General features: G+C 39.8%; 6 protein-coding genes across 12 annotated transcripts; all 6 read right to left on the bottom strand.

The window, feature by feature from the left end:
- Positions 1-4,974: 4,974 nt before the first annotated feature.
- Positions 4,975-9,948, bottom strand: LOC133449365 (protein disulfide isomerase Creld1). Its single transcript, XM_061728509.1, has 6 exons — positions 8,835-9,948; positions 6,649-6,820; positions 6,464-6,547; positions 6,049-6,144; positions 5,829-5,969; positions 4,975-5,711 (listed from the first exon to the last, which is right to left on the bottom strand). Exons 1-6 carry the CDS (start codon positions 9,033-9,035, stop codon positions 5,491-5,493), a joined length of 915 nt encoding a protein of 304 aa, XP_061584493.1. The 5' UTR covers positions 9,036-9,948; the 3' UTR covers positions 4,975-5,490.
- Positions 9,949-10,568: 620 nt separating this feature from the next.
- On the bottom strand, positions 10,569-19,186 carry il17rc (interleukin 17 receptor C). 2 transcript variants are annotated; one of them, XM_061727191.1, is made up of 15 exons: positions 18,273-19,186; positions 17,811-18,077; positions 17,220-17,454; positions 14,953-15,056; positions 14,759-14,873; positions 14,617-14,661; positions 14,423-14,541; positions 13,039-13,095; positions 12,888-12,948; positions 12,544-12,770; positions 12,189-12,242; positions 12,023-12,074; positions 11,801-11,896; positions 11,411-11,449; positions 10,569-11,321 (listed from the first exon to the last, which is right to left on the bottom strand). In XM_061727191.1, exons 2-15 carry the CDS (start codon positions 17,916-17,918, stop codon positions 10,750-10,752), a joined length of 1,884 nt encoding a protein of 627 aa, XP_061583175.1. In that variant the 5' UTR covers positions 17,919-18,077; positions 18,273-19,186; the 3' UTR covers positions 10,569-10,749. The 2 variants fall into 2 exon arrangements, with proteins under 2 accessions (XP_061583175.1, XP_061583177.1); XM_061727193.1 differs by having other exon boundaries at positions 17,811-18,022.
- A 735-nt stretch (positions 19,187-19,921) lies between these two features.
- On the bottom strand, positions 19,922-44,487 carry LOC133448549 (inter-alpha-trypsin inhibitor heavy chain H3-like). 6 transcript variants are annotated; one of them, XM_061727185.1, is made up of 25 exons: positions 44,393-44,487; positions 42,288-42,448; positions 42,054-42,158; positions 41,641-41,803; positions 41,436-41,546; positions 37,686-37,814; positions 37,453-37,569; positions 37,138-37,306; positions 36,942-37,052; positions 35,829-36,010; positions 35,526-35,705; positions 35,313-35,437; positions 33,645-33,844; positions 33,547-33,564; positions 30,457-30,492; positions 29,344-29,373; positions 27,811-27,846; positions 26,168-26,197; positions 25,928-25,957; positions 23,096-23,149; positions 21,664-21,771; positions 21,365-21,533; positions 20,648-20,796; positions 20,297-20,381; positions 19,922-20,190 (listed from the first exon to the last, which is right to left on the bottom strand). In XM_061727185.1, exons 1-25 carry the CDS (start codon positions 44,462-44,464, stop codon positions 20,076-20,078), a joined length of 2,685 nt encoding a protein of 894 aa, XP_061583169.1. In that variant the 5' UTR covers positions 44,465-44,487; the 3' UTR covers positions 19,922-20,075. The 6 variants fall into 6 exon arrangements, 5 of the variants coding, with proteins under 5 accessions (XP_061583169.1, XP_061583170.1, XP_061583171.1 ...); XM_061727186.1 differs by having other exon boundaries at positions 33,696-33,844; XM_061727187.1 differs by lacking the exons at positions 29,344-29,373; positions 30,457-30,492.
- A 2,155-nt stretch (positions 44,488-46,642) lies between these two features.
- On the bottom strand, positions 46,643-65,025 carry LOC133448551 (inter-alpha-trypsin inhibitor heavy chain H3-like). Its single transcript, XM_061727190.1, has 21 exons — positions 64,941-65,025; positions 63,749-63,909; positions 63,474-63,578; positions 59,776-59,938; positions 59,573-59,683; positions 59,015-59,143; positions 58,746-58,862; positions 58,440-58,608; positions 58,245-58,355; positions 57,593-57,774; positions 57,286-57,465; positions 57,073-57,197; positions 54,914-55,095; positions 53,343-53,372; positions 52,220-52,252; positions 50,441-50,500; positions 49,322-49,429; positions 48,933-49,101; positions 47,305-47,453; positions 47,034-47,118; positions 46,643-46,957 (listed from the first exon to the last, which is right to left on the bottom strand). The coding sequence occupies exons 1-21, from the start codon at positions 65,010-65,012 to the stop codon at positions 46,843-46,845; spliced, it is 2,556 nt and encodes an 851-aa protein (XP_061583174.1). The 5' UTR covers positions 65,013-65,025; the 3' UTR covers positions 46,643-46,842.
- A 4,598-nt stretch (positions 65,026-69,623) lies between these two features.
- Positions 69,624-73,665, bottom strand: LOC133449145 (uncharacterized; the record flags this gene model as incomplete). The annotated part of the gene is made up of 5 exons (XM_061728276.1): positions 69,624-70,067; positions 70,151-70,235; positions 70,570-70,718; positions 72,557-72,725; positions 73,485-73,665. Coding segments are annotated over 5 exons (714 nt in total), but the record flags the coding sequence as incomplete, so codon positions are not given.
- Positions 73,666-73,685: 20 nt separating this feature from the next.
- On the bottom strand, positions 73,686-94,604 carry LOC133448553 (inter-alpha-trypsin inhibitor heavy chain H3-like). Its single transcript, XM_061727194.1, is given in 19 exon segments — positions 73,686-73,875; positions 74,310-74,378; positions 74,461-74,490; positions 75,311-75,334; positions 75,582-75,608; positions 79,551-79,741; positions 82,822-82,946; positions 83,647-83,826; positions 83,936-84,117; positions 84,486-84,596; positions 84,683-84,851; positions 84,992-85,048; positions 85,051-85,116; positions 85,272-85,400; positions 89,873-89,983; positions 90,074-90,236; positions 90,549-90,653; positions 93,179-93,339; positions 94,515-94,604. Coding segments are annotated over 19 exon segments (2,025 nt in total). The 5' UTR covers positions 94,587-94,604; the 3' UTR covers positions 73,686-73,822.
- Between the last annotated feature and the right edge of the window lie 9,941 nt (positions 94,605-104,545).

The following is a 104,545-nucleotide window of genomic DNA, read 5'->3' as shown; positions in this document are numbered from 1 at the left end:
TTTCCAAATCTTAAAGTAAAGGTCTTGAATTTATTTATTGATTTTTTTGGGGGGTGGGGAGTGGTGGTGGCGGGGTTATGGAGAAAAAACGGGGGGTGAGACAATGCAAACAGACAGAGGAGCAAAAATCCTCTCACTTCACCATCAGGGGGTGGAGCATGAATCCTCCATTTTCAGGTCCTTATCTACTGAATACTTGAAGTAGGGAGTTTTCCTACCGTGATATAGCATATATGATTTGCATGGTAGACAACATGGAACATTTCAATTGTGCCCATGCATCCTCGTTATACATTATGTGCCAACTGAAGGTGATGACATATGGATAACCTCCTGTTCTCTATGCAGTGTGATTTCTCTATTGTTGTGTCAAAAAAGAAAATAAAAGAAAAAGAAATAAGGCTGCGGCAACAACAAGGCTTAGAGAGCAGGCGCTGGTATCGTTGGCTTAGACTCCAGACGAATGAGTGACAGTGAATAAGTGTGTAGAGGCATCATAGACGTCGAGGCTTCAACGCTGCCAAGAAGCAGCAGCGCAGAGAAGCCTGTGGATTCACCAGTCATTTTTAAAAGGCCTTCAAAAGAAGCATGACAAAGCATCTTTATTGCTGTTAACGTGTTGCTTTACTTTTATTGTTTGTTGACGAAAACCTTGGATCAAACGAATCACTGTGACCAATGCCTGAGATATTTTTGTTTGCAGAGCAAATATTGTTTTTACTTTTTTTATTCCTCATTTTTGTATTTAAGTTAAGGTTTACTTTTTTTGGTTGGTTTTCTATTGTTTAAGCTTATTAAATATGCCAGTGTGACACTGTACTATTTGTATAAGTAAATGTTTCGAGCTGTACAGAAAAGACCTAGGAACAAATTTGATGTGTGTCCAGCATGCTGAATGACCATTTGTGTGAACGTGAGCTGATTTTCCATGAAGCGCCATTCCTCATGCATTACTTGCATCTGCATCGTGCATCGTGACGGTGTGATGTTGTGTTTGAGAGTGACGTGTGTCTCACTTACTGTGTCCCCTTAGTAGACAGCCTGTGCAGTTTTGTGAGAGTGAAGCATGTTTTTGGGGGTTGCTGGTGTAAATGCATACAGAAAAGAACGTTGTATGTGTGTCTGCGACTGTGTGTGTATGCGTGTGCATAGCAACTATTTCTTGTTTTATGAGTGCGCGCGCGTGTGTGTGTGTGTGTGTGTGTGTGTGTGTGTGTGTGTGTGTGTGTGTGTGTGTGTGTGTGTGTGTGTGTGTGTGTGTGTGTGTGTGTGTGTGTGTGAGAGAGAGAATTATTAATGCAAAAGAGAAAGATCTATTTAAAAAAACAAGAAACTTTATTGGAGAGAGTCCCTAAAGAAAATGAGAAGAAAAAGACGCATGGATACTACGTAATTTTTTTTTTGAACTATAGGAGGCTGTCCTCAGTGCCCCGGTTTGCTATTGTATGTGCTGTATCAGAATAATATTATTGAGTGTTGACCAGCTTGTTTATATCCATCAAATAAAGGAGACTTTCTTTCTGTCTTTGTTTGTGATTTTCTAGTCTAATTTCAAACGTGTTCAATCCACTGTACACATGATGTATTTGTTGCACTGCGAAAAAAGGCCCATTGTGAAATGAGCTTAATAATAAGCTTAATAATCCATAAACCAAAACGAACAGCTAAAATCAATAAAAACAAGCCTTGAACTATTGTGAAATGTCCTTATATGAACCCTGGTGTAAATCCTATTGAGCATCTGAGGAAAGAGATGAAACCTGCAGTGATTGCCTCAACAGGTTGTGTAAGCCGAGGATCCCATCATTTTTTTTCCAGGCTACCTGCTTTAGCTGGATTTTTAAATGATTTGTTGGACAGTTCATAAAGAAATGTCTAATTTGCATAAGTCACTTTTTTGTTACCATCTATTATTATTTTTTCCAGGTTGTTCTCCTTCTTTAAAAGGAAAGCTTTCAACAAATGTGTTTACCTGTGGTAGATGCACTGAGACATCTGTTTATTTAAGTGTTTATATCCAAAAGAAATTACACTAGAAGACCAACAATGAAAGGGTTTTGAACAATACGACTTAAGTACGCTAATAATGTGACTGACATCTTGTAAGAGGCATAATACTGTGTAATGATTTAAAGGGGACCTATTATGGCAACTAATACCTATTTTAATCAGGCCTTGAATGTCTTAAAAACAAGCTTTTGATGGTGTTTGCTAAATAAATTAGAAATTCAGCCTCTGAGCTTCCCATTCTCTAACCTCATTATCTATGCGTGATTCTGAGTGGGCGGGGCTATGATAATGAGGCACTGTGCTGATTGGCTGCCTGAATGACCCGATACACCGCTACGGAAAAATGGCGGAAGCTCCGGCCGGGGGAGTTAGTTGTGGGCGTGGTTTCACGCATCGGAGGCCAACCTATGTAAATCGCTCCCGTCGTTACGTAACGACGGGAGCAGAATCTGAATGGCTCATAGAAGCCACATCACACTGGATGGATCATCCGGGCGGCTGTACAGACACTGCAGAATTTGGTTGCTTTCCTCCTTCTCTGAGTTGGCAGGCTGAGGGGAGACCACTTTATATATGTTAAAGCAAGAGAAAACGTGTTTTTCATAATAGGTCCCCTTTAAGACAAGTAGTTTTATCATAGATACTGGGAAACATTGCATTGGTATGCTATTTGCCAATCTCAGAACTTCGTACACAAAAAAATTGAAAAAAAAATCAGAGGGCAGTGCACAAGTGCTGCAGGTAGCAGCTTGTCAGGACTTGGTTTATAGGCCAATAACGTCCAGAAGCGTGAGGAGCACTAGGACTAGCATGGATGAAAACCCAGGAACAGACTTTCCCAGAAATGTTTCCTGTTCAGAATCTCCTTCGATGCATTCATGTTCTTATGTAAAACTCCACATTATGACTTGTTGCTTTTCTACATTTAAAGGGGACCTATTATGAAAAACAAGTTTTTTCTTGTTTTAACATATATAAAGTGCTCTCCCCTCACCCTGCCAACACAGGAAAGATGAAATCCCATGAATTTCTGCAAGGTCTGAACCCCCGCCCTGCAGAATCTTCCAGTGTCATGTGACTTTCTACGGGCCGTTCTGAATCAGCGCCTATGGTGACGTCACCATAGGCGCTCATTTCCATAGGTCGGCCTCCGCTGCTGAAAACCACGCCCACAACCAACTCTCTCAGCCGGCTGGAGCTCCGCCATTGTTCAGAAGCGGTGACCGTTTCCACAGCGAGGGACAGTAAAAATGAGGTTTTGCTAGGGGTGTAACGGTACATGTATTTGTATTGAACCGTTCGGTATAGCGTGTTCGGTTCGGAACGGAGGCGTACCGAACGAGTTTCCACACGGACATATTAAGTAGAGGACCGCACGTTGTGGAGCAGAGCGCTGCTGCAGCTGCACATAGGCAGTTGCGCTCACACCGAGAAACAACAAGCAACAGTTGTAGCCGACCAAATCCGCTCCGACCCGGTGTGTCAGTATCAGCGCAGACTGCAGCTTCGCCTGAATTATGGTTCCGCGTTGAATCGACGGTGTAGCCGACGGCGTAGGGTCGCGGTGCGGTGTGCGTCGCCGCGTACCCTACGCCGTCGGTTCTGCACTGGTGTGACGCGGAACCATAAATCAGCCACCGGGAGCAAGGGCTCGTTGGGTTGATGTTGATCCGCGGACCAAACTTGTTAAGGAGCATCAAACTCACTCTTATCTACGCGGAAATAATGCTAAAATATAAAGAAGGCGTCCCAAAGTGAAAATTAAGATGTGTACGCTATATGTGTAGGCTGTTCCCACTGTTCCCTTCAGTTCTGCAGCGCAGCTTGAAACCCTGGCCACCCCCGCCCCGCTGCAGGCACTGACACTTTCAGTGTGAATGCACCAAGCGGCGAGATGCTGGCGTCGGGACACCCGTGACGCTTTCAGTGTGAACGCAGGGTAATGCCGCTAGTATTGGCAATAAAAGTAAATTATTTATAAATGTTATTTAATCTGAGCAACAACTTTAAACTGTTCAGTGTTGCAACTGTTCAATTTTGCACATCAGGGAGATATTTTTTTTAAAGTCTGAGCCAATGTTATTTTGTGTGTGTGTAATAAACAACTAGCACGTTTATATTTTGCATTTTGTTTTCTTACTGTACCGAAAATGAACCGAACCGTGACATCCAAACCGAGGTACGTACCGAACCAAGATTTTTGTGTACCGTTACACCCCTAGGTTTTGCATCGACATTTACCCTCATAAAAGGATCAGTTCCCACAGTACGGACCCGGCAACTGCACACGAGTCAGCAGTAAGTGACGGTATTTTTTTATGTTATTTATATTTGTATGACCTTTGCATGGGCAAGTATTTAGCTTATCTCCGGAGCCCCGGAGCTGCTCACGGACCGCACCGTCGAGGAGCTCCGACCCCGGAGTTCCTGGCTCGGGGCTCTATTAGTACCGTAATACATTTTTCTTGTGTTTATGATTTCAGATCTTCCAAGCAATGCACCTGAAGCTGTTCAACGACACATTCAGAAGACGCACAACAGTGTTGTGATTTCTTTACAGTTAACATGATTCATTTGTCTTGTAACATAAATGACATGAGGAATCGGAGTAAATAACTGTGGTGTACCTGTTTAGAATTAAATTAAATCTTCCTGTGTGAAGACGAGGTGACTAAAGGCTGATTTATGGTTCCGCGTTACACCAACGCAGAGCCTACGGCGTAGGGTACGCGTCGATTTAACGCAGAACCGTGGACACGCTTTGCTACGCAGCCGCTGCTCTTCTCCCCGGAGCGACGCTTTGTTCCCTCCCCTGCTACGCGTCATTCAAGCCAATCAGCACAGAGCCTCATTAACATAGCCTCGCCCCCCCTCACCTCAGAATGAAGCACAGAAAAAGGCTTTAGAAGCGGTAAAACTAGAGACATGGCTCCCAGGCTGAATTTCTGATTTATGTAGAAAAAACAAGCTTTAGATTGTTTTTAAGACATTCAAGGCCTTTTTAAAATATACATTAAATGCCATAATATGTGCCCTTTAAGGCACTGACACATCAGTGTAACATGGATCATTATGTAAGTGGCAGCTTCCTGTAACCTGGCAAAGTGAAAAGGATCCTTTTACGGCCATTTCTTATTGCCATTGACCATAAACAGTAGAATAATGAACATTAGCGACTACAGCAAGCAAAAATAATATAAAATAATGTGTATTGTGCACACTAAACACAAATACACAAGATTCACCTGGTGGTTTAGCTGTCACCCAGCTCATGGTAACTGAAAGGCTTGAATCACTGCTCATCAGTATTACTTAACTTCATTCCATATGTTGTACATCTGGAATCCTTATTCAGCTTTATATCTTAACTTACAAAATAAAATGCTTACATTTAGCATGTTAAAGATCCTTGCCAAGCAGTGGTGGTATATGTGTTCATGCATCCACCTGTTTTTGTTTGTTTTAAAGCAGTTTGGCATTTTAACGCCCCTTCAGGAAGCGGCTCATTACACGGTCCCCTCGGTCAGAGAGCCAGTAACCTGCCATGGCTGCCGCTGCTCCCATGAATACAGATGTGTACACCAAATCTCCTCTGGCTGCAAGTGTGGCCAGAGCACAAAGCACCACCCCAAAAAACATCTGCTGCAGCACCTCCACTTCTTCGTCTTTGATGTCCTCAAACAAACCCTTCTCGTGAAGACCTGAAGGGAGAGATGCAGTAAGTGATGTAAAAGAGCCAGAAACTTGTTTGTGGTTTGTAGTTCAGTTTTTGCGCTCAAGTCTTTCAGTATACGTGATCCACATTAGACAACACTCACTGGGCAGCGGTTTCTTCACACACACAGCGTCCTTGCGGAGGAAGCCTTCCCCACAGTCACAGTGGAAAGAACCCTCCGTGTTGATACAAATCTCATCCAGGCCATGACACGCAAGAACCCGGTCACTACATTCATCTACGTCTAAGCAAATTAAGAACAAATATTACTGATGCACATAATAAGTAAATGTCAGACAATATATTTTCTTTTTTGTAATTACCTGAACATTTGGACCCAGTCAGTCTGTACCCAGGAGCACATTTCCTACAGCGAGCTGGTCCACTACCCATGCAGCCCACACAGGCCACATCACAGCCTGAGAAGAATGACGATCATTTATTTATTTATTTACATACTACAATGCATACTTGATCAGCTGCAAATGAGGCAAACAAGTCAAAACACATGAATCATTAATATCAGGTAGGAGCTAATAGTTAATTTTTAAAGCCACTCCTAAGTTTGTCATCACTTCTCTGGGATCTTTAACTGCCAACACTGATGTTCAGACCAAAAAACCTTTCAATTTACAAAGTATAATGTGCCTATTTTCACTGGAAGATATAATAGTTTCATTAAACATGTGCCAAATTAGCCTAACAATAAATATGTTATTACATTTCCACAGCACCCACCTCTGCATTCAAATGATCCTGCTGTATTAAAGCAGTAACTGCCTGGAAGGCAGCTTTCCAGCTCAGTGCCACACTCATCAACATCTGCAACAAATCACAAAAAAAAACATTTATGCACACATTGTACTAACTGTGCATAAAACAAGATTTATCTCTTAGTGCCCTGTATATGGTAACCTACATACCTACACACGTGTTATAATGAAGTTTCCATCCAGTTCTGCATTCTTCACACACATCATTTTCTGACCCTGAACACTTGCTACAGGCATCCGGACAGCAGTGAACCCAAGCGGCCAACAGACTCCACAGCCACACAGCCTGCAGCAGCTTCCTCACAACCCTCTTCACCCCCATCTGGCCAGATAATAAAGCTGTCAGTCTCCTCCAAAATACCATCCATCCATCCATCCATCCATCCCAGCTCATATTGAGTGAGAAAAAATCTGTCCAGGACAGATCTTTTGTCCATGACAGTATTAATACATGGGAACCAGACAACCATACACGCTCTCACTAACCTACACAGCCAATTTAGAATTTCAAAATAAAATACATGTGTAAATATATAATGGGATGAAATAAAATACAATTTAAGAGATTTCAGATATAGTTTGCAAATATTTCAGCCTGCTTTAATGAGAACAGCTCATCATTTTGGTTATTAAATTGGTAATACTTGACCATTTTCACTCAAGAGTCACATATGCTTTTATTTAAACATCATGTTCTTATTGCTTACTGTATTTACATTATGTACTGTATATGACACTCACAGTTATATTTATTTATAAGTGTTTGGCATGTAAACATGCTAAAATATATAATCTATTGTTAAAAATGTACAATTCAGCAAAAACAGAAGACCACAAGCCTGATATTGGGTAGGTCCTTTTTTCCCCATTAAGATAGCATTGAGCACTGAAAGAGAATAACATTAGAGGCTCTGCTTGAGGATCTGCCACTGCAACATCAGGGGTTAGATCGTTTAGGTTTAGACAGGGCCTGCAAACTGTGTTGTGGTGTTTGTGGATAGAGCTGGTGGTTTGAATATCTAGTGGACACCTCAGAGTCTTTGTCATCCTCATTAAGCCTTTCCTAAGCTTTCTGCTGGGCTCCAAGAAGTGCTGCTGGGGGCAGCTGCTACTGTGAGAGACTGCTGTTCCCTTTTCAGGGATGTGACTGGTCTGCAAAAGATTAGGTCGGTGGAAAATGTCATAGTAGCACCCTTATCAATGCCAGCATGCAGGCTTTTCCAGCAGGACACTGCAGTCTAACAAGATGATCAGTGTTTCAGTTGCAGCCAACATGGACAGAGGACCTTGTTCCCTTTCCGTTTCTATTACTGTTTAATATAACACTTTAAAAAATGCTATAAAGTTTAAACTTTATACAGTTTGGGAATTGACTTAGGTTAACTATAGGGTTGCCACCTTTCAGAAATAGAAATAAGGGACGCCCTGATTTCAGCAGCGCAGGAGCCAAAAAACCCCCCCCAAAACTTCTGAACTGAATAAAAATGTGTTTATTTTATATGAAAAAACTAAATGCTTTGATTTAAAGTTTAAAGTGCTTTAATAGCATTGAACTTGCATGACTGTACAGACCATACTAGCAACTGAAATATCCTCCTATGCTATATATGTCCACATCAGCCCAGATGTATAATATAGCCTACAGGTGAAGAATATGGTGTAAAAGTTAATTTATTTCAATAATTCAACTAGAATATGGTGTAAAAGTTAGTTTATTTCAATAATTCAACTAGAATATGGTGTAAAAGTTAACTTATTTCAATAATTCAACTAGAATATGGTGTAAAGGTTCATTTATTTCAATAATTCAACTAGAATATGGTGTAAAAGTTAACTTATTTCAATAATTCAACTAGAATATGGTGTAAAAGTTAATTTATTTCAATAATTCAACTAGAATATGGTGTAAAAGTTAACTTATTTCAATAATTCAACTAGAATATGGTGTAAAGGTTCATTTATTTCAATAATTCAACTAGAATATGGTGTAAAAGTTAATGAAAATCGTGTCCCGTATTAGTTCAATACGGGACGCAACATTTTTTTCTCAAATAAAGGACAATTCCGTATTTTACGGGACGGGTGGCAACCCTAAACTATACAACTGATACTTATACTGAAATTAGTATCAAGACTTTTACACCACAGTGAGCCACATAATCATCATCATAATAATAATAAAAAGAAACGTGTTATATATCGGACAGTTTGTGGAAGCGTTCAAGTTTCAAAATAATAAGGAAAAAAAAAAAACTCTGACAGTGAAACAGAGTCGAAACGACAGTTGAAAAGTGGCGTTCCTGTTAAATTAAAGATTAATTGAGGAAACTCTTTACCTCCGTGTTGAGCGTGACTTGAGTCGCTTCTAAACTAGTGAATCCCGCAGGGACGCACCCGACATGTGCACATGTCCGATTATAAAGTATGGCTAAAACATCTCGAGTGGGAGGGTCACATCCAAACTTTCTAACCCCGTCCCTTTGGAATGTAGTGACACTCTCAACAAGCGCTCCTGTGTCCTCAAACTGACACAACATTGCACCAATGAGATCCACCGACACAGGGCGACACAGAGCCAATCACATCTTCCGCCCATGAGCAAATGTATTTATAGACAGGTGTGAGGGCGCATGGATACAAGACGTCTGTAGGAAAAAAAAGTTATCCCTTTTACAGTTTTGGTAATAATAAGACTTTTTGTGAACAAAGAAAACCAACAACAATCTGATCATAATAATGTGTATGGTCAAAGTTTAATGGGGTCTTTGTTTACCACGCATTGAGTTGAGTGTTTTTCTTCTTTATTCCTTTTTTATAATTAGTGTTGTCAATCTCATATACAATGACCCCATCGTGCATTACTAATAGACCCCTATCATTAACACAGCATCATTATCATGAACATGACATGGTGGCTTAATGGGATCATTTAACATTTTTAAGCCAAAAATGATGGGCTCCAAATACATTAAGATCTTGACAAAGGAACTATTGCTTTTAGTTTTTTGTTGACATTCAATTACCCTTAAAATGTTTTCATTATATTGTGATACCTGGAGGCTTATACCTATAAGGTCATTCCTTTCAATCATTTACAACCCACATGGGTATGTCATTTGTACGACGGAGTATTAGGGCCAAACAAAAAAACAAAAAAGGAAATTACGAGAATAAAGTCATAATGTAATGAGAATAAAGTCGTAAAATTACGAGAATAAAGTCATAATATTACGAGAATAAAGTCATAATATATTATAAATATATAAATATAACTTCACAAGATGCTCAATATTCCTCATTTTAACACAGGGAGAAGAAGCTCTTCCTGTTAGAGTTCTCATAAATTATATTCTCATAATATTACGACTTTATTCTCGCAACATACGACTTTATTCTCGTAATGTTACGACTTTATTCTCGTAATTTTACGACTTTATTCTCGTAATTTTACGACTTACAGGCTTCCAAGTACTTTCAAAGATTTTTTTAAGACCAATTCGCAAATTCATAACTATAATACCAGACAATTCGAGGATCTCCATTCTTCATTCAGTCGTACCAATAGCACTCAGTTCTCCATCAAAGACAGAGGTTCCTCACTCTGGAATTCTCATATACTTATCGCAAAATCTTCACTGTCTATTAATAGTTTTAAACAGAGATTGAAGACCAGCCTTATTGACCAAGCGTCTAGAAGTGCTTCCACTTAATGTGGACTCACTTCTGCACGTGCACACCGAGAAATTGTCTGTTTATATCCATCTTTTTTGAATGCTGTTTTTTTTTTTTTGTTTGTTTTTTTGTTTTTGCTATTACTTCAATACAATCTATTTTTCCTGGTGAGAACTTTGAATAAGCCCATTTAGGGCTTCCTTTCTCACCTGCACATATTTTCATGTTTTTTTATGTTTATTTAAACTTTTGTACCGTTTTTTATGTTGTGCAAATAAACAAATCAAATCAAACTTTATTCTCGTAATATTACGACTTTATTCTCATAATATTACGACTTTATTCTATTACGACTTTATTCTCGCAACATTACGACTTTATTCTCGTAATTTTACGACTTTATTCTCATTATATTATGACTTTATTCTCGTAATTTCCAATTTTTTTTTGTCTTAGTTTGGCCCTAATACTCCGTCGTACATTTGCACATTTCAACAATACTTTTAATTATAGTATTTATGGATGATTCCGCATCCAACGCAATATATTTATATTAAGTCTTTTTAATCTCCATTTGTCTCAGGTACCCCACCTCCACCCTGTCCATGTCTTTCCACTTGATCCTGTCTCTTGTACGACAGTCAGCTCCGACAGGAGCGATTGAGTCTGAGAGGGGAGCTGGAACAGCGGCAGTCCTTGAAGCAGCCCTGGTAGGCTTTTGTCACCGTTGTGACGCTGCGTTGGGTGGGAGTCAAATTTCACCAAAACAAAACGTTCATCGGCCCTGCCCAGCTGCCTGTTTGCCTGAATGAGGACCAGCGAGCCAGAAAACAGATCAGAGTAAGGAGACTTCAGCTCTTGTGAATTCTTCACTTCTTCATTTTTGCTCCAATGAGTCCACTCTTCTGTTCTCTCTGAGGCTTTGTGGGTCAAAACAAGCAACACCCGGCCACCCATGCTGTCTAGCTTCAGCAGCTGCGAGTGCAGCCATGTCAGGGGTCCCAGAGTGCACTGCTCCTTCCTGCTCCACTGATCCACAGAGACGCTGAAGCCCTGGCTGCAGAGGAAGGAGCCAAGCTGACACACTGCTTCAGAAACACCGTCATCCACGTCTGGAGGACTCAGCAGGACTATGTGACCCTTTCTGCCAACTTAAAATAGAAAAAAAAGAGGTCAAAGATGTCTTTACTATGATTATATGTTTTCTCTCTTTGTTAAGACAAGTAGAAAAAAAACTCACTCTTCACACACCCACCATGATGCCAGCTCCACACACATTCTACAAAAATCAAGAAATTATAGATCAATACACCTGACAGCTTGTCAAATTTAAACAAAATCATCCACCATCATCAAACAAATGTTTGACAACTTGAGCTCCATGATTTAACATCTAGCACACAAGATGTGCTGTTTAATGGGGAGTGAATGGAGCATTTGTGTGAAGCGACGGGGGAAATTCCATCGAGCAAACAATACATATACTTCATCATGAATTGGTTACTAATTTTACCCAAAGTAAATGAGATGCTGTTCTGTCTTTTTAGTGCAGTGTACACTTCTTCTACAGTACATGGTGTTTATCATTTGAACACATTTAACATGAAGGAAGACAAAACCGAAAACTTACTCTTGACAACATCATGGAGGAAATAAATTGCGAGCGCAGTCAAGCAAACAAGCAGCATAACACAGACGACCAGGAGACTCCAGTGCGATCTAGCAGCTGCGAGCAACAAAACATAAAATACCCTTAAAGATCACTAAAGTAGTAGATGCTCGTGTGCACTTTAAGTAACATGTAGTGCCATGACAGCAAAGCTTTTGTAATAATAAACTTTGTGAGACTTACTGCCATGAAAACAGACAGGACCAAACTCATGTTCCATTCCTTTTATTTTCACCTGCAAGAATTTATAACGACAGCTAAGTATATCAATCAATAAACACTATCTATCTTTGTTAATCAGCAGGAATGTAATACGTAGATGACACAAGAACTTTTGTAAATGCTTTACCATAACACACGTTGAAAAATGTTCAGTGAAGTTTGGAAATGCACCTTCATTTTCCTACAGAAGAGAGAGCTGAAAATTATCTTCAGAGGCTGTGAAGCCTAACAGATACTTAATCTTAAAATATTAACTATGGATTGGGAGTAATAGCATGAAATATAATTCATAAATCATCTGTAATAATTTACTGCCATTTTATAGCCATGTAAGCGCAAACATTCAACAGCTTCAACATTTAGTAGTTACTGAGGATTTGTTTTTGCAATGTGAGTGCAGTGAATAAAATGATGATATTCGGTTGTGGATGGGTTCAAAAACACGTTAGACATACATTGAGGGGTATATTAGGTTTTCTTACCCAGAGTCCCTTGCTGTTTTGTCTCCATTTGTCATTTGCCAGTTGTTGTCTGAGGATTCTGGCCTCCCTGCAGCTGCCGGTTTTGTGGCAGAGCCGCACTTCCCCTTCCAGCCTGCAGGGGGCAGTCAGGTTCCACAACAGCATCGTGCTTTGGTCGTTCATTTTGCTCAGACGCACATTCACTGACACGTTTTTCCACATGGCCTGACGTAAGTCATGTGGGAAATCTACAACAGATAGAAGTCACTGATTATGTTAACACATAAAACTAAACTTATAGTTCATCATTTCAAAGAAAAAATACAAGGACACTGAAAAAAAGAGATTGTAAGAGTCCTGCTGACCTGTTTTTCTGAAGGGGCAGTACAGAGTGCGTCTAGACTTCTGATCATCCTCATCCCAGGCCTTTAGCACATACAAATACAAACATGTTAGCCACATTTCACAGAAAAAGTAATTTATCTTTTTAGCCAGAAGATGTTAACGGTAGGATACCTGGAGACACATGCAGGGGGCCAAAGAATATAGTGGGATGGTCATCTTGTTCCAGTTCTGTAAAGTAACGTTGAACACATAATGGCTTTAATGAGGACAACTTCAGTACTAAACATCATTTTCTCAATGGAGTATTTCCACTTGATAGCTAATTCCTCATCAGGGCGGTGGTGTGGTTCAGGGATATGGGTTATATGCATCTGTTTTTTTCGAGTGGGTACTACTTCTGAACTTCCTCTGATGTGCACCACGGTCCATGTTCAGTCAAAATCACCATCAAAACATTCTTTTTCAGTGTTCTGAATCACCAACTAATCAAATGAATCCGTTCAGCAGAGCTCCGACATTGTAATCGCACTCAGTGAACGGAAACGTTCTTAACTCATCTCGACTTCAAGTCTTTTTATCCATGGGTCTAATTCTTAAAATGATGCAGCACTAGTGTTGAGATGATGTAGACATCTTTAACAACTGTTCCAATGAATATCCATGGCAATAGGAAAGCTGGAGACATGTGATTGACCCGTCATAAACTTAAGTAAATGAATTGAAGAGGAGGGCTTGATGCTGTAAGGCTGGACCAAAACAGAGAGCATTTATTTCCTTCCCCTACTGAATACAGTAAACAACCTTTGAGACCTGACGTGAACATGACAGGGATGTCAGGAATGCACATGGCTGCAGAAGCTTGACTCCAACACCTCTCTATCCAGATTTCAGCCACAAATCGAAAACAAAAGCAGAAGAGTGCAGGTGTACTTGCAGTGTTTGTTCTCTAAGATTGCATAATCTTGGACATATTAGTGTGAAACAGCGTGTCTTAATCCTGGATAACGAACACTGTACTTTGATTTTCCATCCAGGTTGTCTGCCAAATTTACTATTTTATCATCAGACCTTGCATTTGACATTTTTACCAAATAACAAAATAACCCACAGCATTTACTGTATTTTTTATCGCTGTTTCTAATTTACAACAGTTTAACTGATTGTAATTTCCTTTTATCTTAATTTAATTCTTCATGTATTGATGTTTTTCTCCTGAATATTTTCCTTTGGATGTCTTTATTGCTAAGGTCAGATTAAACATCAGGAAACTCAAATGAGTGGATATGTGGATTTGTGTCTATACTCATACACACATGACATTTAAAAACAGCATATGGTTATCTCTGCACCTCATTTTTACACTAATATAGCGTAGTGAGCTTTTGCTGTGCTGGTAAGCAGGATATGTTCCTAAGTAGGAATCAGAGAATGGTGCAGCTATTTGATACAAACACATTTACAAAAATCATGAATTACTCATGTATGCATCTACCAACATGTTGCCAAAGACAAGTAAAATGCTGTTACTGAATTCAGTGACATTGATCGCACTGACCTTACAACATCCATCCTCCTCATACTGGACACACAAAGATGGAAGAGTGTCATTCCTGCCCTCGAACAGCAGCTCCATCTGATTCGTTGTGCGGTTTATAACATTGTCCACTCTAGGTACTGAAATGAAAACATCTCCCCTAAGACAAATATTGCACCAGGAAGACTAAGTTTGTGTTTTTGTTCTTTCTTTACCTGAACACAATGCGATGTGCTTCTGCAGCCGGTGTTGAGCACAAACTAAGGAGGTATAGAAAAATGTGTTGTAATGCCCTTCTATGTTTTTGTTGGGATTTTATTACTCAATTAACCAAGTTACTTTTGGTCCAAACTTTACCTTCATCCAGCGAGGGAGCAGAGACTTCTTTCCTTGTAAACATTTCTTTTGGTGAATACGTGTGTATACGACTGCCGTAGGGAAACCCATCAGGCCTTGTGATCACCATGGAAACCTGCAGAGGTCAAACACAACAATGATTAGAAGATGACTGGAACTGAGCAAACACTTCATGGAAGTACAAACTACAGTACCTTGGCCTGGTTTTGGTGAGCAAGAGCTGTATAATTAACTGTAAACTCCACCTTCTTGCATGTGTCCAAAGTGGCTGCTGCACGGTAACACACCGTTACCGATGCTGTTGCAACAGAGAAAAGTACGTGGTTTATGGAATATCAGTGATCATGACTGTAAAAGTATAATGAAATAATAATATACAAAAAAAGCACACAATTAATGAATAAATGTGGTAGTATAAAGACAGACGACAAAATAATAAGAACAACAGAAAGCATTCTTATTATTATAGCTACACATGTGGACACATTTGTTGACACCCTTCAATTAAGGAGAGAAAAAAGCTTGAAACTGACAAAAGTGATAATAATAGTAATTGATGTTAATCGATAAGCCCTAGTTACATGGGTTTGGAGTTGTGGATTGGTAGTTAGCCCTAAAAAAGATTAAAAACAATGTGCCCATAATAACACGTTAAACTAAATCTTGCAGTCAGACTGTCTGGCTATTTTGAAATGTGAATATTAGTCACTGCTGTTTGTTGTCACGGTGTGTCCCGCCCTGAGCAATGACCAGAGAAAACAAAGAAGACCCATGTCTCAGGAGTTCAGAAAGAAAATAACAGACAAAGTAAAGGCTAAAGACTCCAGGGAGGTCACTGGAGAGATCAAACAAGACTGGAGCTTTTAGGCAAGCGACCCCTACTCTATCTTCAGAGACACAAAAATTAAACATTCATAGGAAAAAAAAACCACTGTGCAACTGTGAAGCATGAAGGAGGCTTGGTTATGCTCTAGGGCCGCTGTGCTGCATGTGGCACAGGGTTCAGGGTACAATAAAATCTCCTGACTTTCAATGCCTTCTGGAGAGAAATATGCGCCATGAGTCTGAAAGCTTGATCCCAGTTGCAGGTCATGGATATTCCAACAGGATATAGACCCAAAACACACAATTAAAAACAGCCAAGAATGAATTAGAACAAAACACTGAACTGAAACCTGAAGTGTCCTTTTATGAGCCCTGATTGAAATCCTATTGAACATCTGTGGAATAAGCTGAATCATGCAGGCTGGAGAGGAAACCCTTCAAACATGAGACATCTGGAGCACTTTATTGATGAGTGGACCAAAGTACCTGCCTACAGGTGCAGTGTCACCGAGAGTTACAGAAATTGTTTGATTGCAGTGATTGCATCAAAAGGTTCTGCAACAAAATGTTAAGTTGGGGGTCCCATCATCATCAGATTTATGAGGGTTTTTTTTTAATGGTTTTATTGAACCACAATTCAAAAGCAATTTCTGATGTAATTAGTCAGTGTTTAGTAATTATTATTTATTTCCACTTTTTCACTTTTCAAGTTATTAGACCATTGTAAGTTTCCCTTTCATTGAGAAGGTAGCAACAAATGTGTTCATGTGTGTATCTTTAAAAAATGATTACAGTTGTTGTTTTATTTTAAGTGCTCTACTTTTGGTGGAAAACCAAATCCTGTGAGCCCTTGAAGTCTGAGATCCACGCAGGCCAGTTTGTGTGAACCAGTGAATGAGAAATACATTCCAGCCCACTTGTTTTGAACAAGCCAGGGCATGTTTTGAATTTAGACCATGTAGACGTTAAATGCACGGTCACAGTCACAGTAACAGTCTTCTTATACACACAAAAGTAAATCCAGAGAAAGCAGCCTCCCATGCCTAAATCTGATTTTCTAAAAGCACAGCAGGGTGGAAGCCATGTTTGGTCCAAAACTCGACTACTTCAAAGTTAAATCCAGACTAAAAAGCAATTCAAAAAACATAGATGGGGAAGAAAGTAAATGAGGGAAATAGAACAGGATGGAATAGATTTTATCCTTTGTGTGGAACTTTTGAGTCTTGGTTAAAATAATGATGTCTGTCATTTTGGGATTTTCATTCATGCAAACTGGGACATGACTAATAAAAATAAGCATTGTATTTTGAAACTAGTTCATAAGTGATAACTATTGACAAATATTGACAAGTTAGCACCAATTTAGGCAAACACAGTCAGTTTAAAGATTGCTCTCACTGTCACAGTTTGCTCATTGATTCTGTAGAACCTCCCAAAATCCTCCCTGATGACTCACTGCCAAAAATAAAGCAGTTTCTGCTTGTGTAACTTTCACTTAAGAGCGGGTACAGCGAGGAGATACTCTTAACATTAAAAAGATTTTAAAGCAAGTTTACTTGTTGTGCAAGATGACAGTCCAGACTCTATAACAATGTAAAATTAAATGAACGACTTGATGACACTATTGAATGCCTACCCTTATGATTCCTCATCTCCTCGCCGTAATCCTCCTCATCAGCCCCAGAATGACCTCCATCCTCCAGGACTTTATCCAGAGGTATGTCCAACTCGGTGTCTATCACCAGACATAATGAACACGTTGTCCCGTCCTTACAACAGAGCTTGAAATCAGGCTTTATCTTCCTAATATTCACATTGTCCTCTGTAGTCGTGTGAGGAAGAGCGTCTTCCATAACACATCCAGATAGCTCCTAAAAAAAGAAAAACAAAACAATGTAAAAAACAGATATTGTGAATGGGCACATTTTGCACTTTTGAACTGCAAATATTTACTGCATACAACACAACTGTATGGTGATAATCTGGCAGATGTGTGTGTGTGTGTGTGTGTGTGTGTGTGTGTGTGTGTGTGTGTGTGTGTGTGTGTGTCAATGCCAGTCTTTAATTAAATGTTTGAGAATTAAACACTTAATCAGTGACAGAGGAAATGAATGTCAGAGCACAGTGCATCAGTGCTAAAAAGGAAATTAAAAGTCCTGAATAGAATCAAGAAATAAAAAAAAAATGCAGAAGTTAACACACAGTAACACAGGAGTGTGTTCTGTACCTGTGAGCAAATGACGTCCGTGCTGTGAAATCCTGAAATCTCCAAACCCCTCGCTGACAAGCACAGTGTCAGTAAAACGCACCAGAAGGACCATCCACGAAGAAACATCCTATTGTGTTTTCATGCACACGTATTCCCCCATGTTTGACATGTTGAGCAGGTGCAATGTCTTCCTCCTCATCTCCTGGTTTGGACATTAACTTCACGTCCTCCTGGCAGGGAAACCAGTGAACTGAGATAAACCGCTGAGGGCATTACAAAGGCGATCTAAAAGACAACTTATTATTTGTCAGCTTTTGGAATCCCCTTAATAGGAAAGTAGTGCTATAGTACCTTCTCAAAAGACATTTAAGGCAAAGTCGAATGGCTTCATGACACTGATAAGTAAGGAATATGTTACATTAGAAAGGAAATCAAATAAAAGTGGAGATCTCATGGAATTATCCAGAACAGGCTACTTACTGTGTTCAGAGGTCCATTAAAGGTTATCCATTCCAGACGGTTTATTTCCACCAAACGTACGCTCACTTGTCAGATTAGCCCTCGACTGCCTGAGTCATGTGAAAAGTGCACCACACCTGAGTTAGGATACGCCCACCCTTTTTCTACCTGAGCACTTTCTTTTTTTTCACATTCCTGTGTACCACTTCCCACTCTGAGTGCGCATTAAAGAGTAACCAACACAAATAACATGGGTTAAAGTCCATAAGTATTTAAATTTGTATTATTAAAAAAAAAGAAAAAGAAAACAAAGCTCCACCTCCAACTCTTGTCTTCACAAAGTGACGTGTTCTCAACTCTCCAGGCCTGGTTTGCGGGCAGCAGCGCGTCATGTGGTTTCCTTGTAAACGTCTTGTTACAAACAAGTTTATCTCCTCTCTTCCTAGGAATACACACACCTTTGACCTGCACTATCAACGAAGTTCAGTTATTGATGGCTATGCTGGAGATTACACAAGGCTCACATGCAAGTAAAACTGGTTCGACCACATACTGTATTGTTGAAACCAATACAGCAGCAAGTCTGCTTCTTGTGTGTTTGTGTATTGGGGGGGGGCATGTTCAAACTGCAACCAAAGAGTCGGAGGCCTGCAGCTTTTTTTTTTTCAGCCTTGAAGACATGATTTCACCAAAGTGAAGCAAGAGCTTTAAATATTGCAGTTTTATGATTTGATCTCTATGCAACATTTAATTGACTACTGCACCTGCCAGTTAAGCAACTCTCACCTCTGTTTATACAGCTTGCAACAAAAGATGAAGTGATATTTAATCCAGTTCTGCTGCTTACTGCCAATTTTATTTTAGGACATTTAGTTTTCCAGACATGGTGATAGTACAGGTAAAGTTTCTCATTTTATTTCATGAGTTTTCACCTCTATGCACTATAGAGAACATTTACATTTAGTTCAAATGCTAATAAGCTTACTACTAAAATGTAAAAAAAAATGTAAAAAAAAAACTATCCACTTAGAAATTATTGCCTGTTTTTGAAGGACCTCTTCGTATTTCCAAGTCTCTCCGCGGAAAGCTGAATGGAGGGCAGATTGAGTGTGTCTGCTTACTCAGTACAAACCTGATATTATTAAGATAAAGACTTTAATCGTTTTTTCCTTTCAGCCTTCATCCCAGAAAAACAGCATGCACAGTCTGCAGGGTTGTGGCTTATCTTTGGTGCATTTTTTTTTTTACATAGAAAGATACATCACAGGAACTCGATAAAAGACAAAACTGAGGCCGGGGACCATCTTGCCCACACTACATGGCTGCGAGCTTCAGGTGAGGTTTTTTTATGAATCTGACAAAGGTAGTTGCAGCAGATCTTTACTGTGAACTGCTTATTTTTGATTTAGTGGGTTCTCAGTTAACATTATTCAGTATACCCTTCTGTTGCCCAAAAGTGGAAGCACAACAGTGTGGTTGGTTTTTGATTACCCAGGTTTAATCTTTTTGTTGAAGAAACAGTACAGGCAGACAAAGGCAGATATCAATTCGCCTACTTGTCTTCTGCTTTCCATTTGTAAGGTATGTGGATACCAATCAGTGTTGCTTTCTCCATGATGCAGTACCTCTGAAAGTTAAGAATTCATTATTTTTCAAATGAAAGCATTACATTCTACAAATTATTATTTTGTTTATTTATTTTTCAATTAATGTAGTTTATGTAAGCAGTCAAGGAAATTCTGTTGGTAACATGTTGTGGTATTTGTCTTTTTTCTTTCTTCTTCTTAAATGACATACTTTCGAAACTATTCAACATTTTCCCAGTTAGAGTTGTGAAACAAGGAAATCATTCAGGGATCTCTGCAGGATGACATCAGCTGAAACAAGCCAACAGCGCATTTCCAAAGGAGAGGCAATACTGTAGTCAACAGCAGTGGAACTGCAGAAAAAAGACAAACATCGGTAAAATACTTTAGTACTGTACTTAAGACCACAAATGCAAAAAAAAAACAACAAAACAACAAAAACAAATGAACAAAATTTACTTTGCAGCAGAAATCTCTTGGCCATTGATCCTCAGTTTAGTAGAATGCTGATCTTGGACTTCGTCATAAACTGCTGGCTTCAAAGCTGCAAATCCAACAAAAACACAACATGGATGAGTTTACTTTACTATGATCAGGCAGTATTCTGATTTTAGTGTTTTACTCTGGTTTGTGCGTCTTTTTTTTCAAGCCCTGCCACCCTGAATTCTTTTGACATAGCTCTGATCGGAGATTTTATTTATTTGAAACATTGAACAAAAAAAAATACTTGACCCAGTACGACATCATACGAGCAAATGTGGAAAATTTTAACTAATACTGCAACGTAAACACAAACACACTCACACTCACCTAAAATTCCTTCAGTGTTGTCGGCAGATGTCTTCTGTCTTAAAACCGGCCAAAGGAATTTTTTACCCTTTTCCTCACGAATATAGATGACCAATCGCACGTCTTCTGCGGCAACATCTATTTCGCTATCCCGCATGATTACTGTCACACTGGAAAAATACACACCATTTTTTGTTAAACTTTTTTAGAACCCTTTAATAGATCTTTACATTGTCAAAACCATATAGAGCGAATATTGTACCATGTGCTATGCAGTTGTTGATATTACATCACTACAAATTTGATCCTGATGAAGCATAAACAGTTGGACAACGCCGGTCGCATTGAATTATCAGATTCAGTTGGATAGGTAGACGATTTAAAATGGAAAATTATTCTAGAAGTAGCACACTATAGCACAATATGTCATTTCAAGAATGACTCTCGACAAACACACCAGAATTCTCTCCTTAAATGTCTCAGAATTTTGACCTCCCCATGGTGTAGGTTTGTCAGAATGTAAGCTTGTGTATATTAGTTTTATGCAAACCTTGAACATATACATTGTATATACATGAACTTTATTTTATTTATTTTTATCTTTTATTATGTATGTATATTTTCTTCTACGTAAAATCTTGCATTTTCTTACTGAAGCAAACCATAACTGGTGATTTCAAGTCAGTATCTGGGATACTTTTAGCTCATCTAATTCTTTACACCTCTATAAAATGTTACCTTCCAGCTGTGATGACATCCTCCCCAGTGTGGCGTGTCTCTGACTGTCCCTGTCGGACATCTACTCCCACTGGTTTCACCTCAATGTGCACGTCACTTTTGGCGTGGATGACAATCTTTCTGAAGCCAGCGTTTGTTACCGAGTCCAGCTTACCATTCACAGACAGCTCTGGTGCAAATGAGACCAATATGAAGTCAAGACTCATGATAAATATGTAACATTACTGATGTTATTTAACATGGAGAGCAAAAGGCAGGTTGATGAATGTTTGGTCAGCTGAAGGAGAGGAGTTACTGACCCCTGGTGGGATGATGAAGAAGTTTAAGGCTGACAGTTCCACTGACGTCAAAACACACTGGCGGAGACGGACTCTCAGTTTTTAGCAAAAACCTGTGAGAAATAGGAGCTACAATAACAGAAACACATTTTAATGATCACTGGTCAATGCACTTTGAGAGCAGTGCAAATACACAAAACACAACATCATTGGACAAAACAAATAAAATAAAATACAATTACAAAAATAAAAAACAAAACAAACATAGTAATACATTCTAAAATAATCATCATAATTAGTATGATTTAAAACAAATTTTAGGAAAGGAGAGTTTTAGGGATTAAGTATATTTAACTTTTATAACAACTCAACACAAACATGAATAAAATGTTAACTTTTTCATACTTTATCCTTTATTGGCAGTGGATGCCTAAAGATTGGGCATCACCAAAATAATATTTTCATGCGTGTTTTATGTCTTTCCAGCATTGCCACGTCACAGAGCTCTAATTTTGCTCTGTTACACTTCCATTCATACATTTCAAGGTAGAACAAATGCAAGATGCCTCCATGTGTTTCACAAAGCTCAACAGGGAAGGGGGAAGTTGCTAGAGAGGCGGCAAACAAGTCAAACAGAAAGTTCTGAATTTAGTCCGTTTTCTGAGGATGATAGAACCCAATTATAATATGTATGAAAACTTCAAAGGAGAGACAAAAGTTGACTCACAATCTTGTGTTTTTAACCAAAAGCCCACCTCAGTTAACAGTGTGTTGCTGGTACAGATGGGAAACCAAATTATTCTCAAAAGTCTGCCCATTATTGAGTGTAGCACTAAAGCATTTATCAGAACGAGGTTAAATTCAGGGCCTGTATGGTGGTGTGTTGTTTGTATCACAGTCAGAAGGTTACTGATTCAAATCTTGAGGGGGGGGGGGGGGGGGGGGGGGGGGTGTCTGTACTTAGGTGAGTTCTCTCTAGGTGCCTTGGCTTCCTCCAACCATCCAGAGACATGGATGTTAGATTTACTATTGATTCTAAATTGTAAGTAGTAGATGTGAGCATCCATGGTTGTCCGTGAGCATGGATGGATAAATGGCCATGTGATGGACCCGAAGATCTGTCCAGGGTGTACCCTGATTGTTACTCAATAACCGCTGGTATAGCTTCATCAAGAAAGACACTCCCTGGAGCAATTTAGAATCTCCCATTAACCTAACAAACATGTTTTAGAAATTGTGTGAGGAAGCTGGAGTACCTGGAGAAAACCCCACGCAAGAACGGAGAGAGCATGCAAATTCCACACAGAAAGCCCCCTGTGAATTAAACTGGGGATCTTCTTGTTGGGAAGCAGCAGTCCTAGCCAACAAGCTGTGTTGTTTTTAAGTTTAACACGGATAATTGTTGGTGACAAAAATAGCATAATTAGAAGAATGAAAGAGCTCGGATTTTTACCTGGTTGGGCTAATGGACGAAAAGTAGGTCTTGGTCTGGAAAGGGCATATTTGACTGTGAATCCAAAATTAAACATCAGTTAATTGTCTAATTAAACATTTAAGACCTTTGTATTCAAACAGTGGAATTCCATACATTGTCTTTCATAACTAACTGAATAAATAAATGTATGCTCTTCTGGATGGCAAGATGCAAAAGACACAGAGCTTGGTGCTATGACCATTGGCTACTTATGACTTATCCATCATACCAAATCATACACGCTGAGAGGGAGTGTGCTCCTAACTGTTAGAACTTCTGCACTGAACTGCCACTCAGACCACCCAGCCTTCTTTGAGGCATGGCTTCTGGGAAGTTCTCCATTGTTCTGCTGGGAGACCTTATTGCTCTCATGGGTAGCGACAGTGTTGCTTGAAAAGGCGTGACTGGGAGGAATATCCTGTCAGATCTGAGCCAGATGGCAATTTTTTTGTTAGACTTCTGTGCTAGTTACAGTTTTGCCATAATAAACACCATGTTTGAACATCAGGGTGTCCATACGTGTATATGGGATCAGGACACTGTTTTACTGTATGTACTGTACTTTATGTTTTGGACACTAAGGGCCTGATTTACTAAAGGTTTGCGTGTGTTAAAACGTGTGCAAACTTGACATCACCCGCAAACCAAAGTGCCAGCTGATCTACTAACAGCGTGCAAAGAGGACTGTGCCTCTCAAATGCGCAAAATAGCACACGCTATTCATTTAGTACTTTTGCCCTGATGAATAATCAATATGGGGCGTACCCGCCAGAAATCGCTAAATACTGGGAGGGGAAGATGCAAATTGGTCCATTTACCACACGCAATAAGATTTACCAAGCCTGAAAGTTTTTGCGGGGATTGTGATTGCGTCTGTATTTAATACGTTCGAAAGGAAGGTGCTAATCTCCACATGCAAAAGGAGAAATATTTTATTTGAATGTTAAATCGAGTATTATTCAGCAAAAGGTTGCCACAGGAGGCACATTCATTTTTTTATTTGTGATAATAAATAAATCACGTGTTTTCATGGAGAAAAAAGTGTTTCTTATTGTGCGCCTATACTTGTTCTGCAGTTGTCATACCCCGGTGTTGTGCCGTATTCAGCACCCCTGCCGTGAAAAGCACCCCCTCGTCTGACAAAAAAATGATATTCTCATTCCGTGTCATGTTCTGTTTAGCGTCCAGTTTTGTGTTAATGATTCATGTTTAAATGCGCTCATTGATTCCACAAAAGTCATACTTTCCTACAATCACAGTCACAGATAACAAAAATCGGGTAAATGGTTATTGATGTCATTAATTAATAGCCTGCTTACTGTGTTGTCTTCCATAATATTTGTCAATATATATAATATAAATCGAAGTGTCAGTGTGTTGTTTTTTTTCTTGGTCTACTTATCATTGAATATACGAGGGGGTGCTTTTCACGGCAGGGGTGCTGAATACGGCACAACAATTTGCCTCTTCCACTAATATCTCTATAACTCCAACTCGTCAAATTTCATTTCGCTTGCGACTATATCCTGCTTTCCATCCAGACTCTCCATGGCGCAAAGTTTGCGCCGCAAACCGTAAGACCCGCAACACCTCATTTAAATACTGAGGTTTGCACCTGTTATCAATTGCGCACGCAATCTTAGTTGATCACCCGCAAAACACACAACAACAGCACGCGCAAACTTTTTCAGTGCACACGCAATTTAGTACTCTTTATTTAGGATCTTAGTAAATCGGGCCCTAAGAGAGGAGCTGAGCTGTCAGCCGATTACTACCTGGTAGTGAGCTCCATGAGATTGTGGACAAGGATGCTGTACGAAAATATAGTGAAGGAAGCTGGGAGGAATCTGTCAAAACATTCTTCAACTGAATTGAATTCCCTGCTTTCTTAAGAACCAAGAACAACGTCACTGATAAATTTAAGGAGGTTTTTGAAACATTTGTAAAATCGGAAATGCTCTTAATCTGACCGCAAAGCTTAATAATCTCAAACCAGAATTTATAACCAAAATTCATCAACCAAAGCTTAAAAATCAATTTCATAGACACCAATTGCCTAAGAATTCCTTTTTTTCTTTTATGTTATAAAGTTCAACAAGACCATTTAATAATAATAAAAAAAAAAATAATAATAATTTTCCTGTATTATTTCCACAATGGGGAAATTCTTGGTGAGTGCTGCGCATTGAACAACCTGGCACTGAATATCACCAAAACCAAGGAACTCATCTTGGATTTCAGGCGGAACAGAGCCGCCCCCGCCCCCCTGTACATCAACGGTGAATGTGTAGACAGGAAGCAGACAGGAAGAGGCTGCAGAGGGTGGCAAACAGCACAGAAGATCATCGGCTGCCCTCTGCCCTCCGTGTCTGATATCTCCAGCTCCCGCTGCCTCAGCAGGGCAAGAAACATTTAAAGGACAACACCCACCCTGGTTTCCACTTCTTTGACCCGTTGCCCTCTGGCAGGCGCTTCAAGTCCATACGGACCCGAACAAACAGACTCAGGGACAGCTCCTTCCCCAAAGCTGTGAACTTTCTAAACCAATAAGCTACCTCATACTGTGCAATATTCTTCATCCATTAATGCACAATATTCTTCACTCATTTATGTGCAATATTCTTTCATCCATTCATGTGCATTATTCTCTCATTCATTCATTTTCATAGTGTATATATATGTTTCCTGTTTCTTATTTTGTTGTTTGCATAGTCTTTACATGTGTTCAGTTTTATGGAGCTGCTGCCTAATCAGATTGTATCATTATAATGATAATACATTATTTCTATTCTATTCTACTATGAGGCGTACCTGAGGCATCATGATGACGGTAATCGGGACCTATTTCACAAGATAAAAATTAAGAGAAAGCATGAATCAAATTAGCTTACGCACGCACGCACGCACGCACGCACGCACGCACGCACGCACGCACGCACGCACGCACGCACGCACGCACGCACGCACGCACGCACGCACGCACGCACGCACGCACGCACACACACACACACACACACACACACACACACACACACACACACACACACACACCTGCAAGGCCAGGAAGACCTCCTCTAACTCCTGTTGAAATAGAAAAAACAAAGATGTACTTTTAAAAGGGTCATGCACTTGTCAATTACAGATTTGATAACACATGATTGGCAGTGTATATTGCGTCTATTACAACATAGGTTATCCCTAAGCGCTTTCCACAGACCCAGAACATGATCCCAGAGCAATAATTACATAAACATACAATTTAACAATGGCAGGTAAAAACCTTAAGCCAAACAGTGGCAAGGAAAAAAGCAGAGCGATTACAGTACATGTATGAACAGCATAAAACATAAAAATGTCTTGCTTTTTGAAAAAATACTAAAAAAAAAAAAACTAACAAAAAAATGCATATGCTGTTAGTTTAAATAAGAATGAACAACGATCTAGCTTGAATGGCCAAGGTGCTTTTAAAAGGGACATTCAAGTGATCCTGGTGATTAACACACTGCACCAGCGTCTACAGTGTGTAACATTAGTTAATTGTCTAATTAAATACTTAAGATGTTTATATTTGTAACAGATCCAGGATCTGTGCCTGTTGACCAGAGTAAATGTTCCTGTAAAATACAGGGAAATGATGAGACCGAGACTGGTGAAGTTTCTCAAAGCCTCACTTCTGGAGAGGGAAGGTAGTGTAATCTATTCATGGCTTACTGTTGAGAATAGATTACACTCCCGTATTCTCTCTTTTTTCAGAAATATTTTAATTGACAAAAAACCCCAGTATTTCTTTGACCAGGTAGGATATGTAAGAGATGTGCATAGCCATAGGACTAGACAAGCCAGTGGAGGTATTCTTGTTACCTTCAAACCAAGAACAAATATTTTTAAAAATTCTATTAGTTATAGAGCGATAATGGGATGGAACGCATTGCCTAACAGCATAACTAGTATACAAACAAAAATCACCTTTAAAAGAAAGCTAAAGGAACATCTGATGTAGTGTACTATTTTGCAAGGTTTTGAGTCTAATGCAACTGAACTACTGTACTAAAACATGCTGAACAAAACTGTTCAGAGGCAAAGTGTTGTGATGTGATGTTGTGATTTTGGTTTAGTTTTACAAAGTAATTGTATTGAGTTCTACTGCTGTTTATTTTATATTATTTTATTTTTATTTTAGCTAATTTCTAATTATTGTTTTTTGGTTAAAGGACGATTGTAGAGTAATATGTTTTGGAATGTTTGTCCTTGCTGGACCCCAGGAAGACTAGCTCTTGCCAAGGCAAGAGCTAATGGGGATCCGAATAAACAATAAAACAATAAACCTCGCTAGACCCTCCCACCGAGCAATGTGTAACTACAACTTAAACAAAGTCAATCAGAAAAAATCTTTTTTGTCTCTCACATAAACCAAAACAAATTTTTAATGTGATTACACATTAGTGTGTCACATATTCAAAGAGTGGAGTCCATTACATTCTCTTTCATAACTACTCGTGGAGCCAAATAATAAAATAAAAAGTAAAGATATCCTGCTCAAGACGCAAGACCTTGCATTTTAAACCTTTTAAAAAGGGACATGCAGGTCACCCCTGAGTGATCAATTAGAGGTTTTGTTCCACATTATTGGCAGCATTGCAATCACTACTAAAGCAGATTAACAACAGTGTGTGTGTGTGTCTCATGAATTATACCTGAAGAACCAAATCTAGGTGGACTATAAGCAATTCCTGTCGAGAAAAAAAAAGTCAAATAACATAAATTAAAGTCTAAGTTTTCAAATAAAATAAGTATAAGCAGCAAATTAGCTTGAAAGCTCAAGCTTTGCTTATAGAAAAGACACCCAGAGCTGTCAAAAGATGATCAAAGGAAGCTTTGATAACCCATATTTGTAGTGTTTAAATACTTCGGCTTGATTGTGTGGAAAAGAGGAGATAAAGCAAATGCAGGCAGTGTGGAGTGTGTGGAGAAGATCTGTGACAGAAGAGCAACAGCGAGAATAAAGGGAACGTTTGACCACTTAAGACTGAATTAGGGTTCTGCGTTAAATCAACGCAGAGCCTACGCCGTAGGGTACGCGGCTACGCGGGAGGCTCTCTGTAGCCTACGCCATAGCCTGACGTGCTCCTCCCAAAAAATGTAACTACACGTCGAGGCGACGCAGACCCAATGCAGACCAAGAGGGCTGTGTTTGGTTAGTTGGGTAGCAACGCATTTCCGGTTCCGGTTCGTGAAGCAGTAGTGAACTTTCAGCGCTCTTTTCTTCGTGTGTGTGTGATTTTTATTTATTTTTTTGGGTTGTTTTGGTTTTTTGCACAATACTTGTCCTTATCTCTTTGATTCACTGGGACCGGAAAAGCCAGAAGCTAAACAAAGTATCAACTAGCGCTCTGGGGGGGTATTGCACCGTGGCGAAATGGAGTGACGGAGAAGTCCGAATGGTTCACGACGGCGTCACGGCAACGGCGTAGGCTCTGCGTTGGTTTAACGCACAACCTTAAATCAGGCTTAAAGCTTTAAGACATCACACAAACACTACAGCAATCATCACACTACACACACTACACTCCATCTCTGTTTTCTCGTCTATCAGCAATTTTGGTCCTCTTTGTCAGAAGATGGGATCCAAATGTTAATAAAATATATTAGAGCAGACTGTCTGGTGAAAGACGCACACACTGTCGCAAACATTCACGCACTTTTCTGCAAGACTGAAATGCATTTAAATGTCATGGATAGGCGAAAGGTTTTTACCAAATCTTGGTTCTAACCACTAATATATATGCAGACAGTTGAGAAAAGAGCAGAAGACGAAAGAAAGGATTTCTGGATGTGATGAAAGAGGACAGGAAATTGACTGGTGAGGATTAAGATTAATATTTGTAATGCATGTCAGTTGCATGTCAGATGAAGCTGAAGTAGAATATGCCAACTTCCCCAAAGCTGTGAACTTTCTAAACCAATAAGCTACCTCATACTGCGAAATATTCTTCATCCATTAATGCACAATATTCTTCACTCATTTATGTGCAATATTCTTTCATCCATTCATGTGCATTATTCTCTCATTCATTCATTTTCATAGTGTATATTTATGTTTCCTGTTTCTTATTTTGTTGTTTACATAGTCTTTACATGTGTGCACTTTTATGGAGCTGCTGCCTAATCAGATTGCACCATTATAATGATAATAAATTATTTCTATTCTATTCTACTATGAGGCGTACCTGAGGCATCATGATGACGGTGAAGGGGACCTATTTCACAAGATAAAAATTAAGAGAAAGCATTAATCAAATTAGCTTACGCACGCACGCGCACGCACACGCACGCGCACGCGCACACGCACACGCACACACACACACACACACACACACACACACACACACACACACACACACCTGCAAGGCCAGGAAGACTTTTTGATTTGATAACACATGATTGGCAGTGTATATTGCGTCTATTACAACATAGGTTATCCCTAAGCGCTTTCCACAGACCCAGAACATGATCCCAGAGCAATAATTACATAAACATACATTTTAACAATGGTAGGTAAAAACCTTAAGCCAAACAGTGGCAAGGAAAAAAGCAGAGCGATTACAGTACATGTAGGAACAGCATATAACCCAATTTCTCGCTTTTTGAAAAAATAATAAAAAAAGAATAACTAACAAAAAATGCATATGCTGTTAGTTTAAATAAGAATGAACAACGATCTAGCTTGAATGGCCAAGGTGCTTTTAAAAGGGACATTCAAGTGATCCTGGTGATTAACACACTGCACCAGCGTCTACAGTGTGTAACATTAGTTAATTGTCTAATTAAATACTTAAGATGTTTATATTTGTAACAGATCCAGGATCTGTGCCTGTTGACCAGAGTAAATGTTCCTGTAAAATACAGGGAAATGATGAGACAGAGACTGGTGAAGTTTCTCAAAGCCTCACTTCTGGAGAGGGAAGGTAGACCTCGCTAGACCCTCCCACCGAGCAATGTGTAACTACAACTTAAACAAAGTCATCCAGAAAAAATCTTTTTTGTCTCTCACATAAACCAAAACAAATTTTGAATGTGATTACACATTAGTGTGTCACATATTCAAAGAGTGAAGTCCATTACATTCTCTTTCATAACTACTCGTGGAGCCAAATAATAAAATAAAAAGTAAAGATATCCTGCTCAAGACGCAAGACTTTGAATTTTAAACCTTTTAAAAAGGGACATGCAGGTCACCCCTGAGTGATCAATTAGAGGTTTTGTTCCACATTATTGGCAGCATTGCAGTCACTACTAAAGCAGATTAACAACAGTGTGTGTGTGTGTGTCATGAATTATACCTGAAGAACGAAATCTAGGTGGACTATAAGCAATTCCTGTCGAGAAAAAAAAAGTCAAATAACATAAATTAAAGTCTAAGTTTTCAAATAAAATAAGTATAAGCAGCAAATTAGCTTGAAAGCTCAAGCTTTGCTTATAGAAAAGACACCCAGAGCTGTCAAAAGATGATCAAAGGAAGCTTTGATAACCCATTATTTGTAGTGTTTAAATACTTCGGCTTGATTGTGTGGAAAAGAGGAGATAAAGCAAATGCAGGCAGTGTGGAGTGTGTGGAGAAGATCTGTGACAGAAGAGCAACAGCGAGAATAAAGGGAACGTTTGACCACTTAAGACTGAATTAGGGTTCTGCGTTAAATCAACGCAGAGCCTACGCCGTAGGGTACGGGGCTACGTGGGAGGCTCTCCGTAGCCTACGCCGTAGCCTGACGTGCTCCTCCCAAAAAATGTAACTACACGTCGAGGCGACGCAGACCCAATGCAGACCAAGAGGGCTGTGTTTGGTTAGTTGGGTAGCAACGCATTTCCGGTTCCGGTTTGTGAAGCAGTAGTGAACTTCCAGCGCTCTTTTCTTCGTGTGTGTGTGATTTTTATTTATTTTTTTGGGTTGTTTTGGTTTTTTGCACAATACTTGTCCTTATCTCTTTGATTCACTGGGACCGGAAAAGCCAGAAGCTAAACAAAGTATCAACTAGCGCTCTGGGGGGGTATTGCACCGTGGCGAAATGGAGTGACGGAGAAGTCCGAATGGTTCACGACGGCGTCACGGCAACGGCGTAGGCTCTGCGTTGGTTTAACGCACAACCTTAAATCAGGCTTAAAGCTTTAAGACATCACACAAACACTACAGCAATCATCACACTACACACACTACACTCCATCTCTGTTTTCTCGTCTATCAGCAATTTTGGTCCTCTTTGTCAGAAGATGGGATCCAAATGTTAATAAAATATATTAGAGCAGACTGTCTGGTGAAAGACGCACACACTGTCGCAAACATTCACGCACTTTTCTGCAAGACTGAAATGCATTTAAATGTCATGGATAGGCGAAAGGTTTTTACCAAATCTTGGTTCTAACCACTAATATATATGCAGACAGTTGAGAAAAGAGCAGAAGACGAAAGAAAGGATTTCTGGATGTGATGAAAGAGGACAGGAAATTGACTGGTGAGGATTAAGATTAATATTTGTAATGCATGTCAGTTGCATGTCAGATGAAGCTGAAGTAGAATATGCCAACTTTTATGGCAGTCTTCCATGTCATTTTTAGTTATTTTATTTGACAATAGAATTATTATTTATTATTATTATTATTAGGGCCCGAGCACTTACAGTGCGAATATGGAGCTAGAACAGTCTCATAATTGACAAATGCACAGGACAAGTTTTACAAATGCACAGACCGATTTGCAAATACACACACCATTTCACACGTGCACAGAACAATTCACACGTGCGTAGGACAAGATATACAAATGTATTTTTGATGCACACACAAATATAACCTGATTCACAAATGTTTTTTTGTATGTGAGTTGCGCTGGATTTGTGTGTGAGTTTTGAGACTCTCCTGACGTGACTAGATCCACAAATTTTTTTTTAACACGGAATGATCTGCAACCAATCAGATGTCTTCCTTTTGGTCCAGCCAATCATAAGAGCGCACCCCACGTGGGGGACGCAGAGCAGTGGATAAAACACGACTTACTCTAAACCAATCAGATTAAAGGGGCGGATACACCTGCTGTTTGAACTGCGTTAGCGCCGTTCACTTAGAAAAGTGATTAATATTTCGAGTTGGTGGAGTAAAGATAAATAAACAGTAACAGGAGATAAAAGATAAATAAACAGGATGGAGAGGAGATCATTGTTCTGATTTTCTTGTGATCCCGGTAAATCATCAGTTGCTGCATCGGCAGGACTTGGAGTGCAGTCTCCTGACGGCTCTGGTTGAACGGCCCGACAAACCATCTCAGATCGCGCTGTTTTATTTACCGGGACTGTTCTAGCTCCATATTTATAGCTCCATATGCGAAAGCCGTATTGTATCTGTAGGAGATGTTATCCTCGTTGTTTTTCTTCTGACGAAAGGAGGGCCTTTTTGCCCCCCTAAACGTGCCCCAAAAGTCACCAAATTTTGCACGCAAGCCAGGCCTGGTGATAAATTTGATATTTAATGGTTTGCATTAATGGGCGTGGCAAAATGGCTCAACAGCGCCCCCTAGAAAACTTTGTGCCTCAAGCCCCACAATATGGTTTGACATACATGCACGAAAATCGGTACACACCTGTATCATGTCGCAACTTAACGAGAAGTCTCTTGGTGCCATGGCCGAAACCGAACAGGAACTCGGCCATTTTTAATTAATTGTGTAATTTTGGCGCAATTTTTGCCATTCCTTCGGCAGTTAATACGGCCCGAACCATAATGTGCACGCAGGTGTGTTATACATCAAAATGTGCGACTCGATCCTGCGACAACGCACATTACTTTTCTCAGTCAAAAGCGTTACCGTGGCGACGATAGATTCCAAAAAGCGCGCCCTCACTTCATCTGGTTGGTGCGTATTTGATAGTTCCTACTTTCTGCCATAACTTTTGAATGGTATGACATACAGAGTCGTGGGTGGTGTCATCTGACTCGGTTTTGACTCCTTCACCTAATTGGTGCAAATCAGCCCCGCCCCTTCTTCTGATTGCTCGATATGTGGTAGTTACAATTTTCTGCAATAACTTTGGAATGGTTTGACATAAAGACTCGTGGGTGGTGTCATCGGACTCAGTTTTGAGTTCTTGAACATAATTGCTGCAAATTAGCCCCGCCCCTTCATCTGATTGTTCAATATCTGATAGTTCCTACTTTCTGCCATAACTTTTGAATGGTCTGATATAGAGAGTCGTGGCTGGTGTCATCCGCTAAATGTCCAGGCCTAAAGAATCTACATGCAAGTCATACAAGCGCTTCCACTATTCCATTATTATTTTTTTTTTTTGCATTTGGTAATTGGATAATTATTTGTAATATGTTAAATGAACTGGAAAAGAAATAAAGGAAAAAATGCATTCATTTTTAATGCAGCTGAATCTCACCTGGATCCCCCATTGGTCCTAAAAGAAAATAAAAGAATGGTTTTGATTTTGCACTTATTTGTTGAATTTGGGTTACTATATAGGATGTTTTACCGTACCCATGACTCCAAAACCCGGACTGTAGGACTGCAGTTGGAATGACTTTTCACCTTCTTTGGGCTTGTGAAGCACAGCCGTGTTCTCCCCCTGAGGCTTAGTGACCACCATGGATGTGAGAGGGGTCACAAAGCTGTACTTCAGCGACAGCTCCAACGCTTCTTTCTTCACTTCCTCTTTCTCTGCTCCGGATGACATCAGCCTGTACCATGCATGTTTATGTAAATAAGACAGCTGAGGCCAGCAGTAAAGAATCACTGCAATATTTGTATTTTTTATACCAGCTTAATGTGGTTTAAACTACTCTCAAACACAAACAACGATGTGCATTTTTAAAGGATAGTTATAATGCATCTTATTTTGTTGTACTGTACTGCCTTGGTCTTTTAAAGCAGCACAACATAACTTTCAGCTTTTGTTGAGTTTGGCGGCATCTTTTGGACAAAAGCGGTAGTGCTTTACCAGAAAGAACGGAAGCCAGGGAGCAGTATATGGAGAAAATAATGATTATTAACGGTTTGGATCCATATGAAATCCCTACTAAAGAATGGAGCTCCTCGTCGGAGCTATAGAAGGGATTTACTGCCGCAGTTCTGTTAATATTTTTTCCTCAACAAACTAGTTTTATCTGAAGATTGGGGTTAATTGCACCGCAGAGAGCTGGCCAGCAACTGCGTTTAGCTGGAGAAGTAGGGAATAAAACCCGTGTTTTGATCCGACCCGGTCTCTGAATCAGAATCAGAATCAGAATCAGAAAAGCTTTATTGCCAGGTCAGACATAATCAGACGAGAGAACTTGACTCCGGTTTACACCGATGGCACCATTAATACGGACGCCATTTATGGCGTCCATAAATGGTTTACTGTGTGGAACGTTATGTTTGGTCGTTACAGCCGCGATCCAAGCGAGCCGACCACTCTTTCACTCTTTTACTCTGTTATCTCAGATACTTGGCCTCCGTGGTTCTGCCTCCGAGCAGGAAAGCTGTGAAAAGTTAAACCATTAGCGATCTTTTCCCCACGTCTGTTATGTGGAGCTGCTGCAGCTACAACACAGCAACGGGTTACCAGCTTCTGTGGAGCTCTGCGCTCCAAGCCCCGCCCATTTTCGTCTCGACTACGAATCGGGAAGGAGGGGGAAGTGACGTATGCCGTAAAGCAGTCAAAGCCTTAAAAATTTGTAGTTTTTTAGTGTGGCAGGGTTCCTACCATGCTCCTCAAAGTTACATAGTGCCAGTGAAGGCGATACAGACCCCTCAGACCATGACAGAGGTGTCATTAAACCTGTTGGAAGTTGATGTACCATCACAATGGTACATGATATTAAAGTGGAAAAGTTACATAGTGCCACTTTAATATTTCAAATGTAGAAATTACATTTGTAACTAGCATTAAGGAAAGGAGAAACAAAGTGTACCCTAACTATACAATGGTTCAATAAAGTATTGTACAATGTTTAAATTAGTTTTCCTGGACGGACTGTAGTAATTACCAGTCACAATCTGAGACATTTTTTAACTCCAAAAGCCAGAATATAAAATAATATCTTGATTTTATTTTTTTTGTCCACCATTGAAAGAACGAGAAACAAATTAAACCTGAAGCTATGTGAAAGAGAGCTTATTACAAACAAGAAAAAATGTTAAAAAAATGAAACAGATCACACTCACTCTTTGTCCAGAAGCTGTTTAACCGTTAGGTAGGCCCAAATCCTCTGGAGGAGGCCTTCAGGTACTGTTCCAGGAGGGGGTGCGATGGAGGAACTTGTGTTACAAAATGTCATCTTTCTGTTCTTCTGTTGTAATACAAATGAATTCTCATGTTAGTATTCAATTACTTTTACCGGGGTCTCAGGAGATTTGGTTTTGTGGACTGATCCTTACTGAGATAGCCAGGACTTGAGGTACGAAGGTTTCAATGTTGTTGTCGGTGATCTGACCGGCCACCACGATCTCAGAGCCGTTATAATACTGGCTGAAATTGGTCTGAGTTAGATTGGCTCCACCCTCATAGATCATTGTCACATCTGTCAAGAGTGGGGTGGCCACTTCTTCATAGAAACCCTGTTAACATAAGTTATGGACGCATTTAGATGTTTTTAATCCCTACAGTAAAACATGTTTGAGTTTTAACAACAATTTAGGTAATTACTTTCTTAGAAAAAATTAAAATGTGGACAAAAATACCTTTAACTGTAAATCTGCATCAGAATCTTCATAAATCCGTCTTGCCACACCGTTGTTCTGCAGCGACATTTTCTCAAGGAACTCAAAATTCACATCAAACCCAAATCCGAGACAGTACAGTGGGAATTTGCCTGCAATGGCCTCTTTTGCATTTGACTGTATTCTCTCAAGATTTGTCTCCCCTATAAGGAGATAAAACACATTAAGTACTATGAAACAACTACCTGAAGTATCAGTGTAAAATGCTGGGGACTGTTGTTTTGTGGAGGAGTATTTATTCATTTCATCTACAGGTTGTTGTTGTCGAGCTGTTTAAACACTTTTTTCTCTTTCCCCTGATCCAACCCATGCTGAAGACCAGGGCCGCCGCAAGGGGTGTGCGAACCGTGCGACCGCACGGGGCCTCGCGCCCCAAGGGCCTCGCGCTATGGGCCTTTTTTTTTTTTCAAAAATTTTTTTTTTCGTTTTTTTTTTTTGTTTTTAAATATCAACAGTCACGTTCCATTACAGACCTAAGTGTGTACTAGTCTGTGCATATCAATAAATATATGTGCAAAAATTTTGCGAGGGCCCCCCCAGACGGCTCTGCTGAAGACCCATACTACTTTGGACACTACTCAGCTGATACTTAATCTAGTTTCTTTTTAATCTGACCAACATTATGGTCTTAAATTATTGAGTTATTTATTAATTTATCTTATACAAATAATGGCTTTTAATTTTTACCCATATCAATCTAGGCCATAATATGTTAAAGACAAAACAAAAATAATAGCCTATAGCCTGTAATATTGCTAATATCAGAGGGTTCTCTGAACAGTCAGGAGTATATTCTTCTAATAATATATTATATAAATAATAACATTTAGCTAACACTTAAGCTTAAACCAAATATAAGTTGTACTACTTTACATAAACCACCTACATTAATTTGATAATTTGATACTGATACTTGTCTGTTTTGTTGGTCATTTCAGGAGTACCAAGAAATATCTCAAAAAAATGAAATGAATGAAATACTGTCACCGTGAAATACAGCGTTATACTGTACCAACACTGTCGCTGTACCGTACTGTAAAATCCCAAACTGTTACATTCCTATTTTATAATGACCTGCAGTGGGATCTCCATCAGTTAGAAGTATAAGGATAGATGCAGAACCTTCTCTGGGATGTGCATTCAGCATACTTGCTCCATCCAACACTGCTGCATTAATGTTTGTAGCTGGAATTGAAAACACATTTGTCACTGCCGTCATATAGCCAGATGTTTATTTTCCAAGTCAAAGTAATTTGTTAAAATATCTCACCTCCTCTGTCCCTGATATTCTTTGCAAATTCTTTGGCTGACAACAGATTCTCACTGGTGGCCTGAACAAGTTCTCGTTTCCAGTGAAAAATGCTGCCATCAAAAGTGATAATCCCAAAGAAGTCCTCATCGGCCAGGTCATTTAAGATATGGATTAATGCTGTTCGGGTCTGAGCAAGAACATGGTAAAAATAAACTATTTTGTTTTTCTTTAGTTCAATCATATTTTTTTTCAAAACTACTGATATAACTTTTGAAATAATGTAGTTGATAAATACAATAAATCATAGAAACAACAGACTTATTAAATACTTACCTGTGTCATTTTTCTGCCACTCATTGAGCCACTACGATCAATAAGAAAGACAACATTTTTTGGTATTTGGGGAAGACCTGATGGAGAAAAGTGATGGACAAAGTACCCATCTAATGCCTGAGAGGGAGTTAAAAGAAAGTCTGGTTAAAGTATGTAGTACTGGAGAGATATAGGAAAACTGAATATGTTTGAATATGTGTGTTTAGGTCAATATTCCCACGAGACTGCTTAACCTTGAGGTCTCCCAGCTCGGTGTCTCTGTTGACATCATAAGTAATAATCAGATCACCATTCATGCCTTGCTCTCCACAGCTGTCACAGGTTTTTTGTTGGTCCACCGTTGGATAAAAATGGACCCAAGCCTGGAAACCACATGGAGAATGTCTTATAGTTTGACAGTCAAAGAAGTCACAGATTGACTGAATGACCGAATTAATTATTTTTGTTTATGTTATTATTTTAACTTAAATGTTTACTTTTATCAATCCATATACAATATTTACAAGTGAATGCCAAACAGTAGCTGGTGTCTTGGTTTCATGTAATAGTTTCTTACTACAAATTACCCTCAAATCTGGAAATTCATTGTGCTCATCACATCCAATATTATAGGTTTTGATAGTCAGGATTTTTCTTTTTGAATGCTTTCCAATTACTAATGCCTTGCTGGAATAACCTCACAGTGGCTGGTACCATGGCCAAATGTAGCAGTCTCGCATACAGTAACTCCACCCCTGTAATTGAGATTTCACTGATTAAATGGTCATTCACAGTGTCATACAAACATCCCTTTCTCAACACCTCTCCACAGGGGTTCCCCAAGGCTTGATAGTAGGTCCCCTTCTATTTACCATCTATACAACTTCATTGGGCCAGGTCACCTGCATCCACATGGGTCCTTCTGTCACTGATATGAAGACGATACCCAGCTCTTCCTGTGACTCCTGCAACATAAACCTACCCGCAGGGATATCTCCCTGCCTTCCTGACATCTCCCCATAGACGAAGAAAGACCATCTTAAATAAACGTACTACTACTACTACTACTACTGTCATTTCGCAGACACTTTTATCCAAAGCAACTTATATCTGAGAGAACAACACAAGCAAAAAATCACATAGGAGGCTACAGCTGGATAAGTGCTGGTCAGACTGCTGAGAGTCCAGTTAGACAGAGGTGCCATGCCGGTGCTAGATTTTATTTTTTTTCCCGCCCAACCCCACAGTCCCTTTATACAAGAAAGCTACGTCAAACACCACCAAGCAATCACAATGCCACTGTTTAGCTTAAGGTTTTTCTCCCACTAGGGAAGTATTTACCTGCAAGTGTTTATGTTATGTTTATGTAATAATTGCTTTATGCTCATGTTCTGGGTCTGTGGAAAGATCCTAGAGACAACTTCTGTTGTAATAGATGCTATATAAATAAAATTGAATTGATTTGAATTGAACAAGTGCATGGAGCTTACTCAGTGCTGAGTCCTGCAAGGAGCTGGACAAATCTTCTAACTAACTCTGATGAACAGAGAAGTTTACTAGATGCAGAAGTGCTCCAGAGACTTAAAGGGGACCTATTATGGCATCTAATACCTATTTTAAACAGGCCTTGAATGTCTTAAAAACAAGCTTTTGATTGTTTTTGCTAAATAAATTAGAAATTCAGCCTCTGAGCCATGTCTTTATCTTCTCCAGTCTCTAACCTCATTATCTATGGGGAATTCTGAGTGGGCGGGGAGGTTATGATAATGAGGCACTGTGCTGATTGGCTGACTGAATGACGCGATACACCGCTATGAAAAAATGGCGGAAGCTCCGGCCGGCGGAGTTAGTTGTGGACGTGGTTTCACGCATCGGAGGCCGAGCTATGTAAATCAGGCCCGTCGTTACGTAACGATGGGCGCAGAATCTGAACGGCTCGTAAAGGCCACATCTCACTGGATGGCTCATCCGGGCGGCTGTACAGACACTGCAGAATTTGGTTGCTTTCCTCCTTCTCTGAGTTGGCAGGCTGAGGGGAGACCACTTTATGTATGTTAAAGCAAGAAAAAACGTGTTTTTCATAATAGGTCCCCTTTAAGGCAGATGGAAAATTACTGGAGTCTGCCTGTCCTAAATACAATTGTTGATTCTATAATCTGACTTTGGCAGAGCGGCTTGGCAGGCTGCTCCAGTCACAATCTCCCTGGAGGAATGAAAACAAGATGCTCTGCTCCCACTAGCCCTCCCTTTCCCAGGACATCTGTGGACCTGTATCAGAACTGTACCGGGCCGTCTGATAACATCAAGGACAATGGCTGAGGAGTAGCTCTGGGGAAAGTTCACAGACTTACCGTTCACACACACACACTTGCTGATAACCATACCTCCCTCATTTTCAACGCCTTCCCCGGCTCCAGCCCCCTCTTATCAGCCCCCCCAGCACAGTCTCCAGGTTGGAGCGCCACGAAGCCGCGCCCCTCACTTTGATGAACTGTGCCGGGATCACCCCGCCCCCCCCCCCCCCCCCCCCCACTTGCCCACCCCGCATACCCATGGAAGTTTTCTTTGTGATGTTTTTTTGCTGTGTGTATGTTGCTTTTCTGGGCTGTGGTGTTTTTTGCACCTTGACACTGTGTATTTAATACAGTGCGAAGATGCCTTTTTTTCCCTCTTCCATCCCAGTGTCATCCTTCCTCCAAGAAATGGCGTCCGTAGAAACAAATGGTGCCAGCGGTGTTAACCAGAGTCAAGTTCTCTTGTCTGACTATGTCTGACTTGTCAATAAAGTTTTATTCTGATTCTGATCTTCTGATTCTGATTAAAGAGCTGAGTCTTTACCTTGCTCCCCAGGACTGATCATTTGGTCATTCCTGCCTATCAGTCTGGACAGTCTGTCCAAAACAGCATCGCCTTTTCATCTATCACACCATCAACAGTGGTGAAAATCATGCTTGATTACCAGCTAACCTTCTCTAACTAGGTTGCTGCTTTGATCATGCCATCTTGCATTTCACAACATAAAGGAAATCAATTAACTCCCTAACTATAACAGGTAAGTCCTGGTACAGGCCATGGTTATCTCCCACCCCAACTTCTGCATTGCTTTTGTTGTTGGTCTTGTATGTATGTATTGTTTTCAATGAACATAAAAGGACTCAAGTCACTCCATTGCTCATTAGCCTGCACCACCTACTAGTAAAAATCTAATTTAGATCACTTCTTCTGTCCTACAGGGTGATATTTGGGTCAAGTCCCATGTACCTTAACTTAATCATACAGACTTACACTTCACGCTTCGCATTGCATTTCTCAAAAGAACGCTGTCTGGTAGTACCATCCCTACGCTCAAGGCGCTCTGAGTCTAGAGTCTAGACAGTTCTCACTGACTCACCACACTAGTGGAACAACCTGTCAATTGCTATCAAAACCTGGCGTTCTTTTTTATCTTCAAAATGCTACTAAAGACATATTTTTCCACCGCCATCTTCTTAACTGCCTAGCATAACTAACAGAATCTAACTCTTTTGCACTTCTCTATGTAAGGTAATGTCTCTAGCTTTATGTTTGATTGGGTCATCTGCTTCCACTTTCTAACTACTTTTCTCCTTTGGAAAGTGCACGTTTGGCATACTGCAATGCTCACTCCAGTTCCTCCTTATATAAGTAATTTTGGAGAAAGTTGTCTGTTACATGCAATGTAATGCAAATTTAATGAATTTATGGATCCGGACACAAGGATAAGTAGGTATTACTTATGGGGAGTGATGAGATCAAACCCAAGAGGATGAATAATAAGTGTTTGTTTAACAATTATGATGAAATATTTGGGTTCATTTGGGTTGACCACCTGAAATATTGTATATAAGAATTATATGTATAGAAAGATGAGAAATGAAACAGATTTGACCCCTAACACTTTCAAAAGAAATTGATTTAAAAAAAAAATGTTGACCAAAGTAAAATAGCTTAAATAGCTGAAATAGATATATCACTGTGTGCTGTACCTGCTTGTCTACGTGTGTTTTGGTGATGGCATTAGCAAGGGCTCCGGTGCTCAGTCCTCCTTTCAAATCAATGAAACTGATGCCAGCCTTCTCGTGAATGTGCACATCAATCTGCCAGAGATAGAATAAATGGAAATAATTATTAGAACTTATTCTGGAAGTTTTTTTATTTCAACAATTTCGCTTTCCTGGATGTTGAAGATACCTTGAAGTCTTTGACAGGCTGCATGGGTCGAGCATGGATTTGTAACTCGTACTTGCCAAGCATTCGTTTCACCAGTTCCTCATAAGTGAGTTCAAAAGTGACTTTTTTGTGAGGAGCCACCGTAACAGAGGTCTTAAAATCCTCCATTGTCCTCCCGACAGAGCTACAACAATGACATTTGTTATTGTACTGGCTACAGATGATGACTTCAGACAGGACATCTGCTGTGAATGACTGAAATAACGAATGATTTCAATCTGATTTTAGATATATTAGAGAAAGGAGTTCATAAAAAAATCTCCATTGTTTTCTGTGATATTGTCCTAAATAGCATGCATCATATCTCTTTACGATCAACATATAAGACTGTCAATAAAAGACTTGGTGATAATTGAATTCATCCATTTTTTTACCTGACAATTCCAGCACTTTCACCGCGGGTCACAGCGTCTGTGTACTGCTGCTGAGCTTGCTCCTTAGTTTTTACAACACCATCATAAACTTCACCATCCATCAACCTGCAGATGACCACAGAAAACCTTTGTTTGAACCCTGAGTATCACTTGACTTGTTAATAACTACTACTATAATAGCCATTTCTTTTCAGAGGCCTTTAGATAGTCAAAGATCATGTTTCTTTCACGCACATCCTGAATTTACTGATGAAGGCATTTTTGGGAATCTGCACATGGAATTCGATTTCCTTGGACTCCTCTGCACGGTTGACCACACGGCTGTTGATGACAGTGGTGGCATAGCGACTGTTCACGGTGGCGTTGATGTGAAAGCTGTAGATGTCCCAGTCACCCTGCGTAAACATGAGACACATATTACAAGTAATGACAAGAACAAACCTGATAGCCAAAACAAAATTTAAAGACTTTCACCCTCAAGCCAGGATAAGATGTATACACTCACACATTTTTGTTTTGATAACAGTAGATTGATTTCAATAAATTCCCAAATGTGGGTTGATTAGTGAAATCGCCCCATATTTTTTTTTAACGCAAATATGGAAGCAACTCGGTTTTATCAGCAGACCTTTACCATCATCAGTAGTTTTGACCTCAAGTTTCCGTCATGCCTAATAAAGCTTTGCACTTGGTCTTACACAAAGGAAATAGCAGTGACCTACTGTACATTTGTGCTAAAAAGAGTTTAGTCCTCAAACTGTGTGTAAAAATAAATTGTTTTTTATTTGCTTTAAATTTGCACCAGCAACATGTTTAATACTAAATGTTATATTATATATTATCCCTACTGCCCACACTTTTTAAGAATGCGGAAGTAGGGATAATATATAATATGGGGTCTACTATTATCTTTGAATTTCTTTCTCAAAAGTCTTCTCTGGAGCTCACCTCCAACATTTTGTAAGGCTGCTTCATTCTGTTAAAATATATCTAATGTTTACAAAGAGTCAGCATAAAAAGAAAGCTTGTCATCTCTATTGCAATTCAACTTAACTCGGTTTAGTTAAATCGTAAGAAAGCTGGTTTCTTAACATTGTGAAATATAATTGAAAACCTAACTCAATATAAAGACTTTGAGTTCAAACTGAATGACTCAGCATTGTGGCTTTAATGCTCAACCAAAGATTTAGTGTGTACACACTTGTGTTTTGCAACTTAGATCCATTCCCAGAAGAGTAACACCTACACTTAACTTAGATTTTAATCTAACTTTAAACAAGGTCCTTAATCTTGAAGTTAATCATTTTCTATACAGTCTTCCAACTATAGGGAAGTGTTTAACCATTTTGTAACTGTGAGACCATATTGATCTCTCCGCCCACACACAGATTTGTACACATACAGTACCTACAGTGTTTAAACTCAACCTTGAGTACAAACCCAAAACCAATAAACTAAAACCAAGTTTGAATCCTAAAATAATTCTGGTAACAGTAATGATAGCTAAAATTGCAATGCTGACTGGTTCTAAAATGTTAAGGGGTCCACACAAAAAGCACACGGATGTGAACGCAACTCTTAATTGTACAATCATCTCTTCAAATTTACCGATCATAGGATTAAAAAAGAGAGTAAGCACATACTTTACGGGTGAATTATTGTTGTGTTGGCAACAAAGTTGGTGACTTCAACATTATGATTGTATAACACAGCTTGAGCAGGATCACATTAATTTGAAAAGTAGTCTGAATACAAATTGCAAAGCAATTATTGTTAGAAGAGACGAGGGTGCACTTAATAGCAAAAACTGATGCAGCCACAGATTTTGTAATTTTTGCCTTTTTTCACCACTCTGAATATTTTTTAACATTTTCAGAGCAGCTGCACTGCCGTTTGCAAATCAGATTACAAAACAGCAAATGAGCAAACTAGAACTGTGTACATCAATGTAGCATTACTTTTAATAAACGTCTTATATTTCAATGAATTCCATCTGTTTCTGCTTCTCTCTTTTAACAACAATATGGCTTTGTGTGCGTGTGTCTAAATGCAGATTTTTCCAAATGGATTCCTGTTCTGTATGTTGATAAAAGCATAGTTACACAGCAGATGCATGAATAAACAGCATGAAATTACCCTGGGGGTAAAGTACACAGAGGTCCTTCAACCTGCTCTTTCTGGATATCAAAGGCAAAGTTCAATGTGTTGTAACTGACTTAAAGATCTTTGACATATTATCTAAATATATTTGAACATACCTAGCTGTAAAGTTTAAATGTACTTGTTTAATTCTATTTGGTTGTTTAGTGCGGCTCACCTTTCCTGTTGTGTGACCATACCTTGTTGGGTAGCGTAGCAGCCGAGGTCAGCAGCAGCCCCAAGAGGGACAGTTGCAGCGCAGCTCTCCGCATGGTGCTTCAGACCAGAGTGAGACCCACACAGATCAAACTGTGTTTTAAACTCTCCCAAACACACAATGTTTCTGGAGTGACCCCCCTCCCCCAGAGGAAGTGTCTGACATACAGTAGATATCTCTACACCTCAGTGACTGTTTTTAATTAAATCTTTGAAAAGGAAATACTTAATCAGTGACAAGGGAATGTCAGTTCAAGCTTAAATGAAATCAAATGTGGAAAATAGCAAAAGAGAAGAATCTAATAAACAACAACAGGGAATGTTTTGTTAAATGCATCAACACTGTGTAGCAGACAGTACCTGAGCAAATTACTTCTTTGCTGTTAAATCCTAAAGTTTACAAATGATAGACTTGTGGGGAAAGTGAATCTCACCCTCCTGTTCTTGAATGTTGGAAGTGATTTGCTGTTGTTGTAAATCCTCTGTATTGGCATTCATGAAGGCCCACCAACTTTTCTTGACTTGTTGTTATTACAAGGTTGTTTTTTTTCCACCAAAGAAATGTTCTGCAGTCATCTACTATAATTGTCTTCCAGGTTTTTTGATTTTGATGAGCTAACTAAAGCCTCTTTCTTTTTTTATAATTCATTGTTCATATGTTCATTTTTAATAATGAACAAAATTGCATGTTTGACCAGCCCTAAGGCTTTTGACATCTCTTATAATAATAATAATAATAATAATAATAATAATAATATTAAACTTTATTTATATAGCACCTTTCAGACGAAAGTCGCAGCTCAAGGTGCTTTACAGTAACAGTACAAATAAGAAACAACAACAGCAAATAAAACAAAAAACACAAATATTTAAGTGCAGTGATATAAAACATAACCCTCACAAAATTCAGTTTCAATTTCCTCCACAGAACAACTACCGGTACTAAGATAGGATAATGTAAAAAGGAATATAAAAATTGAATATATGAATATAAAAAGGTAAAAATGCTGCACGAGTCGTAGGCATATGAAAAATAAAAAGATAAAAATATCAACAAATAAGAGTACAAAATAAAAATGATCATATAAAAACATTTAAAAGTATAAAAATAATGCAGACAGTAAAAATCAATGATATATACGGTAGATAAAAGGAAAATGGCAGCTAAGGCGCGGTTATGTTATGTTTAAATGCTTGAGTAAAGAGATAGGTTTTAAGTTGTCTTTTGAAAGTATCTACCGACTCGGCTTCCCTGATGTTTTTGGGAAGTGTGTTCCATAATTTTGGGGCGAAGTTGACAAACGCTGCATCACCGATGTATGTCTGATATAAACTCCAGACCCGTTATCTGCTTCATTTGTCTTGATGAAACAAGAGAATAAACTGTTCCTGACTAATCAAATTCTTTCAGTAAATTCTTCAAATGCTTTTGACCTCTAGAAAAAGGAGATACCGTAGTTTCTTAAAAGCGTCTGTGACACTAAAATCCTGAATGCTATGTTTGTGAAATCTCTAAACTTAGATCTTGATCACATTTAAATATGTTGTGATGTATGTTTAATGGAAATATCATAAACTCTGTCACTGTCCAAATATTACTGCACTTCTGCATGAATATCTGTTCGATCCGCTGGACCACATCAGTCCAGCTCTGAGGTCTTTACACCGGCTGCCTGTCTGTCAGAGGATAGACTTTAATGTTCTGATGCTGGTCTATAAAGCTCTGAATGATTGCTGACAAAAATACATCACGACCTCCTGACCCAGTATGAACCTTCCAGACACCTCAGGTCACCCAGATCAGTTTTTTTATCAGTTCCCAGAGTCTGAATGAGACATGAGACACAGAGAAGCTGTGTTCAGCTTCTATGTTCCACATCAGGAATAAACTGCCAGAAAGCCTCAGATCAGCTGAAACACTTAAGTCCAAGTCGAAGACACCTGTTTTCAGCTGTATTTGAATAAAGCAAATGGATGCACGGATACCTCTTAGCTTGAGTTTCAACACTTGATCATATTTTAACTACTGATTATATCTATTGCTCTATTTTCTTTTGGTTTAAATTTTCAGTTGTGCTTTTTATTTGTATGGTGTTTTAATGTCTCTGTAAAGCACTTATAATTACCATGTTGTTAAAATGAGCTTTGGAAATAAACTTGCCTTACTGTCAATAGGTACATTCAAAACATTTGATAAGGTTAAATGTAGTGTGGTGTTCGCCAGGAAACAAGGCTTCTAAAAGTTCAGAGTTTACTTTATTTCTTGACATATTCGGAAATTTACATTTCATAACTGATTGTTTATTTTATTTTGTAATTAATGTAGTTTATGTAAACAATCAAGGAAATAATTGCTGTTGGTAACATGTTGCAGTATTTGCCTTATTTCTTCTTTTAAATGACATACTTTCGAAACTATTCAACATTTTCCCAGTTAGAGATGTGGAACAAGGAAATCATTCAGGGGTCTCTGCAGGATGACATCAGCTGGAACGAGCCAACAGCGCATTTCCAAAGGAGAGGCAATACTGTAGTCAACAGCAGTGGAACTGCAGAAGAAAGACAAACATGGTTAAACACTTTAAGACCACAAATGCAAAAAAAATACAAATGAACAAAAATTACTTTGTAGCAGAAATCTCTTGGTCGCTGATTTTCAGTTTAGTAGAATGCTGATCTTGGACTTCCTCATAAACAGCTGGCTTCAAAGCTGCAGATAAAATAACAATGAATTAGTTTACTTTAATCTGATTATAATGTTTGGGTGTAAGCACTGGAGAATAAACAAAAACAGAAAGTCTCCTACTGGGAGTTGAACCAGGAACCTTCTTTCTGTGAGGCAACAGTGCTAACCACCCCTGTGCTGCCCTGGTAAATTACACACAAACACACTCACCTAAAATTCCTTCAGTGTTGTTGGCAGATGTTTTTTGTCTTAAAACCGGCCAAAGGAATTTGTTGCCGTCCTTGTCATGAACATAGATGACCATTCGTACGTCTTCTGCGGCAACCTCTATTTCGTTGTCCCGCCTGATTACTGTCACACTGGAATAATAAACACCATCTTGTATTAAACAGCTGAGCATAGTGATAATAGAAGGAAATTTAACATTTTTACTATCAACATTTATGTGGTTATCTGACTCTCTCAAGAGCAACTTTCGCTGAGGAGGAAGAGCACTGAGCTATCAGACTAAATAAAATGAAGCTCTCTGGAACGCTAACGAAAGGAAGGGAGTCGTTGGCAGAGAACTGCAGAAGACAGATTGATAGCTAAAAGCCCAGCACTCTCCTGACCTATTACACATTTCCCAGACCAAAAGGTGACAACTGCCAGGAAAACCCTGAAATCTAGTGAGAGTGACCCTTTTCTCCTGGTTAACATCTCTCACTACATCACAGAACCTGAGTACCAGAGCCTTAATGTACACATGGATTCCCCACGGACTGCTCTTCTCCCCCTATTGATCTCCATACCATAGCAGACGGCATGGCAACTTACCAATTTGAAACGGTAGTCTGCCTGCTCTCCCTGCATTGCAAACTTTATGTTCTTCATGTGAAGTTAAACAAAGAGGTCTTTCTCTTCTTTTTTTATGATCCGTCCCAAAGTATAGAAATATTTGGCTGATATGGACTCAGTTCATAAGCTACTCACTAATGCCACTATCTTCACTTTACTTATCCTAGGTATTGTGTACAACCCTCATGGCACACACATACATTCATATATTACACACACACACACACACACACACACACACACACACACACACACACACACACACACACACACACACACACACACACACACACACACACACACACACACACACACACACACCTTCCTTATGATGTTGTTAAATTTGATATCAGTATGTTTATTTTCTGGTGCTGAGGTGTTTTTTGCACTTTCACACTGTGTATTTATATACAGCGTGAAGATGCCTTTTTTTCCCTCCTCTATCCCAGCGTTATCCTTTTACAGCTAATTATACCAGTGTACCCATGTCACATGCCTTTTTTTCTGTTGTCTTGGTTGGTTGTACTGGCAGTAATTTCACTGCGCCGGGACGCTGGCTCTGTGACAAATAAAGCTCTAATCTAATGTGACAAAAAACATTATCCTCTTATGAGAAGGTGGTGCAACAGAGTTCAACCAAGATTGTCATATCCACTTGTTCAGAATGGAAGGATCATTAAATGCACAGATTTTGGGTCAGATTGGACAAAGCATGTGCAAGTTAGAACAACTTTTATCTTCATTGGGAGACATCGAACTTTGCCTCCCTCTCACAGCGACGCCCTTTGATAAAAAGTTACAGTTTTCACTGTTACTTGTTAGTAATAACGCTTTCTAAGACACCCACTGAAATGTTGTATTAATTTCTTGTGTTTTCTGCAAAACCTACCGTGTTGTTTTTTCCAGCCAGACCATATGCATGCATTGGTTTCCATTAAGCATCCGCAACATTTTAAACTCATCAGAATAATTCTTCACTTCAACATGAAATGTGACTGTACCTTCCAACTGTGATGAGCTCCTGGCCAGTGTGGTGCGTCACCGACTGTCCCTGTCGGACATCTATTCCCTCTGCGTTCACCTTAACATGCAGGTCGGACTTGGCATGGATGACAATATTTTTGAAGCCACCGTTTGTCACTGAATCCAGCTCACCATTCACATACAGCTCTGGTGGAAAACCAGCCAATAAAAAGTCAACACTGGCCTCCATATCAATTCTGTAGGAGCAACTGTAAGATCCCTCAGGGATCAATTAAGTGATTCTGAATATAAATATAGAAAATTACATCTGAATTAACCCACACAGCAAAAGTCAAGATGATTAAGCTTTTCGGGGGGGCTTTGTCATTTACAGGAAGGTGATGCATCAAAGAAATACATTACTGACCCCTGGTGGAATGGTGAAGAAGTTTAAGGAGGAGAGCTCCCAAGATGTCAAAGCATACTGGAGGAGACAGACTCTCAGTTTTTAGCATAGACCTATGGGAAATAGGACCTAGAATGACAAAGATGAACTATGTTACACAACTGCTGGAAAAAAATGCTCCTACTCTCAACACCACTTTCGACCACCAAAGCTGTATTACAATACGTTTGATAATGACTAGAGAATCTAGTTTCGTGTTTTTATTGGAGTACCACACACAAACAAAATCATGGGTATCATGTTAACATGATACTGAATCTAATGATTGCATTCCAATTACGTACATACACATATTAATACTAACAATATTATTAATGTTATATTAAGGTAAGGTAAGCTCCTTCAGCTGATCCCCACTGAAATAGCTGCAGAGGTGATGGCACACGTTTACAGGGGAACATGCCGTTTCTCATTGTGACTTACAGTCATGTCTAACAGATATTCAGTTAGTACAAACTGTTGATTGCTTCTCTAAGCACGGTAGCATGACGATTATGGATGCTGAAGTGATAAAGGCTAGCCATTGGGTGAGCCAACTGTCAATCAATCATATTAGATACGTGTATTGTGGGCTCCGGGTAGCTCAGTGGGTTGAGTGGGAACACCATATACACAGGCTGTGAGCCTTGTGCAGGTGGCGTAGGTTCAAATTCTGGCCTGTCATTCTTTACTGCATGTCTTCCCCCACTCCCTCTACCCATTTCCTGTCTGGTTACTTTCAAAATAGAAGACACTAGAGCCACAGAATCTTAAAAAAAGAAATGTGTTGCTTTAAATAAACTCCCCTGATGTGGTACAAAAAAATGTATCCCCCTCATAGTTGTCAGCGGTATCAAATCACGATTGAGATCAAAATGTTTTTTTTAAAAGCTGTAAATACATTTTCTTCTGCTCTAAAGTTGGATATTTTAACATCTGAGTTAATGTTGATTGAATCACTTTTGGAGCCAGCCTTTTAGCAGTAAGTCAAGGAACTGCAATGGATCTCCGCATGAGCCTCAACCCAGAAGTTAGCTGGTTGGAGGTTGGTTATAGACAGTTAACACGTTGGCATGCTTACAAACTGGTGCAATACCTTACCAACTGTTGCTCTCACAAAGTCCTGAAGACTCATGTAAGAATCCGAGTAGTCGACGAAAGCTTTAAAAAAAAAGAAACATGAAGTTTTTTCTGCTGTACATTTTTATACAAACCCTCAATGATTCCTATGAAAGCCCTTTTTGGTGGCAAAAAAATAAGATTCATTATAGCAAGACACCTTGCCCCTCAGCCATTGAATTTTTAAGTTTCTAAAACCATATCTAGAGTACTGTACTTAATACTCAATATTGAAATCCATCTATATAACGACGAGATCTCAAGATAACCAGATACTATCTCACAATAACCATATCACAAAAATGATATACTTTCTTGCAATTAATCCTTTTTTTTTTGTCTACATGGCAGAAACTGGCTTCCATAGATTCCTGCGACTAAAGGTTATTTGATCAATTGATGATAACATGCGTCAGTGGGTATCTACATTTTGATACCTGAAAATACCTAATCATACTGTTTGTGTGTGTGTGTGTGTGTGTATAATGTTGAGAAGAATGAATGTCTTAGGGCCCGATTTACTAAGATCCTAAATAAAGAGTACTAAATTGCGTGTGCACTGAAAAAGTTTGCGCGTGCTGTTGTTGTGTGTTTTGCGGGTGATCAACTAAGATTGCGTGCGCAATTGATAACAGGTGCAAACAGCAGTATTTAAATGAGGTGTTGCGCGTCTTACGGTTTGCGGCGCAAACTTTGCGCCATGGAGAGTGGATGGAAAGCAGGATAAAGTCGCAAGCGCAAAATGAAATTTGACGAGTTGGAGTTATAGAGATATTAGTGGAAGAGGCAAATTGTTGTGCCGTATTCAGCACCCCTGCCGTGAAAAGCACCCCCTCGTATATTCAATGATAAGTAGACCAAGAAAAAAAAAACAACACACTGACACTTATATATATTTACAAATATTATGGAAGACAACACAGTAAGCAGGCTATTAATTAATGACATCAACAACCATTTACCCGATTTTTTTTTTTTTACCCGAATCCATGAGCGCATTTAAACATGAATAATTAACACAAAACTGGACGCTAAACAGAACATGGACAACAGAACATGAACAGAACACGGAATGAGAATATCATTTTTGTCAGACGAGGGGGTTCTTTTCACGGCAGGGGTGCTGAATACGGCACAACACTGGGGTATGACTGCAGAACAAGTATAGGCGCACAATGAGAAACACTTTTTTCTCCATGAAAACACGTGATTTATTTATTATCACAAATAAAAAAATGAATGTGCCTCCTGTGGCAACCTTTTGCTGAATAATACTCGATTTAACATTCAAATAAAATATTTCTCCTTTTGCATGTGGAGATTAGCACCTTCCTTTCGAACGTATTAAATACAGACGCAATCACAATCCACGCAAAAACTTTCAGGCTTGGTAAATCTCATTGCGGGTGGTAAATGGACATATTTGCATTTTCCCCTCCCAGTATTTAGCGACTTCTGGTTGGTACGCCCCGTATTGATTATTCATCAGGGCAAAAGTACTAAATGGATTGCGTGTGCTATTTTGCGCATTTGAGAGACGCAGTCCTCTTTGCACGCTGTTAGTAGATCAGCTGGCACTTTGGTTTGCGGGTGCTGTCAAGTTTGCACACGTTTTTACACACGCAAACCTTTAGTAAATCAGGCCCTTAATGTATTCTGTTAATTAACCCACTCTTTTTCTGCTGGATTAGTTTATAATTTTACATATTAGCGAATATTTATGTTTGTTCAAGTAAAACTTTATTCGGTGAAATACTTTACCATCTGCTTCCGCCTCCGCAATCATATAATCATCTGTGGGAAAAGAAATAAGTACAATTACACAAAGATTTTACAGTAAAAAATTAAAAATTAAAAAAAAAAATTGAAAAAACCTTGAAGATTTGGAGGATATTTTATCAGCTAATGAACACATGGTTCAGATACCCATATCCAATTCTGCATTGTTTTTCTTTAAAAAAAAAAAACGCTGTCGATGTTGATGGCGAAACCTTGCATCAAGTCAATACCATACTCCAAAAAAGATTTTTAAGGCTAGAATCACCATCCATTAGTTATTTTTCCATCACAGTTTTTCACAAAAGAAAAGCAAAATAAAGAAGCTGCTGTTGGGGTCGGTGTTTCCAGCGAATGGTGTTTTGCTTTTTATGAGTGTAACTCTTGTTCTCAGTCCCTATCTCTGTAACCCCTCCGTATTGAGACCTTTCTTCAAAACAACGAAGAAGGAGATCTCGACTTTGGAGAAGATGGACAAAAACATCTTTAGTTTTTGCAAAATCTTTGCCAGTCATTTTGCGATTGCTGCTACCGCTGTTGTGAAAAGATACAAGAAGCAGACATTTGATTATTTAGAGGCAAAACCTTTGAGTAATGCAGCAGTGCATAATGATTAAGGGGTTTTAAAGCACAACTACCGGTATATGTTATTAATGAGGCCAAAAAGAGCAAGAAACTAGATTTTGATAATTTTAGATTGACCGGCAGTCAAATAAATGTTTTCCTTACACTTTTGCACTAGACAAACCATCAACATGTCTGTAACCATTGTAAAAAAAACGTTTTTGGAATATTTGGCTTTTTTTTTTTTTTTAATGAGATGACGTTTCCATTACAGGTTTTTCTTTGAGATAATTAGATATTACGCTCCTTTTTACAGACTTCCTGCGTGCGCGTGACAAATACTGTAGGTCACTGGCTCTCCAGTGCTCTCTGGCCAGTGGAAAAACAAACCAGTTCTTTGTAGAACCTGTTTGGAACTGGCTCTTGCACCAGTCTAGGAGCAGCATTAGCACTAGCACAGATTTTTGAGTTAGTGGAAAAGCGCTATTTGCAGTGTCGCAACCAGCATCAAAGCAGTGACAACAGTGTGTGTTATTATTTTTACCAAATAAATCCTGAACAGGATATGCAGCACCTATTGAGAAGAGAAGGAAAAAAAATATTACATGAATCAAAGGTTTGTTCAATTCAATAATAATAATAGAAAGAAACACCTTGAACACTAGAAGGGACACCCAGGTCACTACTTGGTGATAATGGGAGTTTTTAGTTACACATCATTTCCAGCCTTGTAACCAGCATCAAAGCAGATTAACTGCACTTTGTGTTGGTCATACCTGAGAAAACAGGAGGACCAGAAAGCGCTACAACAGAAAATTAAGAAATAAAATAAATAAATGAGATTAAAACAATTTAATAAAAGGTTGTCATAAATTTCAAGAAATATTTGAATAAGAAAGACCAGTGAAGTAACTTGAAGGTGTGCTGTTAGAAGAAGCAACCACATCACTCCTAGGTAATCAATGGAAGATTTGGTAACACTTCAAAACTCGTTTTACTTTGCACTTTTAAAAATAGATAAATATGAATGTGTACAGCATTTAACTAAAATGTCACTGTGATGCCATATCTGATTATATGCATCATTTTCAATTTTTTTTCTTTTTTACAATTTGCATCAGAAGTTTATACAGCTACATGACAGGAAAACCTTTTATTTATTTTTTAATTTTTCCGTTTTAGCGCAAGTTAAGCTGGGCATATGTAGCGGTAACGGTGGCGCAGCTAGTAGTGCAGCCGCCTCACAGCAAGAAGGTCCTGGGTAGCTAATGTGAGCTACCCTCACAAAAACATGCACACAGTTCTGGGCTATACATGCCCCCTCTGGCCAACCGGGGCGCCAGGTGGGGTGGGGAGGATCTGGCCGGAATAATGTGATCCTTCCACGCGCTAAGTCCGGCCAGAGAGGCCCCACCCTGTCTGGTGAAAAGATCCGGCCTGCTCACTCCTCAGGATAAGACCTGAGCTCAGTGCAGGGCCCTCCCGGGGTTGGTAGAGGATGGCAATGCCCAGGACTGGAGCACTGGGTGATGAAAAAATGGGAAAAAATCAGGGATAAAAAATATTAAAAAAAAAAAAAAGTTAAGCTGGGCATACACTGTGCAATATTTTAAATCGTTCAGAGCTTTTTTTATTCTTTATTTTTAAATTCACAGATTGAAATATATATTTGCGCTATAAGGGATCTGAATACAACTAAATAACCGTTTGTTGCGATACACGTTTAGCTCAAGACTGTTAATTATTATTCATGTCAGATGAGTATATGTAAAAAATAAAGCTACAACAAACCTGGCATATGAGGGAAGTGAAATAAATTATATTTCATTATTAGAATTATTATCCGTTTTCACTTGAAAAGAAACAAAACTGTAAATGTACTTTTCACAATTTATTCATATTGTAATACGTTATGTAATTAAATGGAAATGTATCAACACAATTCTTATTAGCAGAAATACCACACTAGCTTCCAGGGGATGTACAGTTGCATAAATGAACACATTTTCTTATGCAGACTTATCCTCTGTACTGATTTTTATTTTTTTTATTTTGTTTTGAATTTGGGCTTTTTCACAGAACTTTCAACGTAACTCAATGTACTAGCGTTCTTACTGAGTGTGTGGTGGTGCTCCTGCACCACTTCGCCTTCCTTGGGTTTATGGAGCACCTCTGTGTTCTCCCCCTGAGGTTTAGTGACCACCATGGATGTGAGAGGGGTCACAAAATTGTACTTCAGAGAAAGTTCCGAAGTTTCTTTCTTCACTTCCTCTTTTTCTGGTCCAGATAACAGCAGCCTGTACCATAGATTTTTATGTCAGCTGAATAAAGATGTAATAGTATGATGAAAATATTTATCTTCTTTAATATCACTTTCTTTTCCCAGTTCACAAACTGCAGACCAGTATCATTACTAGCACAGTTTTCCAAAACGTTAGAAAAACTTTTCCTCATCAGATTGGATAAATTCAAAATAACCAGTGAAAGTCAACATAGATTTAGCCCAAACAGAGCAACTTCCCTGGTATCAAAACACACTCCATTGAAGAAATACAAACTCATTACACAGAAAACTATTTACAGTTGGAATATTTTGAGATCTACAAAGGCTGCGTTCAGACTGCAGACAAATATCCGATTTTTAGCCCATCCAGATTGAAACTGGATGACTCTTTTGAAGTCTGAACAGTCCCAAACCGCATGATATCCGATTTTTGCAAACCAGATGGAAACCACCTCCGGGAGGTAGTTTCATATCCGATCCTTATCGCATTTGGGCAGATGCGTGTCAGTCTGAACAGCTCCAAACACTCAGATCGGATATGACTGTCCCAGACGCTCCAAACCACCCGCCCATTTCCAGTTGTGGAGCTACTCATCCTTTCACAGAGAGCATGTACAATATCTGATGTCACGTCAAAAACTATTAGTTTAAGTGTTGCAAATTCACATTACAAATCATGTTTTAATAGCAGAAAAAAGACTGCATTTCCACGTACGGTGCGCGTCGCCGCGTACCCTACGCCGTAGGTCTGCGTTGGTGTAACGCGGAACCATAAATCAGCCTTCAGTCGCGCTGTGAGCCTGAACCTGCAGCCCGTCAGCTCATCAGCTGCCAGTTGTTCATTGCTGGTTCGTTTTGTTAACTCTGAGCTTTGTTGGTTGGTTTGTTAGTTTGCTGGTGGTTTTGTTCTGAACACCTTTCTCTGTTTCTCATTTTGCTGGGACGTCGGGTCCCTCCGCCGAGACACAACTTTTGCGGTATGCGTTCATTGTTATGTCTAAAAATGATGCGCAGTGCCGACCCAATCAGGAACGGTACAGATATATATATATATTTTTTATATATATATATATATATATATATATATACAAAAATAGAATTATAAAAAAATAAAGGATCCCCATAACCTTTGATCGGGTGGGCAGGACACACGTTTGGGTGGACACAGCCCCCCCCCCGGCCCAAAACCAGCCTCGAGTTCCAGTAACAGAGGTCCGACGGGAGGATAAAAGTGAGATGGAGCAGTCTCATACGATTAAAATATTGCACAGTGTATGCCCAGCTTTACAGGTATGGAACAGCATGTGAGCTGGCTCCATATTGTTATTGTTTTTGATGTCGCAATTACATGACTTCACACAATACACGCGCTGGGTGACGCCTCCGCTCCGACGTCGTTGCTACGGCAATCCGTCAGATCAGTCAATGATGTGGTCCAGTCTGAACAGAGCCAGATCCGATATGGACACTTGCTAAAAACAGTGTGGACAGTCAGCCCTGAAAATCGGATATGAGAAGGAATCAGATATATATATATATCAGATTTGCCTGCAGTCTGAACGCGGTGAAGACATTTGACACCACTAATCAAATAACTTTATTGTTTGCAATGTAATGACTTGAGTTACTCACAGTACAATCGTGACCCACTCTACTTGCTGTAATAGCAAGTTTGTGATGCGACATTATGCTACATATCATTACGCTTTGTAAGCAGGACTTCTTTCCATTTTGTCTTATGTAGAAATGACATGTTTAGCATTCAGAGAGGAAAGCAAAGTGGATGATGATAACTCCACTAGGATTTAATAAAACTGTTGTAGAATGTAGACAATATTTAAATGAGAGTCCAAAAGTCAGACTACAAAAGAGGGTCCTACATTTAATTTTGGTAAATGTGACTTAAAGAGAAAAATGAAACCTGAAACCCTGGAAATAATAATTGGTCAAAACAATAATGAAAGAAGAAAAGTGTGAAGATCACACTCACTCTTTGTCCAGAAGCTGTTTAACCGTGAGGTAGGCCCAAATCCTCTGGAGGAGGCCTTCAGGTACTGTTCCAGGAGGGGGTGCGATGGAGGAACTTGTTTCAGAATATATCATCTTTCTGTTCTTCTGTTGTAATACAAATTAATTCTCATGTTAGTATGCAATGATTTTCACCGGGGTCTCAGGAGATTTGGTGTTGTGGACTGATCCTTACTGAGATAGCCAGAACTTGAGGGACGAAGGTTTCAATGTTGTTGTCGGTGATCTGACCGGCCACCACGATCTCAGAGCCATTATAATACTGGCTGAAATTGGTCTGAGTTAGATTGGCTCCACCCTCATAGATCATTGTCACATCTGTCAAGAGTGGGGTGGCCACTTCTTCATAGAAACCCTGTTAACATAAGTTATGGACGCATTTAGATGTTTTTAATCCCTACAGTAAAACATGTTTGATTTTAGAATGTAACAATTTAGGAAATTACTTTCTTAGAAAAAATTAACAATGTGGACAAAAATACCTTTAACTGTAAATCTGCATCAGAATCTTCATAAATCCGTCTTGCCATACCGTTGTTCTGCAGCGACATTTTCTCAAGGAACTCAAAATTCACATCAAACCCAAATCCGAGACAGTACAGTGGAAATTTGCCTGCAATGGCCTGTTTTGCATTTGACTGTATTCTCTCAAGATTTCTCTCCCCTGTAAGGACACAACACACATTAAGTACTATGAAACAACTACCTGAAGAATCAGTGTAAAATGCTGGGGACTGTTGTGTGGAGGAGTATTTATTCTTTTTTGTTTCTTTTTTTTCTTCTCTTAACCAACCTATACTGATGGATCATGCCACTTTGGACACTTGACCAGAGCTGAGTTGGCAAGTATATTAATATTCAACTTTGTTGGGTTTTTATCTTACAAATGATGTATTCTCGTTAAAAGCTATATGTATATTATTCGTTTATTGTTTTGTAATTGAACTGAGTTACATACTGCTTTGATTACTAGAATAAATGTGAAATTTGTCTGAAGTGGCATCATTCTCAATGCAAGAGACAGGCTTATGGCATTTATGTCATGGATTTGTATCACTGAATACAGAAAAACGATTTTGGAGGATTATTTGAGGCATTAATACCAGTATGTGTACAAGTGTGTTTTATAATGACCTTCAGTGGGATCTCCATCAGTTAGAAGTATAAGGATAGATGCTGAACCTTCTCTGGGATGTGCATTCAGCATACTTGCTCCTTCCAACACTGCTGCATTAATATTTGTAGCTGGAATTGAAAACACATTTGTCACTGCCTTCATACAGCCAGATGTTTATTTTCCAATCAAAGTAATTTGTTAAAATATCTCACCTCCTCTGTCCCTGATATTTTTTGCAAATTCTTTGGCTGACAACAGATTCTCACTGGTGGCCTGAACAAGTTCTCGTTTCCAGTGAAAAATGCTGCCATCAAAAGTGATAATCCCAAAGAAGTCATCGCTTGCCAAGTCGTTCAAGATACGTTTTAATGCTGTTCGTGTCTGTGTAAAAATAAAATTCACAACACTTATTTTGTCTTTTAAATGTATACAATTCATTCATATGTTTAGAGGCGGCTATTCTTAAATCATGGTTTTAATATGTACAGAAAATCATAAAAATAACACTTAAAATCTACCTGTGCTATTTTTCTTCCACTCATTGATCCACTTTGATCAATAAGAAAAACAACATTCTTTGGTATTCGGGAAAGACTTGATGGAGCGAAGTGATGGACAAAATACCCATCTGATGTCTGAGAAGGAGTAAGAGAAAGTTTGCTTAAAATATAGATTGTTGAAGAGGCTGAAGAAAATTCACATGTTTAATATGTTTGCCTAGGTCAATTTTTTTTGTACATGCAGTGCTATTTTACCAAATCAGTGTTGAGGAAATGAGCTGCTTTACCTTGAGGTCTCCCAGCTCGGTGTCTCTGTTGACGTCATAAGTAATAATCAGATCCCCATTCATGCCTTGCTCTCCACAGCTGTCACAAGTTTTCTGTTGGTCCACTGTTGGATAAAAATGGACCCAAGCCTGGAAACCACACAAAACAGGTCTTATAGAATAGTTTGATTGTCAAAGAAGTCATTAATTGATTGATTGATTGATTTCTTCTGTTTGTTTATACCCCAATTCCTAACCAAATTGGGACTCTGTGTGAAATGTAAACAAAACAGAGTGCAATGATTGAGAATTACTATAGCCTTCCAGTAGTTCTCAATCCTGGTCCTCGAGTACCCCATCTCTGCATGTTTAGATGCTACACTCCTTTATGCACACCATGATACAAGTAGCTGTGTCATTAACAGAGCTGTGCAGACCTTGATGACAAGCTAATGGGTACCGTTAATTAGAATCAGGTGTGTCGATGCAAGGCGACCTCTGAAACATGCAGAGCAGAGGTACTCAAGGACCAGGATTGAGAACCACTGAAATTGACTATAGCATCACTATGTGCTGTACCTGCTTGTCTGCGTGTGTTTTGGTGATGGCATTAGCAAGGGCTTTGGTGCTCAGTCCTCCTTTCACATCTATGAAACTGATGCCATCCTTCTCGTGAATGTGCACATCAATCTGCCAGAGATAGAATAAAATAAAACAATTATAATGACTTACTCTGGAAGCTTTAATTACACCAACTTTGCCCTCCTGGATGTTGAAGATACCTTGAAGTCTTTGACAGGCTGCATGGGTCGAGCATGGATTTGCAACTCGTACTTGCCAAGCGTCCGTTTCATCAGTTCCTCATAAGTGAGTTCAAAAGTGACTTTTTTGTGAGGAGCCACAGTAACGGAGGTCTTAAAATCCTCCATTGTCCTCCCTACAGAACTACAAGAGTAACATATCACTGCATGAAGTTGTATTATGGTGACAGAATGGATGTGAATGATACGGAAAAACATGCATGCATGTGTTACATCAAGGCTGGTGATGTAACTACGACTGCAATGGCATCCTGACCAGATAGTTTGATGTTCAAATAATTCTGTTAAAATTCTTTAGTAAATCCAAACTGCTGCTACCAGAATTCTGACTCGTACTGCCAAGAGAGACCACATCACCCCTGTTTTGGCTTCACTACACTGCCTGGCCGTTTAGTTAAGAATTCAATTCAAAATGTTCATATATTATAATATATCACATAATACAGCTTTAAATAGCCTTATCTTAAAGACCTCATTGATCTTTATCAACCTACCAGAGCACTACAGTCACAGTCTGCTGCTTTACTCACTATTCCCAGAGCCTCCAGAATGGGAGGTAGAGCTTTTAATTTCCAGGCTATCCTGTGGAACCAGCCACCAGTCTGGATATGAAATACTTACTCTCTCGTGGCTTTTAAACTAAACTAAACTCAAGACCTTCCTAATTGAAAGAGCCTGTGGTGAACCTGGGGTCTGGAACCTTCACATTACGTACATTTTCATGAAGTCTGATCAAGATTTTAACAAGAAGATCTAGATGTACAGACTTTAAGACAATGCAGGACTCCCTAAAGGCCAGACCTAACGTTACCATGACAACCCAGCCATATAGATGGTAAAGAAACATTTTTGCACACAGTCTGTTGTTGCAGACACACGTTCTGCCTGAAAAGAACTTCTCTAAGATGATTGATGTGTGTTGCTTCACTTTAATTCAATATGCCACTGTTTTCATGACAATGCATTTTTATTTTCACGATGGCTTTCAGGAAGATTGAAACAATATTATATTCAGAACCAGAGGTAGTAATGATTTCAATTGCATTTAAAAATTATCTATTAAAAACATTAACAATTATCATTTAAAGGAGCTTGAGGCTCCTTTTAAGAAATGAGACTCTCTAGCGCCACCCTTCACCACGACGGCCGTCGGGGTACTGCAGCCAACAGTGAAGCCGGCACGGGAGAACGGGGAGAACGCACATGCAGGGTCACGTGACATCACATCCGCAGCCCAGCGCGGGAAATTCGGGACCGAATTGCAGCACATTTTGCAGCACACAGCCTGTTCAAGGCAAAGGAGAGATACACTAGAGCAGTGTTTCTCAATCCTGGTCCTCGAGTACCACTGTCCTGCATGTTTTAGATGCTACCCTGCTTCAGCACACCGTGATACAAGTACCTGTGTCATCAACAGAACTGTGCAGACCTTGGTGACAAGCTAATTAGGACCTTTAATTAGAATCAGGTGTGTTGGTGCAGGGAAACATCTAAAACATGCAGGACAGTGGTACTCGAGGACCAGGATTGAGAAGCACTGACCTAGAGGGCTCATTCTTTTGGGTTTGGAACGCTTCATCTGACATTATTACTAGAAAACTTAAAATGTATACGGATTTTTTTCATAAATCTTGCCACAATCCGGCCTCAAGCTCCTTTAAAACATGATTTTAACTTTATTACTTAGTTTAAAACCTGTAGATCTTTTATTCTGTGACTTATTTGGTCAGTATTGGTCAACTTTCTTTATTTTCTTTCATAAGGTTAATTATAAGCTTGTTTAATATGTATGATTTAATCTGAATTAAATTTCTTGAAATGTGAATTGACAGTCCTTTACATGAACTCCATCGTTTGTGAAATCTAAATGTTACTCTTACAGTTTGAATTTATGGTCTTGTTATGTGGAAACTAGCTCAGATCCAGACAATCCTTTCAGATAATCTGGCATAAAGCAAGATTATCCTCGTCATTGTTATTTTTGCCTTTTTACCTAAAATAATTTTTCATAAGCTGATTGATCAACCCAAAACCTGCACGAAGTCTCTCAAGAAGCAAGGAGTGAAGATTCCCTCTGTCTCCTGAAGCAACAGCTGTGAGTCCTGGTGGGCCTATTGAGCACTTCTGTTGGTCACCTGCCTGCAGACTCTGCCAGGCAGACAAGTCCTGAGACACACCTCGATTTTCATTTCCAGCAGCAGAGCCTAAGCAGGGCCATTAATGCATCTTTAATTTTTTTGTTTATTCAGTTCCCTTCTCCTCCTCCACTGTTTATTAGCATCCTATTATCGTTTGGGTCATTAAATGAATAACATTAATTTGAACATTTCACTATTAGTCCATGGGCCAGAGCCCAAAATGTCACTTGTCAGTACCACCCAAGGTGACAAAACTTGCTTATGATTTTTGAAAATATCTATGTCTGTAGATGATATTTTGGTATGATAACCCGTCCTGAGTGGCAGCTGTATCATAGTTTGAGTGACATTATGTGATCATTCTGTACTTGGTTAACCTTCTTAACACTATCTTAAGTACACACAGAACTTGATAGCCCAACTATAATCAGATCTTGACATATTCCCATTAATAACTATGTTAATTTTGTTTACAATATTGTTATGTTTATAATGTTGTTTATAAAACTAAGCTGGTTCCTTATCTCATTGTTGTGTCCTTTATGTCCTGTACTTGCATGATAAAGACCAGTTTGTGGCTGTTATAGTTTCATAGGAGCCTAATGATGCTCTTCTAGTTTAAGGCTCACAATGACCTGCAACAATGATATAGTATGGAGTATATTATACATTTCCTGAATCCTTATGGTCCTGTGAGTATTCCAGTTTTTGTATTTTGTGTCTGTTGTTCCAAGATGACACAGGGATAAAAGATTTGTGTAAAAATTGTGTAAAAATGTGTGTTGTTTATAGAGCAGCAGTGACCTCTATGTTGGTCAGAAAGATTCATGTCTTAGCTTGAATGAATGCTTAAAAAGTCCCCTTTAAAATGATACCAAAGAATATATTGTGAAACGTTGACAGATATCCTGTACATGAGTCTAAACCAGGATATGAACCAGCATGGGATGTGTAACTTCATGAGCTGATAACTATGATACAGCTGCCACTCAGGAAGGGTTATCATATCAAAATATCCTCTACAGACATAGATATTTTCAAAAATTATAAGCAAGTTTTGTCACGTTGAGTGGTACTGATATCTGGTCTGGCCCATGGACTATATTATTACATGCTGTTAATTAAAGTTCACAACCAAGTCAGTTTTCCATGTGTTTTTTTTTCATAATGGTTAATATTAAGATTGTTTGATGTTGTTCCATAGATCATACAGCATGTCTCTAACAAAACATAAAACTGCCCACAGAGGACACAGCGATATCTGAAGGGAAATTGGTTGTAGAAGGTTCAAGACAGGAGTGATTGTCTTACTCAGACTGTTGCATTATAAATATTAGCTCAGAATTATTATCTCTAAAGACAGATTATTATTTTATTTGAAAAGGAGAAATGAGAAGGCCCAAAAATGAATGACAATTTCTTCTCAACAATAATGAAAAAATAAAAAGAAGAAGGCTCTTTTAACAATTTCAGACAAACCACAGAATATGTGGCAATAATTTAATCCATCAATGTATTTACCTGACAATTCCAGCGCTTTGACCACGGGACACAGCCTCTGTGTACTGCCGCTGAGCTTGCTCCTTAGTTTTTACAACACCATCATACACTTCACCATCCATCAACCTGCAAATGACCACAGAAAACCTTTGTTTGAACGCATTTAAGGTCGCTGCTGGAGGTTATCTCTCTGGGTAAAAAGCAGAGGTAGTTGTTCTACTACTACTACTAATCATAATAATAAGGTTATTGCTAGAGCCCATGAGATAGTCAAAGATCATGTTTCTTTCACGCACATCCTGAATTTACTGATGAAGGCATTCTTGGGAATCTGCACATGGAATTCGATTTCCTTGGACTCCTCTGCACGGTTGACCACACGGCTGTTGATGACAGTGGTGGCATAGCGACTGTTCACGGTGGCGTTGATGTGAAAGCTGTAGATGTCCCAGTCGTCCTGAACATACATGAGGAAGATATCACTTACGTAAACCAGATCAATACCACCATCTGAGACAGAATTTCACGTTTACCATTAAAGAAGGATAAGGTGCACAAAGACACATTTTTATTTGACAGTAGACTGAGATATAATCCCAAATACAAATGTAAGAAATGTCTTCGGTATAAAAAAAAAAAAAAAACATTTTTCAAAACTAAGAAACATGTTTCATCCCCAAGTGATTTTTTCCACTGTTCAATCTGTTGTCTTTCTTGCTGCAACATTTTTTTTGTTATCACTTTTCCTTTGTGTGTGTTTTTGTATCAGCATAGATGTTCTTCTTCTGCATATTTCAACAATCTTCACTACAAGGTCAGTCTGATCTTTTTTGCAGATTTTTCCAAAAGTAGGCCTAATCCTGTCCACAGTTTTATATAAAATAAGATTTACACATTAAATGCATGAACAAACACCAGCAAAATGGCCCTCAGATGACCTTAAACCTAATCTGTTTATCATAGTCAAAGTTCAGTGTTTTGCAAACAAAAAACGTTTAACTCCAGGGGAAGTTAAAACTAATCAGCCCTTTAACTAGTAGGGGTGTAAGGGTACACAAAAATCTTCAACTTCAACAAAAAACGGTTTATACATTTTCAAATAAATCAAATAAAATCAATATATAAACAGGAATAAAAAACAGTCCTGTTTAAATCTATTACCAAGTCATCCAATATATAAAATATTCAAATTAAAGAAATTATAAAACGTGTGTTTAAAACCCAACTGAGTGTGATCGCAGATCCGCCGCTATAATGCAACAATGGCATTAGTTACAGCAGAAACCGGATCTGAATTACAGGCAAAAGCCGGTTTAAATGCCAAAGGAAGCTGCATTTGCCACGGTTCTGGTTTCTTTCCTTACAGCAGTGTGATATTCACGTTTGTGTGGTGTCGTTTCAAATGTTTTCTGAAGTTTGATAGAAACATGCCCGATTGTTTGGTTGTTTTGTTTTGCTAATCTTTTCCGTTGCGACGTGTGACCATACCTTGTTTGGAAGTGTATCCACCAAAGTCAGCAGCAGCCCGAAGAGGGTGAGTTGCAGCGCAGCTCTCCGCATGATGCTTCAGTCCAGAGTGAGGCACTGACAGACCACACTATCTGTTAAACTCCAGCAAAAACAGTTTTTTTTTTCATTGGAGAAATAAGCTCTCTCCCAGCCACCTATGCCCCACCTCCAAACACACACGGAGTGAAGCAATCCGAGCGCTCCAGCTATTGGAGGCCACACACACACCTCATTTACTATTTACTACTATTTACTACTTTAGGGGCCTATGTGTGTGTGTGTGTGTGTGTGTGTGTGTGTGTGTGTGTGTGTGTGTGTGTTGTGTGTGTGTGTGTGTGTGTGTGTGTGTGTGTGTGTGTGTGTGTGTGTGTGTGTGTGTATTTAACACCTTCAAGGACAAGATGGTTGATTTATATGATCAATTAAATAAGAAAAGAGTAATTGTCTGTGGAGATTTTAACATTGATTTGTTAAACCCACATGACAACAATGAAAATAGTGAATTCATTGATACAATGTACAGCCATAAAAGAGTGCATTTCCTGGATATGTGGGTGTTTAAAGGGGAGAACGGGCTGTCTACCACTCTATACAGAAAGGATACAGATAGAAACACTCTCCTGATAACTAATAGTTCACACCCTGTCCCCCTGAAAAAGGGCCTCCCCAAAAGTCAATTCTACAGATTAAGAAGAATTTGCCACTCAATTGAAGACTTTACAGAAAAAGCTATGGAGATGAAAAGCAGATTTCTGGAAAGGGGTTACCCGATCACCTGGGTGGAGCAAGCATATAATGCAGCACTTCACAAACCTCGCTCGGAACTCCTGAGCGCCAGACAAAAGAAGAGTAAGAACTTCCCCTTTACTTGTATCACTACGTACTCCCCTAACTCACATGTGATCAAATCAGCCTTCAAAAAACATTGGCACATCATAAATTCTGATCCAGAATTGGCCCCTCTCTTCAAAGATCCCCCTCTTTTTGTGTTCAAATGGGACCGTAACCTCAGAGATCATCTGGTGCATGCCACCTTCACACAGAGTAGCTCACCTCAACCTACTCAGTCTCTCTTGAGTCCCCTCCCTAATGGAAATTATCGCTGTGGCAGTTGTGCACAATGTAACAACACCTCCAAAGCTTCATTTTTTTGCCACCCTTACACAGGAAAACGTTTTCCCATAAAAAGCGTTATCACTTGTGCCTCTACTCATGTCGTTTACTTGTTAAAATGCCCCTGTGGTTTATGCTATGTGGGCAAGACCACCAGAAAATTAAAGGTAAGAATCAGTGAACACAAGAGCGCCATCCGCAGACAGGACAGAAACTCACCAGTGGCCTTACACTTCAATGAGGCCAAGCATGACATCGCGACCTTGCGAATCTATGGCATTGAACTGGTTAAATCACCACCTCGTGGAGGTGATCATGACCTCCTTTTGAAGAGACGTGAAGCATTCTGGATCTTCACCTTACAGACTTTATCCCCTAAAGGTCTTAATGACGAATTTTTATTGAATGTGATGCTATAATTTTGTACTTAGTGGTATACGGCATGTATTTTATGATCAACAAAGATCTTATTTATTCTGCTCATCATTACATGCATCTATCACCAGGTATTGAAACCCTACTGGACCACCCCCCTCCCGACCTCTATGTGACTTTTAGGATACCAGGCATGGACTTACTATGACTACTTTTTTTCATCCATGCACGGTTAGGTGTTTTGTGTTTAAAACTACACCAATATATGTACTTTAACTTTATGACAGGCATGGTCTTACTATGACTATGATCCTCCTTTCCATGCACTGTTATTGTATGTTTTTAAAATAATCAAGGCTATTTCCCTCGGTATAGTACATGCATTGTATTTTTACTTCTTCTATTCTTTACTTGTCCGCTATTGTGTTGATATACACTTGTGAGTGTTCCTGTCTTGACAGAGGTGAGATTAACTTTACAGGCTCACAATTCAACTACTCACTGAGCCTGTCGGTACAACCCCTGGGCGGAGCTGCAATACAATCACCACTAGTTGACTACAGCTGCAGGTCCTCTTGCGACCCCCCACTGACCCAGCCGGTGATTGGCTGCCCCATCTATAGTAGGCCATATATGTACCTGAAATGTTCTTTCTTTAAAAATCTCTGCTTGAGAAAGGTCCTGTGAACCAAAACGGTGCTTATTTGTTTACCTTATTAAACTAGTCAGTGGAGAAATGCAGGAGTTTGCAAAAAAGCTGGGAGTTCACACATACCACCTCAAGCCCAGAGTTTCCGCAATCAAATGGCCAAGCCGAAAGAGCCATTCAAACAGTGAAACGTCTGCTAAAAAAAGCACATAACAGGACAGTCACACGGACCCATACATTGCTCTTTTAGAGTACAGGAACACACCACTCAGTGGAGTAAGTTAGTAAGTCTCCTGCATAGCTTCTGATGGGTAAAAGATTAAAAACAAAGCTTCCAGTGTCAAATAGCTTGCTGCAGCCCCAAGTCTTCAAACAAGTAAGAAACAGTTTGATAAATAGACAAAACAAGCAGAAAAGCTACTTTGATCGTGGCACGAGGAACCTACCAGAAGTGAAAGAAGGAGAAAGAGTGAGAATCAGACAACAGAACACGTGGCAACCTGCTGTTATTCTGAGCACACATGATAAGCCAAGGTCCTATATTGTTCAGACAGACAAGGACCAAATCTACAGAAGAAATAGAAGACACATTCTGAAAACAAAGGAAAACTGGGCCGTAACACAACCAACAGAGACTGATGACAACTTACCTGATCCACCACAGCTGATGGAAAATGAACAATCTGCAGGAAGAGAAACTGAACACAGTGAGGATGTCCAGGAGAGACTCCTACTTGAGAAACAGTTACCTGCAGCTAAGTCACCATCACCTGTTGTCACACCCATGTTGAACAAAACAAATGAGACTGTGAAAACCACACGTTATGGGAGGCCAATAAGAGTTCCTCTAAGATTCAAAGAATAAGGACACATGTTAAAAAAAAATCTGTTCCAAAATGTTTCTTGTCCTATTGAATTGACCTACTAATTAGTTGTAAGTTTATAGACAACTGTGTTGTAGTTTATAATGTGATATTAGTAGAAACTGAGTTATTAGCTGTAGTACAGATTAGAGAAACAGTTAAGTATGTTAACACATTTTTGTTATGAAACTGAGTTTGTATATTACAAAAGAAAAAAAAAATCTAAAGAAAGGGAGATGTCATGAGTGCTGTACTGGAAGTCACCAGTAGATGATCCTGTAACACTGATAGCATGATGGTTTACAGGTACCTGACGGATGTCAATAAAACTTTATTCAGTTTACCTCACGCTGCCTCACGGTCTGATACATAACAAATCTGATCAGATCTCTAGGAGGAGTTGGTATAATATAAAATACATGAAAAGTCACGTATTTTGTTCATAATGTGTGTGACTTCCTGTGTGAGTTAGAGCATGGGTCCAAGAGACTTTTTTGTAGGTCTTAGCCTGATACAACAGGCACATAAATGTCATTGCTGTAATTGAAAGCATATTGTGGCTCGTGGAAAAACATGAAGTATTTGTTGCTATTGAGACATTTTTGTACCTCCATACCCATCGCCCGTAAAATACGTAATTTTGCGTGACACCTGAAGTGTGTGCATCCTTGCATCCTTGTATTCAGACCTGAATAAAACAGGAACTAGACTAACACAACCCAAAAAACTCAAGACTCAGAAGAAGAAAACACATCCCAAACACAAAACAACCCTAAACCATAATATTTTATATCTTGGAGACAGCAACTAATAAAAGCCATGTTTAGATGACTTGGAAGCAAAGTAAGAGAGGCTTAATTGAAATAGTTTGCGTTCCTAAAGAGGAAGGATAATGAATAGATTGGTTGAATGATGCTGGAGATGGAGCTACCAGGGAGGAGATATGAGACTAAGAAAAAAGAAAAGTTGGCAATGCAGAAGGTTTTCACGAAGACAGTTAATATATCTGACATAGACATCTACTGTATATACATCAGTGTCTGGTTTTAATTAAATCTTTGAGAATTAAAACTAGCTTTATAGCCTTAAACTGTGAGCTTTAAGAGTTTTTCTGTTTGTTTGGATTTATTTTATATACAGTAATCCCTTGTTTTTCGCGGGGGGTTATGATAGGGGAAATCCGTGAAGTAGTAACCTTTATTTTTTTTACAATTATTATACAAGGCTTCAAATTGCGGAGATCCCACCGCGACCCGAGTAATTGGATTTGAAGGGGAGAATCGGTGCAGAACGTTTTCTCGACATTATGGGTTTTGAAGAAAATTTGCAAACTTAAATTTGGCAAGCTGTTTTACGTACATGTACAGTACATATTAAACCGTAACGCTATTGACACACAGGAAGTGAAGAAGCGGGGTGACTGTTTAGTCAATCAGAATGCAGAACACAATGCACAATGCAAATCCCTGAATCAGCGAGACCGTGAAAGGTGAACCGTGTTATTGCGAGGGATACTGTACTTGGACCCCCAAGGCTTGTAGCAGTAACAAGCTTTATGACTTGTTTTGTCCTGACGTAGTGGGTTTTCATTTACCAATATTCAGTATATCTCTGTTACACAAAAAGTAAGAAGACCCATGTAACTACAACAGTGTAGTTCGGTTTAATGCATCATTTTAATCTTTTTATTGTACAAAGTATCTGACAACAAGGAGGAAATGAATATATATTCCTGTCAATATGTAGATTGAGATCATTTTATTAGGTAATTGGATATCATACAGTGTTGTTCTCTCCAGGAAACAATGCCTCCACAAATTCAGAATTTTCTTTATTTCTTGGCAGTATTACATTGTATTAGTGATCTTTAATTGATTAATTTAGTTTACGTAAAAAATCAGGGAAATCTTTTTTGTTAGTAACAGGTTGTGGTATTCGTCTTTTTTTTTCTTTTAATCGGCATACTATTAAATGATTCAAAATTTTCCCCGTTGGAGTAGTGGATGAGGGAACTCAATCAGGGGGCTCGGCAGGATGACATCAGCTGAAACGAGCCAGCAGCGCATTTCCAAAGGAGAGGCAATACTGTAGTCAACAGCAGTGGAACTGCGGAAGAAAGACAAACATCTGTAAAATACTTTAGTACTTAAGACCAAAAATGCAAAAAAATACAAATGAACAAAATGTACTTTGTAGCAGAAATCTCGTGGCCATCGATCCTCAGTTTAGTAGAATGCTGATCATGGACTTCATCATAAACAGCTGGATTCAAGGCTGCAAATCCAACAAGAAAACAAGTCATAACAATGGATGAGTTTACCTTATTCAGATTAGGACAATATTCTTATTTCAGTGTCTATGGGATATTTAATTTGTTTATCCATTTAAGTTACCGAGCACCGTCTGGTAAAGGACTTAGACACATAGGTCCCCCTGTACCATTTAGATGTTTGTGCCTATGACTTGGGTTTTTCTTTATTTCTCTTTAAATCCTAGATGTTCTGAGTTGCTCTCAGATGACTAAATATATGCCTTTTTTTCAACATGACTTCTTTCGGAGGTCAGCATCTTATTCTGAAGAGGGTCTTTATTAGGTAAACACACTCACCTAAGACTCCTTCAGTGTTGTTGGCAGATGTCCTCTGTGTCAACACTGGCCAAAGGAGTTTTTTACCATCTTTCTCATGAATATGGATAATCATGCGCACGTCTTCTGCTGAAATATCTATTTCAGTGTCCCGCCTGATAACCGTCACACTAGAAGAAAAGAAAACACAGCATTGTTTGTTAAATTCTTTTAAAATATCCGCCTCAACAAATGTAGCAAAGTTGAGTAGAGATCTGCATACCAGTAAAACCATGTAACTGTAACTCCTGCAATTTTCACCTGAACAAACGTATTGGAGAAGATAGACTTAAAATAGATTAAAGGGAATAGTTCTTAATATCTAGTTGCAATCCTTTAGCTTGGAATAAGTGCATCGATCCTGGGGCCCACTGGTCACACCGCGGCGGTTCAACCTGGGGTTTTGTCCTTTCTCCATGTTTTGTCTTGTAATTTCCTGTTTTATTTTAAAGGTCTTAACTCTCCTCTTGTTTCAGGTCACTTTCCCTCCCTCATGCATCTTGGTCTGGTTATCTCCACCTGTCCCTCATTACCCCGGGTTTACGGTAATAAACCTGTGCCAGTGTCTCTTGTCTGATTAAGTTCACCTTGGCAATTGCGTCGACCACAGCCAGCGCCTAGATTCTTGTTGTTCCTCCAGTTGAGAGAGTTTGATTTGTTAATGTTTCATAAGATAGTTTAAATTCATTGGTATGGTTTGTGTAGCTTTTTTTCCTCCTTGGGGAAGGATTTATTTTGTTTTGTAAAGTTTGATAGTGCCGTCCCTCCCATTTTAAGGATTGTCTTCTGTGTCAGACCCTTGTTCTCCAGCTAAGCTGGATTGATTTTTCGGTTGGTAGTAACCGTTCTGGTGGCGGGTTATGGGACCTCCTGGCACGGATGGCTCCCTGATGCCGTTTCCTTACCAAGTTTTTTGTTTGTGTATTGTTTTTATGTAAAGCACTTTGTGCTGCATTCTATTCATGAAAGGTGCTCTATAAATAAAGTTTTATTTGATTTGATTTTTTACGAGTAACCTTTGATAGCCTCGTTGTTTTCCTCCTTTCAGTGGAGCAAGTTTTGTTTTGTAACATTTTTATTTATTCCTAGTTGGAAGAAGTGTGTGAGAGAAGGTAGTTTTCATAGTCTGTTTTATTTCTCTCATCTTGGTGTGCATGTGTTGTTGTTGTTGTTGTTTTATATTTGAAATTCACAAAGGTTTTTTTGTTACTCCAGTCCCTGCAACTGCGTCCTGGGTGCTAGCTTGGTCGTGACACCACTGACATCACCCAATTTAGCATTTCTCTTTTGTTTTGGTTTTCGAGTCTTTCACTGTAAACCTCTTTCAGTTAAGCAATTGTGAAGCTGAGATAATATAAATCTACAGCATAGGGGAAATGCTTAGCCTTCCTAACTCCAGTATAATCTTTGAAAAAGCTTCTGTGAAGCCGTCAGGTGAGGTCTGAAGTCCATTCGTTCTTTGCAACATTGGAGAAATAAAAATATTTTCCTTTACCTACAGTATGGGGTCTTCTGCTCTGTTTCTCTCTTTTCTCAAGTTCAGTAACATCTTAATGTTTTCTGTGTGTAAGACATTCACACTCACTGCAGGTCAAACTGTCCAGGGGTGTGTTTCACATACAAAATAGGTTAACGTTGAACTAACACTGTATGAGTGTTTTATGAAAACGCTTGCGCTTGCATAAAATGCATAATTCTAGAATGACTCTAAACATATGACATGCAGAAGCTAGTATAGATTTCCCTTCCAACATCCTACATCACACATAAACATTGAGATTAACAACAGTACAACATTTAACACATTGAAGACAATTTCGAAGGCATTGAAGTAAAAGATTCATGTGTACTTATTATTTATTGTATATTTGTGTTACTATATGTTTCTATTAACTCTTTCTATGACACTCATTTTTCTACTCATTTTGAATTAATCAGAATAGTTTTTTACACCGATGTGAAATGTTACCTTCCAGCTGTGACGTGATCCTGTCCAGTGTGACTTGTCAATGACTGTCCCTGTCGGACATTTACTCCCTCCGTGTTCACCACAACATGCAGGTCAGTTTTGGCATGGATGCTGATATATTTGAAGCCACCGTTGGTCACCGAATCCAGCTCACCATCCACATACAGCTCTGGTGTAACAGTGACAAGTATGAAGTCGAGACTAGCCTCAATATAAACACGGACAGTGACAAATTTGATTTAACACACACAGCTAAAAGCAAGATGATTTAAGAAAAGTTTGGTTTTATGTTTTACACAGAAGTAATGAGTCAAAGAGACATGTTACAGTTCACTCATGCATTGGTAGTTCTGCATTGATTGTGGCAATCAGGAAGGAAAATGCTGCTGGGTGGTTTCCTGTTCCTGATTGGTTGAGTTCAAAGACCAGCTCTTCTTCTCCGCTTCCCTACTGGGACCTGAAGACACCATTGAAGGGCCACTGTCCCATCTACCCAATCCTTTAAGGCTAGCTAAATCTTTAGGTAAAGCTTTCCATATGGCTGTCTGCTGCTTTGGTAGTTGCATTTGTAATGGGTTATTTTACTCTTGTGTTTTATGTGGTGAACTCGTTTAAACGTAGAAAATTACTATTTTACCCTTGTGTTTGTATGCAGCACTCATTTATTAGAGGACTTAACTCTGTGCAGCACTTGCTTAGTATAGTTAGACAATGAATTTGAGGAGGCTTTTGTTTGTTTGAAGCGTGTAGAATTTGAGAACTGATCGCTCTCAAAGAAATAACTTTAACATTTAACCCACTTTTGTGTCTTCTGCATGTTGTCGAGGATAGTAATCTGACGACATCTTTTGATTTACTAATTACATCATGTTTATGTTGCACCTTATGTTGCACAACGAGCCTCCGTGTAACAAGATACTTTACTGACCCCTGGTAGGATGACGAAGAAGTTTGATGGTGACGGCTCCACCAATGATGTCAAAGCATACTGGAGGAGAGACACTCTCAGTTTTTTGTAAAAACCTGTGGGAAATAGGAGCTATAATGATAAAGACACACTGTGTTAACAAACGGTGGAAATACTTGATATCAAAACAGAAAGTTCTTAGATAACAAAGGCTAAATTAAACCAATTCGAGAATAATCTGTTCATTTTTCAAACTGAAAAAGAGTAAAGGGATCAAATAAAGGATAATAAGCATTTGAATTACATTCAAATTAAGATCATAAGATTTACATGTAAACAATTACAAATTACAAATTTTGTCAACGCAATACTTTACCAGTTGTTGCTCTCACAGGACTGACAAAATCAACAGCTGTGGGGGAAAAAAATGTTAGTACTGTCAGTACTATTCCATCCATTCAAGTGCAATATTCTTCCACTCATTCATGTGCATCATTATTCTCTCATTCACTTATTTTCACAGTGTATATATATATTTATGTTTCCTGTTTCTCATTTTGTTGTTTACACAGTCTTTGTTTACATAGTCTTTGCATATGTGCACTTTTACGGAGCTGCTGCCTAATCTCATTGTACCAGTATAATGATAATAAAGGTTTTCTATTCTATTCCTATTCCTAATAAACAGTTAAAATCAGAAAATCCAAAGCTAATCATTATTAGAAATTACTTTCGGAAAGTTAAAACATAATGCCAGTTTTGTTGTTCAAATATTAAACATGAATGAGTGTTAGTGGTAAAAATTCTATAATTAGAACACTGGCTGAGAAATCAGCAAATATTTACCTACAAAATCCTTTAAATGCATACGAGGTATTTTCCTTAGTTGCACTTTGTTTTGAGATCCAAAGAAACCTTGAAAAAAAACAGTTCAAAATTAAATATTAGTTAACATTTATTGATAGTCAGGGGCTACTGCGTGTGTTGTGAATTTTACCATTGTAAGGAGGAGCAGAAGCAACACGTGCTGTTGGATAGAAAAATACAAAAAATAAATGATGACATTTATTACAGGTTCAGGCTTCCTGTATGATACGGCGTGGTATAATGTCACTTGTCTGTGAGTTCTCATGGAATCATGAACCAAAAAACCAAAACAAATCCAAAATTTGTCTTGGTTCCCGCTAGTTAGTTATTTCATATTTATTGATAGTCATTACTGTCATTTATTGGTTAATTCAGAATTCCAAAGCAACTGTTCTCTTGAACTCTATTGTAGATTTTCAGATACTATAGCCCTTGCTAGTAATACATTTACAATACACCAATGCATTTTATATTTTTAATAGGAATTAGATATGAAACTAGCTAATTGTCCTGTTGTGATATCACTGACAGATTTACAAACATAAGGACTCACCACTTGGTAAATTTCATCCCTAACTTTCTGTGTCACTGTGCCGAGTAAGTAGTGGTACAGAGAGATAATTGCAGCAATGAGAAATACCATGGAAATGATGCAGGTCTATACTGTATCCCACACACGTCCAAAACTGCAGTGGTTGGCTAGAAAACTGAAAACATGCAAGGTGCTCATCGGATTCACGTTAATGCTGGAGAACTTGTGGGCCCTTGTCAAACGTGAGATTTGGATGCTGCTTCAGCCAAAGTCATGTGAGGGACATACTTTATACACACTGAATGGAGAGTCTCAAGCTGAAGCTGTGCTTTTACATAGAACACCTAGATCACAGCTGAGCTTGACTGTGAGTAGGAGTTGTTTTGGTAACATATTATTGCAGCCAGCATCAAAGCAGAGTGACTCCAGTGTGTGTTATGAATTTTACCAGAGGAAGATCGAGCAGCATGTCCTGTTGAAAAGAGAAAGGAAAAAAACGTATAACATGTATTACAGGTTCAAGCTAATCCTTGAGTCTCTGAAGCAGCAAAAATTAAGGTTGAGTCGTTAATTTGGATCACAATGCACAGGAAACTAGTTGAATAGCCAAGTTGTACTATTCAAAGGGGCACCAAAATCAGAGTTTTAATAACACATTATTTGCACTCTTCCAACCAACATCAAATCAGCTTAAGCCCACTTTGTGTCAGGAGACGTACCTGAGTTTATAGGATGAACAGGAAATCCTAAAGCAAAACAAAAATAATAATAATAAAAAAAAACAAACATTAAGGCACAGTTGTTAATTTGGATAAGTGCATGGTGAACTAGATTGAATGCTCAAGTTGTTCTACTAAAAGGGACACAAAAAGAGTTTAATGACACAATATTATAGTGCGGCAACCATATTTAAACAGATTAACTTTACTGAGTGTGATGAGTCATACATATGAAATCAGGTGAACCAGAAGGACCTATAGCAAAAAATAAACAGATACATCGATATGAAAATAAGTAAGTTAAGTAGTCAATGGGAGGTTTGCTAACACATTCAAAGTATTTTTTCTTTTACTCTTTTCTTTTACGTAAAAATAGATAAATATGAACTTGAGAAGAATTGAATTCAACTTTTACAATCATGCGTAACCATTGTCTTTAAAAAACAAATGGACAAAGCCTAGGTCATGTGAACCATTGGTTTCTGAAGACCAGTTTTGAAGCCTGTTGTTCTTCACGGGGGGCGCAGCCATGTTGCTTGAGAAGCCAACGGGAACACACCCACTGCATGTCAATCAAAGTAAGCTTTGCTCTTATCTTCTTCACCCCAACATCATCAAAATATCTGCAGAGCTACTGGCAGAAATTTACAGCAGAATAAGCCATCTAAGTAAGTAAGTAAGTAAGTAAGTAAAATTTATTTATAGAGCACTTTTCGTAGATACAATCACAAAGTGCTTTACATCAGGGATAAAATGCAGTAGAATATAAAACACACAATAGCACAACAACAGGTAACTTCACAGATGCCCAGGGAAACATCAACATCAGGGGAAAGCCTAACATGTTGACTTGACCGCTATTCACCCAAGGGTCAGTTAATAGAAACAGGTGGCCTTTTGCAACAGTAGTGGTGGCAGCTTTCCAAGGATTCCCCTTAGCACCCTTGATCAGCAGAGCGAGGTACGATTCATTTGTATACTGTATATATTGATTTGTATAGTATTTCATATACTCTGTCATTTTGTATTGCCCGCTAATATGCAGTTGTTGTTTATAGTGTGTGCCTGTTGTAGGCTAATTTACCTGTGTCATTTTGTGTCACAGTTTTCACGGTGTTCGACGTTGGTGCCATGCACAAATATTCAATAAACTACACCCGTCTGGAAACACTCCAAGCCTGTTCCGTCAAAATCTTTGGTTGCTACAAAGGAGCTGAGTAGAAAGGCAAAGCTCTCAATTTACCGGTCAATCTACGCACCTACCCTCACCTATGGTCATGAACTTTGGGTAGTGACCGAAAGAACAAGATCGTGGATACAAGCGGCCGAGATGAGTTTCCTCCGCAGGGTGGCTGGACGCTCCCTTAGAGATAGGGTGAGGAGTTCGGTCACCCGGGAGGAGCTCGGAGTCGAGCCGCTGCTCCTTCACATTGAGAGGAGTCAGCTGAGGTGGCTTGGGCATCTGTATCGGATGCCTCCTGGACGCCTCCCTAGGGAGGTGTTCCAGGCATGTCCCTCTGGGAGGAGACCCCGGGGAAGACCCAGGACACGCTGGAGAGACTATGTCTCTCGGCTGGCCTGGGGACGCCTCGGACTCCCCTCGGAAGAGCTGGAGGAAGTGTCTGGGGTGAAGGAAGTCTGGGCATCCCTGCTGAAGCTGCTGCCCCCGCGACCCGGGAACGGATAAGCGGAAGAAGATGGATGGATGGATGGATGGATGGATGGATGGATGGATGGATGGATGGATGGATGGATGGATGGATGGATGGATGGATGGATGGATGGATGGATGGATGGATGGATGGATGGATGGATGGATAATGGTAACGCTGAATATAATTAATTCTGTATCCTGTATGAAAATAATAAACCGACAACTCTTCACGGAACACAACAGAAAACAAGGAACAATGATACCCATAATGCAATGCAATTTGCAATTTTTTTATAGCTTAAATCGGAATGCCACCAAATGATCATGCAGCACGGTGGCTTAGTGGTTAGCACTGTTGCCTCACAGCAAGAAGGTCCCCGGTTCGACTCCCAGGCCCAGCAGGGTCTTTGAGTTTGCATGTTCTCCCTGTGCTTGCGTGGGTTTTCTCCGGGTACTCCGGCTTCCTCCCACAGTCCAAAAACATGCATATTAGGTTAATTGATGATTCTAAATTGCCCGTAGGTGTGAGTGTGGTTGTGAGCATGGTTTGTGTGTTTATATGTGGCCCTGTGATGGACTGGTGACCTGTCCAGGGTTTAACCCCTGCCTCTCACCTGAAATGAGCTGGGATATGCTCCAGCAGACCCCCGTGACCCCGCAAGGGATAAAGCGGGTAAGATAATGGATGGATGGATGCCACCAAATAAATTATTTTTCCACGTCTCAACTTCTGGAGCGTGTCGAGCTCATAGGCGATGTTTTTTTTCCATTTGCTTTTTTAAGTTCCTTGTTTGGATGAGCGGTTTTTCATGGATATTTATCCTCATCTTCATATTCAAATTGATCTACTTGAGGGAGGAGACAGGAAGAAGTGTCGTGCTGCTGCCTCCACGTTCAATTTCACTTGTGATGTTCAAATAAAAGGGGCATGGATAGGGATGGGAATTGATAAGATTTTTTCGATTCCGATTCTCTTATCGATTCTGCTTATCGATTCGATTCTTTATCGATTCTCTTATCGATTCTCATTTGGAAAAAAGGAGAAGAAACAATTTTAGAATACTAAAAAGAAACAATTTTAGTATCAACTTTGTTTTAACAAAACAAAGTTGATACTAAAATTGATTCTTTGTTTCAATTTCTTTGTTTCTCCGATCTTTTTTGTTCAAAGATATAAAACTTTTATATCTTTGAACAAAAAAATATAATGAGGTCTTAAGATGCCCCCAGCCTTGGGCTGCTCCTCAATGGTGCCAGAGGGTCCCCACAAAATGATTTGTAATATACAGTAAAATATGTATTTAATATAAAATAATAATAATAAAATAAATATTCTTCTGTAGAAATTACCGAAAAACAACAAATTATTTTGTAGCAATTACACGAGAATGTCCAGTAACATGTTCAACACCACAAACTTAGTCACTGCTGGTGACATTCATCTATTCTGGCCTGATACTCTTCCCTCCTGATGAAAGGAGAAGCTAGTGGTAGATGCTCTTTAACTTCTCCATAGATGAGCTGATCAGCTTCAGCTGTGTCAGGAGCTCCGCTGTCCGCCGGAGGCTCGGAGCGCCCGGCTCATCCGCGTGGCGCAGCTCTTCTAAAGCATGATTTATGGTTCCGCGTTAAATTGACGCAGAGCCTACGGCGTAAGGTACGCGGCGCCGCGCGCCGTACGGTGCGCGTTGCCGCGTACCCTACGCCGCAGGCTCTGCGTTGGTGTAAGCGGAACCACAAATCAGCCTTACCACACACCAGCTGACTCCGCGCTCCCAGCGCATCAGCCGGCCGAGTCCTAACAGTTTCCCCCCTTTGTTGAAATGTCCACATTGCAAGAATTGTCGCCCTGTTGTCATCCTTTTTGGTAAAATGTAACCAAACTTTTGAGCGTTTATGCCGCTTTGTCCCCGTGTTTTCCTGCTGGGCGCGAATGCGCACGTGGCGCAACGTGCGTGGTGACGTCATTCACGCCCACTGGAATCGATAAGGGAATCGTTTGGGAAAAAGGCAAACGATTCCAAGGAATTGAAACACTGGGAACCGGTTCTCAACAAGAACCGGTTCTCGATTCCCATCCCTAGGCATGGATTTGGGCATATGCACAGTTTTGAACATCTGAATTTTTTTTTGTGTATGCAATGCAAGGATTCACAAAGAAATCCATGCACGTTTTGAGTATGAGGCCCCAGGAGGGATTAACAAAGCTTCCACTTCCACTAGCTTCCAGGGGATGTACAGTTTAGTTATGTGCTCATTGTGTAATGAACACTTTCTTATCCATCCAGGATAACTTAATGTACTCATGTTCTTACCGAGTCCTACGTGGTGGTGCTGTCGTGGTGGTGGCACTTCGCCTTCCTTGGGTTTATGAAGCACGTCTGTGTTCTCCCCCTGAGGCTTAGTGACCACCATGGATGTGAGAGGGGTCACAAAATTGTACTTCAGCGACAGTTCCAATGCTTCTTTCCTCACTTTCTCTTCTTCTGGTCCAGATAACATCAGCCTGTACCATAGACGTTTATGTCAGTAAGACAGCTGAAGAAAACAGTAAAGGACAATACAGATGTATATCCTTTTTATACAACCCTCTTGAGGTTTTAAAGTACTCACAGTTACCTAAAGTGTTGATGTTTTAAAGGATTAAATGACAGCAGTCAAAGTGGTCTCAGTTTGGAGCATCTGGTATGAAGTCTAATTTAGAGTTAGGGCTGCTCAGACTGCGGACTGAATTCTCCTCCTTGAAATCACTGCCTTATTATGGTGGAGAGGTTTGGCTGCCTGAATGTTCCAAAGAGCTATTTTGTTGGGAGCAAATACCTCTGGTAGGACCTCCTAGCATACAGGCCAGACTAAGAGTAATTCAATCAGGCTTGTATGAAGAAGGTACAGAAAGAAGCACAGTGTCCCTTGCCTGGGTATAAGTTACAAATGTCCTACCCTGAAGCCATGCCTGGTGGGAGGACTTGTTTGTGAATGTTTGTTGGCCAGGCCTTCACTCATGGACCCTGGCTGAACATTGTCCAATAATATAAAGCAGTGCACTCTCCTTTCAGCCCACCTCCTGCAGGAGAAACCTTATGACTTGGGTGTATAGCAAGACAAGTAGCAGCCAATGTATAGGGTTCAACATCTCAGATATAGATGGGGGTAGACAGTGGGTACGGAAATTAAATATTTCCCTCTTTGTTTCATTGCAAACATTTGCTAAAATCGGCACCTCATCTTGACAGAAAGGTCATAAGTATTCAGACCCTTTGATCAGTATTGAGTAGAAGCACCCTTTTACACGAGTACAGCAATGAGTCTTCTTGGGAATGATGTAACACGTTTTTCGACACCTGGGTTTGGGGATCCTCTGCCATTCTTCTTTGCAGATCTTCTCCAGTTCTGTCAGGTTGGGTGGTGAATGTCAGTGGACAGTCTGACAACTTCAGTATCCACTGTATAGTTGGATTCACCTCATTGCACTGCATAGGTTCTGGAACCAGTTTCCTCATGAAGAGACTTTTTCACTTTGGAATTTCCTATATTGTGAGGCATTGAAGTTGAGTGGAATTGCTTATTGCACCCGACCAGGAGTGCAACAAGTTTGGGGTTGGTGTTCTTCCCAGTAGACAAAAGGGTAGATTCTTTGGGACTTTGAATCAGGGAACAAGCTCTAACTGTTGTTTGCATTTCTGCTCAAAACTCTAATTCACAATAGCCAACCTTCTTAGAGTTTCAGGTAGGTACTGGAAAGTCATCCCAAAGGGGATTTTGCTGGAGACCCTTATGTGGGTTTACATGGAAGGATGTGAATTCAATGAATGTCCTCTGAACCTGAATGGAACCAGGATATCCTAGACCAGAGTCTGATGATCAATTTCATTGTCATTTTTACAGATTTGTGTTTTGGAATTTTGGGTAAAGAAAGGAGCTGAGAAGTCAACTGATCCTTACATTGAATTTCATCAGACTCAGCTAACCCAAGCATTTAGTGAGGGTTTGGTAGGAACATCTGGCAGAGAAACCTGTCAGATGTTTACATCTTCATCTCCGACAACTTCCATGTCCCTGGCACCCGTGGGAGACATCTTAATTGTTCATCTTGTACATCTTCATGGTTGTGGTGGGCAACAGGAATCACAGCCGCAAGGTTGTGGTGGTCATGGTGATAATCCTCAAACCTATTGGTGGACACCCCTGGTGAAGGAGTGTACAAGTCCTATCAGACTTAGTTGGTTTGTGTGACCCCAGAAGCACTGAAGTGGCAACGGCAGACCAAGCAGGCAGTGATCTTGGTGGATACTGAGGCAAAAACTTGTAAATGGGAGGAGTTTGGTAAGTCTATGGAAAGTGACATTTGATCTGCCCAGAGAAGATTCTGTCAAAGTGCCTGGCGGATCAGGTTCTTCACCAACACCCTGTACACTGAGTGTGCGGGGGTAATGACTTTGACTGGGGATGTTGTCAGATAATGGAAGGAATACATCAAGGATCTTCTCAATTAAACTTCTCTGTCATGTTCCGGTGCTTCTGATTTCCCAACCAGCCTTGATCCTTCGTTATTTGATGCTTTCTATCAGAGACTATTTGGTCCAATAATCCTAACTGGGACTACTGGGCTAGATCAAGGATGAGCTCGCTGCCTGTGATCCTCCAGCTGACTTAATCACATTCATGGAAATAGCCAGTCACATGGATCAGCAGCTCAGAGAGAGAAGGAGGGATCGGGGATCATGGACAACTAGTAGATTCAGGACCAGTCAGAGGTTTGTGGAACATCTAACTGTGGAGGGGGTGGAGCCGATTCAGCTAGGTCGGTCCCAATTTACCACAGCCAAAAGAGAGAGGAGGATGCTGAGTGGACTTTATACTGCGGTGGAAGTGTGCCCAACTGGTCCACGTGTCTTTTGTGAACTTGGAAAAGGTATTTGGTTGAGCCCTTTGGAGTATCCTCCGGAGGATACTGGGACTGTTGCCACTAACTGTTCATTTCTTGGACAAACAGAGCAAGAGTTTGGACTGGATTGCTGGTAATAAGTCAGATTAATTTCCATTTAGTGTGGCTCTGCAAGGACTGCCCTAAGATACAGACTCAGTTCATAAAATGTATGAAAAGAAATCTTCACAAAGAAAAGATTATGCTGTTCAGGATGTTTCAGATTGTTGTTTACAAATTTTGTGGTCCTTTTGGCTCTATCAAGTCATAACTCCTGCTTGCACTGAAGAGGTTCACAGTGTGAAGAGGGATAATATCTCTTGGCTTGATTGGGAATACCATAGTATTCCCTTAGAGGAGCTATAGGTGATGAGTGAGAAAAGGAAGGCCTAGGCATCTGGGGGATGCTGCCTGCAAACTTGATAGGTGGAAGTTGTTTGGTGGATGGATGGTGTAGACATTGTTTCAGTTTGATTTACTGGGCAGATAAAATCAGTTTGAATCTGAGGCAATTTTCTATTCTAAAAGCAAGAGTTTTAAACAATGTCTTAAATTTAATTTTACTTGAATGTTGAAATGAGTAGAGAAATAAATTACGATACCCTGTAATGAATAACTGATTGCAAAAAAGAACAAAAAGAAAAAGCACAGATCAAACTCACTCTCTCTCCAGAAGCTGTTTAACTGTGAGATAGGCCCAAATCCTCCTTACCAAACCTTCAGGTGCTGTTTTAGCAGGGCTTGTGATGGAGGAAGTTGCATTAGAGAATATCATCTTTCTGTCCCTCTGTCATCATACAAATGCATTGTCATGTCAGTGTTCAATGACTTCACAGGGGTCTCATAGGGCTTTTTGACCAATTAAAAATCGGTTCTATTGCCAGTTCCAAACAGGTTCTACAAAGAACTGGCATGCTTTTTTCACTGGCTGGACATCACTGGATCCTACGTCATTTATCATGTGACCAAAGCGGAAGCAGGAAAACCCGTAAAATGAGTGTGAAATCCCTCAGAACAGCAAATGAAAATACATTTCAGTATGTGCATATGGTGATCCTGGCCCTAAAAATTTTATTTGGAGTCGGAAGTCAACTTCATCCAACTTCTTGCCATCAATTGCGATGGCGTTTACATTTCATGACAAAAGTAAGTATTTTTAGTGTCACATGTTTGCTGTACAGTGCACATATTTTTTTATTGCATGAGTAAGTGGTTGCATTGTTTTGGTAAGTTACAAGAATTATGCTCCCTGCCTATGAGGTAGCGGTTCTGGCATCTGTCCCAGCAAGGTTTTAGGGCCAGCATAGCACCAGTTTTGTTTCCTTGGCACCATGTCGGTGCTTTCCTCGCTGCCAGTGGTCTTAAAAGCAAAAATAAAAACAACCGGTGCCAAGACTAGCACTAGCACCACACCAGCACTGGAACCACTTTGGTCAAAAAGCCCTATTAGGATTGAATCAGATTTAATGTTGTGAACTGATCCTTACTGAGACAGCCAAAACTTGAGGAACAAAGGTTTCAATGTTGTTGTCGGTGATCTGACCGGCCACCACGATCTCAGAGCCGTTATAATACTGGCTGAAATTGGTCTGAGTTAGATTGGCTCCACCCTCATAGATCATTGTCACATCCGTCAAGAGTGGGGTGGCCACTTCTTCATAGAAACCCTGTTAACATAAGTTATGAATGTGTAACATCTCTGCTGAATATGTTTCAGTTTATAATGTACCAATTTAGAAAATAAAATAAGACTATTTATAATGTGGATAAAAATACCTTTAATTGTAAATCTGCATCAGAATCTTCATAAATCCGTCTTGCCACACCGTTGTTCAGCAGCGACATTTTCTCAAGGAACTCAAAATTAACATCAAAACCAAAACCGAGACAGTACAGTGGGAATTTGCCTGCAATGGCCTGTTTTGCATTTGACTGTATTGTCTCACGATTTGTCTCCCCTGTAAAGACACAAAACATATTAAGTACCATGAAACTGCTACCTGAAGAATCAGTGAATAATTTAGGGGACTGTGTTGTGTTGTGCTGTAAATGACCTTTTTCTGAGGATAGTTTAATCTTTCATATATTTCTTCACCAGTAAAAAAATGTAGAGGATTGTTTATTTTGATACTGAACCATGAAATGATTCCAACCCCAAACAATGACTTCTCGTGGTTAAAACTAACCAGGTTTCTGTGTCAGTGTTTTCTGACTCATCTACACGCTGCTTTCACAAACAGAATATATAGATGGCACTATTCAGAGGATAATCTCAATTCATTTAAATATTTGCCCCAGTAAGTGTACGAGTGTGTTTTATAATAACCTGCAGTGGGATCTCCATCAGTTAGAAGTATAAGGATAGATGCTGAACCTTCTCTGGGATGTGCATTCAGCATACCTGCTCCTTCCAACACTGCTTCATTAATGTTTGTAGCTGGAATTGAAAAAAGAATTGTCAGTCCCATCCTGCAGCCTGGTATTTATCTTCTAAGTCAAAGTAATTTTTGTAAAAGATCTCACCTCCTCTGGCATTCATATTTCTTGCAAATTCCTTGGCCCCTTGTAGGTGTTTGCTAGTGGCCTGAACAAGCTCTCGTTTCCAGTGAAAAATGCTGCGATCAAAAGTAATAATCCCAAAGAAGTCATCATCTGCCAAGTCATTCAAGATATGGATTAATGCTGTTCGGGTCTGTGTAAAAACAACATTCACAGTAAATTGTTTTTAAAATTATTTTTATAATTTAATCACATTTATTGTGTTTTTAAAAATGGACTTGATATGTACAGCAGAGAAAAAGAGACATACAAACTACAACAAAAATATTTTACCTGTTCTATTTTTCTTCCTCTCATTGATCCACTTTGATCAATAAGAAACACAAAAACACAACATTTTTCGGTATTCGGGAAAGACTTGACGGAGCAAAATGATGGACAAAATACCCATCTGATGTCTGGCATGGAGCAAAAAGGACATTTAGTTGAAATATTATATCACTTTGAAGACCAGACAAAGCATATTTGTTTTAATAAGCTTGTTTCTGTGAAATACTTTTCTACATTTAATGCTACTAGACCTTATACACATAACAGCTTTGAGGAAATTAACCTTGAGGTCGCCCAGCTCGGTGTCTCTGTTGACGTCATAAGTAATAATCAGATCCCCATTCATGCCTTGCTCTCCACAGCTGTCACAAGTTTTCTGTTGGTCCACGGTTGGATAGAAATGGACCCAAGCCTGGAAACCACATGAATCAGGTCTTATAGAGTTTGACAGTACAAAAAAATCATTGATTGATTAATTTATTTATTTATTCATTTTTTGGTTTATTTATTTCTGAAATGTGAAAATCTCTTCCCCCGAAGAATGCAAACCTGCAAACTCAGGAGGTCTAAAAAAAAAAAGTCCATTATTAGGCTATGTGCTGGAGCTCAGCCCAGGACCGTCCCAGGCCCAATACAATGTAAAGTTAGACAGCATATTTTGTCCTTGGAGGTTTACCTCCAAACTAACGCTGGAACATCCATTAACATCTGGCTGAAGTAACATTACGTTGAAGTTTGGCTGAAGTAATGTTATGTAGCATAAAAAATACCCCTCATTCCACCATGTAAGGGAAGAAGCGATGACTTTCTTGATTGTGATCGCTCAAAAACTTGCGTGTGCATATATTGCATTGGGAAGATGATACTAAAGTTTCTGACAGTCCAGTCTATGGAAACCCATACCCCCACCACCCCCACTCAAATCTACACAATTCTGCTATTGGTAGGTTACTGGTGGATGGATGTTGAAGGGAGAAAAAATAAATGTTGTGTCCTGAAAATGCCCTGGACACAATGTTGACTAAAGCTTCAGTCTTTAGTCTGCCACGCACCTGCTGTTTATCATAACAAATGCTTGTTTTTCTGTGAGAAAGAGCCTGGTTCGCACGGGATTTTGGTCCTGTGTGAGCCGAAACTTATTTTGAGAGCTTGCGGACGGGGGGGCGAATAGGAACCCCCCCCCCCCCCCCCCTCCGCAAGGTGCTGAGGTAAAGGTATGAAGACGCGATAGCCAGAAGTTCGGATTTTAGAGTCTGCCGTGGGTCAGTGCAGGACGCCCGGCGCGTTTTTTTCCTTGGCTTACTCTTATCAGGACTGTTGCCGGCTCTCCAGTCTCGTGTCGAGGTAAGAGTATTAGGCCTTAAAAACCTTTGTAGTTGTGTGTGAGGAATATTGCTCTGCCATTTGCGGGGGATAACTTGACACCTTATCCTAGCAAACGAGTAATTGTGTGTGTTCTGCCATTTGCAGGGGATAACTTAGCACCTTATCCTAGCAAAGGACTAATTGTGTGTGTTCTGCCATTTGCGGGGGATAACTTAGCACCTTATCCTAGCAAATGACTAATTAGGTGTGGATGTCTTCTATGCAAATGCTTGCTTTTTCTTGCTGGTAATAAAGATCCATATGTCATTATAGCAAAAGCGAGTTGTGTGTGTGTGATTCATTTTGGTACAGCCGACCACTCCTAGAACCTTAAAAGTGAGATTTTCTCCCAAAACAGATGTGTAGGCAAATAGGAATGACAAAAAGATCATACCATATACATTTCCAAAACACTGACTCCAACGATCCAGCTGAGTGGAAATGGACATTAGCCCGGGGTGGATAAAGCCAGTGCTTGAGGGAAAGTCTACTGTGTGTTTTAGATGTTTTCCTGCTTCAGCACACCCTGATACATATGGGTGTGTCATTAACAGACCTGGGGTCCGTTTCACAAAGCAGGTTTAGTGAAAACTCTGAGTCTGTTAACCCTGAAATGAGGGAAACTCTGAGTTTTCCATTTCACAAAGGGAGGTAACTCAAACCAGAGAAAGAGAGGTAACTCTAGCCTGTTTCACAAAGAGAGGGAACTTAAAGAGCATATTGCAGGTTGGAGACCCCTGTGAATCAATGTGTAGGAAAATAATGTAGGAACTGAATTTTCATTGAAATACGCATAAATATATACTACAGTGACCTCTGGAGTTGTTTTTGTGAGAGTATTTTACTTCCGCATCTGAAAAAGCTGAACCGGAAGTGACGTTGCATTGGGGAGCGCGGTGAATTCAACAATAGGAAAAATAATGGATCTTAATGTTAGTTGTGACACTGAAGAGGTTGTGAATGTGTATTCACACCAATATGACAGGCCACAGCCTTATAATTACGTTACCCGTTAGTCCCCCCACGTTCTTTTGATTGACAGCTGAAACTCGCTTTTTAAAAGGCTGATTTATGTGTCCGCGTCACACCAACGCAGCCCTACGGCGTAGGTTACGCAGCGACGCACAGAACGCTGCGTGCGCCGCGTACCCTACACCGTAGGCTACGCCGTCGATTTTACGCGGACCATAAATCCCCTTCGTTTATCCACATTACATCGCTGTTAAAAAAAAAACCTTCCACACAGAACCGAAGATCTGCGTTTTCGACCACTTTCATAAGCATTCCAAACCTGTAGATCATCTGGTCTTCCAGCCCCCGGGCCGCCTCTGTTGCGCCGCTTCCCCGGGATCTGCTGTGTTAATCGACGCAGCCCAGCTGCAGCTCAGCTGCAGCCCTGGGGAAGCTGCGCCGCTTCCCCGGGATCCGCGCCTCCTCCTCGGGCAACGCGCTGGAGTTTCCCCGTGTCCGCCGCAGAGCTGCTGCAGCCCTGCTGCGCGTCGCCGCGTACCCTACGGCGTAGGCTCCGCGTCGGTGTAACGGTGTCAAGAGCAGAGACCATTTATTTAATAAATAGCTTGGAGGACAGATGGTGGATCATCTGCAGTTCTGGATCGCACGTTAGACGTCAGACTCAGAGCAGATTTGTTGTTGTTTTGGAGCATAATGTGACGTTCGAAAAACGCAAAACTCCGGTTGTCTCTGTCTACACCAGGTCTACACGCATCTACATAAACAGAGTTTTCAAAAATCTTCCCTTTGCCTGGAGTTTTTTTAAACATTCGTTTATTTGCGTTTTCATGTGGATGACAGGTCCAAACGTAGGAAAATATCTTCGGTTTAGCAGATACCCGGCTACGTGTGTACGGGGTCTGGGCAGTCAGATGGGGCAGAGCTGTGGAGACGTCTCCACAGTGCTACGTCATATGACGCGGTGGTCGAAAAAAAAAGCGTTTGTAGGAGCTTGGCTAAAATCAGCCACTTTTTCCTCTGAATAAGTGCCCTTATGTCTTGTAAAACATATTAAATCCTACATTAACTTCTCACATAGTCATTTTCACATAAGGTCAGGTATCATTTTTGAAAAAATTCTAACCTGCAATATGCTCTTTAAGCTCTGGGTCAGTTACCGTAGTAACAGACTGAACCTAACCTGGTCGGGACCAGGTTTTTCTCAATGAACCTCGAGTTTCTCTGTGTCTCCGCCTCTTTCAGAGCCACACGCACATTTGATTTCCTCATTCATTCAGTCAGCAGGCGAGTTTTGGCGAAGTTCTGCCGTCTGTCATTAAAAACAGAGTCAGTATATATATTAGAAGTCCATTGTCACGAACATGGCATGTCCTTTTGATGAAGACCCAATTGATGAAGGTGCAGCATTAATGCGCAGAGAATTAAATATTTGTTGGGAGATGGTTATCAGACCGCGTAATACATGTATATTACATAGTCTCATTACAGGCAAAGCAATATATGTTAATCCTTTATTTTTTATAATTTTGATGATTGAATTGTTTATTGATTTCATAATATATTCTCATTTTTTGAGATTTTTTATTTGGGGTTTTCATAAACTGTGAGCCATAATCACCAAAATTATAACAAATAAAGGCTTGAAATATCTCAATTTGTATGTAGTGGGAAATAATGTTTGTTTCACCTTAAGTTGAATTTACTACGAATGAAGTTTTGCAATATATTAAAATTTTTCCGACCTCCACCTGTATATTATTACATGAATAAATAAGAGCATAATATGTGTCTGTATTGGTTCAATACGGAACGCAACTTTTAATTTCCAATTACGGAACAATTCAGTATTTCAAGGGACGGGTGGCAAGCCTATCATAAACTTGTCCAAACCATCAAGGGGTTCCACAGGATTGCAGGTGAATGATGTAGAGATCTGTTAAATTAATTTTATATTATATTCTGTGCTGCGGTGTTACTCTTTTTTCGAAAAACATGTTCAAATTCGCCGTATGCGCGCATTAAAATCTCTAATTCCATTCGGGTGAAAAAGGCAGACCTCCTCTTTCCCGTTGCCATGGTGACTCGTCGAATCGGGGCTCCATAGATGCTGGCTTTTTATAGTTGTGGTGCACGCGCTTAACTCCAGGTGAAACTACTTAGAGTTGAGTAAATTAACTCTAAACCGCTGTTCTGGAACCGAAAACTCAGAGTTTCCGATTTCAGAGTAGATCAACTAAGAGTTCAGGATTAGACTCAGAGTTTGTCGAACCTGCTTTGTGAAACGGACCCCTGGCCAGACCTTGAAGAGATGTGGATTGTTACGTCCCGTGGGCGTGTTTTATTTAAACCGAAAAGAAAACCACCTTGTCTTCACGTGTTAGTTCTCCTGGTATCATTTCCTCAAACATTATTGTTAACTCGTAACATTGATGAAGACCCTTAATAGAATCAAAAGTTAAAACAGGGAAACATCTTAGACACGCAGTAGACCGGCCCTCGAGCACCGGCTATGTGCACCCCTGACTATAGCATCACTGTGTGCTGTACCTGCTTGTCTGCGTGTGTTTTGGTGATGGCATTAGCAAGGGCTTCGGTGCTCAGTCCTCCTTTGACATCAATGAAACTGATGCCAGCTTTCTCGTGAATGTGCACATCAATCTGCCAGAGATAGAATAAAATAAAACAATTATTAGAACTTATTCTAGAAGTTTTTTTTTATTACGACAATTTCCTGGATATGGAAGATACCTTGAAGTCTTTGACAGGCTGCATGGGTCGAGCATGGATTTGTAACTCGTACTTGCCAAGCGTTCGTTTCATCAGTTCCTCATAAGTGAGTTCAAAAGTTACTTTTTTGTGAGGAGCCACAGTAACGGAGGTCTTAAAATCCTCCATTGTCCTCCCTACAGAACTAAAACAGTAAAATCTATTTTTGTAGGAATTCGCATTGGTTTATGGTACATATTATAGCCATGGTTTTGAGACTAGTGGTGATGGATTCAACAAACAAGTGATTGTTTTTTTTTTTATTTCCTTTGCTAAAGGTTTATAAGCTAGAATCTTTAAAAGCAGATGATATAATACACAAGAAAAAATTAATGTCTAAAAAAAAAAATTAACATGGGTTTGTGTGATTTAGTCTCAAAGAACATACATACATTTTCTTTAATAAATACTCATCCAAAGAAAATATAGTGATAGTTGGAACAGTCAGTTTATATACCTGACAATTCCAGCGCTTTGACCGCGTGACACAGCCTCCGTGTACTGCTGCTGAGCTTGCTCCTTAGTCTTCACAACACCATCATACACTTCACCATCCATCAACCTGCAGAAGACAGAAACCCTTTGTTTGAACCCTAAGTGTCCTTCAATTGGAAATGAAGAAGAGAAATGTTCTTCCATGTCGAAGTCTTTTCAGTTATGATTCTGGACCCCATTTTTTTTAGTCCACTGTCAGAAAAAATGTTACAGATATGACTCCTCTATAAAAAAAATATTTTTTGCTCTATCAGTTGTGCATCTCTTAATATGATAGGTAGATGAACATAAAACAAGGGCTATAACAGTTTAAGACTATTATGAACCCATTGAAAATCAGGAGAAGCATAATACACAACCCCTTTCTAAAGGGCAAATATTATAAAAAGGAAAGATTATACTTCCTCCTTTATTATTGGATATTAACTTGATCATGCTTTGAGGTATATTATAAGCTGGATGAAACAGAACTGTTAGTTAAACTTCAGGCATGTCTTAGGGACATCAAGGACTGGATGTCCAGAAATTTCTTGCTTCTAAATTCAGATAAAACAGAGGTTATCATTCTTGGTCCAGAGCATCTTAGGAAGGGACTAGATGGTGTTACGATGGCTTCCAGTGCAACTGTGAGAAACCTTGGTTTTGTTTTCGATCAGGATTTGTCGTTTAAACCATATGTTAATCAGGTTTGTAAAATAGCGTTTTTCCATCTCCGTAATATTGCAAAAATTAGGAAAATCCTCTCGCAGAGTGATGCAGAAAAACTAGTTCATGCGTTTGTATCTTCTAGACTGGATTACTGTAATGTGTTATTAGCAGGATGTCCAAGTAATTTGCTGAATAGGCTCCAGCTGATCCAGAATGCAGAAGCACGAGTGCTGACAGGAATCAGCAGGAGACACCACGTCTCTCCAGTGTTAGCGTCGCTCCATTGGCTACCTGTAAAATTCAGAATTCAATTTAAAATTGTATTACTTGCATATAAAGCCCAAAACGGCTTAGCTCCGCAGTATTTACAAGATTTGATAGTGCCTTATGTTCCTGGCAGAGCTCTCCGCTCCCAGGGTGCAGGCTTACTCGTAGTTCCTAGAGTATCTAAATGTAGATTTGGAGGGCGGACGTTCTGCTATCAGGCACCATTACTTTGGAACCAACTTCCAATCTGGGTTAAGGAGGCTGACACCGCCTCCACCTTTAAAACTAAACTTAAAACCTTTCTGTTTAGTAAAGCCTATAGTTGGTGTTTAGTAAACCTCTAGCTGGTGTTGGTAAATCTCTAGGTAATGTAAACTCTAGTGTATTAGAGTCAGTAGTCATAGTTGTAGCTATAGAACAAGACTATAATAGTTAGTCTCAAATATAGCTTTGCGGTAGATATGCTGCTATAGGCTAATGCTGCAGGGGGGCACCGACATGATCCGCTGGGCGGTGCCTCTCACCCTTCTTCTCCTCTCCTTTTCCCTGCCTCTCTTCTCCATTACCATTTTTATTTATTATAAATATCTCATAGCTATCATTTTTGTCCATCGTTCCTGTAGTTTCCTGTGCCGGCCCCCCTTTTTTTTTCTCTTTTGTGCATGTTTGCAGGCTGGAGCCTCGGGAGCTGCGTTCTGGCCTGTGTTCCCGGCCCCCCCCCCCCCCCCCATCCCCGGTCATCCCGTTGCTGCTTCCACCTGCCTACGTGGATGTCTGTTGTTGCTGCTTCCGCCTGCCTGCACCCCGCCCCCCCTCTGGTCATCCCGCTGTTGCTTCCACCTGCCTGCTGTGTGCTGCTGATGTCCCCGACTCCCCCAGTCTGGCCTTCGGCAGGAGGGTCCCCCCTTATGAGCCTGGTCCTGCTCAAGGTTTCTTCCCTCCTAAAGGGGAGTTTTTCCTTGCCACTGTTTGGCTTAAGGCTTTTCTCCCACTATGGGAGTTTTTACCTGCCATTGTTTATATAATAATTGCTCGGAGGTTTATGTTTATGTTTATGTTTATGTCTATGTTTATGTTTATGTTTATGTTTATGTTCATGTTCTGGATCTCTGGAAAGCGTCTAGAGACAACATCTGTTGTATTAGACGCTATATAAATAAAATTGAATTGAATTGAATTGAATTGAGGTGAAATATAAATTTGTTAAACACAGCTTGAAAATATTTGATAAGGATAAGGTTTGGGAAAACCAAAAGTGAACTTACAGTAATTATCGTTTTTAATGTTTAGCTTCTGTCAATTGATCTGCAGTGGAAAAACAGGCTCATGGCACTGACTGGAGACAGAGTCCTAACAAATAAAGACTTTAATTCTTTTGAAATTTTTCTTTAAAGGTTGAATTTCATTTTTCTAAAAAGATTAATTCACATTTTATATTAATTTTATTTAATTTTGGAAGAGCACAGACTGTTGGAGAAATTAAGCTAATTGCTTTAGCTCCAACAAGTTTTTATTGTTTTGTTAAAGCAGTCTGATGGAATGATAGTAACAATGTCACAAAAACTGTTTAACACACTATTTTTCTTTGATTAACGCAAAAAAATATTTCAAAAGGGGTAGGGAAGAAAGTTTTTAAATAACTGCTACATAGTCACAGATCATGTTCCCTTCACGCACATCCTGAATTTACTGATGAAGGCATTCTTGGGAATCTGCACGTGGAATTCAATTTCCTTGGACTCCTCTGCACGGTTGACCACACGGCTGTTGATGACAGTGGTGGCATAGCGACTGTTCACGGTGGCGTTGATGTGAAAGCTGTAGATGTCCCAGTCACCCTGAACATACACATGAAGCAGATCGTACAGCTGATGGAAAAATATCAATGTCACTGGGCAAAACAGAATTTGAAAAGTTACCCTCCAATCTAATCAAACCACAGACACAGAAGGCAGCTGCATTGTTGATGTTGTAAAAATTAATACAAAACAAACCCATGTTAAGTCCTAAACTCCAGAATTGAATAAATCAAAATAGCAACTTAGAGGATACACACCTTCCTCATGTTAGACTGACTTAGCTATGTTCCCTGAAGTCCTCAGGTAACTCACAACTTCTGGATACATTTCAGTATAACTTTAAAAAAAAAAAAAGTCTTTAACCTTTAAATTCATTAATTTTAGATGCGGGGAGTCTTTGTCCCCAAATGGGGGCCGTTCCACCATCATGTGACTGTGTAAACATATTGATCTCTACAGTACCAATGTTAGCACACACACTTACACACACAAGGCACGAAGCAACAGTGAATAAAATCTTTTTTCTGGCAGCCTTTTAGTTGTTCTGTAGACTGAAACAGCATTCTGCTGGTTTGTAATGTAATATGTCTCTAGGAACCAGATCTGTTGCTGCCTTGATCTTGACACTACATTGTTTTTTTTTATTGTATTTTTCTTTCTTTTATTTCCATGCTTTAATTTTAAGTGACTAAATGTAATTTCAACGTTAAAATACGTGCAGATTTTTGCTCAAGGTTGCTAATACAAGCAGAGGTATACAGTCACACACCACCTGTACAGGGTTTTTTTTAATGTTGTACCCATCTGAGGTATGGGGCAGATACAACATCCATTTTACATTCATTTATCACTTGAGCATAACAACTATGAGCATTTAATTTGGTGCCAACGCAGAACCGAAGGTATGATGTCTCATTTATTTAGCTCATTAATATCTCCGATGGGCTCCACATATAAATGTTGACTTAGTAGGAGCATGAATAAACAACATGAAATGACCCTGTAGGTAGAGAGCACAGAGGTCCCTCAACCCGCTCTTTCTGTTTATTAGAGGCAAAGTTCGGTGTGTTGCAACTAGCATAAAGCTGTTTTTCAGACACAACAGATGTTAAACTATTGCTATCAGTTAAATGTACTTGTATGCAAAACTTAACTTTGAATAGATTATGTGACTTCATTGAAATAAACATTTACATATTTTGCAGAGCTTGTACCTTGTTCGGCAGCGTTGCAGCCAAGGTCAGCAGCAGCCCAAAGAGGGTGAGCTGTAGCGCAGCTCTCCCCATGATGCTTCAGTCCAGAGTGACACCCACACAGACCAAACTGCAACACAGTCAGCATTTATGTGAACCTTTTCTCTCATGACACCTCCAGTCCCCCACACACTCACCCAGCTACACACACACACAGGCATTTATGCTTTTTCCATGGAAAAAAAAGGCAGAAGGTGTTTTGAAAACTTTAAGTGGCAGATGTAGACTGTACTAACTGTGCCATAAACACCATAACTATATTTTAAACTACTAATGCTGCTTTTTAATCTTTTCGTACATGTACAACTTTTTTGAGGGAGTATTGATCGGACAAGGTCAGGGGAACGCCGGGAAAGCAGATTATGACAAAAGCAATTATATACGTAGCTTTAACAGCAAGATTAAAGAGAATTAAAAAAAAAAGATGTTCTGAAGAAAATAAGAAAAAGAGGGAAAAAACGATTACAATTTACTCTTGCTTTGTCTCCTCCCTCTCGTTTTGTCCAATTACTGATCTTGAGTCTCCACCTCTGCAACGTTGCTCTGTGAGGGATTATATTGTTTTTGATGTGACTTACTGCCATAAAGCCTTACAGTAGATTTTAAAGACCACTGGGAAAAGAAATCCAGTTTACAACACGGGAAAGTCCATGTGACAGCTTGGATAGACTGCTGGAGGGAAAAGACAGTGAAAAGCTGGAAAAGCAGTGGCCAATCCCAGCAGCCTTTCAACAACTTGAAATTAAATATGAAAAATACCCCAAGAGTCAGTAAGAGCAGGGGTGGAAGATGACTCACATGGCTGAAATGGTAACGAATCTTGAAACGGACATGATAATGCATTGGATATGTGACTCGGCGAAGGATAGGGGCACGGCCTTATCCCCTAGTGCTCAGGAAAAGGGGAGAGAAGTTGAGGAGGTCAAAGGTTGCATCATATAGGATGATATACTTCAGGTTTGTCCTTGTAGTAGGCAGAAAGTAACATCCATCAAGCAACATCTCTTGTTGTTAGTGACATTGACCGCATTTCCCAGATTTGGTAAGAACCTCTTTAGCGCTAAGAGCTTCTTAAGAAGCTTCTTTGGTGGGATCTTCAGAAGGCAGTTAAGAACGCGTCTGGGAAACACCCATATCTTAGCGCTCCTTCTTAGCTGGACCCTTCTTAAAGCAGCACTATGTAACTTTTCCACCTTAATATCATATTTCCAGAGTCATTGTGATGGTACATCAACTTCCAACAGGTTTAATGACACCTCTGTCATGGTCTGAGGGGTCTGTATCGCCTTCACTGGCACTATGTAACTTTGAGGAGCATGGTAGGAACCCTTCCACACTAAAAAACTACAAATGTTTACAGCTTTGACTGCTTTACGGCATACGTCACTTCCCCCTCCTTCCCGATTCGTAGTCGAGACGAAAGCTGGGCGGGATGTGGAGCGCAGAGCTCAGCAGAAGCTGGTACCATGGCAGAAGCAGCGAAAAAAAAACAAAGAAAATAAAAAAATTTTCAGAGGAGGCGAAAAAAGAAAGCGGGAGAGTAACAAGCTAAATGCCCGGACAAGAATAAACATTGGCCCGGCGTTCACTCGCTGGCGTGAGCTGAAAGACGAGGAGGGATGAACGACCGATCGGGATTTACCCTGTTATTGTTGAACTAGTAAGTACACGTTGACTGCTTACCATCTATAAACAGTTCTTTTGAGTTTGTAATGTGTCTTGTCTTATCACTGAGGCCATCTAGTCCTCCGTTTATGTTCATAAACCAAGTAACCCAGTAGAGGTCCGAATTATCAAGCTGGTAGCTATTTATTGCTAACATGGCAGTTGCAGTCAATGATCCAAGGAACAGCTTGTAAGTCTTTCTAATGAATTGTATTACATGTTGTGTTGTTGATATTTCTTTCCTGCTTACGTATATGTGTGTTTATGTGCAGTATTGAAATGGATGAGAACTGGACAGACCCGAGATTCTGTGAGGATGGGGACAGCTCAGACGAGGAATATGCTCCGTTTCTGCACAATGTTGAAATCATCTCATTCATTGTCTTGTATTAGTATTAGGAGTAGTGAGTGTATTATTATTATTATTATTATTATTATTATTAGTAGTAGTAGTAGTAGTAGTAGTAGTAGTAGTAAGGAAATCTGTAATCTGTAAGATTTCCTCATTTTGCCTTCTTATTTTGCTTCTTTATGCAGTGTCGGTGGTGTAGCATCAAAGGCTGCGAACTACACACAACCACAGCTTTACCTGTACCCCCATCCATACTGTCTGCTGCTACTATAGTCATTGTATTTATTTACAGTAACTTCTTACACTGTTTCATACTTCCGTTTTTATTATCAGTTCATTATTTTTACTTTATTTTTCTACTACTTTATTTACACTTATACATACATCACACTCCCTTCTTTACTTTATTCACAGTAACTTATCCAACTGTCATACAGTTGTTATTCATTACTGCTACTGTGATACAGATTACTTATTGTTTACTTTATTCACAGTAATTTATCCTGTCATACAGTTGTTCATTACTGCTACTGTGATACAGATTACTTATTGTTTACTTTATTCACAGTAATTTATCCTGTCATACAGTTGTTCATTACTGCTACTGTGATACAGATTGCTTATTGTTTATAAATTATAATAATGTATGGGATAACTGCTGTCACTATGCAAATGACAAAGTTCAAGAATTTTTCTATTTTCTGAAAGGTGTAAATAAAAGTCTGTCTTGTTTGCAAAAATATCTTTATCTTAAACACACACAAAAACAACTGTACAGAAAAAAATGGAACAAAAAAAAATTATCAAAATATTTGCAGTAATCCTCATAAAGGTTCCATTCTACAGAAGACGGCGAACCCTGAAACCAGTGTACTGTCCCATTGGGTCTGGAAAGGTGTCTCTTATTTTCCAAACATCATGCTGCCAGAGCACAAACTGGCGATATGCTGCGTGTCGGTTCTGTCTTTGTGGGGGTTCAAACTCTGATGATGCAGAGGTAGAGGTGTTCTCAGGAACAGCAGATTCCTGATAAAACAAGAGACAGGATTGTTATGTATGTAAATGTACAGTTCTATGTTCAATAAGAATCAAAATTAGAATGTTTTCACATACTGGGGATTCGTCTTGGGTTTTGGTAATTCTAAAATTACTGACAATATCAACAACAGACACACAGAATAATAATAGTGATCATAAAATTGTGTAATTCGCAATGAGGAAGCTTTATAAAATAATAATACAATTGAATAGAATTACAGCACTAGAGGAAATAATGCAATGCAAATAAAATGTATAGAACATTTCTAGTATTTTTCCTGAGAACTGTAAAATTGTGCAGGGCTGATCTGCAAAATATAAGGAAGGGGCATTCAGTTATTCACAGGTTATAAAGTATGTTTTTATTTTGTCAGTAAGTATGTTGGACTACTAATTTATGATGAAGTCCCTCTAAAAAACGTGACAGGAAAAAGGTGCAGTAGAACAAAACCAGAGTGTATGAGTTTGTAATTTGGGGCGCATTATCCCGCTGAAACAGGACAGGGGAGCGGGGGTGACTTCACTAATAAAACCAAGTTGAACTTAGTGATTTTCAACATCGTCATATTATATTGTTTAGCCAAAAATAGATCCATTACCTCTTCGCTATCCATCCTGCAAACGACCGCTGAAAATAGAAAAGTAGTTTTGAAAGTTTGTCCCGTCTTCTTTCATTCACTATCAAAACAAATGCACGCGAAGGGGACAGGAGTTTTCCGGCAGTACGCGCTGGTGCTAATGGGAAATGCAGTGTTCTTTCTGGTAAAGCACTACCGCTTTTGTCCAAAGGAGCCGCCAAACTCAACAGAGGCGGAAAGTTACATTGTGCTGCTTTAAATATGTGCACTCAGATCATTTTTGAAGTAATTTGATCTTCTTTTATCGATTCATTTACAGTAGTTTATGTAAACAATCAATGAAATAGTCTTTGTTAGTAACAAATTATGATGTTTCCCTTTTTCATTGTCTTAAAACCAGCCGAAGGAATTTGTTGCCATCGATCTAGAACAAACATGACCATGCCCTAGTGTTCAGCTACAGAATCTGTTTCATACAGTAGGCCTTCGTGATTACTGTCACACAAAAATGCAAGTGCAACACATGTGTTTAAAGATCACTTAAAGGAGCATGAGGCAGGATTTATGAAAAAAATTAGTATACGTTTTAAGTTTTCTAGTAATAATGTCAGATGAAGCGTTCCAAACCAAAACGAATGAGCCCTCTAGTGTATCTCTCCGTTGCCTTGAACAGGCTGTGTGCTGCAAAATGTGCTGCAATTCGGACTCCGAATTTCCCGCGCTGGGCGGCGGATGTGACGTCACATGACGCTGCATGCACGTTCTCCCCGTTCTCCCGTGCCGGCTTCGCTGTTGGCTGCAGTACCCCCAACGGCCGTCATGGCGAAGGGTGGCGCTAGAGAGTCTCATTTCTTAAAAGGGGCCTCATGCTCCTTTAAATTCAAGTTAGTATGCACACCAGCAAGTTCCTTACAAGCAGAAAAAGGTCAAACCAGTTGCTCAAGTCTTTATTTGTGACGCCGTAAAGAGACATCTTTAAGAAACCCCAGTAGCCTATGCTTTAAAACTATGTATTCTTTTCAAAATATTCTCGTTTTTTTACCATTCAAATACCTAAAATGATATCAATATATGGGTAAATTCTCACTTCAGAACTAGAATACTTACTCTGATCATTTTATTAATTGTGTTTTATTCTGAGATATTATTTTCTTGTCATTGTGTTCTTAGTAAACAGACCACAATATGCTGCTGCCGATAAGCATCCCGTACATTTTAGAATCATCAGAATAATTCTTAACACGAACATGAAATGTCACCTTCGCAAAGTGGCGCAGCTGGTAGTGCAGCTGTCTCACAGCAAGAAGGTCCTGGGTTCGATTCCCGCCGGGGACGCTGTGGGCTGAAGTGCGTGTTAGTTCCCCCATGACTTCAGTGCCCACACCCTGGGTGGGGTTGGGTTTGCATGTTCTCCCCGTGTTCCCTTGGGTAGCTAATGTGAGCTACCCTCACAAAAACATGCACACAGTCCTGGGCTACACATGCCCCCTCTGGCCAACCGGGGCGCCAGATGGGGTGGGGTGGACCCCCACCCTGTCTGGTGGAAAGATGCGGCCTGCTCACTCCTCAGGTTAAGGAGGAGACCTGAGCTCAGTGCAGGGGCCTCCCGGGGTTGGTAGAGGATGGCAATGTCCAGGACTGTCACTTAGGTAGGAGCACTGGGTGATGAAATGGGGAAAAAGTTACCGACTGTCCCTGAGGGAACGTCTATTTCCTTGGTGCTCAACTGAACGTGCTAGTTTGTAGCCTGGATCTTACTGAAGCCACCATTTGTGACAGAGTCCAGCTCACCATTCACATACAATCAATATGCAATCAATATACAGGCAAACCCAACCACAATATGAACATGGACAACGTTTTTAATTTTTTTATTTTTTCAGATGTAGAGAAAAAGGCAACCGATGACGGGTTGGTCGGCTTTGCAGTTCAAGGGGAAGATTTGTGTCAAAGAAATACATTACTGACCCCTGGTGGAATAATGAGGAAGTTTAATGACGTCAAACTGGTATACAGTACTCAGTATTCAGCAAAGACCATTGAGAGATAGGATAAAGAATGAGAAACACACTCTTACACAGCTGAGGGGAAAAATAAAAAGCTCTTACTCTTACACTGTTTTAAATACCAAAGTAAGTTGGATAAAGACTAGTCAATCCATCTATCTATTATCTTAATTAGCTAATTTATTCTTTAGAGTCATGGGGATTAGCTGGAGCCCATCCCTACTCTCTTCGTGTTAAAGGCAGGGCTAAACCTTGGATGGGTCACTGGTACATCGCAGAGTAACTTGTCAATCCGATTTCAGTTTTAATTAGAGGCATATCTTGAGAATGCAGCAGCCCAACGATGCAAAACCCAGCAGGACCGGGCCAAAGGCAACAAGAAAACACATGTAAACAGACAACTGCACTCTCTCCTTTGGATAATTTAAAATTACTAATTAACCTCACATGCATGTTTTTGGTTTGTTGGAAGACACGAGAGAAGGCTACCTCAAGAAAACTCATGCAAGTATTTGGAGCACATACAAACCCCACACAGAAAGACCTCTGCCAGGAGTTGAACCTTCAGCATCAACCTTAAAGGGGACCTATTATGAAAAACACGTTTTTTCTTGTTTTAACATATATAAAGTGGTCTCCCCTCACCCTGCCAGCACAGGGGAGACAAAATACCATGAAATTCTGCAGGGTCTCTGACCCCCGCCGGACAGAGTCCCCCAGTGTCACGTGACCTTTTTTTGAGCCATTCTGAATCTGCGCCTATGGTGACGTCACCATAGGCGCTCATTTCCATAGGTTCAGCCTCCGCTGCTGAAACCACGCCCACAACCAGCTCTCTCCGCTGCTGGAGCGGTGCTTCCTTCTGCCAGTCGGACGCGGCGCCGCGGCGGAGCGGATCCAGGTTAAATCATCCAGCTTCCCGGGTGGTTTGGGAGCTGGGTCCTCGGAAGTCCGTCCCAGGCTGGACCAGCTTCATCCTCCGACATTTTCAGCAAAATCTGTCGGTTTGATCCCCGTTAACGGGCGATGCGCATAGGATGCGCTCCGGAGCCGATCTGTGCGCCCGCCGTGGGTATGCGGCGCCCGTCGCGCAGCATCCGCCGGGCAGATCCGGCTGAAATTCCGCTGGTCGGTCCCCGGGAGTCCCTGCTACCAGTCCAGGCCGGTTCCTGCGGTCCCGGCCGGTCGGAACCGGTCAGATTTCCCGGTTAAAGCCGCGGTGATGCGCGCGGCTCCAGCCTACTTTCTGGTTCCCAAAGCGGGGTTTCCGACTAAATTGTCCAGGTTCCCAGCTGCTTTGGGAGCAGGGATTTCTGGGGTACGTCCCAGGCTGGACCAGCTTCACCCTCCGAGATTTTCAGAGAAATCTGTTGGTTTGATCACCGGTAACGGGCAATGCGCCCCGGAGCCACGCCGGGCGCCCGGCGTGGCTCCGCGGCCAGCGTTCAGCATCCGCCGGGCAGATCCGGCTGAAATAGTGCATAAATGTTATTTATATACAACTCATATTTTATTTTTTTTAACAATAAAGTTTCCATTTGTGAAAATTCAGTGTTGTGATAATTTACAGGCTCGGGCTGCTCTGGCGGAGCGAGGTTTATGCTCCTGCCCTGTTACACGTCATTCAGGGAGCCAATCAGCGCAGAGCCTCATTATCATACCCCCCCCTTCCCTAAAAATGAGGCGCAGAAAAAGAGGTTAGAAGCGGTAAAACTAGTGACATGGCCCACAGGCTGGATTTCTGATTTGTGTAGAAAAAACAAGCTTTAGATTGTTTTTAAGACATTCAAGGCCTGTTTAAAATATACATTAAATGCCATAATAGGTCTCCTTTAAATCCAAAATTTCATTCCAATTTTTCTATGAAAAAATGTGTCTTCATACAAAAGATATATGTTTTTGGAATTATATTAATAAACTACAAATGTTGTTTACTTTCACCCACTCCTCCCTGGTTTAGACATCACTGGTTACACGTAGCAGTGTCACCATGTTGGTAAATATAAATGGTAAATGGCTTACACTTATATAGCGCTTTCCAGCTGTATTCCTACAGCCCCAAAGCGCTTTACACTGCAAACATTCACCCACACACACACACATTCACACACCGGTCGTCGGCGGATGTTAACACCATATGGTTGAGATCCACCTCACATCTGCATCCCGTCTTACTCTAATGCTTCGAAATTGTAGTTCGTCACTTGCTGTGCTTCCTCTATGGTACAATGTTGCCATTCAGTAACAGACCTTTTAAATTTCTTTATAACACACACACACACACACACACACACACACACACACACACACACACACACACACACACACACACACACACAATACCTCCACTTTAAGCAGTGTTTAAATTCATCACATGATTTTCTGGAGGTAATTTTGACACTCTTTTCTTCAGACCTTTTCATGGGGAGGAGCCTCAATCTTTGACTCCTCAAAAATCATTTAAAAAAAAATTGACAGTGAAGAAAATGTATTACTCAATATAAAGTGAGGTATGTTAACTATTCTATGGTTTCTTGTGCTGTTTTTGATCATTTTATAATGTTAAACTGTTCAGATGTGGACATTGCCATATGGTAGCACTGTACCATTATTATTACCTATTTTCTATTGTACTGGGCATGTTGATGGCCAGTCCTTTCTGAATTGCATATGATTATATATTTGACACTTCTCTTCAGTCTACACAACGAAGGCAACAATGTGGATTCATTTCCACTATTTCTATACGGCAACATTTACAAAAAATAACTACAAAAATAATATTTTTTTTAAATGTCTCTTGATTATATTTACTTGGTCTATTTTATGTCAAAAAAACATCCCAAACATTTTTTTCCATGATGGTTGTGATTCCCTTCACATCTGCATCCAGTCTTGCATTATAATTCTTCAAAACTGTAGTTTGTCACTCACTGATCTTCAGTGTAAGTGAACAGAACCCAGAGAAAACCCACAGAAATCCGTTGCTTGAATAATGTCCTTTTAACTCAAAGGCCTCTATATAGTCATACACAATATTTCCCACTGGCTTACTCTGAATTTGCTGAAGAAGGTATTCTTGGGAATCTGGACAAGGAATTCTGTGTCCGTTGACTCCTCCATACTGCTGACATCAGGGATTTTGATGACAGTGTCATTAATGTGAGATCTATACGTGTTCCAGTCACCATGTACAAAAATGAAACAGATTAAAAGTTTAATCACAGCAGCTACTGTAAAAAACTGGAAAATAATAACGGTTGTCATTAAAACTTTAATAACGCAACAAGACTAGACTAGACCGGTGAGTTTTGCACATTACTGTATATGTTTCAAAAACACTTATTAAAAGGTCCTCAAAAGAAAGGTTATTACCTACGAAAGGTAGGCTTTGTGCTGCAGACTTCAGACCACCAGCTAGTTATGGAAAGAAGAATGAAGAAAAGAAGGGCCACATACATACAAACAACCAGACACACTCACACCTACGGGAAATTTAGAATCATCAATTAACCTAGTATGCATGTTTTTGGACTGTGGGAGGAAACCGGAGTACCCGGAAGGAACCCACGTAAGCACAGGGAGAACATGCAAACTCCACACAGAAAGACCCTGCCGGGCCTGGGAGTCGAACCGGGGACGTTCTTCTTGTTTCCGAAGCAAATAAAGTGTTCAACTCTGAAATATAAGGTTTAAAGGAGCCGTATGTAAGAATTGGCCAAAACTGGTACTGCAGTCACTTTCAAAATATTGTTGAGCGGCGTGTACCCTCCCCCTCCTCCCCCCGACCAGAGGTTGCCAGGTAGGCTGCAGAATGCAGCAGGAACGTAGGCTGCCATGGCTGCGATAATTAGAGCCGAGCTGGCAACCCGGATGCCGAAACAATACTGACTTGGTGATTGGGAGATAGGTGGAGGGTGGAGCTTCAGGCCAAAACAAAAAATAACAACATAAACATCAGTTGAGGGCTGCAACTCCTCTTTTTAAACTGGAATATCCTGGCTTGAGTTGTTGTCTGTGACATAAGTATTTGAAATGAACATGATTTTTAAATGTCTCTTGACATATCGGGGTCATTTTATGATTCGTTTTATTATTGCTCTTACCTACAGCTCCTTTAAGTCAGCAGCAACCCAAAGAATGAGACTTGATGCTTCAGTCCAGAGTGGCACCATGAAAGACAAAACAGTCTTTTAAACTCCAGCAAAGTCAGCATTCTTTTCTCCTTCAACCCACCCCTCCACACACACACACACACACACACACACACACACACACACACACACACACACACACACACACACACACACACAATGATGGCAGTACTCCTCTGTGGGTCTGGGTTTTCTCTGG

Source organism: Cololabis saira, chromosome 8, assembly GCF_033807715.1.
Source record: "Cololabis saira isolate AMF1-May2022 chromosome 8, fColSai1.1, whole genome shotgun sequence".
Lineage (NCBI taxonomy): Eukaryota > Metazoa > Chordata > Actinopteri > Beloniformes > Belonidae > Cololabis > Cololabis saira.
Note: the sequence above shows the minus strand (reverse complement) of the source record. Positions and strands in the feature narration are given on the sequence as shown.

Excerpts from the sequence above, each read along its gene's own strand:
- LOC133449365 (XM_061728509.1), bottom strand. The coding sequence starts at position 9,035 with ATGTTGTGTCAGTTTGAGGACACAGGAGCGCTTGTTGAGAGTGTCACT. Across the intron at positions 6,821-8,834 it reads AAGTCACGCTCAACACGGAG|ATGGGGGTGAAGAGGGTTGT; the intron begins GTAAAGAGTTTC and ends TTATCTGGCCAG. Across the intron at positions 5,712-5,828 it reads TGTGAAGAAACCGCTGCCCA|GTCTTCACGAGAAGGGTTTG; the intron begins GTGAGTGTTGTC and ends CTCTCCCTTCAG.
- il17rc (XM_061727191.1), bottom strand. The coding sequence starts at position 17,918 with ATGTTTCTTCGTGGATGGTCCTTCTGGTGCGTTTTACTGACACTGTGC. Across the intron at positions 14,662-14,758 it reads TGCTCCCTCGCTGGATGAAG|TTTGTGCTCAACACCGGCTG; the intron begins GTAAAGTTTGGA and ends ATACCTCCTTAG. Across the intron at positions 12,243-12,543 it reads AAAACAGCAAGGGACTCTGG|GAAAATGAAGGTGCATTTCC; the intron begins GTAAGAAAACCT and ends TCTCTTCTGTAG.
- LOC133448549 (XM_061727185.1), bottom strand. The coding sequence starts at position 44,464 with ATGCGGAGAGCTGCGCTGCAACTGTCCCTCTTGGGGCTGCTGCTGACC. Across the intron at positions 37,570-37,685 it reads CCGAGCTGGGAGACCTCAAG|GCATTAGATGGGTACTTTGT; the intron begins GTTAAGCAGTCT and ends ACTCCCTCTCAG. Across the intron at positions 23,150-25,927 it reads CCGTCATCATGATGCCTCAG|TCAAATATGCCCTTTCCAGA; the intron begins GTACGCCTCATA and ends TTGGATTCACAG.
- LOC133448551 (XM_061727190.1), bottom strand. The coding sequence starts at position 65,012 with ATGCGGAGAGCTGCGCTGCAACTCACCCTCTTCGGGCTGCTGCTGACT. Across the intron at positions 57,775-58,244 it reads TGATGGAGATCCCACTGAAG|GGGAGAGAAATCTTGAGAGA; the intron begins GTCATTATAAAA and ends GTGTCCTTACAG. Across the intron at positions 52,253-53,342 it reads TCCTGTTCAGGATTTATTTG|ATGATTATATGATTGCGGAG; the intron begins GTAAAAATAATA and ends CTTTTCCCACAG.